The 144,179-nt window shown below is 40.0% G+C and overlaps 4 protein-coding genes across 8 annotated transcripts; 2 read left to right on the top strand and 2 right to left on the bottom strand.

The window, feature by feature from the left end:
• Window positions 1-11,244: 11,244 nt before the first annotated feature.
• Window positions 11,245-21,735, top strand: desma (desmin a). Its single transcript, XM_084725320.1, has 10 exons — window positions 11,245-11,918; window positions 15,305-15,365; window positions 15,566-15,661; window positions 17,538-17,699; window positions 17,783-17,908; window positions 18,464-18,574; window positions 18,731-18,840; window positions 18,959-19,011; window positions 20,275-20,366; window positions 20,952-21,735. Exons 1-10 carry the CDS (start codon window positions 11,338-11,340, stop codon window positions 20,991-20,993), a joined length of 1,434 nt encoding a protein of 477 aa, XP_084581446.1. The 5' UTR covers window positions 11,245-11,337; the 3' UTR covers window positions 20,994-21,735.
• An 8,718-nt stretch (window positions 21,736-30,453) lies between these two features.
• Window positions 30,454-88,446, bottom strand: tmem198aa (transmembrane protein 198aa). The gene is made up of 7 exons (XM_084725319.1): window positions 88,361-88,446; window positions 56,562-56,831; window positions 44,685-44,923; window positions 43,502-43,714; window positions 42,155-42,278; window positions 34,367-34,668; window positions 30,454-31,032 (listed from the first exon to the last, which is right to left on the bottom strand). Exons 2-7 carry the CDS (start codon window positions 56,698-56,700, stop codon window positions 30,880-30,882), a joined length of 1,170 nt encoding a protein of 389 aa, XP_084581445.1. The 5' UTR covers window positions 56,701-56,831; window positions 88,361-88,446; the 3' UTR covers window positions 30,454-30,879.
• Window positions 88,447-93,129: 4,683 nt separating this feature from the next.
• On the top strand, window positions 93,130-115,956 carry bin1a (bridging integrator 1a). 5 transcript variants are annotated; one of them, XM_084725313.1, is made up of 20 exons: window positions 93,130-93,448; window positions 95,159-95,239; window positions 95,796-95,850; window positions 96,008-96,102; window positions 96,679-96,774; window positions 97,912-98,022; window positions 98,119-98,211; window positions 98,504-98,589; window positions 98,753-98,828; window positions 99,985-100,040; window positions 102,377-102,421; window positions 104,475-104,544; window positions 105,201-105,323; window positions 105,557-105,640; window positions 108,497-108,517; window positions 113,146-113,535; window positions 114,083-114,136; window positions 114,778-114,855; window positions 114,966-115,067; window positions 115,186-115,956. In XM_084725313.1, the coding sequence occupies exons 1-20, from the start codon at window positions 93,362-93,364 to the stop codon at window positions 115,285-115,287; spliced, it is 1,905 nt and encodes a 634-aa protein (XP_084581439.1). In that variant the 5' UTR covers window positions 93,130-93,361; the 3' UTR covers window positions 115,288-115,956. The 5 variants fall into 5 exon arrangements, with proteins under 5 accessions (XP_084581439.1, XP_084581440.1, XP_084581441.1 ...); XM_084725314.1 differs by lacking the exon at window positions 102,377-102,421; XM_084725315.1 differs by lacking the exon at window positions 105,557-105,640.
• A 6,715-nt stretch (window positions 115,957-122,671) lies between these two features.
• LOC146323090 (indian hedgehog B protein-like) lies at window positions 122,672-132,982 on the bottom strand. The gene is made up of 4 exons (XM_084725312.1): window positions 132,115-132,982; window positions 129,211-129,368; window positions 128,236-128,339; window positions 122,672-124,152 (listed from the first exon to the last, which is right to left on the bottom strand). Exons 1-4 carry the CDS (start codon window positions 132,418-132,420, stop codon window positions 123,425-123,427), a joined length of 1,296 nt encoding a protein of 431 aa, XP_084581438.1. The 5' UTR covers window positions 132,421-132,982; the 3' UTR covers window positions 122,672-123,424.
• Between the last annotated feature and the right edge of the window lie 11,197 nt (window positions 132,983-144,179).

Genomic DNA, 144,179 nt, shown 5'->3' with positions numbered 1-144,179 from the left:
GACTCATGCATTTTGCCCAGGTCTATTTTTTGGATGGTTTTGGTAACTTGTGTAGGTCACACAGAGGCATCAGTAATAAACTGACACTCTTTTGTGACCACTTAAAAACTCCTTGTAGTAGCTTTAATGTTACCTGCCGATATTTAAAGCTTGCTAGCAAACTGAGCCAGCAGCCAAGAAGCTGCGGCCGCCAAAGACAGTCAAAAGAAAGACGGAGGAGGATGTCCAGTATTAGGACATTTGCTTGTTTTGTTTCATAATCAGTTTAAGGAGAAATCTGTGATATGTTTGCTATAATAAATCATAATTAATTTATTGCAATTGTTACATATTGCTCATTTGAAAACTCCTTGTAGCAGCTATAAGCAAATTAACAGATGTACAGACTGGCCAATGTTGGCTTTGGCCCCTGATATTCAGACAGTGATCCTCTCCTTGGCGTACTGTTGGCAGCAACCAGTAAATATCTCAAAATGTCATGGGATTAGTGCTGCTACAGCTAGTGCACTGGATGTTAAGTTGTGCATTGTCCTCTCATGAAACAGTCATTTTACCGACATTGGTCTGTGGCAACTGGACTGTGTCAAAACCAGGAAGTAACCTTTCTACCAGGCGTGACTCATGAATTACACGCTCTGATTTGATGTCCGCTGCTCCCTATTTCAAGCACATTGTGTCGTCGCCGGCTTTTGATATCATATCTCTCCTTAGATAGACCTAAAATAGATCTGGAACAAGTTTCCAGTGAAAGATGCCCATAAAGTTGCTCTGGTTTCCACGTTACACAGTTGCACGCAATCACCCACACAAACACTGCACATAGATACGCTCACATGCTGCCTATCTATGTCTCTCTCTCTTTCTTCCTCTCTCCTTCACTCTCATCCTTTCGTCCTTGTGTCACTCTTGTGTGACAGCTTGCTCAACTCATTGGCATGTGTGTATGCGTGTTTGGTTGGTTGCCGGGCAACCTGCATTCAGTGTTTATGAAGTATGAAACCAGCTAAACACCCCTAACCTATACAAGCTATTTATGTCACGTTAAAACATTAGAGGATTTTCACCATCTTTCACTCTGGTTTATCTCACTATAGAGATCATACTCTCATTATTATCACGTTCTGTAGATCTTCCTTCTAAGATGCAGTAAGTCTGTGACTGCTTTAAATATGTTTATTAGCCTTAACATGGATTTATATGGAGGCGTATTTGTAAAGTTTTATGTTTAATGAAAACACAGACTCTGTGTCTCTGTGCCTACATTTCTCATGTTTGGGGGTTAAAAAAAAAAAAGGATCCTAAAACTATTTCCCATCATGCCATGTTCGTGTCATGTCATCCACACTGCTTGGCTCCAGACTGCCCCGGCATGCCACAAGCCAGAGGCCCCCCACCCCTCTCAACCCTACCCCAAAGGCCCCGCCACCGGGACGCAGTGGATGATTAAAGAAAGGACAGGAAAGATTGACCTGATATCCCACAATTATCTCTCAATAAATTTTAGTAAAAGTTAAAATAAAAAAGATGTAGACATTTCACCTCTTTTTGCTTTTGCTAAAAGTTGAGCAAGTTTGGTACCTGCAGAACCTCTTAAGTTAGCTAATGTTAGCAAAATGCTAGCTAACTAGAGCTAACTGACATAGATTAGCCAGGTAGTTAGCTAGTGTTTTGCTAACAATAGCTATCAGATATAACAAGCTAGCTAACAATTGATGTAGAGTAGCTAGGTAGTTAGCTTGTGTTTCGCTAACTTTCGCTATCAAATGTTTTGTTCTGATCTTTTTTGCTAACGTTTGCTCGCATTAGCTAACTCAAGATGGCACTGTGTTGCTTTTACAGGTTCCTTAGCAACGTCTTTTAAACATTTTAATTAATTAATTAATTAATTTTTTTTTCAACATAAATGAGCTAAAGCCTAAAGGAGACAGGAAAGATGAAACTTGACTGAGGTTCCAAGCTTACTCAGTTGTTATTTGAGGAACTTAGGAGTGGTCAATTGGATTGAGTCATCCAGACTTAATTTAGTCAGGATGAGTGGGCTTCAAAATCACTTATCTCATATGTTCTCTGACTCATTTATTCTGTCATGTTATTTAAGAATCCAGGCAAAGCTATCACCTATAGACATATAGATCTGTAGTGTAATAATAATAACTGTAACATAATTAGACTAATTAGGCCTAACTTTTGCTAATGCTAAATTTAGGAAAGTAATGGTAATATTTATATGAAATGGATAGTAAACACTTTATTTTGCAATTACGACCTGCTCACTGCACATTTTCACGTTTCATATGACCCCCAAAACAATAATTTGACACAAAATCCTTTATTTAAAAATAGTTTTATGGATTTAAGAATTATTTTACTGCTCCTCCAGAGTCAATGATCAGAACTGCCTCAATAGCAACGGTCTGTTGTCCATAGCAATAATTTGCAATACAGAAATAACAGACCTTAGAACTGACCAATCAGAATTGAGTATTTAACAAAGCCATGTAATAAATTACAATATTGCATCCTATTGCCAAAAATAGGTTTGGCTGCTATGTTCTGTTGATGTTCTCGGACTTGGTGTGTGTGTCTGTGTGATAACTGTTTTCCCAGCCGTGATGGGATCTGGATGCTAATTTAAGAGCATTTTTTTCTAGGCTACAGGTCAGGTATTGCCTCTGTGTCTGCTGGGGTTGTTAGGCAACTCGTAGGTAGCTCATTTTCTGTCCTGTGTTCATGATGTGGCCTTCAGCTGGGAAACTCCAGGATGACTGCTCCGGTCTAATCAGCAGATGACACCATCAAGCCACATCATGCTCGTATCAGGCAATTTCACGTCATCTGTTGGAGTGAAACACCCCTACATCATTTTTAGTGCGTAAGTGCGGCCAGGTGGGAAATCATGTGGAGTAACAGGTTTAGCATCTGACTCTAAAACATTGAGAAGTCATCATAGTTAGTGGAGTGTCGGCTTCCCACTTTTTCCAAGGCTAATGTACAGTGATCAGGAAATAATAAAAAAAAAAAAAGTTGACACAAAATTTTAATTTTAAAATGATTTTATAGTCTGTGATCAGAACTGCACCCACAGCAACAGTCTGCCAAAAAGAAATAACAGACCTTAGGATGCTGAAATAGACCAATCAGAATTGAGTATTTATCAAAGCCGTGTAATACGTTAATTTAACAAACCACAGGACTCGTGTTTGTAAATGTCAACATTAGCGTATGATGGGTGTTAAAGTTTTTCTTCCCAAGTCTATTCAGGGATCTTTGGCAACGGAACAAGCGAAGTCATGGTCCTGGAACGGAGCCTGGCAAGTCCCGGATTCTCAGAGCCACAAAGGACAAATGAGGATACATCCGTTATAATACATTGTTTTGGGATATTATTATAAAGTTAGTAAGGTTTACTTCAAAAGATGTATGTGAGGCAAAACAAGTATAGTTTTTTTTTTATTATGGAAGCGGTTTTACAGTGTTACAAAAGGCAGCACTGGCTTATGATGGGAAAAGGAAGACAGGTAGGTAGGTGTGTTTTGTTTTCTTTGAAGATGAAAGAGAACCGAACAAAGGGCAAGAGATGAAATGGAATGAAAATTTCATATCATGAAATAATAATACAGTATCCCATTTTGATCATGGTATCGGTATCATCATGGGATTGTTACAATGTGCTGAAATGGTCAGAAAGTGTGGTAGATACACACTGAAAGAATTTTACCTGGTTTTATATTGAAAACCTCTCAACAATTTGATATTACATCATGTCCCTTGCAATGTCAATGTCTTCATTGACGATTAACAAACTTAAATTACATACTGTGCCTCCATATGCTGTTTTTTTTTCTCCTCTGGGCCTATTAACCTAAAACAATCAGAATCAGAACAATCAGGTTGAACTTTGTGCTTCATCCAGAAAATAATCTTTTATCTCAAAAACGAAATGCATTTCGTTTGCAAAATCCAAACTGGAGACCACACAACAGACCAAACATGACTTTAAACATTAATAGCAATATAGGTTTTAACAAATGTATTTATTTTAATTGGTAATGTAATGAATTTAAAAGAACTTACATGTGTTTATATACCTAAATAATATGGTATATAATTTAATTTATGAAAACAATGTTTTCTATTCCAGGCTGGAATAACTGTTTTCATTTGCCTATTTCACATTAATTAGAGTTCAAATTAATGCCAAATGTTTGCCGAATGAGTAAGTGTCTGCATATGACTTGTAAGAAATCATTAATAATCTTTTAGAAGGTGCAGGTGTTTATAACAGTTAAAATTAGTGATATTTTAAAGGAGTCTGGCAGGCAACTGCAAAGTGTGTATTTTCAGAGCAGTGGGATTTTGTTTTCAGAATCAGGCAGACATCGTTATAAACAGCTGATCAACCAACAGTGGAGGATTCGTCCTTGCTTGTTATTATCAGTTTAAAATGTTGTATGTGTCCTGCACTCCTGCAGTATTCCTGCAGCGCTCCCAGGTCTGGAGAGGAGGGCGGCTTCAACCGTACACTACAGTCTGTAGTGTCGGGTCTAATTCACTATTTGGACTTGAGTATAATTACTCTTTCCTGGATGTACAATTTCTACATACTGAACACACAAGTGCAGTGAAAGTCAGACGTGCCAGTGAAACTCTGAGACAGTGTGTTCAACAATGGCTTCTCCTGACTTTCTGGAACACAAGCAGATTGTTTTATGTGCTTCACAACAGGTCAAAGAAAGGAACTTGCAAGAGACAGAAATCTGATTCTGCAGTCCCTTGAGTAATACTTTGCAGTTGTGCATAGACACCAGTGTACGTTAAATGTTATTTTCATACAACATTTGATATCAGGGTTTGATTCAGCAGTTATATTTATCAGGCATGTCAGTAAAAGCAGCACCGTTATTCTTATTTTTATTGACGGTGTCGGACTCTGTCTTCAGTCCCATGATCCTTTGGGAAAGTGTCTGGATAACAGAGTTCAAACGGGAACTCTAAAAATAGAGCTGACACCACTAGCAGCTGACACACACACACACACTGCTCTGTGAAATGCAAATAAATGCAGGACCACACACAAACCTCACGCCCCCCCCGCCCGAACTATACACCCACATGCACATGCACACAAGAGGACACTCATACACGTCTTTTAAAATTAAGTTCTACATCTTCAGGATAAACACAAATTGCTTGCTTAAGTTACTACAAATCATTTTCAGCTTACACTAATGTGTCTTCACCACAATTTGCAGAGAGCAGACTTGCATCATCTCATGCCCAGTTGCATCTTTGGATTAACTGTGCATGCAGTCGTGTTGCCTCTCAGTCTGAATAACCTTTTTTGCGTTCATTGTAACACGCCTGATAAAGGCTTAGGTGTCTGCATGCAGAGGTGTGTGTCTATGACAGAGAGGGGCTTCTCCTAAACCCTGGACTGACTTTTGGTGTTAACCAACTAGAACATTTTGATATAATGTGTTGGTTCATAATTTAAAGCTCCTTGACTGGAATGCTGGAATTTACCATTACATTTGAATGCTTCAGTGGCAGAAAACTGAGTCATTCTTGGGTCACGCAGTCAATTTGCAGAGATCTTTACACTTGGAATGGATGCCGTAAGTGTTGACAAGATGTGGGAGGCATCCCATGTTGCTTTGGTGGTCATAGGTCTTAGATCTGTTTTTTTAGACGTATGAAAACACACCAATTAAAACCTCTACACACCAGCGTTTAGGACTGGAGGAGTAGGAGATACGACCTAAAATTCATATCACTGTTCCTCCATAAAAAGTTCCATAAAAAGCAACATGATGTCCAACATTCAACCTACTACTCTGGTTGTTTAAGTGGTTTCAAATGAGGCTTAAGGTCCATACGATTTCTCTTGACTGTCCCTTAACATTGCAACATTATTCCAACATCATCCCAGCCTGTGGGAGCTTCTGCCACCAGCTTTGAATGCACCCTGTGCATGAGGGATAAAATGTGCTGGAGGTGGTTTGCTGCCATATTTAAAATCTCACATAAAGTTCCATTTAGTTCCCAAAATACTGCATGAAATAAAAAAAAGAAACAGCCACATATGATGGGCATAGGATGTGGCAATATGCGCCCCTCTTGGAGCACAAAAGAAAGACTGTAGAACGTCAACCATAATCTCCTGAAGAATCCATCTGAAATCCCACACCAAGTGGGCGGGAGCTTTCTGAGATCTTTGCTTTTTAACTTTGAATGATCAAAAACTTTATTAGGCCAATGACATCTGAACGTCAACAGAAGATGGACTCTGTCTCAGCTTTACAGAATGACTTTGAAAGCATCAAAAGACTTGTCTTAACAAATTTTGTTTGTTTATACACCGAAGAATTGCAAAGTATCACTCCTGTGAGTCTGTTCAGACAGACGGTGACAGATCAGAGGCTGAACAGGTATTTCATCCTCATAGCTGATTTACATAAATGGGGTTCATCTGCCTCAGCAATTATTAATACCATCAAATGATGCACTGAAGCTGTAAGGTTGGAAACTCATGTTTCTCCTTGATGCATTTAGTGTTGCCTGAAATATGACCAATGTGTTTTGACCTGAGCTCAAGTTTTACCTTAAGGTGTGCTTCTTTTCCTGGGTTAGGCATGCTCTACCTGCATGCCACAGTAAAGCACATTCATTTTACTATACTGAAACATTTATCAGTATGACGGTACAGCAAAATTCATGTCATGGGCGAGCAAGGCACCGATGACGGTGACATCACTGATATGCTTGTGTGTACACACTTGGTTTGATTGACATCTCCCTTATTCTCCTGATAGTTTTGTTGAACCTGCACAAAACCTATCGTACTATAATTCATATTTGTACACAGAGTTTTGAGATTATCATGTAATACCAAGCATAGCTCCACCCAGCTTTAACCTGACATGAGTGCAAGACCTTTAAACGTACAATGTGGCGAGGAAGTCATCAAATGTTATGCCTCCATTCAGCTCTCAGGGGAATGTTTAGCATCTTCTTCATCATCATCATCATCATTACCACCGACACGTTTACACACAGGAGGTTCTGTGACACAGGGCAGGGCAGAGATGCCTCACGAGTCTGGGCTGGCTTTCAGCCACAGCCCTCGGTGTCTGACACGTCTGTTATAGACCAACAGCATTCATTCAAATACTTCCACGCATGCAAGCACACATAACTTGTAGTACTTCACTGCTGTAGACCTTGTTCTTACACACATTACGTTCCCGGAGGTTTACAGTAACTGTACAGCTTGCTGAACCCAAACCCTCTGCCTAACTAACTAAGTTTTTAAAAATAACAATGAATCAAATATGGAGTGTGACTGAAAGGGTTGCATGTCGACACGAATCCTTGAGAATTATCACCCACCTCTCCAACTCTATGGATCCTTTTAGCTTAATTTTAGATAACTGGTTTAGATTATGGCCCACACATTTCCTATTAGAGCTGAATCTGTTTCCAAACAACCAAACAAGTCCCAATTCACCCTTCATTAGTTCCGCCCCTTTTTGCTCTGTCTTCCAGTAGCAGTTGAGCAAGCTTGGTACCCTGCAAAACTTCAGCCGGCGTCCTCCTTTCCTGTTTCCTGTGCTCAGATATGTGATATGCTAGGCTCATCTATGTTGAAAAGAAAACCAAATTTTGAAGATGGTTTCTAGGGGACTAGTATTTAACAATCAACCTAGCTATGCTGGCTAGCTAGTTAACTATCTTCAAAATTTGGTTAGCACTGGTAATAATCTGGATGGTCCTATTCCTCTTTGGCACGTTTCTGGATGATGTTGAGTCTTAATTTACAATTGTAGATGCAGCGTCATTAGCCAACAACAGTTTTAAAAAAGTGTTTCCAAGCCCACGTATTATCCTTTATACAACCATGTGGGGTTTTAATGCAGTTTTAATGCAGTGCTGTCTGAGGGGTCAAAGGTCACAGCGATTCAGAGATGGTTTCCAGCCTTGCCCCAGAGATTTCTCTGTATTTTCTGAATCTTTTAATAATAATATGGATTGTAAATGATGAAATCCCTAGACTCCTTGCAGTTTTGTGTCGAGAAACATTGTTCTTAAACTCTTGGACTATCTGCCCCCCATTAACCTGTTTAACTGTTTCTGAGCATTCTGCAACTTTTCCAGTCTTTCGTTGCCCATATCTCAACTTTTTTTGTAACGTGTCGCAGGAATCAAATTCAGCATGCAGGCTTCACAGATTTGTACGCCCACTCATGATCCAGTGGAGAGTTTGTGACTGACCTTCCTGGCAGCAGCATCAGTCAAACCGTACTGCTCCTCATATAACCAAGGGTAAATACATAACTCTGTGGTAACCCTATAGTTACTGGCAGGGTAGTCAATCACACATTATATAAGATAAATGCTATTGTGCAGCATCAAGACACTGTCAAAACTTTTATGTGATTTGCATTCAGGTTTTGAAAAGTGGAAGTCACTATGCATCCATAAAAGTGAGGCTGTATATGTCAACAAAAGAAGGTGGTGGGTGTTTTAATGATCCAGTTTCTTTAGCACCATTAAACTTGCATGTGTGGAATAATGGTATGTCATTGCTACTTCAAGTAAAGCTATTTAAAACTGACTTAAAACAGGATTTGATCTATTTTGGGCTATTGACATATAGACCGTAGCTCCCCAGCAGATACTTGTCCCTCTGATAGTGTTTATGTAACAAGCCTATCTTTTCTCTATAACAACTGCAGAGGCTGACAGAATCACTTACACACTCACTCAATCATGCATCTGTCCAAGAACGCACACACACACACACACACACACACACACACACACATGCACAGAAGGCCGCCGCCCTTTCCAGCAGTTGAAACCGGACCCTTCGACAGCTGAATTGAGGGCTGGCAAATGGCATGACATGTGGAGAGGAATGAGAAGAGGGTCTGGAGAAAAGATGAGTGGCTGGAGAGGGGGGAAGAGATAATAATGGTTAACATATCAAGATACTGCAATTAAGCGTTTTACAAAAATGTTATCTAAGGAGACTAATATTAACTTTCCCTGAAAATCGTCGTCTTTTCTTTAAACGGCAATCATTTATACAAAGGGTTGTTGATACAAATTAATTAAAATTTAATTTGCCAAGACAACAAATATAGGATTAGTTAAGTTATTATTAGTGTTATCAAAGGTATCGATCGATAATTTTCCAGTACCACATATTTAAAACATTACAATGCTAACATTTGATAGTATCAAAAGAAGCTATAAAAAGAACCACTCATTTAAGTTTACTCTTCAATTTTGTGCCTGAAATTTGGATTACAGCTTCAAAATCAGACAGTGTTCACTGACTAATTATCACATTATTATTATTGCCTGAGACTTTTTTCTTTTTGCCGTGGTATCAGCATATCGGATATCGACTTTTTTTAAAATCAAAGTTTAAAATTCTGGTATCATGGTAATCCTAGCTCTTAATTTATGGATTTCAGAGGTAAAATAAATAACCAAAAAGAAATAATTCAAGGATTCAGATCACAATGATAAGCACTAATGTTATACAATGTTTAAAGCAGCCATGGGATTCAGTTTTTAAGAGCTGCCTTGATTGTTTCTAAAAATTCAACAGTACAGTTCAATACAGTTTCACAGTCTCATCGAAGCAGAACGGGGTAACAGTGGTTGGGGTTAAGGGTCTTGCTCAAGGGCACCTCAGTGGTAGTAATGAGGGAGGGGCTGGCACTGTCTTTCATTTTCTCCACCCAGATTTATCCTGCTGGGATTGAACCGGCGGCCCTCTGGTCCCAAGCCCCATAAAAACTTCTCGAGTAAAAGCGAAAAACACCATTTGAGAAATTTACTTAAAGGCATAATATGCAGCATTTTCCCTAAAAAATAATGTGTAGACTCATACGACCATAATCCTTTTCAATCATCATTTATGACCAGTGTACAATTTGTAAAGGAAAAAAAACAGAAGGAAGGACATTATCAGTTATTATTTTCGTGACTTTTTCTGTGCTTTTTTTTCAGCACAAACAATGCTACATTCACATTTGATAGCTAACAACCGTCAATAATAAGCTAGTTATTACTGCTTATAGTAACAGTCAACTTGACAACTGCAGGGACAATTATGGAACTGGAATCTGGTCACAGCTTGTTTCACGCAGGACGAGGTTTAAAACATCTGGAATGTCTCATCAACTTGCACCATCTATTGGTGGGCATATGAAATGCATTTTTTTAATTCAGACACAGGGAACACATCCCCACTGAGGGTAAAAAAAATGAATAACCACAGGGGGGATATCAAAAGCAGAGGGGGAAATCCCCCCCCTGCACCACCCAACTGATGACCCACTAGACCCGCCCTCTGCCTGTATTACCTTATTTTCTCATTACTTTGCTGTGATCAGGACACATGGGACCAACCCAAAATGTTGCTATTTGACTTCTTGGTACCTTTGTGGTGCATTTAAGAACATTACCTAACTACATTTTCACCTACAGTATGTGCAGCTTGCTTCAATGTGCCTGCGGAGTTCAGATGAGGAGTTTTTAATCTAAAAAAAAAAAAGAAATCTCAGTGTTTTTCGGGAGGCATGGTACACACTTCATCATGTAACTGTTGTCTTTTTTTTTATATTGTGGTATGTAAAATGTGTCCAAATGCGCCTAAGAATAGCTACTGGAGGTTGCCTCTTGTTCTGGGTTTTGCTCTGTCATCATTCCATCGTGCTGAAAAGACAGGTGGTTCTTCAAGGCAGCTGCAAATTGTAGAGGTGCTCTTCGCGTGTTTTCCCCCTGCAACACTCAATCCACAGATTGACTAGTTGTAATGAAGGTATAAATGGCAAATATGAAGAAGTAAAAAGTAGAATACTGGCTCAAAATATATCTGAGTAAACAACAGAAGTTCAGTTTTAAAACAGGAACATAAAAAGTGCTCGTTCCTTAAAAAAAAAACACTTTTTTCCTTGTGTGTTATTTGTAACCCCTGCCAGTCTTAACCCATCGGGAAACCATCCAAACTAAGTCCATCTTGAACTTTCTTCAGGCCCCACCTGGATTTAAAATAGTGACAAAGCAATCAATTAAAGGAAAAAGTGGCTGAGGTACAGTGAAGGGGTGGAGTGGGAGGTAGTGGGAGTACAGACGGGGTGAATGGCGACAGAAGGAGGACGCAGAGGAGGGGCTGGGGTAGGAGTGGGTGTGGTAGATCTACAAATAGCTCCGCTCAGTGTCTGGCATCTCTTCACTTCGTTTCTCTCCCAGTTGCCCAGTGGGACAGTTGGGTCTCAGCACCTCCGTCCAAACCACAAACCAACCGAACAGTAACTAGCCATGAGCAAGTCCTACTCCTCTTCAGCCCAGACTGCCTCCTCGTACCGTCGCACCTTCGGCTCCGGCATCGGCTCAACCCCAATGTCCTCCCTCTTCTCCTCTGGTGGAGGTGGCCGCAGCTCCGCTTCAAGCCACATGTCCTCCAGAGTCTATGAAGTCAAGAGCAGCAGCCTTCCCTCCTTCTCCAGCTACCGGGTGTCCTCTGGCGCCGGCGGAGCAGGGTATGGCTCCTCTTCAGCCATGCGCACGTTCTCCGGAGAGAAACTCGACTTCAACCTGGCCGATGCCATGAACCAGGACTTCCTCAACACAAGGACCAATGAGAAGGCCGAGCTCCAGCACCTCAACGACCGTTTCGCCAGCTACATCGAGAAGGTGCGTTTCCTGGAGCAGCAGAACGCGGCGCTGACGGTGGAGATTGAGAAGCTGAGGGGCCGCGAGGGGCCCGGGCGCGTGGCTGAGATGTATGAGGAGGAAATGAGGGAGCTGAGGAGGCAAATCGAGGCCCTGACCAACCAGCGTGCCCGGGTGGAGGTGGAGAGAGACAACCTGGCTGATGACCTGCAGAAACTTAAACTCAGGTAGGTTAGAGGATGATGAATGAGTGGATGGACTGATCTCTGTGGAATTAAGATTTATTATTTTAAAGCTGGTGTAAAGGAAAAAAGGAGTTTTTCTTCTAAACACATTACACATGTTAGAAAACAGTTGGTGAAAACATGTAAAAAGACTGAAAGCTATGTAGTACTGAATTGTGGAGTTTTTTCGGGCGGAGCTGAAACGTGGCTCGGTGACAGGCTGGAGCCATGGTCGCCCAACACTATACAAGCCTCACGTACCGACACACAAACGACACTGCCTCCCCCACCCCACACCCTCCCTCACGGTCAGTTATGAGTGCGCCCTCAGTGACTCTCTCAGTCCTGATCAGCCCAGCAGTTCACTTCAGCTCACTTCAGTTCCATTAACCTCCATCAGCTACCATCCTGTCACCGTCCTCTGGCTCCGGTGGCTCAAACAGGTCTGGACATGTCCACTACAGCTGCCACACAGAGCGTCTATGGTGTTTGACACCGAAACAGTGGACTGGACACACCCCCAGCGTTTCAGAGCTCGGTTTTTCATGACTTTGAGACAGAATATTATACACTTAGCGATTTTTTAATCATTTAAAAAATCATATATTTACTGTTGCTTTACACAAACTTTAAGTGTAAGTTTATAGACAACAAAAGGACTTTGACTAAGAATCAGAATAGTTTAGACATGGTCTCGGTCACACGGCACTCCTTTGATTGGGTACAATTGTCTATATCAGGACTTCTCAACCTTTTTGGCTTTTGACCCTTTGAAGTAAAGCAATTTCAACTTGCAAAGCCTTGTTGTGGGTTTAATATGTCTGCACACCTGATAAAACTAAAATACAAGAGAAATTACTGAACAGAACGCTACAATCGTCTGTTGACCTATCAGGTTTTTCTTGTAACCCCTTGGAGGGATCTCAGCGCCAAGGTTGACAACCGCTTGTGTAGGTATCAGGAAAACAGGGTTGCTGGACATTACAGGAAGATAGAAAATAAATAAACTGTACACAGGAGAAGAGGGAAAGTGGCAGTTTTATTAGTAAATACAATGAAAGAAATAAAAGCAGAACGTGCGACATGCACTGATTTCCTGAGGGCGTCTCTTTTCTTATAGAGAAAAGGGAAACAACAAAGTAACAAAGGAGAGATTCGAGGATAGCTACACTTCAGTGACTGTTACGGTCCAGCAGCTTTGTACAAAGGTGTTTTATAATTTATTCACAAGAGACATAAGAGAGGAATATGGAGACAGACAGAGAGACAGACGGACAGACTTGCAGGCTCATAGGAATTAAGTCGAAGCAGAGAGATAGAGTTTCAGCCAGACAGAAAGAGAAGCAGACAGACGGAAATGGACAGATGAGCACACACAGCCTGTTTGTGGATTCATAGTGGGAGTAAAACTAAGAAAAAACATTTTAAAAACTCGACAGTCCTCCCAATACTCATCGCATGTGTGTGTCTGTCTACGTGAGAGAGAGACCTGTGATGTGAATGTATTTCATAATAATCTATTTGTAGCCACTAGGTCACTTCTTTGAATTTAGACTTCCTGTCACAGCAACAGCAAGCAACATCACTTAAATCAAAGTGTATAGAGAAACGCACACACACTTACAGGCACACACACACACACACACACACACACATTCACTTCTCACTTTCTTTCCATCAGCCCCTTTTAAATTGTTGCCTGCGGCATTGAGTGAAGCTTGCCAAAGCACCTGCTGCTCCCACTGAGATCAAAAATACACACAGAGACCGCCTGCCTGCCAACAGTTACAATGCATGAACACACACACGCGCACATACACCTATATAATGTCTGCAGACTTTACAGATAACATCATTATATACTGTAAAAACATATTTATCTTACAAAAACATGTTTTCCTGCAAGGCACCTGCTGTACCTGCAAAACACAGATAGTGAATAACAGATATAAACAGATATAGCACATATTAAAATATTACTGGAAACTGTGCTCTGCAGAAGCCTTATGGAGAAAATTAGATATGTTCAATATATTGTACAGTGTAGAGTTCACAAGTGCAAAGTAGCATCCAACAGTACAAGTCTTGGGATCCTCTGTTAGGAAACTTCAACAACTTCATTTCCTGCATTCTAATGAATTTTCTGAACCAGTTTGTTCCTGTTCTGCTTTTCTGGTGGAAATGTCTGTATCAATGTAAAGGTAAAAATGAAGTTCAGGTGACTGGCGATGAAATATAATGGGATATAATGCAGTAAGACTCTCAGGTCATTCTGTATTTCCTTAAAATACTCGTTCTCCTGTCGACTAACATGTAACATTTATTATTTAATAGACTATAAAGACGAAAGTCAAATTTAAATGTCCCAGGCTGTCAACAAATCACATAACCTAGTGCCATTCTTAGCACATCTTTGGACAGCTGCTTTGTAGCTAATGCTAAATTAGCTTCTCTGCTGCTAGCATAGTTAGCTAGCAAGCTTTAATTATAGGCAGGCAACGTGAAGATTAGTTGGCAAACAAGCAAACAACAGTTCTAAAAGGAAACCCCAAAAACATTACCGAGTGGCTCGTTCGCTGCCATCAAAACTCAAAATTCCTAATATTGAACTTCTTCCTTTCCCTTTCTGACTTCTTCATAGTTAACAACTGTGTTCTTCTTCTATTTATGTTTTTTGGCAACCATTGCATTTGAGCTTGCATACTGTTCTGAGGGATTTTTGTGTCTGTGAGTCACATTCAAATGGTTCATCAATATAAAAGTACAACTCTCAAGTTTTTACTGGGGGACAAATGCACATATTCTAAATATTTAGGGGGTTGTATCTCCAGCTTCTGCACAAAATCTATGCCTACTGCCATTTAAAGCTGCAATGTTGCTTAAATTCACATGTAACACACCGTAGAATGAGCAGAAATTAAAAGACACCTTTGCATTTTGCAAACATTACATACATACCTTACATGCATGCATTTTTTTTCTAGATTTGCCATTTGCTCTGGGTGCATAGTGAAATGCTAATTCTGGAAACAGCACCAGCCAAGGGCAGACCTCTGTTCTTTTCTCACTGTTACCCTTCTGACTCTGACAGCAGCTGCGCCACAGCTTTAGCACGCAAACAGCGAGTGCACAAAGTGTGCTTATGTGTGGATACAAATAAAAGTTTGGCTATGATGTGTCATTGTCTAGTCAGTTCTATTCTTGTAGATTTACCAGGGCCCCCAAAAAGAGCAGGGAGCAGAGGGTTGAAGGAATGAGAGGTGGTGACTAGTTTATCTGTCTAGTAATTGGTCCCTGGGGAAGAAGCCATCATCTCAAAAACAGTAGCTGTGTTCGTATCCATTTGTGTTTCAACTTTCTCTTTGCTCTTTTTCTGTCGTTGTCTGCAGACTGCAGGAGGAGATTCACCAGAAGGAAGAGGCTGAGAACAACCTTTCTGCTTTCAGAGCCGTATGTCTTTCCATTTCCATAAAATCACACCTTTATATCTCAATCCTCAGACATTTTATCCTCAAAGCCCGAAGTAGAAAGTGAAACACACCGACCTTGCACAATTTTCCTCTTGTCTCTCACATCAGTAACTTGCTTACTCTCAATTTCTTGCTGTCCCTTCACCTTTTTACCATTTGTGTTTCTGTGTCTGTTTCCAGGATGTCGACAATGCCACTCTGGCCAGGCTGGACCTGGAGAGACGCATTGAGAGTCTGCAAGAGGAGATTGCTTTCCTCAAGAAGATCCACGAAGAGGTCTGTTGATCTGTCTATAAATTTTGTCAGCAATCAGGCCACCACACCTACAGTATGTCTAGGTACTATGTATGTCAGTAGGGTGGTGTGTACTGTATCATATAACAGCTGTGTGAAGTTATACTGTAATATTAGATACATGTGAGCCTCTGCAGGCACGCAGCTCTTCAGGATCCAGTGTTTCACACTTAAACACATGTTAAAATATGTTTATTATGCACATTTACACACTCTTACGCACATGTTTACTCTTTATCCCTCTACATAATTTAATGATTTTTGCATAAATCTCTTATGCAAAGCAAATGCCATGAGTGCAACAGACACACATTCACCCACAGACATCAAAGGACATACCGAGACACACACACTCAGACACATGTCAGCTCAGTTCCTGTCATTTTGTCTTCTCTGCCTCAACTTCGACCTCTCAGAAATGCTGAACTGCTGATTGGTTGAAGAGAGCATGTCAGCTGTTGTGCGTGTCTGAATGTGTGTGTGTGTGAGGGAGAAAGAGTGTGTGTGCATGTGAACAGATGCTAAGCTATTTATATCTTTTGGTTAGAGCAGAGGACAGCTGAGTGGGCCCAAAGCTTACCAGTTTGAAACCTGTAGTTTCACTGTGTTAAACCAGCCTGGTGCTATTCTTGATTTCTAATAATATTGTAATAGAACCACACCAATATATTAGTCAGTGGATATTATTGGACTGACAACCCTTTCCTGTCCTTAGCTTCAGAATCAAGTTAGAGAAGTTTTAGGTAAAGAACTTTGCTCTTTGTCTTTATGAATCCCACAAAATTCATTACTTTCTTTATAACATTTCTGATTCCACGATACGATACATTAAGATACGATACAACGGTCAAGAAATTACACACAGATTAACCATATAATACACATATCACACCTTCCACAAACGTCCAAAAATACAACAAACAGTCAAGACAAATATACAGTGTCTATGACATTATCTCCTTTGGATTTAGATCTCATTCATCAGCTCACTGATTTTTGTTTATCAGCAGGATACACTGATGTATAAATAGGTGATAAAACGATAGTGATATCGATTGGCAATAAACACGTTATTAATAGCAATAAGAAAATAGTTTGGTAGATTCACTTAAATGCACTGAATGAAAGCTGCGCCCCAGCTCATAAACAGCCAGCCAGATCTCTTGATAATGGAGCGAGCTACACAGCGAGAGAGACACCACATCCTGGCTCATAAACAGTCCATTTTATCCCTTGGTGCTTCAAGTGAGGTGCAGACAGCCGATCAGTGTTGTTTGGCTGCCTCATCAACGCGTGAAAAACAGCATAGAGTTACATGTGAGTCAACAAACAGCGTGAGAGACACGTGAAACAACGGCGTGCAAAATGAGCGCAGAAGAAAAAGGACAGTTCGTCGGTGTGATGGCTTTTTGGAAGTCAGACAACAGATGTCAGAGGTTCAGGGGCTTGAGAGAGCTCAGAGTAGAAGTGCTGCTCCTTCGCTGAGAACAGGACGTCATGCTTGGCCTGCTGCCACCACAACCCGACCGCGAATATGAGATGATATCAGAACACCGTTGTGTGTAACCTGCAGGAATACTTTCCAAACTAACACCAGTGATACAACAAACTTATTTCATCACCTTAGCCACTTCCACTCTTCAGAGTACACAACATGCTGACAGTCACGAGCTACATAATCAATAATTACATGACATGATCAATAAATTCATACTTTCACATTTACCGATAGACTTTACAGAATTGTCCAGGACTGTGTGACATAGTTCGACAACCTGTTGTCTTTAAATGGTTGTGTGGTCATAAATGTGATGTTTTGTTGTTGTTGTTCACTCATCATCCTCCTGTCACCTTGCAGGAGATCCATGAGCTGCAGAGCCAGATGCACGACACTCAGGTGCAGGTCCAGATGGACATGTCCAAGCCCGACCTGACTGCCGCTCTGAGGGACATCCGCCTGCAGTACGAGGGCATCGCCGCCAAGAACATCGCAGAGGCTGAAGAGTGGTACAAGTCTAAGGTAAGACGCACACACACATACGTACAACCAGTCGGACACACAGAGATGGCCTCCTCCTAAAACCTCCTCCTGTCTCTCCTCAGGTGTCTGATCTGAACCAGGCCGTGAATAAGAACAACGATGCACTGCGTCAGGCCAAGCAGGAGAGCATGGAGTACAGACACCAGATCCAGTCCTACACCTGTGAGATCGACTCACTCAAGGGCACCGTGAGTATTAATGACTGCAGCATCTACTTGCTTGGCAAAACACTGAGACCTCAAAAACAGGGAGGATGTCAAAACAAAAGTGGGGGGAAATTTGAGTTTCACACTGACTTTTAAAGAATGAAAATAACAAAATTATAAGTATACATTTTTTGGCAAGCACGTGACCTACAGCCCCTAGAGTCCTGAGACCTTGTTATATTCCAAGGGTTTTATCTAGAATCACTCATGGGGTTCCACCAAGAACATTTTCATATTATGGTGCAAAAAACAATGACGAGCCCTTGGTGAAGACGAGTTCTTCAAGGAATCCTTGAAAAACCCTGTCTTCTAAAATGGGTTCTTTGGACAAAAAGGGTTCTTAATAGAGTACTTTCAAACAAGGGTTCTTCAGAAGCAAACGGTTGTGAGTAGAACCTCAGCCATTCAGGAAGCACCCTTTTGGAACCCTTATTTCTAAGAGTGTACCGTGGGTGTCTTTCTTAATAAGCATACTCTTTCTATTGCTTTCATTCTGTTTTGGTCCCACTTCTAACATAATGCCTCTGGTCCCTGCAGAACGAGTCTCTGCTGCGCCAGATGAGAGACATGGAGGACCGCATGGGCCGCGAGGCTGCCGGTTACCAGGATACTATCACACGGCTGGAGGCAGACATCGCTAAGATGAAGGTATTTATCTTTAGTCTATGAACCTCCAGTGGGAACACAGCCTGTGTTCGGAATTTTTTTTATTCTACACATAATCTTTGGTCTTCTAACTGTGTTTTTTCCAGCTGATTCTGTTTCTTTGAGCAGACATAAAATGTTTCATGTATCTATTTAAAGGACGACATGGCTCGTCACCTGAGGGAGTACCAGGACCTCCTCAATGTGAAGATGGCCCTCGATATTGAAATCGCCACCTACCGCAAGCTGCTGGAGGGAGAGGAGAGCAGGTGTGTGTATGCTTTAGATTCACATGTGACAGGCTGTCATAACTTGACATTTTTTTTTATTTATGTGTCCTTTATTTCCAGCTTTTAATGCTGAATTTTGTGTTCCTCCTTTTTGTAGGATCACCACCGCTGGGCCTGTCCATTCTGCTTATTCCTCCATTGGATTCAGAGGTAGCAGGAACAGCGCACAATCTTCTCCTCACATATAAACACCCACAAAACCCATTTTACATTCCAGATGAGTCAATGGGGGGATAAAAACAGCTAATTATAGCCTGTGTCTGTATATGGTAGGCGCTATTCTGAGGGCATTACATGTTGCTGCATGTACCTGCAGTGACACCTTCTGACCACTGTGTGGCGATGTATGACATGTCAAAAACCTTCATGGCTCTCCGATTCACAGGAGCAATCATGAGCAAGCCACACATCAATAATCACACTACTTAGCCCATTCACTTGATGTATTAACAGCACAAATGTGCAATTAATCTCTGCCAGTACCTTCCCTCCTCGCTCCACTCTGCGGCTGCTTGAAAGACAACAATGAGCTGTAATTAAAGATGATGTATTAGGTACAGCCATGATTCATTAGAGCCATTGATTTTGAACAGGAGTTTGGATATTACATCTTTAAGTGGCAGTCATACCAGCTCCACAGACTGTTTCATGGCTATCCCCCCTCCCTAAATGTGCAAGGAATGCCACAATGCTGCTCAAAGCTAATTAAGCCTCTAAGACTGGGTTGCACCAACAAGGATTAATTTTTAAACCTGGTTAAATTATGGTTTAACTTTAACAATGTGTTGCACCAAAACTTTAAAGAACCTAAAATTAGGAATGATAAACTTTAAACCTTTTTTCCCCTCCAAATCTAATTTCTGTCAGTATTAACTTCAAACTTACACTTTAGGTGGTTTAACTTTTAAAATAGCTGATTTTTTTAGATGGATTGGGGAAAACTTCCTCGAAGAAAGTTAAGGGACAAACTCAACTCAGCTGAGTTTAATGATTCCCTGCAGAGCCCACATGTGTGAGCTAACTAGCAAACAATGTCAGGTTTTGTTAACTTACTTTTTGCTAGCTAGAAAATAAAATAGCATTTTTGTTTTTTAACTTTTTAGCTTTTAGGTTTTGTTAAGGATTTTATACTTCCCTTTCCCTCTTTTATACTAATTAAGTCACAACTTGCTTTTATCATTTTCTTTCTTTTAATTAGGGTAAGCAACCATCTAAATATTGATGAAAGCCTATTTAATGTTGTTTTACATCAATAAACTTGGATTTACTAAATGGAGATTAGCCTTTAAGTCTGCAACAGAGCTCAGCTTAATTTTAAATCTGGATTTACTCCTTTTAAACCTAGTTTTGCTAAATTTAAAACTTATCTGAGACCGAATCCATCTTTGATGTTGTGTGAACGTGTTCTTACAGAGACCAGTCCTGAGTCTCAGCATCAGCGCTCCTCAGAGGTTCACTCCAAGAAGACTGTTCTCATCAAGACCATCGAGACCCGCGATGGCGAGGTTTGTGAACACACATGAACACGCACACTGACGCACACAGTGTATTTATTAGACCTATTAAGAGATAAGATTAACAATTCTCCAACTGAATCATGTTGATTTATTATATTCTTATCCAGATGAAGTATTCTATGAGCCAGGGCGCTAGTGCCCAGTCTGTAAGTCTGGGTCCAATATACCACTTAGCTTTTACCATCTGTTCACTGCAGGCTGAAGCAAACTACAAGATTTACTGAGAAAATAACACTTGTAAGGTTTGATAAATTTCTGTCACACTTTTTACTTCCAGCAGTATATAAAGCGATATTGAAATCGCAGCTGCAAAAACATTTCTGATCCCTGAAATCTTGTAGTTTGCAACGACCCTGTGTAGAACCGTAGAACGCTCCACACTGGCTTCGATAAACAAGCGGCTTCGCTGTTTCCCCGCCTGCACAGCACTTCACTCCAAACACTACCTGCTTCACTGTTGATAGAAAATACTCTCACCACATATTAAACACACTGCGGCCCTTTATGTAGATAATGAACGTGTGTTTTTTCTTTCGTCTTGACAATTTACAGTTCCTCTTTTCTCCTCCACAGGTTGTCAGCGAGTCCACACAGCATCAGCAAGACATCATGTAAACCGGAGGAGGCATCCTTAGACAAACTATATATAATAATACATTAATTTGAAAAAAAAAGTACAAAAATCTACATTTTCCTACCACTACTATGACAATTTATAAGCTGAGCCTATTTTTAGAAACAGGATGTTGACCATTTCAGCTAATTTAAGAGGAAACACAAAATTATACAAATGAATGCAACCAGTATCTTTAGACAATGTACTGTAAAGAAGATAGATGCAGTATGGAGGCACAATGCATTGCCTCTAGCCTGGTTTTAAATAAAGGTCATTCCAGGAATTACACTTTATTTTTATGACTTTCCTTCTCTCGAGAACACATGAATTTGTCATATACTCTGGCGAGAGTAAAGTTTCAAATGAGCAGCAAGGCTTTGTGTAGCTGTACTGGCCCACAGCGTCCACAGGCAAGTCTGCACGACAGATCAACGGGCCTAAAACACCAGGGTCAACATTGTGATGCACATATTCCAAGTCTTTCTGTGCAAATGTACAAGTACTTGCTTGAGAGGGGCTTTTGTTTGTGTGACTGATTTAAGGAAAGTGAGATGTTGGTCTTCGGTTTGAGAAACGTCAGAAACGCAAACATCTAACGGAAAAAAAAAGGAACTCAGTCATGTTTGAAGTTTGAGCTGAATAGCATGTGCTGGGTGTTTGATTGTATGACTATGGGTGACCATGTTATGCTTCACAGTGCCAAGAATCTCAAATAAAGACATTTGTTATCACCATCTGTCACTTAAGAGTCAGCCGGTTTCTTATGGTTTTGATGAAAAGAAAATCTTTGCTTTTTGCTTTCTTCTTTTTAAGGGACAGTTTACTCCAAAATCAAAAGTACATATTTTTTTTCTCTGGCTTGTAAATACTACTTAGCAAGCTAGATTGTTTTGGTGTGAGTTGCATAATTTTGTAGATATCAGCTGTAGAGATGTCTGCTTCTCCTGAATATAATGGAACTCGATGGCACTCAGCTTGTTGTGCTCGACGTGCCAAAAAAACAAAGCATTTGAAAATTCTCTCTCCAGTAATCATGACCCAGTTGCTGAATATAATCCACAGACCTTGTTGTGAGCAGTTTCATGAAGGAACTACTATATTTCTATGGTAAAATCTCCCATAACTACTTTCTTCCTGCAGTGGAATCTACTGGAACTACCCTCTGTCTACTAGAAAGAAAGTAGTTCCTACTTTAGGAACTGATTTCTGTCAATGGTAAAATCTCCTGGAACTACTTTCTGAATGCAGTAGAATCAACTGACAATCTACATGACACTGCTCACAACAAGGTCTGTGGATGAGCACTTTCATGTAGGAACTACTTTCTTTCTATGGTAGAAACTCCAGGAACTACTTTCTTGCTGAAATAGAATCTGCTGGAAATACTTTCATTCTACTAGAAAGAAAGTATTTCACACATGAAGCTGCTCACAAGGTCTGTGGATGTGCAATTTCACGAAGGAACTACATTCTTTCTATGGTAAAATCTCCCGTAACTTTCTTCCTGCAGTTGAATCTGCTGGAACTACTTTCTTTCTACTAGTACCTACATGAAAGTGCTCAAAACAAGGTCTGTGAATGAGCAGTTTCATTTAGGAACTAAATTCAGTCTACACTAAAATCTCCTGGAACTACTTTCTTAATGCAGTAGAATCTACTGGAGCTACTTTCTTTCTGCCAGAAAGAAAGCAAAGTAAACTTTCTACCAGAAAGATAGTAGTTCCTACATGACACTGCTCACAACAAGGTCTGTGGATGAGCACTTTCATGTAGGAACTACTTTCTTTCTATGGTGGACTCTACAGGATCTACTTTCTTGCTGAAATAGAATCTACTGGAACTATTTTCTTTCCACTAGTGGCTGTGTACCATTGGATAGAAGGCAGACATCTCTACAGCTGTTATCTCCAAAACTCAGTAACTCGCCCCAAAACAATCTAGATGGATCAATAGCGCTACATGCCAGAAGGAAAATATGTATTTTTGATTTGGGGTTGAACTCTGCCTTTAAGCTCTAACCATTAACAGTCCTCACATGGCATACATGCCTTTGCATTGGTCCTTTTATGAACTGTTTCTACCCACTGCATTCATCATCTGATGTGAGCAGCAGCGTTAGCTTTCTAAAATGATACTAGCTTCTCCAGCCAAGCGTGGCCGTCTTCTGTTAGCATTTAATTCATTCTTATAAAGAAAATAGGAGATGCGGCCCCGTTGAAATTATCAGTAGCAGAGCTGGTCTTTGTGCAGGGAAAAGTGAACAATGGCTTGTTAATGAGCTGGCTTCGCTCCTGCTTTGTTTCCACAAGAAAGCAGATTAGCAACAGCAACAAAAAATTATATAGACTGTGCAGTTTGTCTGAAGTCACTGGACTGAAAATGTCAGCAGAGATAAAAAAAAAAAAAGTGGGGGTGGAGGAGGAGAGAAAAGAAAGACAGTGAAAGCAGATGAGAGAGAGGGAGACTGTGAGGCTGGTTCAGGGAGAAAACAAGAAAAAGAGAGGGTACAAATATAATGAAAAGGATATTTAGAGATGCAGCAGCAAAGAAACAAGAGGCAGATTCAGCCAGAGATAATTAGGCAGAATAAAGAAAGAAGCACAGAGAAAATCGATGTGAGAGGAAGTCATTTCATGGCTTTTGCCAGGAATTAGTGGAACTTTCTGCCTCCTTTGGTGTTTCTTCGCAACTGCTGTCAACGCCAACCGCTTCCCAATCATTACAGGTCAATAAAAGAGGGCAGCATGCGTTCTATTTCCTTCGGATGAAATCAAGTTTAACTCTGTGACCTCTCCTCTATCAGCTGCTGGAAGAACATGTTGTAGGCATTCGGTCGTAAAAATAATTTTAATTGTTACATGCAGTTCCCCGTTCGTGCTGCTTAGAGCTGTTTTTGTAGAAAACACTTCTGATATCCTCATTAGATTTGTATTTGACACTCAGTGTACAAGTTATACCATTTGTTCTTACATAACTGCTGCTCTGCTGTTTGTTATTAAGCTGCGATGCAAATGTAGCCTGAAACCTGCTGTCAGACCACATCAGTGCACTTATGAGGTGTTCATGGAAGAGAAGCATTATGAAGATGAGCTCCGGATGCTTTGTTTTTCATGTGTTATTTCAAACTCGTGTTATTTATTTTGGCTGCAGAGCAGTAAGCAATACTGCACTAATAAGAAAAAAATTTTATTTCCTCATGGATACTGTTGTTTTGAGGCAGATACTAATATTGATACAAGGAAGTTTAAAAAATCTGATAACAAGATGTTGGCCAATAATATAAATTTTAAACACGCAGTTGTATAACATTACATAAACAATCATGATAGAGATGCCTTCAGGGCTGCCCCAGACTTAAGATTTTCCTAGTTGACTAGTAGTTGTTAGTTCAAGCCATTAGTTGACTAGTTGTTCCATATTTATAATATAAAATTTAATTGTTTAAATATATGTCAGCCATGCGATGAACTGGTGACTTGTCCAGGGTGTACCCCGCCTCTCGCCCAGTGTCAGCTGGGATAGGCTCCAGCCCCCCCGCAACCCTTCAGGATAAGCAATTACGGATAATGGATGGGTGGACTTTTGGGGCACAAAGTTGGCCGCCTGTTAAATGCTAATGGTAAAAGCGCTAATGACCCTGAATGTGTCCGAAAAACCACCAATGGAACATTTTTGTCACACACACATTCAAAACAAAGGAATAAATAATTTCCAACTTCCCAAAAACAAATGCTCACAGACTTACCAACATGATGGATGATGTATAATTACTAATTAACTTGCTGCACACCCACTCCTCAACCACTTTACGCCTCCTGTCCCCGCCTGAACCGACAGTGTTTTTGCAGTCCCTGGAGTCCGGGTCCTGGTCGGACCTGCTATAAATCATCTTGTTAATGTTTTTCTGTGGTGAAACTGGCCTCCATCCGTCTTCGAGGCAGCTACGGCACAGTTAGCAGCAGTGTGCCGGTGGCTTCAGTGGCTACTTAGTCTGTTCATTTGCCCGCTCGCCCAGCTCTGGGTCTGGTGCTCATTACGGCGACACTCCACACCAGCGTTCACCGGTCAGGCTCCCCCTGCCCTATGCCTGAAAACTCCTCCCAGCGGTCCAGTGTTCCTCTGGTTCCAAGTAAGTGCTAGTGTCCCACATAGAGAGCCAAAGTCCCTCTTCTTCTGGTCGACCACCACAGGACCTTACTTCAGAAAAAATATGTCTGGTGGTCAACGGCGAGAGACAAATAAGATTCTGACCCTGTTTGAATTGTACCACAAATTATGCATATGATGTTTGTCAGTTTAAAAGATAACTTTACAGACCTCAGTTTGTTATAAAACTGGTTAAGTATCAGACTGTGGAGATACATAATTAGAAAGACTACACAGCCAACGGTCGTGTTAGTGTCATGACTTTCTCCCTCCAAAAGCTAGCGTTAGCTGCTGAAGCTATGATGCCCGAGTGTTTTTGTACTAGGATGTAGTCACAGGTGCAACGGATCTTTTTCATTCTTTATCTTTCTGGTTGATAAAAGGAAAAAGGATAAAAGGTAAATTGCTTTTTGTGACAGGTTTATCGTAGTTTGGTTTAGTTTAGCATAGCAGTTGCTCAGTGAACTACATCTTTTGTCTCACAGTGTTTTATCCAGCAACTCCTGGACCTTTAATCAGCTGTGAAGCAAAAGAACGAGCAAGACCTTTTGCTTGTGTGACTCCATATGAAAACCTGCTCACCTTCGCTTTAGCAGCTAACGATAGATTTAGAGTCATGTCACTTACACGATTGTTGGGTGTGTAGTCTTTCTAAAACAAAATATGAGGTAACTGAAATATAAGTTAAAATAAGTTTTGACTTTAGTGTATTTTTATCTCAAAATCAACAGAGTCACAAACATGCATGCAGCACGCATCATATGTCATCCATGATGGCAGGATAGTAAGCGGAGGCAAAATGAAGAGACTAATAATGAATACTTCAAAAACACTGCAATCGTGATTCCAAACGGGAACTATTACAAAGAGAAATGCAGATCAGGAGGAGATTATTTGAAGCTGCTGCACTGAAAATGATGTGGATGATGGCAAACTTAAGAAGAGCCAGTGAATTTTACACAGCCATCACCAAATTGCACAAAACAGGTGGTACTTGGAGAATTCAATATTTTCTGAGGTTGAATGCGGTATAAAAAGTTTTAGGAACACTGTATAAGCAGTGTTGTGCTAGTTACTGAAAACCAGTAACTAGTTACCGTTACTAGTTACTTTATTTCAAAAGTAACTCAGTTACTTTACTGATTACTTACATCAAAAGTTAACACAGTACTGTGAAAAGTAACTTTTTAGTTACTACGAAAAAAAGGTCTCCCATTAAGTTTTAAGTTAAGTTTTCTTTAGCTCGGTTTCCATTTTTGCGTATTCGCGCTCCAGGTACTTAGAAAAAATGTTTCCCTATTTGCCGTGTGACGCCCGGTATCATGCTAACTAGCTTCCTGAAAGCGGGCGACTCCACAATAGAAATTGGCTGCATGTCTTCTACAACATATCTTGCAATGGCTTTATCAACTTTTTCCTGGTTAGCAGGAGCAGTCAGTCCCTCGGTTCAAATCCAGCCGCTGTTGCTGAGGTGGTGGAGGTGAAGTGGCATCACAGTCTGTGTCTGTACTCTTAGCTACTAGTTAGCTTCGTCGCAGCATGTTGTTTCTGTAGGTGTTTCAACAGGGTTGAATTTCTATTTTGGGCAGTAGATAAAATAAGCGTTAGATTACTAGTTACTGCAAAAAATAACGGCGTTACAGTAACGCGTTAGTCCCAACACTGTGTATAAGTTAATAGTACATACTTACAACATGAACACATAATAAACAATCGTGATAGACATTCGATATTCTTTGAAGAAATGTGACCAACATACACACTCAGCTGTACATTTTACAGTTTTTACAGTTAAAAAATAACCTGGTCAGTGCTCTGAATTGTCTGTGTGTGTGTGTGTGTGTGTGTGTGTGTGTGAGGCTGTGCTTCTGAATATTTGGTATTTGTACTCATGAAAGCACCTCTGAATACACAAATGAGTGTGTAGGAACAACAGAGACAACAGGACAATTAGATTGTAGACTCACAATGTTTATCATATTTTTAGGTCCATATAAATTCATGCTCAATAATAATAATAATAATAATAATAATGATAATAATAATAATAATAATAATGACCAGGCGATTTGCACAATTTTAAACAGGGTGGTATGAAAATGAATTGCTTGAGAAGCAATTATTGAATTACTGATGTCAAGGCTCAGTTTGTTCGCCGATTTTCAACATCACATGTTGAAACACGCCGGGATAAGAAAGATGAAAGTGCATCCACCACCCGGCCAGATTAAACCAACTGGTGGTAACACAATATAAAACATATCTACTCCATTAGAAAACAATCAGCTGGATAAATTACATAAGCGATCATGGTGTAAACATGAAAATGAAAACAAAACATTTGTACATTTAAAAATTATTTACAGTTTGATATCTACATGTGTTTCCCCAACATATGTTCAGCAGTGATGGGCAATGAAAGAAAATATTAAAAACAAACAAAATAATTGACAATTCAGTAATAATAATAATCCAGTTTGTCCCAGAATTAGGGGCTAATGTTTTGAATTCTCATTTCGTTCATTTCCAAAATGTAAAGACAGTGAGCGCACTACAGTAAAAACCACAAAAGAAGACAAAAACAGGACTGAAGTTTAAGCAAAACCCAGAATAACACTTTAACAGCCACTACTGCAAAACATGACAGGAGTAACACTGATACAGCAGAACAGAAGGTGACTTTAGCGTACAGCATGTCGAGAGGAGGGAAATTATTTAAATGCCTTTTCAAAGCCCTTTACCTGGACAGTGTAAACAGAGAAAAGAAGAGAAGAAGAGAAGAGGAGAGAAAGACAGAAGAATCCTTTAGTTGGACATCATCAGCGTGGCCAAACAGGCTTCAGTTGGTCCTCACAAGATTCATGTACTAAAAATCTGTTTCTTAATTAACAAAACAGTAAGATTATCATTGTTTTCTGTTGATATGGAAACACACTTCAGACTGACGTCCCTCTGCACCCCGGGGACAAATGAACGTAACTGGAAATCTGAGGTTTTCACATGACAACAGTGATACACCGACACTTTGGAAACAGTTACACAAGGATCTTCATGCAGTAACGGGTTAAGGTGAAAATGATTGGTCCTCCAGTGCCGAGCACATCCCGTCCCATCAGACATTAAGTGTTTAAGTACAGTACTGAGGAATGTTTTTGTTTATCTAGACAGAAGAAAAAGTAAAAATCTTCAAAGTATTACAAAAAAAACCCACAATCAAAGTGGCTAAAATGTGTTTTGCTGTTGAATTTCAGTATATTTCTTCACTTTTGTGTGTTTTGGTCTTTTATCCGTGACTCTTTAGTCTCAGTGGGAACTAGAGCCCGACTGATATTTTTATAGCAATACTGTCTTATCAAATTTTACATATTATCTATATCAGTATCGGTGTGTATGTTGTCTGATAGGCACTGACATGAAAACATGTTTATTTTATTTTTTACAGAAGATTAGGCCTCATGCATGAACATTTTCATATTCTTATCTTAAATTTCTCTTACTTTTTTGGTGCTGTGGATTCATATGAACATGCAACGTCAGATTCAGCAAACTTTTGTAACTTCAACACTCCATAAATACCATATAAGGCTTCGCTTCCTCCCCCTTCATGTCAGGAAGTGTTCATTTACAAAAAATTTAAAACACGGGAGAATTTGTGAATGTGACCAGCTCTCCTAAATCAGTCATTTTAGCTTTATAGGCAGCATTTTACGTACATTATGTATCCCTTCTCTTTTTTAGTTCAAGTTTATTTTGTGCCATTTGTGTTTTAGTTATTCAGAATTATTAAAATCATCAATCATTAATAAGAAAGTTTACTTTTTCAGTGACCTGTCACTTTAAACAGTGAAGTATCCTGCCTCCAGTAAGTGTTTGATAACCACATTTAAGGGATCACTGCAAAAAATATGTTTATGTATGTGTTACACATATATCAGCCAAGATATTGATGTCAAAATGTTTTTGACCCTCTACTCATTTAAACTTCAGTATCAGTCAGGCTCTAGCGGGGGCTGTAACACTGATAGTGTTGGTGTGTATTGTGGTGAACTGCAGTATCTCAATTCCAAAAAGGTTAAACTAAAACAAAAATACTTCCTTTGTGCTAAAAATACTTTCTATACAAATCTAACTCCTTCACCTCTGGGGATGTTCATTACAACAATATCAATAGCACGTTTGAATTTAAAAGCAAATCACACACAAATGCATGTACACACAAACATACAGTATGCACACATAAACAGTAAGTCTAGAAAAAAAGGTCCAGTAGTAAACATTAGAGGGCGCCACTTGCAAATCCATCTTTCCATCATGTCTTATCATTTACAGAAGATTATCTTCATTTCAAGCCTCCTCCTTTTTATCGTTTCATACTTCATCCAAACTAAAATATTCACATTTTTAAACCAGTTTATTGTTAAAAAAAGAGGGGGAAAGATACAGTATGTTTTACATACATTACAATGAATCCCCCTCTCCTTTGCCAATATTTGGTACAATCCATCACTTGCCACAGGGCTCACATGTCCACTCACACACACAAACACACTATATTTAACATTTTCACTGTCATGTATTGTCCCCTCCGAACTCTCAAACAGATTTCAGCAGTCAAATTCCAGTACGACCAGTATCAGACAGCAGTTTTCTCGTCTTAACGGCATATTTAGACAGCTAACGAATTCTGCAAAGGTAGGTTGTTTTTGGGATAAGAGGAGGAGAAGCACGTTACGTACAGTAGCTTACAAAATGTTTTAAATTCACTACAAAGAAGAAGGAGGAAGATGGATGTGTCTCCTGCTCAGGTCAGCGGTTAAAACGATTGAGGGCAGAGGGAAGAGTGATGGGATGTAATGCACATTCTTCTTGGAAAATGACAGCAGTGTAGGCAATGATACGTGGAGTGTTCATGGGTGGAAATACGATAAAAACTGTCTGCACACCTAATATCAGTCCCCGTCCTGCATTTCGAAGCAGCAGGAGACTTTGTCTGGATTCACAGGCTGCTAGTGAAGATAACAGGTCGACTTCATGAACACCTCGCTTCACACGCTGTGACCTTTTCAACGCAGAAAGTGACGAAGAAGAGCTGCCTTTCTGTCTCAGTCTTGTTTTTCTATCATTTTCCTCTGAGCGTTTCCTCCTTTAATTGCCCTCGTGGCACAGATGCTGCTGAAGGTTTATTGAAGGTAGCACTACCTCGACTCCATGAAAGCCGTGTGATGCATTTTTATCTGAAATGTTGCAGCCCTCCTGCGCAGAAATTAGTGTTTTGATTGCTTCCTCACTGCAATCCCACCGGAAACGACTTGTTATGGCTTGAAGCAGCCAAAATAAACTTTAAATCAAATGTTCCGAGATACTTGAATTAACTCCTTGGCAGACAGGTCCATTTTCCACAGTAACAGAGGAGGTTTGAAGTCAAATCCGGCGTGTGATGACTCACGATGTCTGACATTTGACCACATCGCCTTCAACAGCAGTCAGGAGGCTCTGCTCTTGCGTCTTGACATTCGAAGAGAACAGAACAGGACCGAAATGGCCAAATAAATAAGACCTCTGAGTGGTCTGAGGGGAGAGAACCAGTGCGGGACCACTGTCGGGACATACTGAGTTCCTGTTGGGTTAATAGGCAGTTGATTAGGTTGGCACGGTCAGGTTAGGTTTTCTGTCCCAAAGAGGTTTGAAGTAGCGATTGTGTGTTTGTTGTTTTGACGTCCTCGTGTGCATTTGGCCGTCTCAGATGCGAACCGGGGGTCCGCTGGGGGCCGTGAGGGGCACTTGGGAGCCGCAGTCATAGTCGAGTTCGCCCATCCGGGAGCGGCTCATCATTCGACTGTGGGAGTACGCTCGTCTGTCTGTCTGTCGGTCCCTGAAACTCCTGATGTAGCTCTGTGGACACACAGATGAGACGGGGTTAGAGAGGGAATATATTTTTCCAAAAATCATGCTACAAATAATATTTAAATGTAAGGTTTATTATACTTTTTAAAATTCTATTTCACTTTTATTGTTTATTACTTCCTTTATATTATATTGCATATATTGTGTATAATGTAATTTTTTGGCTTGGCAACATGTTTGATCTAAAACCAACCACTAAGCTGTTTACTTTGAAATTCAGTTGATGGAAAATAATGTTCATAAAATGGCACAAACAGCAGTCGTCAAAGCAAACACTCATGTACAACCTTTGTTAAAGGGACAGTTCGCCCCAAAACTACATATTTTCCTCTGACACACTTAGAAATAAAGGTGCTAACTAGAACCGTAAAGGGTTCTTTGGCTTGTCCCCAGAGAGGAACTCTTTTTGGTTTCCTGGTAGATTAAGGAACACTTTCAGCGAGTTCTACCCAGAACCTCACATAAAGGTTTAGGGCTAAAACACGCCACCGTGTGTGCAGTGACACAGTGTCATACGATGTATCACCCATAACACTTCTCTTGAATATAACAGAACTCAGCCTGTGGTGCTTGAAACACACAAAAAATACATTTAAATTATTCAACAGCAGTGTCTCTGTCCAGAAATCATGACCCGGCTACTCAAAGTAATCCACAGACCTTGTTCTGAGCAGTTTCATAAAGGAACTACTGTCTTTCTACAGTAGAATTGACTGGAACTTCTAGTCAGGTTACTTCTTTCTTTCTTTCTAATAGAAAGAGCGTAGTTCCTATATATCTCCAAAACTCTGCAATTCACACCTAGACAATCTAGATGGACAAATAGCGCTACAGGCCAGAGGAAAAATGTGTATTTTTGATTTTGGGGTTAAGTGTTCCTTTCATGGAAATGTTTAACATTTTTGAAATTATGCGTATTGGCTTTCTTGCCAGGAGTTGGATAAGAGGATCAATACCATTCCTGTATCTGTCTGATCAATATGAAACTGGAGCAGAAACAGTGAAAAAAAAGAGGGGAACAGCTCAGTTTCAAACATCATCCACCTACCAACTAAAGCTCAAAGTGACATTAATTTGTTTTTGTGTGCAAAACAAAACTGTAAAAAATTTAAATTTGTAGTTTTACTGCTGTACTTTTTCTTGGCAGGGAGCAGTGAATTCCTGAAGTCTCCACTGGTTGCCCGGCAACCCGACTGAGACAACCAGACATCAGGAAGTTGCTGTTCCTTGCCAAGAAGTAGTCCCACACATCCACCCTGGTAAAACATTGGTAGGTGGATTTTGTTACCATTACACAGAGCCAGGGTAGTTTTTTTTTTTCCAGTCCTCACGCTAAAATAAGCTAACTGGCTGCTGGCAACAGGTTCATTATGAAAATGAAGACAAGAGTGGTTTCAATCTTCTCATCTAACTCTTGGCAAAGAAAGTGAAAAAGCATAATAAAATAGTAAAGTACGGACTATAAAAGTGAAATACAGAAAATGCCCAAAGAAACTGATTTAAAGGGATAGTTTGGATAATTTGAAGCTGGTTTGTATGAGGTCCTTGTCCGTAGTCTAAACATAGATGGCGGTCAGGACATCCCCGGTTTAGGGAAGCAGCAGGAGTACCAGTGAAGGGCACTGAGCAATGAACTGCTGTGGACAGAGTCAGCAGCAAAGTGTAGTTTAGCCACAGAAAAAAAGCCTACTTACAAGAATCAATATCAGTTTAAATGGATGCTATATTTAGAATATTTTAACCACTTTACTTTGCTGTCAAACAGACTTTTCTGATAGGAAACTGCCATTATAATGAGGCAGTATCGCTCTCTCCAGAGCAACGGGACTCCTGTTGAGTGACTTTGGTGTTTTAAAAGGTAAGTTCAGATTCACTGAAGTCACACAATAACACAAACAAACTTCCAGACTGAGGCAGCCATAGAACAGCAACTCTCATGTTCTGCGAGGTAAAATTACTGTTTTTGCCCAAGGAAACTGGTTGAGGGAGAGAGTGCAATATTTGGCTTATAAGGCTGTTTGACATCGAAGTAAAGTGGTTAAAATATTCTAAATATAGCTTCCCCTTAGACTGATATTGATTGGGCCTTTTGTAGGGTGGGTAAAATCCGTTTTGCTGCAGATCCCGTCCACACCAGTTCATAATTTAGCCTCTGTGCTGGTTCTCTTCTCTGCTTCTCCAAACTGGAGTGATGTTGACTGGTATTTACTGTGGGTACTACATTGCCTATTGTTACATACCACATACAACCCAACTTCAAAATAATCCAATCTATCCCTTTAAAAAGAAAAATAATTTCTGGTGGCTGCATGTTATGGATGTGAGCTATAAGTGGACTAAATGATTAGGCCTAAACGCTGCAATCCTCACTAGCTGGCACCAGAAATGTTAATTACTGTCAGATAAACTAATTATTAATATTTTATTAATGTACAATGCAGATTAACTGTTGCCCCTAAGATGTTACGCAGCTGAACACCACTAGCTGTGGCTACAGCTCCAGCAGGCAGCAGCCCCTGCTCCGTTTTTTTTAAACCTTTATTTATTCAGGGTAGGTTCGCTGAGAGTGAGGCTCTCTTTTGCAGGAACACCATGATCACATTCACACCTGGAAGCTGCCCAGCACAACCACAGCCATTAGCGCAACCTCTTCTTGCACTAATGGCCAGATGTTGTAATCTAGCAAGGTGGACAAAGTGGGGCCGATGTCCTGTAAAACCAGCAGCGTTTTTGAACTGGAAATGAAAATAAGGATGTATGTAGGTTGTGTCAGAATAAACTAGCATCTAAAAACTCGACCAGACCAATACGTAACGACATTCAGCACGGGCATATGGACATTAACCTGTGAGGAGACGAGGCTGCTAGGCCTAGCATTGCTAACATTAGCCACACTGTGCGGCAGTTAACGTTATAATGTCATACGTGACATTGTTTACCTGCGGACACTGTGATCCTGCTCGGTCTACAAAGATAGTGCATTTAGTGAGTTTTTATCATGTTTTGTAGGATAACGTTCAGTGTTCATAATGCATGGTGCAAAGTGCCACACATTTCATATATTAAATACAATTTGGACAGTGTTTAACCTTACTGATTCATAAATTTAGCTAGCTTGACTATTTTTTGAGTGTTTTCTTAGGAAAGCCACATATTCTAATTTGTTTTAAGTAAATTAGCGCATAAAATAAAAACATTGGAAATATTACTGGAGAGCTTTTTTTATTATTTCTTGAAATGTTTTTTGAAAGCCTGAGATTTTGACCTATAGAATCTCAGCTTCGTTTCATATTAAGAATAAGGAGTCTATACTGTTTCTTACCGGGGACAGCACGTCTCCGTCAAAGCGTCTTTTAGGGTTGGCCTTGCGGTGGTAGCCGGGTTCAGTCTGAGGAGGGGGGACTTTAGGCGGCTGAGAGCTCTGGGCTTGGTGATGAGGGTGGGATGCGGCTGGGTGGTGGTACTGCTGGTGGTGGTGGTGATGGGTGTGGGCTTTCTGCTTGTGGCTGGTCTTCTGGTTCTGCCTTTTTTTCTTCTTCTTGTTCTCCTTCTCCTTTTTCAGCCTCTCTTCCCGCTGCCGGATCCGCATGAGCTGGACCCTCCGCTGCTGTCGACTCAAAACCACTGGAGACGAAATAAGACACAGGTATGATAATGTGTGGAAAGGAAAAAAGAGAAAGTGGGAGCAATAGATAATCACAAGTGAGTGAGATAAAGACGGATGATAAAGACAGAACAATGCAGATTTTATACAAATAAAACTGCACAATTTTAAAAACAATTGAATCAGAACTTCAAAATTATGTTGTACCAAACATTTAAACTAGTTTAAATAAGAAAAAATAGATTTAAACCATAGTTTAATATTTACTCTAAGCCAATTCAATATTAACTTTAAACGCACAGTTGTGGTTAACTTTTATAATTACTGCCTTTCAATTGAATTTAAAAATGTGGCTCTTTGTTCTTTCATTTCAGTTGATAATTTGACCAACAAGTGTTTCTTACAGGAGAAATTGGAGCTTCTCTGCTGAGCCATCATGAGCATGCTAACTAGGCTAACTAACTTTTTAGCTAGCTGACAAACAATGCAACGCTAAATCAACTTTTTAGGTAACTCGGCAATGTAATGTAACATTTAGTTAGCTTTTTAGCTAGCTAGCAAACAATCTAATGTTTTGTTTGTTTATCTTTTTAGCTAGCTAGCAAACATGTTCATGTATTATGTTTTGTTAACTTTTTAACTAGTTGTAATGTAATGTATTGTATTTAACTTTTATAGCTAGCTAGCAAACAATATAACTAAAAAACTTTTTTTTTTTAGCTAGTTAGGAAAAAATGTAGCATTAGTACACTTTTTAGCTAGCTAGCAATCAATGCAACATTTTGTTAAAGAAAACGGAGCAACCAAATTTAAACCACACCAGCTGACTAGAGAAATAAGAGAAGCCCTCAATCAGATGGGAGTTTTTGGAATATTATAATTAGCTTTTAAATGCTGATGGTGAACGATCTCTAGGGGGTTATTGTAAGTACAAGTTAAAAAAGAAAATGAAGGAAAAAAAACCCACAATGTCCATTTCATCATTTCCTTCACTCTAGTCAGTCAGTTGGTAGACAGATAATTTTCCTTGCAGCATGTACTCATACTGAGCTGCTCAGTCTCCTGACATATTGTGAGTGGGTGAGAGTGTTCGTGTTATTTCCACACCCTTCTCCAGAAAAGAATGTCCAAACTCCATCCTGTCTCGCTGTCCATTTTCGGGCACATGTGTTTGTAAAGCATTTTGTGTCAGGGATCCGTTTCATGTTTATTATGTGCGGTCAAAATGTTGCCACAAGCACAAGGACCCCGCTGAACTTTACGAAGACAAGATGTACTGTATGCGTCATAGTTACCGTGTGTATGCGCGCGTGTGTGGGTGTGGAAGTGTTATGAGGTCTATTGTTGTTGCTTTGTGCGGGCGGACAGCTAACGAGGCACCATCTGCCAGGGAAACTGCTTAATGATACCCCCCTTTTCTTTTCCTCTGCTCACCCCACCTCAGGCCCCTCTGGATACAACCTACTGTGTGTGTGTGTGTGTGTGTGTGTGTGTGTGTGTGTGTGTGTGTGTGCATGTGTGTGTCATTATATGCCTATCTTTGTGAGGACCACTCAGCTTTAGACCTTGGGAGGGAGGACATTTTTCTAAAGAGGCTGTTTGAGAAACCCTTGGAAATAAGGTTCCAAAATAGTTCTCTCTGAAGCTTCTACCCAGAATCCTTTGCTTTTGAAGAACCTTTCTTTGAAGACAGGGTTCATCAAGGGTTCTTTGTAAGACTAAGGGTTCCATTTCATCCAAAGAACCCCTGAAATCCTTGAAGAACTCTATCATTAAGGGTTAATTGAGGGTTCTTTGCACCGTAATATAGAAGGGTTTTTCAGTAGAACCCCCAGGGGTGCATTCTAGATGAAACCCTTAAAATATAAAAAGGTTCTTGGTAGAAACCCTTAGGTGGGTTCTTGTTAGTACTCTTAGAAGGCGGAAAGGTTCTGGATAGCACCCCGTATGCCTTTTCCACCAGCATGGAACTGGCCCCATAACCGGTTCAAGCACATAATTTTGAATTTTCAACCAAAAATAAACTGGGCCAGAACCTGAAAAGCTGGTTCCCAGCTGGAACCAAATAATAGCAGGTTTACTTGATTACAATGATTCCACTTAAAACTGGTGAAATTGTGGCCAAATTCACTAGACAGCACCAAGGTTCAAAGGATCTTGAACAGAAACGTGTCAAGAACCAGAGCAAAGTTGGTGGAACAAGGCCCTACTAGTGTACAAGTGTGTGTGTGTGTGTGTGTGTGTGTGTGTGTGTGTGTGTGTGTGTGTGTGTGTGTGTGTTCTATCATTGTCAACACATGCAGGCAAAAAAAAGAAGAAGAACATGTGCAAGCTAATTCATTCATGCCCGTGTCCTGCATGCTATTCAATCAGCTGACAGACACACGATTTTCCTTACTGCTCCACTCCAGTGCCCTGCTTACCCATTGTGCCCCAGTTTATCCCCCTCCCCTGCCCCTGCCCTTCCCCCAACACACCTGCCCTCTCCTTTCCCCCGTCCTCGTTCCTCTGTAAATACAGTGCTTCACAATATGAGGGATGTTTTCAGCAGTTGTAAAAAAAAAACGTTTTGTAAATTACATTTAAGATTGCATGCTGTCGGGGTCATTTCAAAGTAGTTTCTATATGATAATGACCCTTACTGACCTGGCTCTTATCGCAAAGCAGCAGGAACCGCAATAACATTTATAGTTCTCTTGCTAGAGCTTCCCCCGCGTTGTGTCCTTCATTTATATTCCCATTTATATTCCCAATCACAGGCTGCTTCTACGGCAATAGGCATGAAATGCACTCCACATACGCAGGAGATACAGAAATGTAAAAATGGTGTTTTCTTTTCCCATTACTATTTTGTTACTTCAGTATTATTATTTTCATGCAATCCCATTTCCACCTGTAAAAGGAAAAGAAAATCCACATGAGAAGTCATAAATATTAGATAAAAGTCGATTATGAGACAAAAGTTGCAGTTATAAGACAAAACAGACTTCTTATATTCTTTTATCCCTTAATTCTGACTTTTTATCTCATAAAGCTGACACCTAATATCTGTGCAATTTTAACTGCAGATTCAGATTTTTAGCATAATTACAGCATTTCATCTAATTCTGACTTTCATCTCATTATTATAACGTATCTCATCATGACTTTTTTATCTCATAATTATAACATTTTATCTCATTATTATAACTTTTATCTCATAATTACGACTCACAATATTTTGCTTTTACAGGTGGGAATATGCTTCCACATTTTATGCTTGCTACTATGCGGGGCCCTGAAAAAAATCCTCATTACTATTATTTTTTTTGATATAAGGTATATTAATTGTAAGGTAACAGGTGCAGTGAATGATGTTCACTGTTGGGCCAGTTTTTAATAATGTAGCCACATGATGAGGAATAAAGGCTCTTTGTGCTTCAACAAAGCAGTGTGTCTTGAATTTTTGGAGAATTGATTCCCTTTCTTATAGTTAGGCTGCCTGTGCTTCCTTCATGTCTCTATTCCTTTCTAGGTCTCTTCCCCCCCACACTCAGTTGCACAGTTTTCAAAATAGCACTAAAAAGCTTCTTCTATCTCTTTGCCCACACCCTCTGACTGGAAGCCATGGCAGCCGGGTGTTTAATCCCATTATTTGAGGCCATGTGTGACTTCTTCTAAGACACTACTCTGCATGTCACACGCCAGCAAAAGATCAAATGTAAGAGTCTGTGTGTCTGCATACAAATGAATGAGATGTGTGTGTTTCGGTTTTTCTGTAATCAGTGTTTGAGTGAGAGACTGCGCTGCAGAATATTTCCGTCTCTGCTTGTTTGTGTGTGTGAGTTGTGTGTGTTGTGCGTGCAATCGTGCCATCTGTGTTGTGGTTTGCTTTCAAAATGGATGTTTTCGTCAACACACTCTGCTGACAACACTGATGTTTGGCGTATTCAGACTATCCCACACACACACACACACACAAACACACACACGCACACACACACACACACACACACTCTTCCCCTCATAATGGTTATAATTCCTAAAGCTGCTCATAAAACTTTAATACAATTATTATAGATTAGTCAGTCTTGATAAAACAGGACCAGCTTGTAGTGGCCTTTATGAGATCGATCCTGAAACAAGCCTCGTCGTCATTCTGTGCACTTGACCTGCTTACTGAATATCCAAGATTACACTTGAAATTAAAAAACGGAAATTGATTTGTTTGGCTCAAACTTGCAGTAACACTTAAGTCAAAAGGGTCTGCATAAGACTGTCATGACACTGTCATAGTCTTGTCATGACACCTGTATGAGTCTTATATAGATGTTTAGAATAGTTGCCATCAAGTGTCATTCGGTCACTCGTGTCATTTTTAATGCAACATTGACATTGTGTTATGACAACTCGACATTAACTAAGACAAAATGTTTTTATGGCAACGCAACATTAGTCAAACCAATAGTGACTGTGTTTTGACAACCTGACATTAACCAAGACAAAAACATCTTTGTCATGACAACTTGACATTTATCAAACAAATAATGACTGTGTTATGACAACCAGACGTTAACCAAGACAGTAATGTCTGTGTTGTGACAACTTGACATTAACCTAGACAATAAAGCCTATGTTATGACAACCTGATATTAATTAAGCCCATAATGTCTGTGTTATGACAACTTTACATTAACCAAGACAAAAACATCTTCATGATGACAACTTGACTTTAACTACAATAAAAAGGTCTTTGTTATGACAACCTGACATTAACCAAGACAAAATGTGTGTGTTATGACAACTTAAACTTAACCAAGACAGCATAACTTGTTAATGTCTTTCTTATGACAATTTGACATTTATCAAGGCATTAATCTCTGTTTTAAGACTTGACATTAAACAAGACAGCATATGACAACTTAAGACAACTTAACATTATCAAACTGTTACCTGAAACTCTTTAGCTTTATGTGTTAACATGACATTATACTGTCACATGTGGTTGGTATGACATTGGTTGTCTTCAGACCATTATAAGTGTGTTATGACCTTAAGCAGACCTTAAGAGGCACATTTTGGACTTGTCATAAAGATGTCATTACGTTTTATTACACTGTCAAATGCTTTTGTAACAGTGTCAGGAATAACTCCCTTGACCTCAACTAAAGTTGTACCATTTGGACATAAAAATGTCATTAATGTTATAAGTCTGACATATTATTGGCTTGATTAATGTCAACTTGTGATAACAAAGGCATCTCAAGCAATGTCAACTCTGCATCAAAAATGACATAATTGCCTGAATGAGTCTTAATGACAACTCCTTCAGACTCCTTCATGTTATGACAGTCTCATAGCAGTCTTACGAACACCACTTCAAACAAAGTGTTACAAAGTTGCACATTTATTTCATTTTACATGGTCTCTGTCATGGGTGATACTGGTGGTAAATACTGTAATGTGACATTTTAGCTGCTCTGTGCAACACGTTTAAAAGTTCATCCTCCTCACTGAACTAAACCATAAACTGAGGCTGCAGAACAGAACGTTTCGCCTGAAGCTTGCGGCTGTGGCCTACATTAGATCAGACATGGTGAGGGGAAGCACCGCCTCTCTTGAAATCGGCCGTTTCTCAGCATATCCGTCGTGCGTTCACAGATTCCAGGTTGGAGCAGAAGCCCCGTCCGACTGACTGATTTCAGCAACTAAATTTAGATAAAAGCAATTCACTTATTATTCATTAAATGTGTGTTTGTACATTTTCATGCATTCAAGAGTGTTTTTATTAAAATCCTTCACCGAGGACGAGATCAAAGTCTTCGCTGCAGGTTTTCTGTCTCTGTCCTTCAGCCAGATATTCTCAACACCTCCAGGGCTTGAATTTTTATGCAGCTTTCCCAAACCTGTCATTCTCATTGTGCAAAAAAAAAAATGTCCCTGGTGTGTTTCTACCTTTCAATATCATCTGACCTCCACACCCACCTGCAAAACTCCCTGTAGATTGTGCCTACATGCCTGTAACCTTTCTCTGCCCCTGTGTCTGTAAATATGCAACCTGTTGCATGATTCTTATCCGCCTTTGACCTCTGTTGGGTTTGTTTACATGTTTGAATTGACTTCACATTGCTGGGTAAGCGTGTTTTTGTAACACGAAGTTCCTTTATTCAACCTGCGGTCTACAAGTGTCTGCATTTGAATCCTCTGCCCTGCTGCCAGTACATGAACTGTGACTACATATTTTTACATAATATCATATTACCAATGCAAAAGAGGCAGTCAACAGCTGAAAAACTAACAGTTTTATTTATGTGCATGTTTTCCAACGGGGAAAAGTTTGATGAAAGAGAACTGTTAACTATAAAGTCAGTGCTGCTGTTCTTTTTCTTCTGTATTATTGGTTTTCATAGATTATAGTGTATTGTGCATTGTAGTGTAATTAAGGATAAACATCTCCAAAATGTTGTGCTTTTCTGGTTGTAGGAACGTTGCTGTATTCTTGCACTTGTGTTTTGTACATGATCCCCGAGCATTTCAAACGTCATGCTTCATTTAAATATACCTGAAACAAATGGTTGTCATATTCTCCATATTTTCTTCTGACCAAAATGTCTTGAAGTGCTCATTGTATTGACACCATGTGACACCATTTCTTAGTAATAAATAAACCTCTTGCTGCCAAGAAGCAAAATCAACAGATATGACAAAACAGTGATTCTAAAATACGGTGCTCCAACCACAACAATATTTGTGTTTTAAAGCCCCATTAGCACTGGACCCCTGGGACCTTTAGTAATTTGCAATAATTGTGGACATCGCCTGTGATTTTGGTCCTGTGAAAATCTGCTATGTGTGTAATTTGTAAAGTGAAAATTCTCCTGCAAATTACACACCATATTTCCCCAAACACAGAGGTCCTGTGGTAATATCAGTCCTGTGCAAATCTGCATCTCTGTGATTTGGATTAGTTTGTTTAATTTTTTTTTTAGTCTCTGGATAACCACAACTTTCCTGTATAATAGCTCAATATTTTACCCGTAAAGCTAATTTGCATGAAAAGGAGAAAGATTCTGTTACATGTGCAGTTTTATTACTTATCTTCAGATGCCTGTTGGACAGTTTATGTTATTTTCTTGGAGACTATGTATACAAATGAACATAAACTAGTGCAAGCACAGCCACAAAGCATCTGTCACTGGATCTAAATGAGGTGCAAATGTGTATTTATGCATTTAACACATGCAGAAGGCTGGTAAAACAACTTTAAAATATATTATTAATGTGGTTGCTGAAGAACAGACGCTCTGCTTCTGAAACACTGATGTTAAACAGAGCTTTGACATCATGCCCGCGGGATACTGTCAGTCAATTCGAGTAAAACACAGACTTCACTTATCTGAAAGGAAATTTCTTAATCACATGAGGTCCCCTGATAATACTGGTCCAGTGTGAATAGGGCTTAAGTTGGCTTTTGAACCCGGTAAAAGGAGTCTGGTTGTTTGTGTGTGAGGCAGCAGCATCACTCACCCTCTGTATGAGAAAATCCCTCTGCGGTGACTTTCCATTGGATCAGCACTCCGAGGAAGGCCAGGACAGGCCACACCCCAAGGATGACCCAAGTAAACCAGCACACTGGCTTCTTTGGCGCCACCTGCAAAGATTCCACTTAAAATTTTAGTTGAATAATTTCGTTTTTATAAAGTGCTAAACCACTTCCTAAATGCTGACAATTGTGTCAGTTTCCCAAAACCTATTTAGAGTTCCTGGAGTTATTCTTGCACAACAAAGCACATCACACAATAAAATACTAATGAGAATGTTAAAAATCCAACAGTTTGGTTGCAAAATGAGAATCCTGAGGATGAGAGCATTTCGAACGGGTCATAAACCACAACGGCTCCAGCAGGACCTCCCAGTGTCTGCATGCACAAGTCTGGTTTAGTCAAACAAAACTCTGCAAACAAATGTGAAAGAGGGCATTTCCGAAGACAGCTCGTCATCCTTTCTCTGAAAAAATCAAGTGAAGGTCTGACAGGTACGTTGAAAATTTGATAATGAGTGAGAATTAGATGAACCTTGGCACTACAAATCAACAAATCAGATGCAGACAGTGACAAATTGAATGAAAGATGAAAGTAAATGATTTGAGAATTGTGTCACGAGTGAGAAAATGATCCAAATAATGTGCTAAGGCCATTGTTGTCACCAGATCACAAATCACCAAGATCAAATGAAGGAAGAGAGTGAGTGTGCAGGACTGATTTATGCCAATATATTGGATTAACGGGGGTTTTGCATTAGTGCGATGATGAACCCTGGCTTGTCACCTCTTTAATCCACCAAATTAGCTCAAAAACAGACATTCCTATCTGTGTATTTTATCTACGAATGGATTTCCTATTGAATTTGTAGTAAGTTGACTGTGTTAATAAACATAAAATTGCTTACACTTTAATTGAAGATTTTATCCATATTGCCCACCATCAACTCTGTCTCCCTGTTCCTGGATAAACACCCCAATCAATTATTGGCCCAGTCCTTTATCTCAAAACCAACCTGCAGACACACCCTAATCTCCTGCCAGTGTTTTATAGATAGTTCTCCAAGGTCAAGTGTCTAAAATCATGGTGTTAAGTGCTCTATAAAGTGGCCGATATCAGAATTTTTTTCTCTCATTCTCTCTATTACGTAAACATACATATGAAAATCGCTTATTAAGGCAATCAGCTCGATAATGCAACCGAGGGACACAGTAATGATGCACAGGCATGATCACCCTCAAACACTCACACAGAGGAAAAACATGCCTCAAGGTGAAAATAAATAAATTAAATGCATTTGCATAATAGCAGACAATCGCGCAGACGAGCCTACCCGGAGCCTCTCGTAGACGTAGTGAACCAAGGCGAACAGCTCTATAAAGTAATCCACGGTGACGGTGATGATGGCGGAGCCGAACGTGGCGGTGGAGAAGGTGACAAAGCAGCGCTGCCACTGAAGAGTGAGGACGGCGAATAACGTCCCAGAGCCCAGGAGGATACCCAGAGGAACCCAGACGGTTTTGGGGTGGTAGAACTCTTCCATAACCTTCAAGACAGAAAGGGGGGGACGGTTAATTTTAGGGTTGGCAGTTAGTATTTTTTTAAATGAGAGTTTTCATTGTTTGTTTGTTATGATCAGCAGAATTAGGGATCTGGTCACATCGACATTTATGACAGCAAATATTTGCACAAAATTAGATTGATTTGAATGGAATCCAAAACGGCAGCAAAGTAAATCCACACTAAGAGTTCGCCTCAAGTTAAATTATGGTGAACTTTAACATGCAAGGCCCCCATTTCTTATAGCTTACCATCTTCTTCTACAATAAGACTTGCCCGGGGCCAAGAAAAATGTCAGGTCAGGTAAGTGAATCTGGCAATTCACTCAACTGATCATGCTAGTGCTAAAACAACTATTATTTTGATAATCGATTAATTAAATGTAATTTTTCATGCACAGATAGCAGTAAATGCTATTTTTAGCCTCTAAAATATTGGTATTTCCTGATTTTCTTTTATCTTTTGATTTTAGACTAACAAAACAAAACACTGAAAGGGACAGTTCACCTCAAAATCAATAACACATATTTTTCCCCTGGTCTGTAGGGCTGTTTATCCATCTTTTGGAGATATCAGCAGTAAAGATATCTGCCCTCTCTCCAATACAATGGGACAAAATAACACTCGACTTGTGGTGCTCAAAGCATCGAAAAAATACATTTAAAAAGGTGTTACTCAAGATAATCCACAGACCTTCTTGTTTGTTGTTCAGTTTCATGTAGGAACTACTTTCTTCCTAGTAGAAAAGTCCGATTCTAAAGTAGTTCCGGCATAAAGAAAATAGTTAAGAATGGTACAATACTTTATTCGTAAAGCACATTGCATTGATCTTTTGCATGTGCAGTTATATCATTTATCTTGAGGTACCTATTCTAAAGTCTATGTTTTTGTCCTTGAGATTGTGCATGCAAATGAACATAAATGTAATTAGTGCAGAATCGAATGTGTCTGCTCACCACCAGTGAAGCCACTCCAACCAGCAGGCCGAGCAGCAGGCCCACCATAAACAGCCCCACGCTGCGAACCAACATGGTCACCAGGCCACACAGGGTCCCGATGCCCAGGCCGATGCCCACTGACGCCTCTACGCTCAGCTGAGTGTCCATCACTCTCTCCTTGTAGCACAGCATGAAGATGACCACGGAGCCAAACATCAGGCCTGTGAGGAACAATACGGCCTTGAAGCATCGATAGCCTGGAGGGGAGATGGAAACAGGCCACTGTGAGGCCACCACAAGCGTACAAACATGTACATGCTGCCTGAGCGAACAGCCTGTGAAATCAAAATCTAATTTATTACATATGGACAACATAGAACCAGCAAGACAGGCAGTGAATGCATGAGAGACATTCTTGGTAGCCTGTAATAGAGAAGGGAGAGACGCTCTGTTTTTGACTTTTGGCAATAAAGAGTACATATACACACACTCAAAAGCACACAGTACACACAAACAAATAAATTTAATGGTCGAGTAAGTAGGATTTGTCAGTTTCTGTTGGTTTCTAATGGAAGGATGTCAAATACAGACGTTTTGTGTGGGCAAAGTGTCCCGAGGACAGCAAAATAATGAGAAAATAAGGTACAGGCAGACACCTGTGGTGGGTCGTGACTTGTGGGAGATGATTGAGAGGGGTTATTTCTGTATGAATCCATGCATTGTTTTTTAAGGAAAACCCTGCATAGTTTGGCTTTATGTTTTATTCACACCATTCTAGTGGCACATTAGTTCTGTGAAACATTAATTTGTAAGGCACAGACAATCTAAACAAACAGAATAATAAAACAATAAGGCTCTTGCTTGAAATGGATGCTCTTGTCCGCCTGTCCTTACTCAACAAATGACTCTGCCAAACAAAACAATGTTGAATGTGCTGCAGGTACCGCAACTTCTGGAATAAAAGTAAAAAACTGTGTAAAACTGTGAGAGAACATACATTGACGGTTAATACATTTTTATTCAGCTAATTTTTTGCGGGCGATTAATCGAGTAATTTTTAATCATTAATTATTAACATCCCTACTTTTGACTAATATACTGGGATCGATATAGATGAAACAAATGCCAAGCTGAATCAACCAACACTATCATTTACTGCAAAAAATATACACCAAGATCAGTTTACAACATCAATAACAAAGCCAATATGATGACAGTGGTTGGAAGCCATTTTCTAATGAGACCCATGTTATAAAGAGCTCCACATTGGGGCCATAAAGTGATAATGAACTAATAGTTTCACTAAAAATTCATACTTTATAGTTGTTTAATATGAATTTAAAAACAAAAGACACCCTTCAGGCTGTGTGTCTGTAAAACATTTTTCCTGACTTTTACCATCATCCATCATAACTTGCTTTTTCTTTCTCTCTAGTTCTTAATATACTCTGGAACATCCTTTTACTCGCTGGAAATTCCAGCAGAGCAAAAATCAGTTTGCTGAAAACTAATTACAATTTAAGTCTGCAGTTGATAGATGATTGTACAACCTGATAATTGTTCTGACAAATAGCTTACAACTGATGTATAAAGATATTATTTAGATTATTTGAAGCGGGGTTGTATGAGGTAATTGTCTATAATCGGTGTATTACTTAGAGTAGATGTTGGAGGTCACACCCCTGAGAGCACGGACGCTAAGCAATGTACTGCTGTGGACAGGGTCAGCAACAAAATGTATTTTAGCCACTTAAAAAAAGAGCCATAAAAAGAAGATCAATATTAGTTCAAGTGTACACGAAATTTAGAATATTTTCACAGCTTTACTTGGCTGTCAGACAGCATCTTCTGGTGGGGAGCCGCTGTTAGATGAGCTAAATATTGGTCTCGTACGTACCAAACGAACTCCAAAGGTGAAATCAATCATTTTAACTCGCACAGCAAGGGAGTAGCTGGTTTGCTGCTGACTCGACTACTTAGTTAGTCTTATTTTGTGACTTTGGTGTTTTAAAAGGTCGGTTCGGATTCACCAAAGTCACACAATGACACAAACAAACTATCAGATTGAAGAAGGGGCAGACATGCAACCCCTGTGTCCTCTGAGGTAAAATTACTGATTTCAACCATGGAGTTTGGTTGGTTTGGAGAGAGAGATTTCTGGGTGATGTGAGGGTGGTTTGGGGCAAAGTAAACAGTGTAGTTTCCTCTGTGGTTCTACAAGAAGTTCTTTAAAATAAAAGTGAATTAGCGATTATAACAAATTATAGGGAGGATGCATAATAATGAACGGTGAAACAATAAACAGCCATGTTCCTGTGGGGTCTGAGGAGCAGCGTGTCCACATGCACACAGAGGCATTTCTTTATTGGAAGATGATGGGAAGAGCAGATAAACTGTCTCTATAAACCTTTATGAAAGTGCTTTAAAAATATGATAATCATCGTATTACAAAAGGTCATCCACATTCATTAGTCATCAGGCCTGCTGAATGAAACAGCTGCTCTCCTACTTTTTTTTCCCTTCCCATTGTGCGCTCCCTCCTGTCCTTGGGTTTTTCTTTCTTTTTTTTTTTTTTTTTAATCTCTCTCACCAATTTATTTCCGTTTTTATGTGCTTTACTCCAGCGAAAACATGGGGAAAAAGATGCCAAACCGTTAAAAACTTAAATCACCAACAGTTAGTTACTTTTTGGCCTTTGCTTCTGTGTTTATTAACGTTTGTGTCTGCCTTTATTTTTTTTGCTCTACATCTCCTCCTTTCTCTGTCTGACTGGACTCTGTCTCGAGGGGAACCAACATGAGATTGTTATCTTTGTGTAATCAGGCATCGCACAGCTGAGCCGAACAATACTCCTCCTCTCATCCAACCCACCGTCCACGCTCCTCCCTCGTGACTACACCTCATTTATGTGCATTTTCTTAGGCATCATTCAGCCACTGTATTTTTCTTCTGTAATGCCCGAATGACACGAGTAACTGGAGCATTTCCAAAGCATCTACACCCACCCGGGGTTCATGCACGTTTTCAATTCCACACTGTAATTCCATATTTTTCCAGGCTCAAATTTCAAGACTTCTTGGTAGATTTTTCAGGCCATATTTAACAGTGGAATAAATCACCATGTATGTTATACTCTGACTATTTATTCTATTAGAATTTTGTTTTAAATAATGCCAGAAGATCATAGCTAAGTACTGTAGCTCAAATAAATCAATAACACCAAACCCAGACAAGTTCAGTGTGCAGCATTTATTAAAACAGTGCAATGTTACTCAGTGTTTATCATTGTAAATTTAAATAACCGAATTTATTCAACCCCTACAGGACCAGAAGGTTCAACTCACCAGGAAACCAGAAAAGAGAACTAAAGTGTGTTTGCTTCATTGGCTGTTAGATGGAGTAAAACATTAAAGATACCTGTAAACACTGTTTAATAAGTAACTATAAATAAAATCAAATAATAAATCATAAATCATAAATATCTCAGTAAACTAACCAATGCCGGCTTTACTTGTATTATTTTCCTCCAACATACTGGACATGAAAATTACATGATTATTGTTCCCACCCATGTTTATTGGTCTATTTTATGAATAAGAACTGAAAATGATCAGGGACACAACAACAAACGCAGCCATAAAGGTTTGATTTCCTTATGCAGAAAACATCAGTTTACTTTTCTGATATCTACATAAATGCATAACTCATAAACGTGCAAACAAGCTTCATATTCGGTTATTTGTGATGCCAAGATTTCGCTGCATCTGCTTTCAAACTAATCTGCATGAGAAAAAAAACAGAAAAACTTTGCTCCTATGATCACTGTATTTTTAGAAATTCTGAATTTTATATTTTAGAAAATAGACTGCGGGCAACAGCCTGCAAATACAGATATTTTTCCATACTCTCTTTTTTCCATACTTATCCAGACCTGGAAACAACAGAAATCAGATTCCATGCGTTTCCTGTGTAGGAGCCCTGCCCACCTGAACATTTGTTTGGTCAGCGGCCGTCACAAATCCCCAGCACTGCTCTTCCATATCACACAGTCTCCATCAATCAATGGATCTTCTGGTCCACTTTTCTCTGACCCACCATTGTTCCACTGCTCCACTCCTCTGCTTAACCCCCCCCCCCCCAACTCCCCCTTTTGTTCCTCATTGCTTCCCTTACTTTTCCTCCAGCCATCAAGCCCTCCGTCCCATCTGTTCACTCTGGCTTATTCAGCTCTCGTCTCCCTCCCTCCCACTCTCTTTTCCTCTGCCTCATCCATCTTGCTCCTATAACATCACTCATCATTTCTGCTGCAACTTTGTTGTTTTTCTGGGTCAAACAAATGACAGCTAACCTTTTCTTCTCACCGCCCCCCCCCCCACTCGGGACTGAACCACATTCTACAGGCGTCTATCAGCAGGGAGAATCAATTTCCCTGCTGAAAACCAGCGGGAATGTGTTTTTTCCTAAAATTATTCAAATGTGACTGTGGGGTTTCTCACAAACATCAACAATATGCATTGTGTCTCATTTGCAGAACAGTGATTGTGTTTGCTTATAGAGCAAGATCTGGCAGCGAGGGTGAAAATGTGCCGCTTTATCTCCTCTGTTTCTGAGAGTGTGCTGTCAAACAAAGAGACAAACAGACAACAGATGGTGAAGGACTGAGCAGCTTAAGTATCTGAAATAAAATGATGCTGTTCTGCCTTGTTAGGTGATGCTTTTCTGATATTTCTTGGAAACATGTATGAGAAACATTTTTAATTCATTTAATTCTATAAATCGAGTTTTATGTCAGCTGCAGACTTTCAGAGCTGGGGGTTATTACAGCAAGGCTGATAATGAAATCTGAGCTTAAGCGAAAAAGCCTGGCTTGAATTTACTTTGGCTTCCGCTCGAGGATTAAGCCGCTCCACTAACACAATTTAGTCTGGTCTAGTCAACACTATCTCAAGCCAGGTTTAAACAAGCTTGCATTGTGAGCGTGCACGGAGAACATAAGTAACCCAGAACAGCTGATTGTCGTATGGAGTATAGTATGTCACAAAAAGAAAGGAAGAGGAGAGTGGTTTTCTTCCCAGCGGGGAAAAAAACCCTGCAGCTCAAACTGTATGAAAAATCTAAAGGGTTCAACATGGAAGAAAGGTCAATACTGCCGCAATTAACAAAAGCGAGGGACGTATGTCTTTAAAAGGCTATTTGTGCTCTGCCCTAAGCTATATTAGGAGAATGTAAAGTGCTGTACGCTTTTCCCCAACCACTGAAAAACTGGATGCAGACTGCTATCATGATTGGACAACAGATCATCCTCAGGAACTGGAAGAAACCTGGAGAACCTCCTTTTCAGGAATGGATGACTGAGTTAGGAAAAGCAGCTGCATATAGGATGTAGGACAGAAGAATCTCATCTGAAGTAGGGGAGTTATCTTGACACTATGCAAGTACCAATAGGTTTGACACATGATGGGCATGTGACCTTATTGTCATTTATTAATTTATTTTTATTTTATCTATTTTTCCTTCCCTCTCTCCTCTTCCTCATTCTCTCAGGATACGTGTTCCTTCTAGCTTACTTACAGAATTTTATTTATTATGTTCGGTCACGTCTCTCTTTGGTTAATAATGCGTGTCGTATGTTCATGATTTGTGAGCCACAGTATTGATAAGTTGACCTCTCATGGTTACGGGTGGGATGGGGGTGGGATGTTTTTGTTTTGTTGTGGGAACAGAATATATTATGTATAACAGGTGATATGTTTGACTGGATTATTATAAAATAAAAACTGTAAATCCTAAAAAAAAAAAACCCCAAAGCAATTGACATGAAAAATGCAGACAAGTAAATGGCCAGCTAAAATGACCTTGTGCTTCATCCTGCTCCAGTGGCTCACAGGTTTGGTTCCGACCTGAGGCCGACCTACATGTCTTCCCCCTTCTCTCACTCCTTTTCCTGTGTACCTTCGGCTGTTTTTTGTGGCAGAAAAGGCAAGTAGCCACAAAAATTATTTGAAAAAAAGGTATACGAGCCTACGTTTTATTTATGTATTTATTTATTTACGTTGTATTTGTTAATAAATGTATGCATTCTACAAATTCTTTACGACCATATGCAGTACTTAGGTGCAGGCAATTCATCAATATGTATAGATATTACCAACTACAAAATCAGCTACTCTTTGAAACGTCTTCTCTTTCACAGGATGTTCATTTGATTTACAAGCATCTTCTGCTCACTGGCATTGAAAGTGGACACGGAGGACAGAGGAAAAAGTCAAAAAAGGTCATGTTTGGACCTTTATGTATTGTTTTTTGTCTTCAGAGCTTAAACAAAATGAGTGAATGAATAAATAACTTCAAAACAACACTTTTTTTCCCCCTTGAAGTATAAATGCTGCTTTTAAATTAAAGGGCTCGCTCCGTGTCAAATAAATTGATGGCTTTTGTAAAACTTGTAAAACAAGACTTTTTTTAAATAAATATGTTCTATGCAGCTGAAGTAAACACATAAATTCATCCTCGGTCACATAAAAACTTGTGTTTCCACATAAACAGAAGAGATGAGAGCGCAAAAAAGAAAAAGAACTGTCTTTTGAGGTTCTGTCTCTGCCTGTTGGAAATTCTTTGACACGCTGCTACAGTAAATTAGTTAACCTGCCACAAAGCTGGTATCAGTTACCATGGTTACTGAGCAGGGATCCCTATAAGTCACAGTCATGCAACAGATCTGTCACTTAAATTAGAGAAACTTTTTCTTTATTCATGTTGATGGAGTGCCCCCTGATCTAAACTGAGCAGATACAGAAAACATTAGCATGCTAACATGATAACGTTCATCTTGCTGAACCCTGTGATTCCAGCGTGCACGTTGGCGGTACAGTCAAAGTAAAGCCGAAGCTCATAAAGTGCATTTAAAGTGGGATACAACATGGTCTTTTGTCTGGCACCAGCCCGAGGGCAAACATGACATTTTCTGCCATGCTTGTGGTGGGGATCTAAGAATAACAATGTTCTCTACATTTGTTATCCACCCAACAATTTAGTTTCAGGGCTACAGCGATGGTCTTGTTGGCATGCTGTCAACTTTATAAAATAAAGTTGTTCCGTAACCTGTTTGTAATGCAGGGACCGACGCCGCTGATGGTTTACCAGGACATATACAGTGAATGTTAATGCCGTCTGCATGCTTCAGTGAATCCCGCCATGTCTATTTGTATGCAACACAACAGCTCTGAGCTTCAACATGCATCAATATTCATCCAAAAACAGCGTGGCTGCTTTCCCAAAATTTAAAGTCTATGCATTTTCCACACAATTTACACAATTTATTTCTATGACATGAAACATTACCCTGTTCATTTCCTTGCATGTTTTTTTTCTAACAGTATTGTTGTGAAGGATGTTGTTGTTATGGGATGTATTTTAGTTTATATATGAGCAGTGGCCAAGCAATCTATCAGAGGATGACTGATCACAAGACATTACATCCAAGTTTAAAATTCAGTGCATTGTTTGTTCAACAGTGGACTCTGATTGTGCGATTGTGTCTTGCATTGAAATTGAATTGCACATTTCTGCCTGCTTCTGTGGGACCATTTTATAACTCATATCGCTCTAAAGTGTACACTATGTAGTGTATTCATCAACTGTTGGAAAATGTACAAAAATTAACAGTATCTCATGCATTACTTCATGCAAAAACAGATTAATTAACACAGCAACTAAGGTGTTTTCTGAGTTACTACTTTATGGGTAAGTCTGCAGTCTGCAGTTGTGGTCGCAGCTGTGTTCATATCAAATTCTGTTGTTGCTTTTTCTTAATGTAATTTTTTGCAAATACATAAAGCCTAAATACAAAGACAATATGGCTGGGCAATGTGACTTATAAATAATATCTTGATATTTTTCTGTGAAATACAATAAATATCTCAATATACACATTTTCTCTACAATACCATAGTGTAAATTCTCAAACATTAGGGCGGGGCAATCTGAACATGATCAAAAATATATAATTATTATAATCCATATGATATTATATAATATTAGGGATGCCGCTATGGTAAACTAAACCATTAGTTGATGAGAAGAGTCTTAGCATGGTGATGTACAGGACTCTGACTCTTCTTTAGTTGGGGGAAATGTAATCAATATGATTTTTTTGACCAAACACCCCAGTGTCAATATTTATTATTATTGTAACAATATTGTTGGGAGAACAATGACATAATGTGGCTATAACAAATAAGCGGGTAAAGGGATATAATAGAACAGCTATAACAGTCTGGTGATGCAGCCTTACACCATATACCAATTACAAAATCTGAGCCTCATATTACTGTGTCTGATATTATACTGACACACCGCCCAGCTCTGACAGAAGGGCCACAAACATGATGAAGTTCTGAAGAATTAAGGCTTAGTTCATCATGATTACGACACTTGGAATTCAAGAGAACACACTGCTGTGAACGGGATCATCCTAAATAATTCAGACATTGTGATGAATGAATTACCCTTTGTGTTGCATTAATTAATGGACTGCTCTCACATGAAGTAATGCACGAGTTATTGTTAATTCGTACATTCCTTATAGTTCACGAAGTACATGAATTCATGCCTCTTCATGCATGAAGTCATGTATGAATTTATAATAACTTTTGTGTCCCCTTCTATAAAGTGTTTGCAGCATTGAGTAACATATCCTGGTGGTGAAGTGGTTACAGATGCACAGCATGCAACTGGAATAGAGTTCAAGTCTCTCTTTACTGTCTGGTAAATGCAAATATGACACTAAAAAATGTTTGCAGGCATCAGATCTTGTGCATCTACTGCTTTCCTACATTCCTTGCAAAAAAACCCATAATTAATTCACACAGCAACGGCACAAAAAAAAGTCTGCAAGTAAATAATTACACAAATACACCGTAAGCCAACCAAAGGCAGTACACTGAAATTAATTGTTCCTTTGTGCAAAAATACATGAATGCAATTTCATTATTTGAGCTCTTGCATGTGATTTTGCTTTTTGTTATTGAAGTGGAAATAAATTTTTTAATCTCTCATATTTGTAACAACAAGAACAGCTCTAATGTAAAAAGCCTGTAACCATTACAGTAGATCTCTCTCTCTCTCTCTAATTATTTATTGATTAGACATTCCTGTAATTACTTTACATCCAAACTCATTAGGATGAGCCCTTAATACTTATGATGCAATCAAACGCAGACATGCAAAAGGACTCTGTAAGGAAAATGTATAAATACAACAGGGGGTTCACAGCCAGTTAGGCCTGGTGTTTGATTTAAATCTGTGCTTCTTTTTTCAGCAGTGCTGCAGCAACATTTAGTTGAAAGAAACGGGAACATATCTTTGAATAAGCAGCAGAAGATAACATGCTTTTTTTCTTTAAAAGACAGCAGGAAGTCCAGTCTTATCAGTCTAATGATGACAGCAGTTTGGGATGGGGTGTAGGGGTAATGGGGACTCAAGTACACACCATGACTTTAACCACGGTGTAGTCTGTAGTATAGTTATAATAACGCCACAGTAGCTTTAGTCTGTAGGAATGAGATTTCAATACTGATTCATGTGGCCAGAAACAGGACAGGCGCTGTGTGCTGCTCTTAAATCAATAATATCATACACCGGCAGAGCAGAATGAACTAGAAGTAACAGAAAAATGCTCAACAGTAAAAATTCCAGGGCTCTTTAGCAACATGTTTCAGCATTTTCCAATTCTCTGAGTGCACAACGCAGCGTCACGTAAAGCCTATCCATTATGCGAGCTGCATGTATGTTTACTTCCTGTCAGAAATGTTAATACAGTGATAAATATCGATACTGAATATTTGAAATGCTGTTACTGTGTTGCCGGCTGCACCTTCTCGCTCTTTCTTCTCTCCGACAGCGAGTTGATACACATCGCCGCAGAGCCCACATAGTCCCGCCTCATCCCACTCAGTCACAGTGCTGTCCTCTTCTTGTCACTCGTCGTTATCTTTTAATAATATCGATAAGTGTTGTATTGAAATGAAAAATTCCAGTATATGGTGACAACACTGCTTCCTGTCAACGCTACAGTAGAACCTGACTGCTAGATTGGTCAACCCATACAACAGAACATATTGCAGATTGTTTTCATTTGTTTGAATTATAAGAAGCATTTTATGTATATCTGATCCTTTTTCTTAATTCAGGTTTAATATAAACATATACTTCCCTCTATCTGCATTTTTTTTATTTGTGTTTTAGTTATTTATAAAGATTAAAAACACAGGTGACAGTTTACAGTTTCAGCTCCCCGATGTCATTTTGAACAATCATGTTTACGGTAAAACTTCAAAAATATCCTGCTTCCGTTACATATATATTTTTTTTAAATTTTCTTTGTCACAAGTGTTAACCACTTTTAAGACATCATTGAAAAATAAGCAGTGTTTTTGAGCATTTTGATAATCACCTCAGTGTCTTGGATAACAGTTAGCAATGTTAGCTGGCTAGTTATCATCATCTTCTTCATTTAAACTTGACAGAAATGAAATAAAACCCACCTAAAGCATCTCGGCTCGTCTTTCTTTTGCTCCAACAATCACCTACTCTGCTTTGGTGGAAAAAAAACCCCTGAATTCATCATGTTAGATAAAATATTAAATAAATATTCCAGCTGTGCACCCTGTTTTTCCCCTCTGCTTCCTTGATGTCTGACCTCCCTCCTGCTCCTCTCCTGTTGATACTGTCACATCTAACACAATGAAATAAAAAAACTTTTCAACCAAACCAGAGTTGGTGATTGTTCGAGCACTGGACGGAGGAACCAAAATGTTTTTGAAGAATCTTATTTTGTTTCTGTCGAGTTTGAATGAAGATGATGGTGTCAGCTTGCTAGCTAACATCACTGGGGGTGATTATCAAAATGATTATCAAAAGAATCACTCTTTGCTAAAGAGACCAAATCTGCCTGGCAGCACCTTTAAAGTTCACTAATTTACATGTTATATCTTGTTTGAAGAAGTGTAAAAAAAAAAAAAAGGAAAGGGTAAAAAGTGTAAAAACATCACATTATGGTTTTATGTAGGGCTATGGGGGGGTTGCTGCACCTTTCTTGGTTGGGTGCTGTAATTTCTTCTCGTCTCCACTGGTTGCCTGGCAACCTAACACTGACAATAAGACTCCGGGACACGCTGTTTTTACTCTTGTATGACAAACAAGATACAACGTGTTAATTAGCGAGCTTTAGATGCGTTGGTCGGTCTGATTTAGTTTTCTTTGCGCGGAGGCGGGGCGGGCTGTTTCCCCTCGTTTCCAACTGGTGGGAGCTTTATATTTAAAGGCATACAGTGGAAGATTTTCATAAAAGAAAATGTGTGGCGGTATCTGCATCTGCAGAGACCCTGTCCTCTGGCTGTGTTTTCTTAATTTTCTGTGCTTGGGAGCTTTCGGGGATGTCTGTTTGGCAGTCATGTGTAGCCCACAGCCAGTACAGCACCCAGTTGTACTTGTGAAGACTTTAAATGTTGTTTTACTATTAAGTCATGGATAAAAAATTGTTATTAACATCAACACTGTTGCTCCTATCTATAAATTAATTTGCGTTTGTAATATACACATAATATTTGGGTGTTTTTTTTTATTAATTTGGGCAGATTTAGAGTCATTATTAAACCAATCTGGCAACACTGTTTAGAATGTGACTGACTTAGCTTTAGACCAGATGTAAGACTTTTTGGTTCAGGTGTCTCCAAATTCTGAAATTATACTAGAACACAGTAGAAGCTGTTTTAAGCTTTTTATGAAATCACATTTTTCACCAATCCCATTTAATGCATGAGAACATTTTAGGTAGATTTTAGCAGGTTCCAGCTCAGCTTTAATGGGCAAAGCTTTGACTACATCATCACTTACCGAAGAAGCAGTAGATGATTCCAAAGAGGCAACACATGGAGCAGACCACCGAGGGCACGATCTCATATCTCCTCTCAATCTCCTGGTCACACCGCAGCCCCACCTCGCCCAAACCCAGCAGCGCGCTGGTGGACGTCATGTTGGCTGAAGTGAAGGAGGGGGTGGTGGTGGTGGGAGGGGGGCGATGTTTAGGAGGGCCGGGGGTGAGGGGTGGAGGGGATGTGTAGGGATGACTGGATCAGAGGGCCTCACCCATCGAAACGTGTCTACCTGCAAACAGGAAACACGGAAACAAAGAGCGAGAGAGTGATTATTGATTGCTCATTTTAAGTACACAGCTGTGAGTGCTGACAGAGCAGTAAGCATCCATTTACAATGTTGAAAAAACAGCACGGCGCAGCCACTCCAACAACTACTTCTGCCGATGAAAGACTGCATGAGAATAAAAAAAAATGCAATTCAGCTGCTGTGATTCATTCGGATATACATTACAGAGGGAGCAGCAACAAATTGTTACCAACAGTTGGAAAGTATTTGACTGGTAGCAGAAGATTTTCAGCGCACACATAACGGTTGCCATGGAAAAACAGCAGAATTCATTTGCATGAATTTGCATGTTGTGTGAAATTGTGGCACAAGTGCAAGACTGTTTGAGAGTCTTGTGTTTGTGCAGCAAGGCTTAAGTGTTTCACAAGGATAACTCTAAACATTTGATCTCTACTTGCTCCTAATCTGCCGCTGCTCTAATCACTCACTTGAAATAATAATACTTCAGCAAATTACTCACTCACTGCTGTCGTATTGTCAAGCTGCAAGGCTGCTGTGTTCTAACTTTAAAGCAGTCCTGCAGCATTGTGTAGTGTTTCACTAATGTTCTGATTTAACACTCATCTGGAATAGAAATATTACGATAGTTAAGATAGAAAGGATTTTTGGTGGAAGGGTGTTTCATCATAAGTCCTGCCCCTTTTGGTCTATGATTAAAAGATGCTGCAGGGCCTGAAAACACTACATATATATCGTCATGTTGGCTAATGCTGGGGTCAGCAACATCTCCAGTGGCTTCGACAAAAAAAAAGAAGTTTTTTCATGTTTTATTTTAATTTAGCATTGATGTAGGCCTAAAAGTCAGTCATAAACTCTGCTATTGTAAAAATGTATAGCATACAAGAAAAAAAGAAGTTTAAAATTTTATCAACTATTAGTCTACATTGATAGCTCTGTGCCTTTTCCTCTAAATTTTGCCCGTGGATAGTCTTGCCAAATCCAAAAAAACGGAAAAGTCTCTGAGGAAAATTGAGAATTTAATAGTTGCTGTTCTAGATTTTGGGCCAAAAATGTCTCTTTTGAGAGTAATGATGCAGAACACTGAGCTTATGTTAGCAAACGACAAGCTTATTAGCTAGCTAGTCTACATCAGTCGTCAGCTAGCTAGTTACATCTGATAGGCGCTTCTAGAAGGGAACCCTTGATTTGCAAAACTCTAATTATGTTTTAGAAGGTGACAACGCTGTGGTTAAGATCTGCTTAGGTTTACGGACTTTAAACATGTTTGTTGCGTTTGTCTGCGTCTGGAGGGCGTGTTAACAGAGAAGTAGCCAGAGAGTCGGCAGGTTAGCCACCCTGTTTTTGTTGCTTTACTGGTGACAACTCAGCCTTGGGTTAGCTGTTGCTGCAGCAAGAGAATAAATCTGGTCGCACTTCGCCTCCTCGTCTTTCTTCCTTTATCCAACTAGCTACCCTGCAATGCTACAATATCCATGCATATATTCTCCACCATCTTTTAACCATCTTCAAAATGTTGTTTTTCTTTTCAATATAGTTGAGCTGAGCAAGCACATAGCATCTCTATGTAGCCTACAGGAAACAGGAGAGGAGAAAGTTGGCCGAGACTCCATCAGGTACTGAGTTTGAGTGAAAAGAGGCAGGAAGGGTCAGTGTAGCACTCACAACGTAAAGGAGATACTACTGGAATGTGTGCTTTAGCGTTAAAACAAGATAAAAACACGACCAACTGAACCGCCTGTTTTTGCTTTTAGGAAGGCAGGAAAAACCCTTGAGACAGAGATCTATGAGTCCAATATGCAGGAGAAACCTTGCACCAGATGAACAAAAGAACTTTTCTCCATCTGTGATGTAAAACTTATGAGAGCGGAGCAGCTGCACCAGAAACACATAATCATAACATGAAGAATGAAGCAAAAAAAACAAAACATAAAAAAAAAAAAAACTGGACTGCAGTGTGTTAATGAAACATGAAAACAAATCAGACATTGCCTTCATTAACCTAATCCAACATACAATATTAATGTTCATGCATGGTTATACTGCACCAGTAATCCTATGTGATTACTTACTGTATTAATTAGACTCTGCTGGCTATATTTAATTGACTTTAATTTGTAAATGCTGCAATAGGGCAAATGGAACTTGGGGCTCTTACACCCAGAGAAATTCATTTTTGTTTCCAGTGTGTAAGATATTTTATAGTGTTTCATCTAATGAGATGTTCTGTAGAGATACTGTTAGATATTGACAACTTTATTCTTAATTGATCTCCTTGTGTCCTCCGGGTCGCCAAAAGGCGCAAGGAGATCAATTAGGAGTGTGACGTCCGCTTGGCGATTCCAATCTTTTACTTTCTTCTTAGAGGATGAAAATGTGCCTGGGGCCACTTTGGTCCTTTTTGCGGTAGTATCGGTGCCATCAGCTAATAAAAGTGATCAAAGTCTGCGGTCTTTGACATTTTTATTGTGACCATGGCTGAGGGCAGATTCGGTCACATTACCCTAACTTTGTTTTAGTGAGGAGAAACAGCATTAGAGCAAATTCTAAAGGCATTTTTTAAGTAAATTGTGCACAAAAATTCATATAGTTACAGTTTAATGTGTGATTCAAGGATCATAGACTCACCCTGTCAACTGCACACCCACACACGGCTCCACACTTATTCAGGCTCCAAATCCCAATGGTTTAATTCATTCCAGTTTAGACACAAATTAAGACCTGCTAAGCGTATAACTCACTCAGCAATGGATACCTTTAAGAGGAAGCATCCTCCAAGAAGCATAAATGGTAGTATTTTACTCTGCATCATCATTATTTCATGAAACAAGTACTACGCCACATCTTTTATGCAGTCGTCACCGTTGCTCTCCATCTCCATCATGACATCTCTTGCTAAGGCTAAGTGATTCATAAAGAGAGATGTGGCACAGTCTTCGCACAAATCTTTCCTTTTCCGTGGTTTCCATTAGCCATATGTGACTCCGAGTGTCATCTGTAAAGACTTGTTCTCATCTTCTTTACTCCTGAACGCATCTACGCCGTCTGTCTGGTGAAGCCTCAGACTCCGGGAGGAACGCAGAACCTTGAAAGCGAAGCTTTACTGATGTAAAAATTGTGCTGCATTTCATTTGCACTTCAAGTGACTTTGTGCAAAAGTGCATCGACTGCAGGGACGTCAAGATACCAGAAATTTACATAGCAGTCAATGCCAACTCCAGTGAATATCCATGATTCTCAATGTAACGTCTGGAAAATTATGCAAAGGTGCAGTAATTTCTGATGCTGAACTTCGAGTAATACCTTGAACTTTAAATTTACTGACATGGTGACAGAGAAAAGACTAACATTATATGTTCATCATCATTTTGATAGAGATGACAGGACAGTAGCCTATGAGTTTTGTTTACATTACCTTAGCCTTTAGAGTCTAACCATTGCAAACAGAACTGGCAACACAGCATTATTATCCCTGATGATCTGCCTCAAACACAGACACCTACTTCCATATATGATGCTATTTATTGTTTTTCTTTTCAAATAGTCACAGAGCTGTGGCTGTAGCTACACATATCGCTACCTTACATTTGTAGGTACTGCTCCATCATCTTCTCTTGTTATTTTGGCATTTAACAGCAGACTACAGCACTTGCAGGCGTATATTTTGTGTCTGTCAGGACGGGATGAATTGCATCTCCAGTGCCATCGATACTGTAAAAAAATATATATATATATATTTTGGCACTGACTCGAAGTATCAGTTGTTGTGACATCCTCAATTGACTGTTCTGCAACCTCTCTACTGCTGCATCACTTTAAGGAGCTGATACTGGAGACTCAAACAACAATATTGTTCAGTATTTTGGCTTAAGTACAGCAATAAGAAAGGCTAAACAGTTCAGATTGCGGTAACACTGTATGGCTCAACACTGGAGCGCCTCCCGTTCACGCTGCACGCCTGTGGCTGCAGCCCCTGACATGGCGAGAACTCTGTTGTGAAGTTAGCAGATGGCACCACCGTCATCAGATTTCAAACACTGATGAGACGTCATGTCGGGAGGAAATCACCGGTCTTGCAGGATGGTGCACAGAAAACAACCTACTGTTCTACGTCAGCAAAACCGGAGAGCTGATCGTCGAGTTTCAGAAAAAGGAGGCAACCAAGATCACAGAGAACCTGTCATGGACATCACATATCCACACCCTGGAAAAGACGGCTCAGAGACAGCTGTAGGAATCTTTTAAATGAAAATTCCTGTACCAAGTACTTTTACAGAACTTACAGAGAAGCAGTAGAAAGCATCTTGACAAGAAATATCACATAACCAAAAAAGAATATGATAATAAAGTACCCCACAGCAGAGGTGGCCGATATGGACAAAATCAAATATTTTGGGGATTTTGGATAAAGAATCATCAGTAATGCGTAGAGCTGCAAAGATTAATCGATTAGTTGTCAACTACTAAATTAATCGCCCACTTTTCTGATAATCGATTCATTGGTTTGAGAATTTTTTGATCCCTCTGTTTCCACTTTCTTAAATGTGAACACCTTCTGGTTTCTTTACTCCTCTATGACAGAAAACAAAATAAGACATTTGAGGACGTCATCTTGGCTTTGGAAAACATTGATCAACATTTTTGAACCATTTTCTGACATTTTACAAACCAAACAGCTAATCAATTAATTGAGAAAACAATCCACAGATTTGTTTACAGTGAAAATTAATTGTTTGTTGCAGCCTTAGTATTGACTAAATGGGTAAAATCAAATAAACTGTGTTACATCTTGTAACACTACTACCCTCAGCTTTTTCCACTGCAGTTACAGAATGCACTCTGTTCTTTTACAGCCTCTGGGTCACACGCTGCATATTAAATTTTAAGTTCTGTTGCTCTGGATCCATTACTTCTGTCCAGTTCAGGTCACTGCACTTGTTATGGCAGAGTACAGATGACAAACTCACATATTCTCTATCTGTCTCTTGTGACTACTCTTACACACACACACACTCGCGGCCTGATTGAAGGTAAGCCCTTGTCACTATGTATTGACTTAGTATGTGATGATGCACTGTGGCAAACATACACACATGCACACACAAGAGCAGCCGTGAAGGTTTTTTTTTTTTTTTTTAATAATACAACACCTCTGGAGTCCTGTAACGTCAAACTCAAAATTGATTTTTTTGTCAGCGTGACATGTTGTGTGCTTCGGAGGAAACAAAACTACACAAGAGTGAGATTAAAGAGTAAATCACGATGTGATAGAGTCTAGTTCTTGACGAGCATTTTGCAATGAAAGTACTTAGCTTTTTTTTGCTAAAATAAGAAACATAGGTTTTACAGCTGTCAAGATCAGATAAAGAGGGGTAAATTCTGAACGCAGTAAACTTCATTTTGTAGCTAGCTAGAGTAAGAGGAAAGGAAGAATGAAAAACCATCTTTGCACTCACACTGAGGGAGAACATCGACAATTATTTACACTTCAGTCAACGTCTGGCAGCATTCATTCAAACATCTATAAAACAATACAAACAGTGTTGAAAGTCGGTCATAAACTGAAAAAAATGCAACGGCAAAACTAAAAATTGAGATTCTGCGAGCTATAATATGAAGGAGTGTCTGCATCTGATCACCAGAATGTCTCAATAACTAATTGCTCAAAGTTTCCAGGTTTCATCAAGACATCTAAATGTCAGCTGCTCCGTTTAATTGCTTTTTAAGCCGCAGCCGCTGCACCTTTCATCTGACCTGTCAGTTCTGCAACACCCACCTGCGTCTGGGCCTCCCTGTCACTGCTAATTGGAATTAAAAGCATTAACAGAGATTAAGATGAACTATAAGATTGAATTAAATATTTTAATGACACTATGTAAACAATGCTCCCCGTGGGAAAAGTCGGGAGTGCATGACTTGGAGCTAAACACGGGCTGATTAGCATTAATAAAGGGTGTTTGAATGCAGCAGTGTTCAGAAGCAGGCGTGTTAGCTACACAATATGTACTATACAGCCGTGTCAAGCATAACTCTAACACCTGAGATGATAAAATGTGATGCTATATCGAAGCTGAATCCTCAGACTCTCCTAGAGAAGGAAACTTCAACTGAATAGGTACTTATTGACAGGAGAAACTCAGCTCACTGAGCGACCCCCCCCCCCACGCATCACATCATCCTGCTGCCCTGCACATTTCTGAATCCATGACAACTGATTTTCATTATAAGTTGCTGCAGGTGAAGACAAACGGTAAAACTTTTTACTAAACAGCTGAGGTGAGCAAAGTTGAGGGAAAGCTTCCGGAAACAACTTTTTACAGCATACATTAGAAACTCGAAAACATTGAGCATTGCCAAGGCTACGCAGTCACCTGCACAATTTAGATATTTAGTCAAAGACCTGACTGATATTCCTTCTTCAAGCAGGCAGTCTTTTTTTTTCAGTCTGTGTAGAAGCAGCTGCAGACCCAGACTCATGGGATTGATGATAACCGTGATATTTAAAAATTAAATATTTACATCATGTTCATAATGCAAATATGATATCATCATTTAAATAATCCAGTGCATCTTAAACATACTTTGCTCTTAAATAATTAATGTCTTTTCCGTTCTTGCTTTGCGTCCCACCTCAAACACACACACACACACACCTTGTAAATATATTACAGTTTTCTTTATTAACCTACTTTTTGATCAACATTTAAATAAATAAAGTGACACAGTCATGGCATGCCTCTGCCAGATTTTTGTTTCATTCTGTTAAGTGCAGGTGCTCAGAGGAAAATCCTCACGTTGACAAACCTTTAAAAAAAAAAAAAAAAATCCTGGATATGCACCTGCACCAGATCTGTAATTTCACACACACACACACACACACACACACACACACACACACACACACACACACACACACACACACACACACAAACACACACACACACACACACACACAAAAACTGCATCTGTTTGCATTCTGTGCAGAGCCTGTCAAAAATCTAAAAAGCAATTGGAGGGACTCCAATTCATAATTGCCCTGTCTTGGAAAGACAGACTCCAATGGTGAAACAGATTGTGAAGGCTGCAGCTTAGTTACACCACAAGCACCTGACTCAGGAGAAAGACCCAACTGAGAACGCATGACAAGGGACGCCACAGCACCGCTGAGAAGAAAAATTATAAAGTAAAAATCTGCTCAAAGGATCTGGTCTCTAAAGCGGCCTCTGTTTTCTTATTTCTTTCTCCTTTTTTGGTATAATAAACACTCAGTCGAGACGTCTCGAGTGATGGAGGACTTTTCCACACTTCTCGAGGCATTATAGGAGTATTAACTGTTAGTTCCGCGGTGATTTGCCACAAATCTGATAAAGAAAAACTGGGAAACTTGACCAGGTGTGGAGAAATGCCTGGAGGAGAAGATTATTTCTGCAATTTCTTTGTTTTTGTGTCTTATTTCCTTGCATCCAAAATGATAGAGGCAGAAAAAAATGAATGTCTGTGTAACACAAAGTAATTTTCCCTCTAATAAAAAGAAAGGATTAATCACAAACAATCAAAAAGGGTAACTGATGCTGCTGACTTGAATACCATATCATTCCTTTGTGTTTCAAGCTCTGCCCCAATGTTTATTTCCACGATGTTATCAGCTAAACTATAGTAATCATCCTCACTTTACACCACTTGACTCTTGAAGCTGAATGCCGATTTTGTCAGTTCACATTCTGTGCAGACCTGACCTCTGTTACATCCACACTGATATGACATGATTAGAAAATAACCCACCAATAAGGTCAGAGCGAGGAAGAGGAAAAAAACACTACATATTATGCAACAATGTCACGTCCAGTCTGTTGCTATAACAACACGCAGCGTTACAAGGACCCTGCGAATGAAAAAGGGGGGTGCTCGTCTCCATGGGAATGTGCATGTTACGAGCCAGTCTGTGATGGTTTCTTTGAGGCCCCTGGCAGCAAAACGGTCCCGACCTTTGACCCTATTCAGCTAGTGCCTCTTTATAATTCACCAGCGCGAGCTGAACCGATGTACTCAGTGTATTATAGCCAAGAGCAGTCCCATCCCTGATGTTTAAAAGGAAGAGTTCACCCCAAAATTGAAAAAGAAAAACCCACAAAACTTTTTTTCTCCTGGCTTGTAGTGCGATTTATCCATCTAGATTTTTTTTTTTTTTTGTGTGTGAGCTGCAGAGTTTTGGAGATATCAGCTGTAGAGATGTCTGCCTTCTCTCCAGTATAATGGAACTAAATGGCCCTCAGCTTGTGGGACTCAAAGCACCAAAAAAATACAAAACCAGTGTCTCTTTTCAAAAATGGTGACTGAGTTATTCAAAATAATCCACAGACCTTGTGAGCAGCTTCATGTAAAAATCGTTTTCTTTCTGTCGTATAATCTACCGGAACTACTTTCTTTTCTGCTAGGAAGAAATTTATTCCGACATGAAACTGCTCACAGCGAGGTCTGTGGATTATCTTGAGTAACCAGATCATGATTTTTGGGCACTTAGAGCAACAAAAGCCACAAAGCCATTTAGTCCCATTATACTGGAGAGAAGGCAGACATCTCTGTGTGGTCGATATCTCCATAACTCTGTAACTCACACCAATACAATTCAGATGGATATGTAGCACTACAGGCCAGGGGAAAAATATGTCATTTTGATTTTGGGGTGAAGTGTCCCTTTAAGCGTTTTTTGTGATGTAGTGACTAAACCATCATATTGATTGATTCGCCCAAAAGCTTGGTGATGGATCAAAATATAAAGTCTAACTAACAGTGAGGTTTAGGTCTGAAAAAAAAAAAAAAAGTTTCTAACCGGTACTAACGTGGAATATCTTCATTTCCACTCTTACCAGTAATAATTTGTACTTTTTTCATTTCTGAAATAACTGCAGCTTCCTCCTAACTTAAGGTGAGATTTTGTCTCAGACGTGCTGAGTGCTCATTTCCGCATGTGTGAGTCATGCCGATGAGCGATTCAAAAAGCAGCCAAAATCTTCACGGGATGTCAGAAGTGTGCACAAGTGTGCCTCAACACACGCAGATTAACACATTGCAAATTAATATCGGTGCAGGAGAGGAGAGCAGGTCTGCATTATTGTTGTTTTTTCTGTGTGAAAGACAGCAGTAATAAATCTAAAGGTCACGGCTGGTGCAAAAACATTATTTGCCTCACTGTGGCATTATTTTCCAACAGAAACTGAAATATTGATCTTTAAATACACCTATGGAGCCTCTGATTGGTTGGTAAGTCGGGAACACAGCCTCTGATTGGTCTAAAGACTCAGGCATCACGGGATTGCCACTAGACGGCTAACAACAACAACTATTTTCAAGACAGAAAAATGGATAAATAATCACAGAAGAAATTTGGCGCTGGGTTTATCATCATGGATTTATTTTACCACATCCTCAAACAGACACTGCAGGTCAAGGCTGGATTAAAAAGCTTCTGAAAGGGATACGGAGCCGGACATCTCTGCCTCACGACATTCATAAATTTAAGTTTTTAAAATTGCAAAAAAAAAACAAGTTACAATTTTGATAAAATTTCGATCAATTGTGCAGCCCCAGTATTAGTATCAGAACAACCCCAATTAAAGCTTATAAAGTTATGCTTAATAAAAGGCATGGCCACTTTGAGTAACAGGTGAGTACCATCACAGATGGCTAGCCGCCAGGTAGCCGCTTCATTCAGCCACAAACTCTTGCACGTTTTTTGGTTTAGCCAGGGGTTAGCAGAGTTAGGCACGGCCAAGATGGCGATGGCCGCCACACCGTGAGCCTCAAAATGGCTCTTCAGAAACCTGAGAGTGATGACACAGAAGTTCAATCCACTATTTATTTTACTGTCCGCGGTTCACACTGCGCCAAATAACCTGAAAAGATTTCGTTTTCCATCAGCTCCACTCAAAAGATTAGAGCGTAAACTCTGCAGTAAAACCAAGATCAAAATGCTGTTTCATAGACTCACTTCTCCCTTCACTGAATCACACCACAGCGCCTCTGACACAAATCACAGTTCACATGATGATTTGCTCAGCCATATCCTCGCTCGCGTGCCTCCGTCAGCCCGACAGGCCGATAATGTTAGGTTACATATCAAAACCAGTGGCAGCGTAATAACCTTTCTGCGTGTGATGTGCTCTCTGTGGGAGTTTTGCTTCTGTTCTTCTCTCCTCCAGATGAGCAGACAGTCGGAGGTCACAGATCAAATCTGAACACGGCTGTCGCTGTAATAAGGCTTTTATGATTTGTTCTGCTGTTTGCGAGCTCTGGCCTCAAAACTGTTATTTGCCATTCAGAGTGTGACTTCACATTCACCTCTGTGAGTGTGCTGACTGTTACAAACCTGTGATCTTTAGATCCTTGATTTTTATCTATTGTAGCAACTGATATAAATAACTGACAAGAAAAACTGCTGCTGTGCCTCAATGACTGTATCAAACCTAGAAATAACGGTTCCAAAAGGGTTCTTCCTGAAGGGCTGGGGTTCTAACAAGAGCCACTTGCTTCTGAAGAGCCTATTTTTGAAGAAAGGGTTTGTCAAGGGTTCTTTGTAAAGGTTTAAAGGGTTCCCTTAAGAACCATTTTCAACCAAAGAATCCTTTTTGGAAGAAAGAAGCCCTTGGAATGCAAAGGGGTTCATTGGTGGTTTTAGATAAAACCCTTGGAATAGAAAAAGGTTCTTGGTAGAACCCCCTAAGTGTGTCCCAGATTATAGCCTTGCAATATAAAAGGGTTCACACCAAAACCCCTTGGGTGGGTTCTACATAAAACCCTTCAAATATAAAAGGGTTCTTGATTGAACCCCCTGAGTGTGTGGGGAAAAAATGGTTCTTCCTGACAGGCTGAGGAGCCATTTGTCAAAGGTTCTTTGGATGAAAAGGGTTCTTAATGGAACCCTTTGTCTGACAAGGGACCTATTTTTGGAAGAAAGAGTTCTTCAAGGATTGTTGAAATCCTGGAATATAAAAAGGCTCTTGGTAGAACCTCCTGAATGTGTTCTAGATAAAACCCTTGAAATATAAAAGTGTTCTTGGCAGCATCAAATTGTTGGGTTCTAGATAAAACCCTTGGAGGGTTCTTGGTAGAACCCCCTGAGTGTGTGGGAAACAAAAGGGTTCTTTCTGAAAGGTTGAGGTTCTACCCAGAACCATTTCCTTCTGAATAACCCTTTTTTGAAGAAAGGGCTTCTCAAGAGTTCTTTGGATGAAACGGGTTACAAAGAACCCTTTTTTTTTTGGATGAAAGAGTTCTTCCAAGATTGTTGAAATCCTTGAAGAACTCTTTTGTCAAGATATTTTTGTAACAAAGGATAAAAGGGCTCTTGGTAGAACCCCTGGGTCGATTCTACATAAAACCCTTAGAATACATAAAGGTTCTCGGTAGAACCCTTAGAAGGCGTAAAGTTCTGAAACTGGATAGAACCCCCAGAGATGGCTTTGGGTGGAACCATTACACCACAGAGGGGTTCTCCATAGAACCTCTCATAGGGCGCTCTGGGTGAAACCTTTAACAGGCGGTTCTTGGTATAACCCTTTATGTTGAGTTCTAGATAGAACTCTCTAAAATGATTCCTTTATAAAAGATTTTAAGAGGAAAAAAAGAGTTCTCCTGTGGGAACAAATCAAAGAACCCTTTCTAATTCTAGTTCCTGCCTTTATTTCTAAGAGTGTATAAATCTGCACTTGCACACTAGATTAACACAATCATTTGAAATGCAAACTGAAAAAATATGAAGTAAATATCAGACTGTGTTCTGCAGAAACTCAGGAGAATGTGGAGAGGAGTGAAGTCTTCTCCGCCTTCGCTGTGAAGTGTGTGTGTGTGTGTGTGTTTGCACGTGCAAAGCTTTTCCACCCCAAACACGCTGCGAGATAAATTATATTTTCTAATCTTCTATTGATACGCGCAAACTGACAGGGAGAAAAAAAAATACATGAAGGGTTTGAAAGTGTTTGTGGCTGTGTGTGTCTCTAGGTGTGTGTATGTGTGTCAGCATGAATATTTCAGAGGCCCCACGCTGAGTGGTGGCGACAGAGCATCACCAGAACGAGGACACACAGCTCTCCAGGGTGGGGACGGGAAGAGTTGGACAGAGAGAGGGAGGAAGAGACGGAGACCAAAAGAAAGAAAGAACAGCACGGGGAGGAAAAAGAGAGCGAGATCAGCAGGAATGTTTGGTCACAAAGACGTTTCACAAACAGAAAAACAGGAAGAAAATCCACATAATGAGAACGTCTCTGTGGGTTAGGACAATACGACTGTGATCCTCGTCCTCTTTTCAGAAGTGCGTTCGGAGGGGACAACAAAGTTAAAAATGAATCCTCAAAGAGTCTGACTTCACGAAAAAGAAAATCAAAAGAAAGTGTAGTGTTTATCTCCTGGCAGCTTGACGTCAGCTTCCTGCCTTTTTCAAGGTTTCATCCACGACAAAACCAAACCAAACCTCGGGTCAACTTTAGTTCCTGACAACACAACATAAGTGAGGGTCAGTTAAAGCTCTGGAAGGTAAGGTGTGGTCGACATATTTTATTGTTAGGACTGTAGACTTAAGTTATTTTCCTGATTAATCAATTAATAATTGTTTGGTCTATAAATTGTCAGAAAACAGTGAACAATGTTGATCAAAGCCCAAGATCACGTCCTAAAATGTCTTGTTTTGTCCATAACCTGAAGAAATTCAGTTTTCTGTCAGACCGATTATCGTGATAGTTGGCAGTAATAATTGACTAATAATCGATTTATCATTGCTGCTCTACACACCAAGGTTGATCTTTGCTTACGACATGACACACATATGGCCAAATCAAACTGCATTTTGACGATATCACATCCAAAACATCCAACATGGCGGATCTCTTGTTTCACACGTTTCACCAAACTCCTTTTATATGATAAAAGGAGAAGAAAAATACAGAGGCAACAAATTCAAAGACATGTGGAAAGGAAACGCAAATGAGCTTCAGTATGATGAAAAAACTTCCAACTGTACTGTTCTCCTGTCCTGTCACAGTATGACAGGGCTGCACAATTAAATGCAAAATAATTGGAAATGCAAGATGGCAAAGTACAATATCCAAATCACAGAGCAATTTATTGATAAAGGAAAAAAGTGCTGCAGTGCTGCAGAGAAGGGCTGACAAATTTTTGTTCTTCAGATGTCAGAATACATGTTTGCTTGAGACAGACTGCAACAAATGTCACACCAACACAATTTTAATAGGTTTTTTTCAGTAAAAATTAAAATTGAGGTGCAAATATTATCATTCCCATTAATCGTATCCCATATCATAATTGCATTTCTGCCAAAATAATTGCAGTATGACTTTTTTTTTTACCATATCGTGGAGCCCTGGTAGCAGCATTTGGGTTTCTCTAACTTATTATTTTGTTCAAGTTACAACCCTGATAGGGGTGAGAGAAAAATATAATTTTTTTTTTTACGATTCCTGAATCAATTTAGAATTGTACATAGATGCATATTTTCTTCATAAAACAACATGTGTGCTCACACTCAAGCAGATATTTCCTCTGATAAGAAACTAATTCATATTGTTAACTAAGTCTGGCTTCAACGCCTCATGCTGACCAGCTACAGCAACCTCAAAGGATCAAAACTCAAACTTTTATTCATTCTGGCTTGACATATTATTTTATTTATTATTTTTCTATGGCTCTAGCTTGATGAACGGCAACTTTACTACGTTTATATGCAGTACAGTAATTATGCTGCTAAAATCAAACTCACAGACTGACACACCTGACATGGAAATATCGTTCATGGCACACAAACTCCAGCAGTGTATGATTCAACTTTTTCACATGATCTACTGTTGAATAAAAGCAATCAAAAATCACAATAAAGCATAATATCAATATCCTAATCCTAATACTTGGAAAATCCCACCTCACATCTGGAGATAAATGTACCATCCCCTCCCTAAAAGCTGAATGTGATTTGAACTAAGCTCAGATACGAGTATAATACAAAGTTAATCAAAAATCTAGGCACACAGATTGGTTTTAGTTTTGTTTGTCCAGGGTTTTGGGGTGTTTCTCTCAGAGATTTCTGCCTCAACTTCAACACAATGACTGTGAATTGAATTGTCAACAGCAGCGTGCCTTTCCAGAAAAACTGGTGTCATTACTCCGGATAATAAACAGACCTTTGCTCTGAGCAGTTTTCAGTTGAAATCCACTTTCCACTGAAGATATAGTCCTCAGAAAACTCTTGACAGCATGCATGTTCTGTGGATTGTCCAGAGAAAAGGGAACAGCTTCTGAACAGTGTTGTTGTTGTTGTTGCTGAATTTTTTGTAGTTTTTCAATGCTCTGAGCAACACAAACAAAAAAACTACACCTAGTGTATCTTTTGTAAGCTGAAATCTTGTATCTCTTAAAGCCTCTGGACGTCTGGCTTTAAATAATAAAAAATGTGTGTACGATACTGTAGAACACCTGGTTCAAAAAACAGGTAATTCAGCTGCGAGGTAAAATTACTGTTTTTGCAAAGGAGGCTTGGTGGCTGTGAAGAGACGGCGGCTTCAGTTCCCCATCGGAAAAGGATGCCATGAAAATGTTGTAAACAGCATAAACTCAAACTGATGTTGATTCCTGCGAGGTAAAATTACTGTTTGTGTCAAAGCACTCGGGAGCAAAATGACAGATTCAGCTCCCTGTTGTTGAGCTGGCTCAGAGTCAGAGTCAGATTAAACCAGCAGAAACGAACACGTTTTGTTGCACGACATCGTAGCAACTGAAATGGACTTTTTTATGATTGGTTTGTGGAATCTACTGCGCAATTTACGTGATAAATCACCAAGCACAAGCATGCCAAATTCAAGCCTTACACAGGAAAGTAAACAAGAACTTAAATGACAATATTTTAAATTTGGATTTAAACTAATTCCTAACACTGTTTAGATGCTTACTATTACACATCTGAGATCTAAATTGCATGGTTGTGAGGCTTTACAACTCTGATGGCTAAAACCAAATCTATCTGCATTGCCACAAGTGCAGGAAATAAATTCTCTCTATATAAATACATATCTATCAATATATATGTCTTTTATATTTCATACATCCTCTATTAGGGTTTAAATGGACAACTGTCTCTCCTAATTCTGGTATGAAGTGGTAATATTGATTTTTAAATGTACCTAAGTGTACTTAGCTCATCAGATTATTGGACTGAATATTAGATCATGGCTGTAACTAATGTCGTAATTCTTGAATCAGACGAGTTGTGTGACGATACAGTACAATACAACCTCTGGAGGGAAGTTCACTGGGTTATAGTTCAGTAGGCTAAAACCAGGTTGGAGGTTTAGCCCCGTTAGTCTGAGGTGAAATGTTTCAGAGGTAAACCTTGTTAATGCCACTAAACCTATTACTGAGATATCAGGCCTTTTATCCTGGTGAGGTTAATAAGATCCTCCAGACACGATCACTGGATAGTAGAAAGAGCAGTTTTCTCTTATTAAGTGCATTTATATTGCAATATTTTACAATAGCCACATTTAGGTGTTAGCAACTTTTATGACAACGTCTGTTCGTCCCAGTTCAACCACTTTGATCCAGTTTTGCACAGACGTTCATGGTCCCTAAAGAAAGAATCCTAAAGACTTTGGTGATCCCGTGACTTTTCATTTAACTCAGCAAACATTGGCTGAATTGACGTGAGTTTTGGTTCAGACAATCGAGCTCCCATCAGGGTGGTTTATAAGAACTTTGATCCTCTACTGTAACTCAGAGGTTTTCAAAACAGGAGGTGGGCCTCTTCAGGTGGGCTCCGAACAGCTTCAGGGGAGGCTCAACAAATAAAAGTGAAAAAAATATTCCATTAGTTATTAAAAGACGATCACACAGAATAGCCTAAATGTGTGTGATTTGGTTAAATAGTTTAATAGATACAGTAGTTTGGGAAAGTTTTAAAACATTGAAATTCACATTGATTCAATTACTGAGTGTCTAAGGGTTCAGCTGACATAATTTTTAATATGTTTTTTTTTTTAAGCTTTATCTGAGGGGAGGTCCACAGTCTCAGACTTTCAAAACCCCTGCTCTAACTTTTCAACTGGTGCAATTACTGGATCAAAACTTCTGTTCGGTTTACAGCCAAATACCTGCATGTATATGAACACTGCCATCAGCCTCGGTTGTGCTTTGTGTTTAGTGCCAATTAGAAAACGTTAGCACGCCAGCACAACCGGCACATACATCACATCACACGATATGCTGGAGGGGGCAGCAAAACAGCCTCCCACACCTGTGATGCACGTTGTGGTGTATTTAAACATTTTTTTGTAATGTAACTGTGGGAGCAACAAAAAAACATTATAAATTTATTTTTGCATAATTCATTAAAAATAAAAGGCAACTTGTTCCAAGAAGAATAAAACCTTTTCAGAAGTGCACCTGGGGGGTATTCCACAAAGAAGAAAAATCTTTTTAGAGCTCAAACGCAGTCAAAACAGCAAGCACAAAATGATAAAATATAAAAGTGCACAAAGCATTGATAAATATCAATTATAATTGCAAACGTGAAAAATAAAATCACATAAAATAGTAACTAATACATCATAGTGTCAGTTCTTTGAGATGTACTTGTATGACATTTGCACTGGGGGCTGCTATGATTGGTGAAACTCACAGGAAGCAACAATGATCAATTTGGTCAGTTTGCGGTAAAGTTGCAGTGACAAAATTGCCAGGTGCTGCAGAATTAAGGTGGGTTGACTGAACTGGTTTGAACGACATCGCAACTTCCAGCACTGAACATGCAAATGAATCGGACGTTATTAAACCAGAACAGCTGTTTATTAACATGGATGCAGAGTGAGTGTTTCTGGGTAGCTGATGTGTGATCCATAGACTGGAACTGTCTTTACAGTGTCTGACTCACCATTTCTAAGTCAGACCATTTCTACAAATCTATATCAGATGCCTGTGCGGCTTTTAATGCTGAATCTGTCTGACTGTTCACGGGCTCCTTCCACTGTGCCGACTGTAAGACGCCGACTTACATCCCAGTAAGATTTGGGATGTTGATTCCAAACAAAGAGACAGTCCTGTCTGGTTAGTATCTGTCTGCACGTTTGCTCATCTGTTCTGTTTCCAGTTTAAAGAAACGGAGAGGGACAGTTCGCATGTGACAGTGAGTAACAGTGTTGCTGATGTCATGGTTACTAACAGGATGACTGTGTTTCCATCTAGCCCATCTGTCACTGGGGAGACTACTACTGTGTGTGTGTGCGTGTGTGTGTGTCTGTGTGTTGTGAGAGGAGGGTGTTGTCGGGAAAGCAGAAAGAGACTTAGAGAGTTTGAATCTGCTTAAGATTCAAGACAGACCTGGCATCAAAGAAATATTGCAAAACAGTCCTATCTAGCATCTGTTCTGAAGCATTATGCTGTAGAATAAAGATACTGAGGGATTAATTCACAGTACAATTACTGTTATTCTACAGACCATTGGAAATTTAACATAAAATTATCTCAGTTCTTCCATTTTATCCAAGAGGACAGTGGTTTTTATCTCAGTAATGATCTTGGGAGTGATGTGATAATGTGTAGCACTACAAGTGCAAAGGAACAGCAGTCTACATGTGAACTGCTGAACTTTGCTGTACACAGAGGAATGTTCCTCACTGTGATAATGGATATGACTGCGATGTATTTAGCGCTATTTCACGCAGTGTTTACCAGTATATGTGTTTAAAAGGCTTACACAGGAATCATTCATGCTGTGTAAGACGGAAGCTTTTCCATAAAAAAATGAAAAAAGAATTGAACTATTCTGATAATCGAATCAATCACACGTTTAAGTAATTTTTCATGCAAAAAAGGCAGAAAATGTTTATTTTCAGCTTCTCAGTTATGGAGAATTCCCATTTTTTTTCTGTTTATTATCATATTAAACTGAATATCTTTGGGTTTTGAACTGACAAAACAAGACTTTTAAAGTGATCACCTTGGATTTTGAAAAAGTGGGATGGACATTTTCAGTATTTTTGCAGACCTATATTAAACCTGATGATTAACTTAAGTCTTTGTTGTAATTTGCTAACTGCTAATAAATAGAATTAATATGGGGGCAAGTAAAAATTGACTTTAGGAAAGCAGATTTACGACCCACTTGTCCCAACGTGCAAGTGGAGAAGAACATGATCGCTCAACCCTGTACACCCAACAAATAATTCTGTGGTGCATTATTTTAAATTTGCGTCATGTTGAAAACGGCAGCAACAACATGATGATAATGGTCGACATAATGAACTGTGAGTCGATCATAATTACGAAATAAACCATGACAGGGTGATGCAGGATCCTGAAGCTAGGTGAAGGGGTCTTTAATCACCCTGAAGTTTCTCAAAAATTACCCAATCACCATACATTATCCTGCTTATTACACAAAAAAGACACAAAGTGATTTAAAATTATTGTATTGCTCCTCCATGGTCGATGATATAATGATGACTACCATAGAAATTCATAGCAATGGTCTGTCTCTAAGAAAAAAAGACCAAAGAAAGACCAATCAGAATCGAGTAGTTAACAAAGCCATGCAATCACATGCAATGATACTGTCCATCGACTTTGACAGTGTTTGAGCACAAGGCGTCATAGATGCAAAGAAAAAAAAAAGATAATCATGCTGCACTGTTGCAGATCTCTGTCTTCTTTCTTAGCCAGACTGTGCAGTTACACTGAACTAGCTCCCTTTTCAGTTGGCATAGTAACCAGAAAGGCATGGATGGTCTTTGTTTTCATTGGAAATGCCTCCACTGTTGCAATTTTGATCAACTGACTGCTGAAAACCACTAGCTGAAAAGTACTGTTTGGAGCTCTTTTGTTCTACGAGGTAAAATTACTATTATTGTCAAAAGAGTCTGGTGCTTTGAAGAGAACATAGATGGATATATAGGCTTCAGTTCTCCGTCAGAAACTGTATGACAGCACGGTAAAGTGGTGAATATATTCTAAATATTCCATACACCTCAGCTGATATTGATGAATTTTTTTAGGTGAATACATTTTGCTGTTGACCCTGTCCACAGCAGTACACTGCTTAGCTTCCTACACCAGCACTCTCTTTATACCCTGTGAAGTCTTCTGTCAGTCATCACAGCATCCTTGTCTTAATTGTTATTTTGTTTTGCAAGTTCAATATTGCCCTCGACTGCCTTCCTACTGTTTCCAAATCAATTTCCCTTCTGCCTATTTCCTTATTTTTGAATTTTAATAATGTCTCGATCGCATCGGACACAAATTCCAATGTTTCACTGAGCACAGACACAATGTGAACAGCAGTAAAGACATCACTTACAGATCTCAGACAGCTCGGATTAGTGTCTCACCTCCTCCACTCTAGTGCTCAACAGCGGAGCCCCCCAGGGCTGTGTGTTCAGCCCCCTCCTGTTCACGCTGTACAACCATGACTGCGGCCCCCGACATGGAGAAAACTCTGTTGTGAAGTTTGCAGACGACACCACCATCACTGGCTGGATTTCAAACAACTGTGAGACTTCATATCAGAAGAAAATCAATAATCCTGCAGAGTGGTGCACAGAAAACAACCTACTGCTCTATATCAGCAAAACCAAGAAGTTGATTTTCTGAGAAGGGAGGCAAAGATGTGCACCCCTGTCTACATCAGTGGGAATCAAGATCACAGAGAACCTGTCATGGACATCACACATCTCCACCCTGGTAAAGAAACGGCTGTATGTCTTATGGAGAAGGCAAAATTCCTGTGCCAAGATTGCGTCAACTTTAGCAGAGGTGCAATAGAACGTTTCCTGACTGGAAACATCACACACTGGCTCAGGACAGGAGGACTCTACAGTGGGTGCTTCAAACCACCCAGAACATCACTGGTACCCTTCTACCGAGCATCATCGGGGAGGTGAAGTGCCAGCGCCCAGTCACAGCCTGTTCACCCTGCTGCCGTACCACCAGACTGAAGAGCAGCTTCTTCCCTCAGGCTGTGAGACTGCTTAACACATCCTCAGCATTCCTCCGTATAAATTACTTTGTTCTGTATTTATCTCTTCAACAAATTCGAAGCAATCAGTCGAGAGAAAATTACATCGAAATCTCTTTACACAATGTTGCTGTAAATGAAAAACAAATCGTCTTGTATCCTTGTACATATGCAAATGGAACATATTCTTCACAAGAAACCAAACCAATTGACATTGGTAGATAACCAAATGCAAGAAATGTGAATACTGTTCGTAAACATGCATACAAGGCCATTTCAATGCCAAAAGCAGTTTAAATGCCTTGCAGTGCTTACAGTCTTTAATTCATCATTTCCTTATCTGCATCCAGATAAGCTCTTTAAGTTATCTGACCCCGTCTGTCATGCATGCATTTAATTTGGCTTTTCTGTGTCTGTAAAATAAAATAAAACTTAAGGACTCTCACAGTGAAATAGCCTCGGCCGGGGTCGTTTAGTTGCCCGGGTCATTAGTTTTAAAAGCAGGAGGGTGATTTGTATGGGAGCTATTAAGTTTCTCCTCACACTCTCACACTCTCCCTTTGAGCTGCAAGTCTATTGAGATGTCTGAGTGACCTACAGACCTCTCACACACCCGCCCACACACACACATACAGAAACACAAAACGCAAAGAAAGAAAAGCATGTCCATGGACATATAACGACCTCATCTCTAGCCAATCCATTTACTCATTCATTTCGCAAATTACTCATAAAGAGCAGCAGCACAGTATGGAGGTGAGAGGAACCTGCTTTGCCGTGCATTAATCTCAAGTGTATCTTCAAGTGTTACATGTGTACCGAGGGCGGCCTTGGAGCACTTTAACCGAAGTGAGGAGGAGTGTATGTGTGTTTATGTGTGTGTGTGTGTGTCCGTATGTTGGTGGCCTCAGCATTGATCCCCTTCTAAGCCTTGGTCATTGCTTGTGGCCTGAAGGTGAGGTGACAGGGGAGTAAAGAGGCTTTCATCAGATTACAGCTCATTCTCTGTCTTTCACCGTCTCCCTTTCCAGCATCATTTATCTCACTGCCGCTTTCAACCACTCTGCTCCTTCCCTCTCTTCCTCAACACTAGACCCACTTTAAGCCACAGCGGTAAATTTGTCCTCAGTCACACATGGATCCATGTCTCTTTCCAAAATCTCCAAATGAGAGCTTCTGTTCAGAACTGTGTGATTGCACATCAAAACGCATGAAACTAAGAACTTTCGGAGCAACAGCTTTTCACAGGCATTACGTATATATGTCTCTCATTCAGGCAACTGAGGTCAATCTATTTGATGCACAGCGGAAAAAGATCTGCCATTTCTTTCAAAACCATTCTGCCTCCATTTCCTACAAATTTATTTCAATGCTGCTTGATTAAGTTGTTGCTTTTAGCGAGAAGTAAAGGAAGTCATCATTTTCTTTCAGACGGTATGACGTTATTCAACAGTTTCAATTTAATAGTTATGCAGGCATATGACCTACATAAACAAACAACACCAACCACGTCAGGATTGGATATTTCTGTAGTTATTCTTGATGCCTGCCACAGGCTGGCAAGACGGTCAGAAGAGCATATTTTTTTTGCATTTTCCCTGGCACAGTTACAGTGAGAAGCATTTTAGCCAGTTAAAAAGAAGCAGGAGAGTTTTCTTTATTTCATTTTAATTTTGACGTCATATTTTGTGGTTGTTACAGTGGAAACACTACAGGTTTTGTCCACAGGGACCTCCAAAATCAAGACAATATAAAAGATCAAGCAAAAGTAGCAATTCTGCATGAAATAATTATAAGTAATCACAATCAAAAACAGAAGCATTATGAGTGAAATGTAGTCAAACTGGCGAAGGTAAAAGAATACAAGGAATAACCACTGTCAATATGATTTCTGTCTACACTATGACTAGCATGTAAACAACATGTTAAAGCTTTAACTCTCTTTTTTTTAAACTTCATACACTATTGGGTAGTTTTATGAACTGTATAAAACTTCACAGTATGAGTGATAGTTTACAGTGAGCGGCTCATTATGGCGAAATGAAGCCTGACATGTTGATGCATGGTAGGGTTGGGTGATTGGACAGAATATATCAGCTATCGGGGATCGGCTGAGTCTGTTGCCATTTCTTTGGGGGTGATTTTTGTCATTTCACTTTGCTAATTTAATGGTCTGCAGGGTGAGAGTCGCTGCTCTTATTGCACTCTAATTCAGCAGCACAGCACACACCCACTCAGTCAGACGAGGAGTGCACTGAGCTGAGGTGAGGAATGAGAGGAAAACAGCCTGTAGAGCCAGACTATTTTCTAAGTCGGTGAATTAAGGATTTATTTCGACCAAACCAGAGTCGGTGACTGTAGCAACAGTGGAAAAATTGACCAAGATGGTTTTGGTGAGTTTTACATGAGTGAAGTGTGTTTTTAAGGGACAAACTTGGATCAGTTGCATCTTTCTGTTTGATAAGGAAAACAAGTGTGAGACGTCTGTTTTTTTTTATTTATTAGACATACCGAACATATGTAGAGCATGTAAAGCAGTGAACCTGACAATATTTGCCTCTAAACTGCAATATTCAAATACATAAGAATTGTACCTAACTATGCCTCATTTCCTTCCCTTGTTTTGTTTGTTTTGTTTGATTGTGGGGGATTTAAGTAATGGACAATGAGAATTATGCATGTACACTCCTTACATTGTTGGCAAAAAATATAATGAACACAAAAACTAAGTGCAAAACTTGAGCAAATATACTTGGTTCCTTCGCACCAGTGACAAACACAGTACATTTTGTCTGTGATGGTGTGAAAACAGCAAACAGTGAATGCACTTGCACACAAACACGCACACAGAGTTCCTCTGTATAAATCCTTGCCTTCTATCTTTCAGTGTTTCTGTTAGTCGTGCAGCTCACAGCTCCGTCTCTCTGTAGACCCGTCCTGAATTACTGCATTCAATTGTTGCTCTGTTGGCTCCATTTGCTCTATTTATTTGCTGATATTTGCCTGGATTATACACACAGTATTAGTGCATATTACAAATGGGCAAACTCCAATGACCTCACAGATTCCTTGACCGGATTTAAGTTAAATATTAGCCACAATTCTCACAATAAAGAGCCAGTATTTCCTTTTCCAAAAAGTCCTTTTGTCACCAACACATACGGTTCATACACACACATCTTTCAGATATTGTTTCTACTACATAAACGTCGGCGGATGCGACAGATGTGTCTGCTTTGCACGGTATGGAGAGACTCTTTCAGATGCAAGCCAACATTACAGCCAAGCGCATGCACACACACACATGCGCATCACATTGCCGGAGGGCTCTTACACGCTGTGAGTCAGATCTGGTTGTCTCTGACGCTGTCCTCATTACACTGACGGTGTCCTGACCACCATACATTTAGCGCATAGAGAGCTCAAATCATTCAATAGACATCCAGAGAGCCTATTTGTGAGCTGCTGCACAACAAACAGCTACACATCTGAATCTGTCTGCATGTGTGTGTGTGTGTAGTGTGTAGTGTGTGTGTGTGTGCATGTGGATACGCCAGTGGGAAGGACAGCACTGGTGTGTATTAATGGGATTAGGATTGACTTTACCCTTTCTCTCCCCTCTTCTCTCACACTCACCCTTTCTCTTCGACCCGTTCTCTTTGATCGCGTCTCTTCTTTTCTCCACCCTGACCGTCGTTCTCCAAGTCTATTTCCGTCATTTTGGGTTTATTTATTTGTTTTCATCTCAGTCCACACTTTTCACAAATCGTAACCCTGCAACCATGACATTTTTCCTCCTGCACTCTTAGTTCCTCCTTAAGGGCTGAGGTTCTACCCAGAACCATTTGCTCCTGAGGAATTCTTTTTTGGAATGAAAGAGTTTTTCATAAGACTAAGGGTTCCTTTAAGAATCCCTTTCATCCAAAGAACTCTTTTTGGCACAAAGAGTTCTTCAAGGATTGTTGAAATCCTTACAGAACTCTTTCGTCAAGGGTTCTCTGTACCGTTAAAGAATTCTTGTTAGAACCTCCTGGGTGGGTAGTGGGTTCTCGCTTTAAACACTCCAAAACTCTTGGAATATAAAATGTTCCCAGCAGAATCCCCTGAGTGTTTTCTAGTTAAAAACCACTGTAATAAAAAAAGGTTCCTGTAGAACCCACAGAGTGTGTTCTAGATAAAACCACTGGAATAAAAAAGGTTCCTGTAGAACTTGTGGAGTGTGTTCTAGATAAAACCACTGGAATATAAAAGGTTCCTGTAGAACTTGTGGAGTGTGTTCTAGATAAAACCCTTGGTATATAAAAGTTTATCAGTGGAACCCTCTTGTTGGGCTCAAGATGAAACACTTGGAATATAAAAAGGTTCTTGATAGAGCTCTGTTCGTGGGTTCTTGATAAAACTCCTGGAACCCTCTTGGTGGGCTCTAGATAAAACACTGAAAATAAAAAGGTTCTCATCCCCCGGGTGGAACCATTGCACCATAGAAAGGTTCTCTGTAGAACCTCTCACAGAGGATTCTGGGTGTAGCCTTTCCCAGATGGTTCCAAGTATTACCCTCTATGTTGGGCTCTGGGTAGAACTTTCTGAAACAGTTCTAAGTGGATCCTTCGTAAAAGGTTCTGCCTGGAACCGACAAGTCAAAGAACACTTTATGGTTCTAGTCAGCACCTTTCTTTCTATGACTGTACGTTCTCTCTTCTCACTTGTGTATTTATTGCTCTAATAAGTCTGTATTTCCTCTCCCGGTCCGTCCTCACTCGTTCTTTGTCCGCCCTCTATCCTCCCTCCGTCTTCCTCTTTAATACAGAACAAAAACAGCGAGGCCTGTTGCAGACGAGCTCTGTCAGACAGAGAAGCCCCTGTAGACGTTTTGCGCTCAGTCTTCAGTCCGACTACACTTACATAACCCGTCGTCAAAGCAGTGCGCAGTGAGTGCGTAGGAACAGAGGCACTTCATGAAATGTATGAATGAAAGTCTCTCTGGTACCCAGCCTCACATCAACACTGAGATCTATTAAAGCCATCTATCTTAATATGGATTAAAACGCTGGATAGTGAGGCCATTTTTTTACAATTACTTGAAACAATATTTGTGATGCAGAGAGCCAAAAATCTCTGTGTGTTTGCCTTAACTAGGCTGTTTTCTCCCAAGTATGTAAATGTAGTGGAGTGATATTTTGGCGAGATTCAGATAAAAAAAAAAAAATGAAGATATTGTTTTTATGGGTGTTCAAATCCTTACGCTCACCAGACTTTTTCACACTTTCGGAGAAAGGTGAAATGCCATAAGGAGACAGATTTTTTTGACTTCAGGACAGACTTCTCATCAACTCTGAGCCTGTCACTTTGGCCGAAGTCCTAAGGACTGCTTGGCTCTTGGTTACGGTTACATAACTGTCAGCACAGCATCATGTGGGGGGCTACATTTAAACAGTTATAATAGAATTCTTAAAGGAGAAATACACAATATATTTACTGTACTAAATCACAACATGACCATGATATGTCATAAGAGATTAAGGGAACATGCTGAGGTGAAATACTAGCTTCTCTGACAACAACACTACAGCCAACTTGTTTCCACCACAGTTTGTATATTAAAAAGGGGATTCAACCTATTGAATATAACACTCATGGCTCCAATTCATTATTTGGAAAGCAATGCTCATGTTTGAGCACTATGAAGTAGTAAACAAGAGGATGCAGACCAAAATGGCCAGAAAACAGACATTTTATTAGTTGGTCCACTGACAAAAAGAGAGCCAGATCTCTCAGTTTAAATCTGATGTCACAAGCCTGAGACTTAAATTTTAAATCCCGCACAAATAAGGCGACCAAAGCAGGTTTCTTTCATTTAAGAAATGTTGCAAAGGTAAGGCCATTCCTATCCCAATGAGATGCATGTATTCATTTCAGGTAGATTAGACTAATGCAATGCTCTTTTCACTGGTCTGCCAAAACAATCCATTGATAAAGTTCGAGCGATTCAGAACTCTGCCTCCAGGCCGAGAAAGAGAAAGCATATCACCCTATAAGTTTTAGCAAACCTGCACTGACTTCCAGTATCTTCTAAAATTGATTTTTAAGTTCTACTGCTTGTTTACAAGGTCCTTAATTGTTTGGGACCAGCCACCCTTAACAATTTGTCGGTGTTTTATAATCCCTCACGGCCTCTTAGATCCTCTGCTGCCAGTTTTTTAACTGCAAACTGTCTCACAAATAAGAATATTAAGAGTTCAGCCTTTATTAACCGTCCACCAAAACTAGAGAATACTCTACACAAAGCTATAAGAGATGTAAACTCTGTGAACATGTTTGCCTTAAACTAACTGCTGCTCTTATATTTTAAACATTTTGTTTTATGTCTTGCTTTGTTTAAATTTTATTCTTTACATGCCTTTTTTTTTCTTAGCATGCCTGTTCTTGCGTTTTGCTGTCTCTTTTATTTGTTAATCATGTGATTGTTTGGTTTTATCACGCACAGGGTTTTCCCTGGATGTTTTTGAGATAAAGGTGGTAAAGGCTGGAGGACATGCGGGACATGCATGGCGAACGCCGTGCGCTTAAGTGACACAATCACGATTTGACAGATGAAAGAGTCCACATCAAGATGGAACAAAAAAGATTAAAAAACCACAAAGAGTGTGACCAATAGCACTATTTATTTTTGGCATAGGTATTAAAATAAAAGCACTCAATTGTAGACTGTGCGATCTGCCTGTGCACCTTTCACTGTCCTGGTTCTAGTTTCTCATAAAAGACAAGAATAATGTAGCAAAATAACTTTCCAGTGTGACCAGTGAGCAGGTACCAACAGGTGGGTCAAATCATGCTGAATTTTGATTAAAAAATATATTAATATAAAGAAGAAGAAGCACTAGAATCCAATAATGAGAGGTATGTCTTATTTGCCCAGTGCAGTGGGCTTAATAATGTTTGGTCGTTTGATTTGGAGTCACTGGGTCACAAACTATTGAAAAAAAACTGTAATTATTTTTTTTACTTTCCCAATGTTCATGTAAAATAAATTATTTTCAACAAAGGTGGCAGCCATAATACAAAGGTGGTCCATCTTTGAGTAAAACAGGCAGAAAAAAAAAAACCCGGCACAGTATTTTCACTTGCCTGTTTTTATTTATTCTCTTGTCTCTTCACTTTATTGTAAAGCACTTTGAGTTACACCTCCTGTTTGGAAGGTGTTATATAAATACAGTTTATTGAATAATTAAAATAAAGTTGATTATTATCTTATGTAAAACATGGACCTAACCATTAATTACATGACACTGAGATTTAAATGTTATATTAAGAGCTGTCACTATTCAAACATGTAGAAATGAGAATATTCCCTGTTATACCACTGTAAATATTAGCAAAAATGTGGTCTGACTGGTAAATTGTCAGCTGAATCATTTAAACATGACCTGAAATTGGTAAACACTAAGATGAATGTTAATTTGTCCTTGAAAGCCACACGTTTTAAGTCACATTTATCTGATAAATGACAACAAAAATATAATAGAGATCTGATATTTGCTGAACAGTTCAAATGTAGGTTCATTAAGCTATTAATTTCCTAAAACCAAGACCGCATCTTCAAAGTTCAGCCCAGGAAATGAATCACAAACTGAAGGAGAGCCTTATTAAAAGATTTAATAGCTCTACAAAGTAAGAGACTCTGCTGGCTAACCCCAGTGCACTGTTCAAGGCATCACGCAGCCGAACAAAAGCACTGCCAGTAACGAGCTGCACAGCGGTTCCCCAGCACATCCTCCCATGGCGTCTTTTTCTCTGCATCCTCTTTTCAAATACTGCACGACCCTCACATGCACCATTATATCTCAAGAGACCTTCATCTCAGGGATGTAATTTTACTTTTTTCTGCTAGGTCTTGCCTGGTCATTTTTCATGCTGGGGAAAGGCCAAAGGATTCATTATAATCTGTAACTGTAAAGGAGATCAGGAGCACACAACAGCCAAATAACAGTGTAATCATACTCTCAATTTTATGCTCTTTACATCTCCAGCTCTTGTATTTCACTATTATATTTCCTGTAATATTAAAGTATGATGTACAGTATGCAATTATGTGCAATTATTCTCTTTTGTTGGTTTGTGTGAATCCTCCTGGTAGCACAGAGACAGCTGTGCACACATGCCCTCACATACAGCACCAAACACATTATTAGCAGCAAAAACTATGAGGAATGAAGCAGAAAACCACCCTGTTTTTATGTTGAATGGTTTAGTTTTGATCCATTTCTGAATAATGTTATCTTAAACTGCAGAAGTTGGTGAGAGCGCGCACAAGTTCAGGCTATGTCATTTTTCAGAACAGAACTAGCATGTGGTACAAAGACAACATTTGCATGTTTGACAAAGGGAATAAAAGTAAAATGCCTGCACACTTAGCTCAGCAGGCTTGCTTCCTATAATTACTTCTTCTTTGCTCTGGCAAACTACTAATTATGAAGATGTTTCATGTGCTATTACTGTGCCCCGAAGAAGAGAGGAGGTGGAGAGAAATCCAGTGAGAGAGAGAAAATATTTTCCCTCTTTTTCTTTCAGTGTTTTGTTTTTCTATAAGCCTCTATTTGGGGCTGCGAAGATTATTTTCATTGTGGACTTATCTGTTGATTACTTTTTGATTAATCTATTAGTTCTTTAGTCTATAAAATGTGAGGAAATAATGAAAAATGTCCATCAGTGTTTCCCAAAGCGCAAGATGATGTCTTCAAATGTCTTGTTTTGTTCACAAACCAAAAATATTCAGTTTACTGCCACAAAGGAGTAAAAAGTAACAGAATCAGAGATTTTACTTTCTTCATTTTTTTTAGGCAGGTGCGGATTCGACTTGAAGATAAGCGCAGATAACAGGTCTATTCTGGTACACAGCAAAACTGGACCCCTGCAGGCCTCTGAAACAAATGCTGTTACTGAAACAAGTACCAAACAATGTATTTTATGTTGGTTTTTGTTCGCTATTACAACCCGGGTCAAATGTGCCACTGACATCACAGCTGGGCGCAGCCTGGCCCCTCGGGCTCGGTCTAAGCACTCAAATCCTTTTAGGTATTGACTGAAATATCCCACTACCTAATAGCATTGAAACCTTCTGATATCTCCATTCAATCCATTTTGGACACCAATCTAGAAAAACATGACTGTTTGTATGGTTTTGCTTGCAGCCAATAACCACAAAGATGTTTCTGTTTAATGCAACATGTGATTGGCCCGTTACCACAGCTATAGCTAGCGGCTACTAGCTGCCCTCACTCACAAAGCTGAACCAGAACATAACCCACAATTATCAACAAGTCAAATCTGCACCTGCATGAAACTGAAGTCCTGCCTCCCCTCCAGGACTTCAGTCCACTGAGGCTGGCGGCGAGTACAGTGTGGCAAGTTTCATGAGCATTAGAGATGGTAACAACCACAGTACATCACATTTCAATATAGTAAGTGATATGGAGTTCAAGTGAAGCAATGTTGTCTTTAAAGACATGTTGAAACACTACAGGGAAAGTGAGCATCAGTTCCAAGTGCCAGGTTTTTCTTTTCTTCTCAATTTCTGTCTCTTCTGCTGCGTCTCATACTTTGAAACTGTTGTATTCTTTAAATAGATTGAAAGAAATGTTAAAATCAGCCCTCACTCTGTTGTAATTTATACTGTGACTAACCACTGGGTTGTAAAAGAGACTAGCATTATACCTTGTCATGACAACAGTAAATATCTGCTTCATAACTTTTGATTTTGAGTATAAAACTTTCACCAAAAAAGTCTTTCTTTTATTTCATATTGTTGTCAAATGACCATGGTATAAGCGGGACAATGAACTTGTAGGTGTGCGTTAAACAGTTTGTAGTCACTCCGATTTGCGCCTCCACTTCATGCCGTCAAAGCGTTTAATGCCCACCTACTCCTTGGTTATCCCTTACATAGCAGACCGTTGCTATGAAGAACAGAACGTTGCTATGGAAGCAGTTCTGATCATAGATTCTGGAGGAACAATAAAATCATTTTTAAACTAATATTGTGTGTCAAATTATTGATTTTTGTAAATAACTGTAATAAGTGGGATAATGTACTTCAGGGTGATTCAAGACCCCTCCGCTTTGCATCAGGATCCTGCATCACCCTGGTTTATTTTATTATAATGACCAGCTCACTCTACCTGTTACATAGTGTATTCACGGGTTTCTGGCCCGGTGCAGGACTCTTATGGAAGTTTACAAAAAATGATAATGAACAAAGTACTCTGTGGGTACTGGCTTCACTTTAAAAGGATAGTTCACCCAAAAATGAAAATTCAGTCATTATCCGCTCACCCTCATGCCAATTGAAGGCTCGGTTTAGTTTTTTTTGTCCACAAAACACTTGTGGAGTTTCACAGGAAAACAGATTTGCAGGATCTCGCAAACAGTTGAAGTGAATGGTAACCAGTATTCAAACATAAAGAACAACTCAATAAATAAATAAATAAAATGACTCCATACCGCTTGTCTGGTGTAGCCCAAATCTTCTAAAGCCCCGACATGCTAAGTTGACTTGAAAGATGTCATTTACACCATGTTTTTACCCTTAAATCTTCACTGTGGATCCTTAGCTTGGAGCCACATTCACATGTGCGTGCACACTGAACTGGGTGTGTGTGGCGTGACAGTGTGTGTGAGCGAGTGAACAGCATGTCAGGGCTTTAGGAGGCTTGGATTGAATCAGATGAGCAGTATGGGTGCAGTTCATGATTTTTTTTTCCCTGATTGTTTTTAAAAAACAAACATCTAAACCCAACATTCATCCGCATAAGCGTGAGTAGATAATGACTGAATTTTCATTTTTGGGTGAACTATCCCTTTAAAGGGACTGGTATTGGTACTGAGTACTGTAATATTTTTAAACCCAGCCCTATTGGCCCCCCAAGTAAAACTGGTCTAGAACCGCCACTGCTAAAATGCAGATGTGTTGCTGTTTGAAACCGGCTGACAGACACACAGACAGACAGATGTGGCTGGGATGTGGATGCACGTGACTTTCCGCGACTGCAAATCAATTTGCCTCCCAGTGTTTACACGCTGTCCAACCCAATTATGCACGCTGGTATCAAATTCACAGTTTAGTCTTTTAAATTTTTAATTCCCACATATCATGAAGGATTCATCTGGCTGTCACTGATATGAGCTCTCGGAGTGCCGCGTCTTGGAGCGACGAATGTGCCGTTGAGCAACGGTTTGACAACAATAGGGGGGAAAACAATAGCAGAGCTGAGCTAGTAGCCCCTCCATGTGTCTCATTTTCAAAGGCAGTTACAGTGACGGGCACACGGCATAATTAGCTTTTTAGAAACCTTTTTTTTTTTTTTTTACAAGAGAAAATGTGGGCTCTTTTGGGTGGAGATAACCAGACAAAACGTTACACTTTATAGTCTTTGTTTGGTGCACACAAGCAGACAATTAAATAACAATGTAGCGCTATGCGAACATGACAGGTGAACAAAGAGAACTCACTCACCTCAGAAATGCAACATATTATTTTCTCTTTATCATTCCTGCGTCCGAAAACAGATTTAAAAAAAAAAAAAAAAAAGAAAGAAAGAAAAAACACACAAGAGAAGCTCCGCTTGTCTGCTCGATCAGCTTGAAAAACCAAACTTCATGGTCCCAAACCTGCGAGCAACTCCAGAAAAAAAAAACACAAAAACGAAAGCCCTGAAGCTGAAGATGAAACAACTCCTCTTTCTTTCCTCCGCTCCACCACTCTTGGCTTCAATTTCTCACTTGCCTCTCGGTGTCCAGCAGCAGACAGACGCGCTGTTGTTGTAGCCAGCAGCACCTCATGTAATATTGAACACCGATAATGGAGCGACGGGAAATGGAAACGCTTCTCTTGCGGTTTTTATTCCATGTTTACATCATGCAACCTTTTATATCCCCCTTTTTTTTTTCCCCCCGAACGAGCAGTAGCCTCATGAGCGCTTCCCTTTGTGCTCTCCTCCTCTGTCTCGTTCACTCACTGTGGATAACGGGTTAAACCATTCCCGCAGCGCCAGAGGGGGGTGGAGAAGAGCAGCTTTTCATGTGTGGATGTATGGGAACGAATGAGCTTGGTGACTCGTGGCCAAATGTTGTTGTTGTCGGGGATAAAGAGACGGGGAGAGGAGGAGGAGGAGGAGGAGGAAGAGAGGAGGGGAAGGGAGAAAGTGAGTGAGAAAGAGGGAAAGATAAAAGAGAGGGGGAGGGAGGGGGACGGTAAGGATGCGAAGGAGGTGTGTGTGGGGTTTATAATCCACATGTGTCACCAGAATGCACGTGTGAGAAGCGATTAAGGAAATAATTTTAAGTGGTTATTAAAAAAAAACTTGATTAAACGGTATTTCAATGTAGAAACAGCAGGATTTGTCCAAGCTGTTCCCAAAGGCAACAATCCCCCTTTACATAAAAGCACTGAGGCTAAGATCTCCTTTAAATTTCATATATGGATGTTTTGAGGGAAAAAACAGTTGCATAAAATCACCCTAAGGATTTCCTTATGGCGATTAAAGGGAAAATCCTTTAGACTTAGTTGGACCAACAAGGATGTATATATATATATATATATATATATATATATATATATACATACACATATATATATATAAATTACTACTAATCAGGTTAAGTGAAACTAGGTTTAAAATGAGTTAATTCAGACTTAAAATTAAGCAGAGCTCTTGCACAATTTAAAATTAATGTAAACTGAAATAAAAGTAAACAGTTTGATCAATATGTAATCCTTGCTTACCTAAATTAAATGAATAAATAAATAAATAAAGTCATGTTGGAACCCAGTAACTATTGTTTTCTAGCTATGCAAACAATTAAAATGTTATATTGTTTGCTATCTAAAAAGTTAACAGTACTTTACATTGTTGCTAGCTAGCTAAATAGTTGTTAGCCTAATTAGCCTACTCATAACGGCGCAGTAGTGATGCCAGCAGCTTGTGAGTATATAGTTCACGTTAGCACTAGCAACTTCATAGCTAGCTCGCTAATCGTTACCATAACTGTCCCATATATTAAAGTTAACTAATATCGGAAATCTGTCATTTTTGTCTCCTTTATTCTTGTCACAGTAATATTTTCATATTTCTTCATCACTTTATTTACAGTTTGTTTCACAGCAAGATTTTTGACACTGGTTTTGTCAGTTACTTCTTACAACATCTTCTGCATGGCTAAATTTACTTTGTCCATTTTGGAGAAGCTAACATAGGCTAACTTAAAGTGTTAGTTAAGCCAGCTAACAACTGACAATAATACTTTCTGGTATCATTAAAGAAGAGTGAATGAAGCGTTTCCATGGTAACAGGAATGTCAATGTGCTGTATTATGACAGAAACTGCCGTGAAGACAAGGAGACAACCTGAGAGGTTTTATGCAATGCTCCTAAGTGAAACCCTTAGTTTAGGGAAATGTTTTGCTAAGTCTGAAACTTGGGGTGGTTAAAATATAGTTGATTATCTTAGGATGTCAATTACTGATGTTTTTTGTTGTTGTTGCTAAACCATCCTGAGCAGAGCAAAATAATGAGAAAATGAGGAAATACAGTCATAGGGTGTATGCAGCCACACACAACCACACACTTCTAATAAGTCAGACGTGATGACTGAAAGGTTTATTTCTATATGAGTCTGTACATTTTTTGTTTAGAAAATGTTGCATATTTTGCCTTTAAAGAAGTTCCCTTTTTTATTTACAACAGCACGAAAACACAGAAACAATCAGGAAAATATTAACAGCGCATTTAAATCAAATTTAAATGACAAATTCATATAAAGAACACATGTGTAGGCTGGAGACAGTAAAGGAAAATATTTTAAAAAAATGAATAAATTTATATGTAATCTAGTTTCTTGTTTGTTGTTTTGGCTGATTATAATGTTCTGAAAACTGTATAATCAACCCCCTCCTCCACACACTAAACCATTTTACTTCTCACACGCAAGAAGGCTTTCTGTTAAGCACGCTCTCATACCAGATTACGCAACAGAGATATAATTACATCCAGCGTAAATGATGGAAGGGGGGGGAAAAACATAAGTACTGGCTTCGTCTTTTGAGGGCTGTATTGTTCTGCTGCTTGTTATGTTACTTCCCTCAGCACCAGTAGACTGTTATAGTTCAGGACCTTGGAGAGCTCTCAGCCAGCAGCAGCCACCTGTGTCAATAAAGAGCTGTTAATTTATCTCTGTCATAAAATACCACAGCAAATTCATTTTAAGGGTATTGTAGGGGTTGTTTTACACCAGGAGTGGGGAATAATAAAATAAAAATACAATAAAATAGCAAACTTGTGGACATATCACGACTTACATCAGTCAGAACACCTTGATCCGTGTGAGTCCCCCTCTAAATGTCTGCAGACTCTCAGTCCTCAGCCAGACTTTTATATAATGTCTGGCTGAGGAGCATATTGTATTTTACTGTTATCAAATAAAGATAACAGTAAAATAATTTGCTCATAGCTCTGGGGAGGATGTTTGTATGTGGGTGTAATATGAACCAATAGCACCATCTCCTGGAGAGCGAAGAAGATCCCTATGGTGAGGAACCTAAACTCATAATTTGAAACAGATAAAAACCTGTTGTAGCCAATAATGGCAAATACGGTTATCCTGAGAGACACACTGTCAGAGCCTGAGAAGTAGAAACATTAGACATAATGGTTCCAAAAGGGTTGTTCCTGAAGGGAGTTTCTGAAGAGAGGATTTATAAGATGGGTTCCATTAAGAACTCTTTTCATCCAAAGAAAACCTTCGAAGAGAGAGTTCTTCAAGATTATTGAAATCATGGGTGTTAAATCATGTTTTCTCAATTTCAACAATGGTAATTGTATAGATTAATCTATTGATGGATGACCGCAATAAACAATCTGTTGGATTCAATATTTTTTTTTTGCCACATTTGTGAAATACAGTATTGTTCTTTGTAGAACCCCCCAGAAGACAAGATGGTTATAGGTGAAACCCTTATGAAAGGGTTCTTGGTAGGACCTTGTAGGTGTGCTTCTGTTTGCCTTAGAAAGTGGGAAGGATCTTGAAAGAACCCTCTGAGAAGGTTCTGGTGGGAACATTACACTCAATCTATTTTTTTTTTGCCTCATCTGTAGAATGCAATATGGTTCTTTGTAGAAACATCAGAAGACAAGACATAGACACTGAAACCCTCATAAAAAATACTTTTAGATCCCCTGGGTAGGTTCTACATAAAACTCTTGGAATACAGAACAGTTCTTTGTAGAACTCCCTGGATGGGTTTGAGAAGAAACCCTTAGAATATAAAATGGTTGTTGGTAAAAAACCCTTTGGGTGGGTTCTTGTTAGCATCCTCAGAAGGTGGAAAGGTTCTGGATAGAGCCCCTGGGGATAGGAGTGTGGGTGGAACCATTTCACCATAGAAGGGTTCTTTGTAGTTCCTCTCATAGGGGGGTTCTGGGTGGAAGCTTTCAAAGATGGTCCCAGGTATAATCCCAGGTATATCCAAGAGGAACCTTTATAAAAAGAGACAGTGGCACAGAACGGACAAACCGAGCACTGGCTCTGGTTAGGACCTTTTGCGTTTTTTGTACGTTTCATGGCCACTGTAGTTTTTCGTTCACACTTGGAAGGGGAGGGTGCTCGGTCCTCTGCAGCAGCTGCAGGTTCAATTCCAGCCTGCAGCCCTTGACTTGATGTCACTCCCTCACTTTCTTCTCCCATTCCCGTTTCTTCAGCTGTCCCTAAAGACAAAAAGCCCAAATAAACTTAAAATAAAATCATGAGTGTCTTTGCTTGTGACTACTAGTTGTTTATTCCTTGAGCTGCTGAGCTGCTCTTCAGTGATACTCTGCTATAATGACCTGCGGGTTTCATGGCACTTCACGTTATGTAATATTATCAGAGTGAGACAGATGGCTCTTTGAAGCATTAATACACGTTGGTCTGGCTGTTTCTTAACATTGTTTTATGGTTACTTAAATGGCAAGATTTTTTTTTTACTATATTTACCATGAATTTGAGACATTTTTACATTTATGACCTCTTGACCATAGGATCCGAGGCCAAATTTATGGAAAAAATTGAGATTACAAAAGATCAGCAAGGAGTAATTTTAAATATCGTGCAGAATTTTCTTCAAAAAACAGAACATTTTGTTCATGTTGTAGCTCTGCCCCGTTGATTTACAGTCTCCCGTGTTGCACAGTTTTCCTGTGTGGACGCGCAGCAGCATCTGTGCCTTTAAGAGCATCTCTGACAGCATCCTCCTCCTGTCACGGACGCGCACACAGCAGCTCAATATTTGAGAACACAGCTTAGCTTTCTGCACACACATCTTCCTAAAGACACACCATAACATCACATAATTACATTTATCGCCTTTATTTCTCCACTGGACATTGATGAATTTGCCTCAACGGTCGCCGTAGCGGTCCATCCGATCGTTGTTGCTTTTATTCCCTTCCTCCCCGCATCCAAAGACTGATCTACGCTACAAGATGGCTGAGTTGAACCTGGGGAAGGGGCTGACTGCGGGGAAAGTGGCCAGCAACGTTCAGAAAAAGCTAACGAGAGCCCAAGAAAAGGTAAGAGCCGCTCGCTGACATGTGGATGTGTGTGTGAGGGATGAATATTCAGGCCTGCAAGCCGCGGAGCAGCAGCACCGCTGCCGCATCCTCCATCCAGGCGCAGTGTCGCATCACGACATCATAATAACACTGTGGGCAGGGATGGATGCTGTGTTTGGGGGACGGGGATGGATGTCCACTTCAAATGCATCGCCCCTGTAGTCAATGTCACACAGCGGACACGTTCATATTGCAGTGAGATATACTGTTAATGTCATCACTCATAATGAAGCCCATGACTGATGTGTTTCTGCCATTTTAATTCAACATCTGGGTGTCTAAGTGAGTGTTTCTCACATAAATGGTGACTGCAGAGACACCCTCTTGCATTTTACTGTCAGAGTAATTGGCACCCATGGTGCAATATGTATAGGTGGTAGATATGAGGCCTAGTCTATGCGTCCATGCTCCTGCGCGTTGTGCATCGAGTAAATGACAGGGGGCGCTATTTGGTTATCATAATGCATCGTGTTGCCCTGTGGGGCTTAAATGACAGGCAGACTGAAAACAGATACCCTGTAAACCCAGTGAGCATTATTTATATGTGAATGTCTCTGCACTGACAACATGCATGAGTTCATATGTAAATCATCAGTGTATATATTAATCACATGCATTCATGTACAGTCAGAGGAGCTTATGTTAGTTACTGATCATTAAATTGAACATAATTTACCTGTGAATGCAAGGAGATCTTATCTGATACTAAACATAGAAGAAAGTGACAGATCAAGGCAAGAAAACAGGTTCATGTTTGCCATGAACTTCAGGGCTGTGGTTTCCAATCTGTGGTCTGAGGGCCCTGCTGTAAAGTTTTCAGATTCAAGCATTTAAAGCTACCACAAGGACGTTATAACTGCTTAAGAAACAGTGTTAGTTTAATAGTAATGCCTCTATATGAACTATCTTAACAAACACTATCATCCATGAGAAGATCGGCTGTTTCAGTGTAGTTATACTTAATGCTTCACACCAGATCAGTTCTCCTAAAACTCAGATGAAACAACCCTGCATTTACGTTTTCTCAGTCAAAGTCACAGTATGTGGTACGTTAGCTAGTTAAATGAAGCAGGGAGAAATTGTCGTTTACAGAATTCCACTTTTGACATTATATTTTGTCGTTATGGTGGTGGAGACACGAAAAATCAAACAAATGTGTAAGTTCCTTGTAGTAGCTTTATCATGATATATAAAAATATTTGTTTCCCAAAGGCTTCATGGTTCAACAGATAATAGTTGCATTGTTAAAACTAAAATGGTTCATAGGTTATGTTCTTATCTAACAATCTTTAAATCTTCCACCAGCTAGTCAAGCATGTGACACACATGTCAACCATTAATGGTGTAAACTGTCTCTCTCTATGTTGGTATTCTGTGTTGACTTGGTGCACATATTTTGAATATGTGTCTAATATCTTTCTAATATATTTTTCTCTTGTAGTCTTTCACAGAACTAAGTAGAGGTGCCAAAAAAATTGTGTTGCACTAAATTATTCCAAGGGACAAAAATGAGGCAGTCCCTCATATATTTTCTGTCTTGTAATAGGTCCTTGGCTGCGAGAAAAATATGAACCTCTGATTTAGGGAACATGTCCTGTACTTAATGGAATCAATTGCTAACTTTGTCCTTGGTTTTGTCACTGATGTTTTCATTTGTTTGACCGACAGGTTCTTCAGAAGCTTGGCAAAGCCGATGAGACCAAAGATGTTGCCTTTGAGGAGGGAGTGATCAACTTCAACAAACAATATGTGAGTACAGTCCAGTGTGTGTTGCACAGCTGAGAGAAATAAATTATTCTATTGAGCAAATAGCAAACGTTTTGCATAACAGTACAGCTTGTAACAATAAGATATAGCTCACCAGATTTTTCGGTCAGATCTAAGGCTGCATGATATGGTAAAAGATACTGCGCTTGCGATATGATTCACACTTAGTGGGAATGATCATTTTTGCAGGATGAAAGTGTGGCTCTGAGTGCATTTCTTTTTATTTTGATAACATGTAGGCCTTCAAAAAATGAAATTTTTTCATTCTAATTTTCATTTTGACTGAAAATCATGATGGTGGACATTTGTTGGGGTCTGTACCAAACAAACATGTCTTCACACGTTTTCCCTCATCAGAAAATATCAGCTCTGCGACTTGGATATTGCACTTGACCATATTGCGAGTTTACACTGGCTCAAACTGGTTGGCATTTGCTGGACGCTTACTGGGCTCACAAAGCTTGTAACACCTCTGTACGTGTCGGCTCAGATTGCCTTTTTTGTGTTCTGAGCCTCGTGTTCTGTGTTTCACCCCCAGGCTGAAGGCAGCAAACTGCAAAGGGACCTGAGGGCATACCTGGAGGCAGTGAAAGGTGTCGCATACGCAAGCTCACATAGATTGACTCTGCTGTACACACAGATACACACACACACACACACTTTACATGCACCGATCTGCCATACATGTAGACACACAACCTTACCCTGCAAATAATGTTCCTCTAATGCAGAATATGTGTTTGTCCTCAGCCATGCACGAGTCCTCCAAGAACGTGCAGGCGTGTTTGGCTGACATGTACGAGCCAGACTGGTACGGCAAGAACGAAGTGGATTCCGTCGTGGAGGTCAGAAACACTTTTCATGAATGTGTTTAAAATGAATGTGTGAGAATGTGACGACAAGCTGCTTTCCATATGTCAAAACCACTTTATTTTATTGAATATTAGTTGATTGAGTGTGTGCGTATGAGTGTGCTCCTGATTAGCTTGTGCTTTGCAGCAGCTATTTTTCTTTGGGAAGGCGCAGCTGTGTGGGATTGTGTTCTGTGCATTTTCTGCTGTTCCTCTTGACAGCAAAATTATACGTTAGCATGTCTTGTGAGGCTCGTTAAATTTCCTACGGCTTCATTAAGTTTATTCTTGAAGGGACTTTTGGATTAATGGTTCTTATCTGACAAAACAACTGGCTGCAACAAGCTGGCTGCAATAAAATACTGCTATCAGTTAAAAGGGTTTCAGTTTATTTTTAATTTACACACGGGGCGCAATCCAAGACATAGCAGCAGAGCTACTGGAATTCACTCTACAGTGACGGAGAACTCCGTCCATGCTACTGCAATAAAACAAGCACTGCATGCCGTCTTATTTCATCTCTGACACTGTGATTTTTTTGTGATCCTGTTGTGTTCGTCCACGCTGCAGGACTGTGATGTGCTGTGGACCGACTACCACCAAAAGTTGGTCGATCATGCTCTCATCTCCATGGATACCTACCTGGGCCAGTTCCCTGATATTAAGGTAAGCTGTGAGGTTACAGAGACATAAAACACTCCTGTTCGTGCAGTTACAGCCACATCATAGTGTTTTAAGAGCACATCTTTCAGCTGGATGGCTGGATAAATAATATATGCAGGGGACTGAAGAATTTTTATGGATTTCTCTGTTACGATATCTGTGATATACATCTTGTTTAACTTACTTTTATATTTTGTTTTACCTCAGATGCAGGGGTTCACAGATTTTGTACAGCCACTGAGTAACATATATTTAATCAAATAGTTATCACTCAGTTGTCCATATGGGTTGCAAAGACATTTCAGTGTTTTTCCCTGTATCATTTCATCACAAATTACTTAAAGTGACTTGTTTTTGGAGGTGTCCCCAGTGTCACATTTATGAGTTGGTGTTAAAAATGGTGCCAAACACACAGGGCTTCACAGGGCATTTAATCTTTAAAGATTTTACAGCATCATAAAACTGTACAACCTTTTGCTTGATGTCTGTAATCAAAGATTTTCTGCAAAAGAATATCATACGTGTATCACCAGATGTCAATAGCTCTGTTCTACTTTGTACTGGTTGTATAACGATAATAACTTGATTTTAGTGAAGTTGAAGCAATTGAAATTGTTCCAGTTATTGTTTTTCTTTGTTTTAGTGCCCTTTAGTTGCACTTTTGAAGGGCTAAGTGTGCTTGAAGCCTCATGAAACCTGGCACACTCATGAGTCGTGGTTAAAATTGCATCTGATACAGGCTGTGGTGAAATGGCTTGACCACGCAGCCTAAACAGGAGCACGTCAAGCATGTTTCACCCACATGCATGACAGTTGGTGGGGGACATTTGTCATGGCCAGATGTACAAGTGGCCTCTTGGAGCCAGACGTTTTGAGTCATTTTTTGCATAAAAATTCTGTATATTATGTTTGTATAAATTGTGATTTGATTGTGATATAAATTATGTTTTTGTCTGTTTAATGTGTCTTCATGTTTTGTGCTGTAGCACAAATTGCCTCTTAAAAAACATTAAAGTTTTCCAAGTCTATGATTTGTTTGCAAAAGAAAAGAAGTTTATATCTGAAAGAAAACTGAGTAAATCCATGCAGTTGGATAAACTGAATAATATAAAAGTTGTTCTCCTCTTTTCTTTTGTTCAGGCACGTATTGCTAAGAGGGACAGGAAGCTGGTCGATTACGACAGCGCCAGGCACAACTATGCCACCACACACAAGACTAAGAAAAAGGATGGAGGCATTAAAATCACCAAGGTAAAACAAAGACACAGTATTTGTTGTGTTGCTGTAACATTCATCAAATTTGACAGCATTTAACATATGAACTGTGCCTCTGTGTCTGTCTTCCAGCCGTCCTCCTTGTTGGAAAGAGCCACTCCAGGCTGGGCTCAGGGGATCTTGTCTGCACACAACGTTGCCCAGAGCAGTCTGTCCAGGAGCCAGGTACACGATAGTCTTACCGCTGACTGTGAAGCAATGATAAGGGGTGTCCTGAGAGCCCAGCAGCCAAAGACACATGAGATGTGACAAGCAGGGCGTCAGTTTGAATTTGTTTTTGCATGTCATCGCGCTCTTTTTGTGCCCGTGTTCCCTGTCACTTTGAATATCTAATGAAGGCAAAATGAAAACGACAAGACAACTGCAGCCAAACCATGTTGAAGCATGTAATTTATCAACCTAATGTCAAACACACACCCCCAGTGCTTTGCGCCGATACATTGTGTGTGCGTTTCAGGCCGAGGAGGAGTTGGAGAGAGCCCAGAAGGTGTTTGAGGAGATTAATATTGACTTGCAAGAGGAGTTACCTTCACTCTGGAACAGGTGTGTGTGTGCGCGCGTGAAACTGATTTTCCTGTTGATGGATGGATGCTATAATTACTTTTCACTTCCATCTGTGCCGCATTTACCCTCGCAGGATATTAAACGAAGTCAGGCCAGTCAATACTGTCTTTTTCTCTCTTTTGTCTGTGCTTCGTCGTCGCAGTCGTGTTGGGTTTTACGTCAGCACCTTCCAGAGTTTGGCTGGTTTTGAGGAGAAGTTTCACAAGGAAATGAGCCGGGTAAGACTTGTGTATAGACCTCCATTAAAGTGATAGCTTGGATTATTTGATATTGGGTTGTATGAGATACTTACTTATAGATGGTGGTTGGCACCCTGATTGAGCTAAACAATGCACTGTTTGTACAAATGTCAGTTTAAGTGCACACTATATGCAGAATATTTTCACAGCTTTATTTTGCCACCAAACAGCCTTTTCTGATGAGTATCTGTCATTATATAAGCCACATACTGCTCTCTCGCTCTTCCATTGGTGAAATCACTTATTTTACCTTGTTGAACATGAGACTTACTCGTCTCCCTATGCCTGTTTCTTTGCCTGTTTTTTTGTCTTACTGAGTGACTTTGCTGAATCTGAACTATCTTCTAAAACTCGTAAGTCACACAGTAGCACAAACAAAGTAACAGGTAGACCAGAAACTGCCGTGTTCTGCGGGGTAAAATTGCTGATTTCACCTATGGAGTTTGGTTGGTTTAAAGAGAGCAATATTTAGCTTATATAATGGTAGAAAAGAATGTGTCACAGCAAAGTAAAGCAGTGTAGTTAATACTTAAAATGAAGTTGATTTTTTAGGTGGACCTTTACTGTAGGTAGTACACTGACTATTGAGAAATACCTCATACAACTCAACTTCAAATAATCCGAACTATCCCGTAAATGCTGAATTTAGATAAAGACCAGACAAAACAAATTGACAGATTAGATCAGATAACAGTTGATGGAAAATGTCGACAATGCCAGATATGATTACGTCAGCGAGGGCTGCAACTAAATCCAAAAATGTTAACTTGCTGCCCTTTAGCGCCGTTTTTGAAACCCAATAAAAGCCTGTTTGGGTTCATTTCTTATTTTTTCCCTCCTGTAAAATAAAAGTAGGACATGTTCTTTTCAACTTCAATGAGATTATCCTCTGTATTACTGCCTTTGCTTGAGAGCTGGAAATACCGTCTCTCTGAATTTGAACACATAGGATTGTAAAAATATGAAGTAATGATTAAAGAAGGTGCGTAGATTGTGCCAGAGCAGTGTAGGATCAGGATGATTCATGGGTGGAAACGGATAAAGATAGTCTGCTGTTAAAATCAAGATTTTGGGTGAATGATGTAATTCTGTTGGGTAAAATAATATCTAAAACCCCGTCTTTCCCCCTCTGCAGTTGGATCAGGATTTGTATGACGTCCTGGAGAAACTGGAGCGAACAGACACAAGCAGGTTAGTGAGCAATGATTCATTATGTAAACTGTCTCATAGCAAGGCTTTCTGCTCCAGACAGCCTTATTAAAGCTTATGTAGCTCATTAACTAATCGATCAAGGTGGAATTTGACCAGCAACCTCTGTGAGGTAAAACTTCTTATTTTGACTTGTATAATGGTGGTTTCCCATCAGAAGAGCTCTGCTTGACGGCAAGGTAAAGCAGTGAAAATATTTAGATGTAGCATACACTTAAACTGATATAGATTTTTTTAAGTGGGTCTTTTTTTAAGTGTCTTGCTGCTGACCCTGTCCACAGCAAGACACTGCTTAGCTTCGTATACTGTTACTCCTGCTGCTTCTCCAAACTGGGGCTGTGCTGAACGCCATCTACTGTAGAAATACACCTACGATGAAAAAGTACCTCGTACAACCCCACTTCAAATAATCCGAACTATCCCTTTGAGACTGTAAAGTAACAGTAAATTGTGTAAACTTTTGGCCTTTCTATTTTGTTTATTTTCCACTCAGTTAGAAACCCAGTAATATCAGGTTTTAGGTTTTCTAAACAAAATCCCCGAGCCTACCTGAAAACAGTTTTTTGTGTGAAATGCTGGGAGTGCTGAGCCCCATATCGATCACTCACTGCGATTGGTCATTTTAACCAGCAGAGAAAATAGTTGCTATGTTGAATGTGTATAGCTCCTTCTGGACTTGTGAAAAAAATAAATATTTTCAGAAATATCTGCAAATATTTGAACCTTGTGAGAGCACATAATTCATCCTGCCTGATGAAAGTGGAGTGCTGCATCAGAAGTGGTGAGGTTATTCTGAACAAACTCATTTATTTTTCCTGTTACTGAGTTTGCCGTAAGCCAAGAGGTTAAAAAAGTCACAAAACTTTTTTTTATCATTCAAATTTGTAAGGCCTCAGATGTATTTAGCCTTCACAAAAGCAGCATCTCTTTTACTGCCATTACAACATGTAGTATCTCTACATTGACTGCAGACATGCCATTTATGGCAAATACATTTTACATCGTATATTTATTAATGTACATCACTGACTACACCTGCTACAGTTACATATCATATATTGTTGGATTCAGCACAAATAGACCTTCCCAGCAAACCCTGGTTGGTGTTTCTGGGCCTATTCTGCTAAAACTAAATGAATACATTCATCGCAGACCCACATTTCTGCTTATTGTACTTGTGTTTATATGGCTGCATTTCCTTAATGCATCAAAATATTCATATTCTGTTTTGTTAAACATGTAGAGGAACTCAATTCTCACTGTCTCACCAAATCTGGGATCAATCACAGCTTGCATTATGAAATTATATGAGTTCAGGTGTATCATCTTCCGTTCAGCCTGATTTATTTTGCACTTCTTTTATATATGGTGTCACAATATCTGTCAATTTATCTACTTTTGCAGGAAAATATTTTTTATACAAGAGTTCATTTTCTATGCAGGAGACCTTAGAGACAAAGTTGAATAAAACATTGTTGTGCTTTCTTGTACCTCTGGTAGAAAATCTATTTTAGTACCTTCCAACTAATTGAGAAGTGGTCTACTCAGTGCTCCAGAAATACCTTTAAAAGGGCAGTTCACTCCAAAAACAAAAATAACCCATATATTTCCTCTTACCTGTAGAGCTATTAATCCATCTAAATTGTGTTGGTGTGAGCTGCAGAGGTTTGGAGATACTGGCCATAGAGATGTCTGCCTTCTCTCTCATATAATGCATTTGAAAAACTCAACAGCAATGTTTCTCTCCAGAAATCATGACCCAATTACTTTACATACTTTATATACTAAACTCCACAGACCTTATTGTGAGCAGTTGCATGTAGGATCTATTTTCTTTTTACTGCAGAAAGAAAGTAGTTCCTGCATGCAACTGCTCACAACAAGGATTGTTTTCCAGATGACCTAGTCCTATTATATTTCCCATTATGTTGGAGAGAAGGCAGACATCTCTGCAGCCAAGATCTCCAAAACTCCCCCAAAAAATCTAGATGGATTAATTTCACTACAGGCCAGGCAAAAATATGTATTTTGAATTTTGGGGTGAACTGTCCGTTTTAACATTAACAGCTAACAATACTCCTGTGGCATCTGGAATACTCTTGGAGGATAAATGTTAGAGTTTTTTTTTTGTGAACCTAACATATCCATTTGATTATTACGGATTTACTGACTGATTTTTCTATTAGTTTTGTATCTGAAAAATATGAAACTCTGGGTTAAACACCACATATCAAGAACATTTTAAGATATAGAAATAGTCAAACAAAATGGCATGCATTAACCTGGAACCACCCCTGAACCCCCACCCCACCTTACAGAAAGACAGGTAAAAGCGGCGCCTCATCGTCAGGAACAAATAGGAGGTAACCAGCAGCAACTGTGGTAACCATGGTGACACAACTCTTGTCTGTCTGTCCAACTGACCTGTCTGTCCAGCTATCTGTCTGTCAGTCAGTTTGCAGCCTTGGGAGGTCTAAGGGAGAAGTAGTGCTTGGTTTGTGCAAGTGAATTCATAGACTCACTGATCAGAGAGTTGAGCGCCCAGAGCTGCAGATATATAAGAGCTGAGCAAACCTGTATGTTTAACGCTGCACCAGGCAACACCGTTACATAACAGTACAACCCAAATCACACGGTACGCAGTATCTCATCTCCCACCAGCTGAGACTTGATGAAGAACATTAACTGATGAAGTGTTCACCTAGAAAATATGCCAGTTTTCACTTTGAGTGTATTTTCAGACATGCTTCATGTCATTCTTCCTTTACGCACAAATGTTAGATCTTTCAAAACTTGTCCCTCTGTCTTGTAAACATACAATAAGCGTGCAATCTTAGACTTGGCTGGATGAGTAATCCACTAGGAGGTCACAGGGGATAAATGAGTTGGCCCCTTTCAAGCCCCCGGTTACTTCCCTTCGCTGTGTAATTTGTACAGTTTTTGTACTAGATTGTACTTAATGTACTAGACAGATTAATGTAGAAACATGCAACACAGAAGTACAACACTGATGTGATAATGGTCTTAAAACTAGGTCAAGCCAAGGCCTCAAGATCAGGTAAGCAGGACCCACCTTAGGGTCAGTTGATTGCGCTAATGCTGCATTTTCCAGACAAAGTAACAAAAATTTTAACAAATAACTGCTGACGCACAGTTGACCTGGAGCTTCTGGGATCTCTACTGACCCTTCCTAAGTCCCACCCCTTCTGGAACCTCAGTGGACTTTCTGCTTCTCCTTTCTTTTTTTGGGAGGGGGGCTTTTTTTTGCCTTTATTTTGATAGGGACAGCTGACAGCTCAGTACATGGGGCGCATCTTCTACCAACTGAGCTACAGCCCCAAGGCTTGTCTATGGTGAAAAGAAAAATAGATTTTGAAGAGGGTTAAAAGATGTTGACGCATATATAGCCACATCTTAAATTAACTAATGTTAAGGAAACACTAACTAGCTAGATAATCCACACCAATTGTTGGCTATCGGCTAGTCCTTTATTTTCTAGCAAAACTCTAGCTAACTAGCCAGCTAAGCATCGTCAATCATTAGCTAACTAGTCAGCTAGTGTTTTGCTCTGTAGCAAAATCCACATCAGTTAGCTAGTGTTTTGTTAACCTTACATAACTTAAGGTGTTACTTCACACTACTTCACTTCTCAAGGTATCCCAAAAACATCTTGAAACTATTTTCACAATTTGGGGTTCTTCTCAGCATCGATTAGCACATAGCCCTGCCCTGCTCTGCTTCTGATTGGCTTACCTGATGTTCTTACCCTACCCCTGTCCGGTCACACACCTCATGCCTAAACCTACTGTAAACCTTCAAACCAATGAAGACAATGAGAACTGTCCAGTCAGAGTCAGAGGAGGGCAGGTCCTGACTTCACCATCCTGGGGGAAAAATGTGTACAGGAAAGGAGAAAGTTGCACGCTGGGTATCAAGCTTGCTCAACTGTTGGAGCGCAGAGCAAAAAGAGATGGGACTTAGGAAGTCAGTCGTCCCTTTTCAGGTCTTGCTTGAGTTTTTATTACACATACAAAATTGCCTGGTCCAGCAATAAGTTACAAGTTTTTCAGTCCTTAAAATATCTGAAGATCTTTGGCTGCTGTTGAATGCGTCTATCACTGCTCGCTTGTGAGGATTTACTAGAGGCACAGACGAAGCCTGCTTGCATGGGATAGAGGGAGGAAAAGAAGAGGAATGAAGAGAGGCTCACTTTTCTTGCATGACAACTCTTGCAACGACAACTTCCGCTTGGACTCTTGTAGAGCATGCCTTGTAACTTGTGGTAGCTTTTAGCTGCTCTCCTTTAACCTTTGCTGGATCTTTCTCTCACATCATTTGCCATCTGTGTTACTCTCTCTGTAACGGGTCTGTGTTGTCTCTTTTTGCCCTCCATCTCTCCTTCTCTCATTCACTCAGTGGAAAAGAAGCATCTAACCACACTCTCAGGCCAGGAGGACCACCGCCAATCCCCAAATCTCCATCCAAGGTAAGTGTCTGGGCTGCCTGAAAATTTAAGTTCATTGAATTTGATGGGACAAGTTGAGGTTATTTTGTAATGATTTAAAACAAATAAATGTTTGCCATCAAATAAACTTGATATTAATTCAGATATCAAGTTAAATCAAAAACTCTTGAGTCTGTTATTTATATATATACATATATACAAATAGATAGATAGATAGATAGATAGATAGATAGATAGATAGATAGATAGATAGATAGATAGATAGATAGATAGATTAGTTTGATAGTTAACAACAAAGACCAAAGTTTATCTCTGTGTTTAATATTTTATATCATATAGACAACTTCTATGAAATGTCAGAAAAGTCAAAGATATTAAGTTTAATAGAATAATAAAGAATTCTGCATATTTAAAGGCTGAAAACAGCATTTTCTGCAGGCAGTTGTTACTGTTGAGCCCTGAACCCAGTATTGTAAATGTTCCATGAAATTCCACTACTTGCCTGTTTTCATTCTAATCTATTAAAAACTTTTTTAATTTTGAAAAACACAAATTCAAATTAAAACATTTTCCAAAGCGCAGGTGAAAAGCAGAATTCTCATATTGACTCCTTGTACAAAATTCAACCACAGAACACAGAATTTAAATCCGGAGCCATATTTTTCTCTCTGTCCTAGCTAAAGCCAGCAGTGCCTCCTCCACCTAAGGTGACCCCGTCTAAGGAGCTGAAAACAGAGAACATCATCAACCTGTTTGATGCTGCAGCCACTCCTGATATCAGCGTCACCTCCCCTACAGAGGTTAGTGAGCAGCTGCTGTCAACAAACAGCTGCAACCCTTTAACTTTCCACTCTCCTGCACAGGTCAAGTTCTATTCTATTCTATTCTATTCTATTCTATTCTATTCTATTCTATTCTGTTCTGTTCTATTCTATTCTATTCTATTCTATTCTGCTTTTTCTTCTGTCCTCTTCCTTTCCTTCTCGATTGCGCCCAGTCAGCCAATGAGCCCTCCTATCCCTGTTGTTATCAGTTTGCCAGTCCTGCAGTGAGCAGCCTGTTGGACATGGACCTGGACTCTTTCAGTGCAGCAACCAAAGCGCCCGCGGTCACACAGGTGGATGATTCATGGCATGAACATACAGAACGTAGAAACCCTCCACTGCAAGAAATGCCAAGCTTCACAAGAGATTTCATATTTGATTCAGAAAGGTTTTAAAGTCATTTCATGATATTTAAGTCCAGGAGAACATCATCAGTTTGACGTATTCAGTTGACAGTGCTGTTGTTAGACTTAAAATATATAGAAACAATCTTGATAAGATAAGTTTAACGAATTAATGAATTAATAAAACTTCAAGCATGATTTTTACAGTGTAATTTAATCAATTATGTTTATGCTGCAATGACAAGTCAAAATGTTTGCTGAGGAAAAATCAGTTTATTTAGCATGAATATTTTCAGAAATCTGGATACAAATTGAAATCCCTTGATAAGCTTGGCATAGTTTGAGGTGTTACCTGCTCTGCTTCTTTCCAACTTACCGAACGGGAGGCGGATGATGGCATGACGATCTGTAGAAACCTGCTTCTAGAGACCACTTCTTCCTGCTTCGGCACTGTCCACAGATCACTCATGGCATGAACTGTAGACTGAAGCCCTGCTCTGCTCTGACTTCTTTCTCTTCAGAACTGCAGAATGTGGTTCAGACACTGGATTTAGCCAACATGAGTCGTACTTACTTTATCTGAGCGCACAGTTTTGTAACCTAAAAGTTGCTCACGTTACTGGGAAGGTGAGATAAAATAAGTACGTGACTCATTCAGAATGTTTTCAGCTGCTGTTTGATCCAGGTCTGTTACTCAGTACAGCATTCCAATACCTGACAGATGAGAATGGCATGTAGCCTACTGTATGCCTTGGTCCAGTCAATACCAGAGCCAGAGCCATGATTATTATTTTCTATTATTTTTAAAATTTTAACACACCCATATAACAATACAAGACAGTACAAGGTTCACTAACAAGACCACATCATATATTCAGCATGAAAGTATTTTATTTGAAACAGCAAAGGGAATCAAGAAGAATGGGAAGGTAAGGGTCGAGGGGGTGAGGGTCAAGGGGGGTCGAGGGGAAGGGAGGTCAGTTGTTGGGCTGAGCAGCTGAGAACCTGAGGGTCAAGACTCAGAGTTGGGGAAATGTCTGGATGGATCCTTTGCCAGATGTGGTAGAGCAGAAAACAGGTTTGGGGGGGAGGATTGTGAGAACTGAGACAGACAGGAGAGGGTGGGATGTGCTTATGCAGGTATTTATAGGTGATTGGAATGAGAAGGTGTGGATGTCTGATTAGCAGGAGGCAGGTGATTGGATTTGTGGGAGATACAGGTGTTTTGAATTAGGGTGGTGTGGTCTAGTTCCTGAACTTCAGTTTTAAACTACATAAAGAAAAAAAGGGAAATTAATGGGTAGCAGATTTTGAGAAGGGGCACAAGTTTGAGGACCGTGCACAAGGTCAGGTTCCAGTGTCACAGGAAACCTGCGGCATTATTGATTATTAGTGATATTTAAACCTACACTAAGTGTGATTTCAAGAGTCCATAATGAAGTTAAAATGCCTGTTACATGTTTCAAAAAAGATGGGACAAAGGCAACAAAAAAATACGGAACGCTTAACACAAAAACACCTGTTAGGAACATAGAGGTTAACTGATAACAGGCGACAGTGTCATGACTGGGTATTAAAGGGACATCGTCATAAGGTTGTTCACAGGCATGGAGACGGTGAGGTTCACTACTTTGTGAAAAACTGCGTAAGCAAATAATCCAACAGTTTAAGAATGTTTCTCAGCACGAAATTTAAAGTAACTTAGGGATGCCCATGGCATCATGGCGAACTGTCACATCTGTGAAGGCCCCGTACAAGTGGATTGAAAACTTAAAAAATCTGAGTTATTATTTCATATCCCAAAATACTTTAAAAAGAATCTGCCAATAGTCCTCACTTGCTTTAGTGCAAAAGTCTAAAGCAGCCCCCGATAATCAAAGATTCAAATCATAATCTGAGACTGTTTTTCTTTTGTCAGTCAGTGGGTATTACAATGACAGGATAAAACCAAAAGACACTCACAAAAATGCACAGGGAGAACATTTCAATGAAAAGTTAAGGAAAATCAGTTTCTGTTTTTATATTAGCTTGCACACTTAGTAAAAACATCCTTATGGCAACATGCGTTGGTGGTTAATTGGTGACTAAAGGGCAGGTGATGCTGGACAGCTGCTGCAACACTACTGCAGCCTGGGAGAGAAGCTGCAGGGGGATGGAGGATGCACACTTTTACTCTCTCTGACTGTGTGAAAGTACGAGTCTTACTGGTGTAACGCACTCATGTAGGAAGTAGAAGTTTAGTGTGGCGCGCTGAACTGTAAAAAAGAACAAATCGTTGAATATTCATATTATACAGCCAATATAATTCATCTTACAAGGGTCACTTCAGTCAGGATACTTTTATGCAAGTCAAATTTTGCACTGTTGGCCAGTCACAGGTCGTGAGATAGTTGATTGTTGAGTCTTGTTCTCAAAAGTGTTTGACAACCTGGGAACGAGACTCAGCAGTTTATAAAACTAAAAATAAACTATATTTCTCCAGAATTATTTATTCCACTTTTAAATTAGAAATTAAAATACTCTTTGTTTGCAGTTGTCCTCCTTCCACTCACTCTGTGGGTGACTAACGTACAATAAAAATATGCCAGTGGCCACCTCTTCAGAATTACATCACTCAGTATTTCTGACTTCACCTCGTGTTGCCTGTACTCTTGTTCTGCTGGAGATCTACTGCTGTGGGCTTGTAGGTTTAGAGCATGGGGCCTGCCACTTGAAATTTCTTACTGAATGCACCGGGCGTAAAGAGGAGCTTTGTAAAGAGTCTGGTCTGTCTTCTCACTCTGTTGCTTCCTTTGTTTTCCACAGCCTGCAAACTGGGACTCATGGGTAAGCATATCATCCTCACGTTAACATATTTGTTTTAATTTGCAAAAATCTATAAATAGCATTATGATCATCATCTTCATCAGCATATTCTTATTTGTGGCCATGGTAACCAACAATTCATCTGTCGTTGTTTACATTTACTACTTACGCCACCATTATACAAGCCCCGCTCACACTGTGTTTGAAAGTCCTGCAGGATGCATGCTGGGCTTGCTGGGTAGGGACTTCTATAATGGCCGTCTCTGTATATAAACTATCGCTTTCATTTGTCTGTCCCAGATCTGTTTGTGCCTCGTCTTTGTGTCTGCAGTGCTTGATGTGGTAACACTAAACACTGAAGAGATTGTTCTACAGCACAAATAGAACTTGGGAATGAGTGTGGGTCAATTCAGTTTCAAATTGACATTTTACACAGTTAGGTATATTTAATCAATATAAACGGTGTCTGATGCGCAGTCCTCTCTCTCTTGCCGTCTTTTTTGCAATGTATGTGTGGAATGTACAGTATGATACAGATGCTTTAGGATGGACATCATGATTACATCAGGGTTTTTAGGTGGAGGCAAAATGAAGGAAAAATTGGAGGCAAAGACAGAGAAGTATGCCACATAATCAAGCTAAAATGTCATCTTTCTGTGTTGTTGGGTGCCAGAATCAAAGTAGAAATGGCTCAGAATTGAAGTTTTATTGCACCCCAGCTGCCACTGCCTGTCAAAAAACAACAACAACAACAACAAAAAAAAAAAAAACCCCACCAGAAGACTATTGTTAAACGTGAAAAGACAAAAGCTGTGAGATGTGTGAGCCACACCAAAATAAACAAAATGAACTCACAAAATGGCAAGATTAGAGATATTCTCAATCCTATTTTAACCATGAAACAGAAATCTATAACAGAGCACCTTCTCAAGTCCAGTTTCTCTCTTTTACTGAACTAAGACAAGCTTTAATTGCCTTGTTAACTCTGTTAAGCACACTTTATTTAGACCTGACAGACAGAAACAAAATAAAACTCACCAAAAATGTCTTGTTCAGCCTTTCCACTGTTCCAACCATCACCAACCTTGGTTTGGTCAAAATAAATCCTTAGTTCACCGTGTTAGATGTTAAAATAGTCTGTCTCTGCAGGATGTTTTCCTCTCACTTGTCTTTCTGGCTTAGTGCACCGTAGTCCAGCCATGTGCACTGTCCAGAGCTGGAGCAGCGCCTGCTACTCTGCAGACCATTGACAAAAATCACCCAAAAAACAACTGGTGATGGTCGATACATTCATCGAATCCCCCAACCCTATGGCAGTTGTAACACTCATCCTGGAGCGTGAGTGACCGTGCATATTCAGAGGAACTTGTATTTTCTTCAGCCATAGTTAAAAAACAAGCTAAGAAAACTTGCTAGCTAGTGTTAGCTACTAATGTGGTTAGAGAATCGTTTTGCCTCTACCTAAATCCCGCCCACAGAAAAGTCTTTAAGTTTACCACTGACATAAATAAAAGATGGACGACACGTCTCTACTTCCTCCCACTGTAGAAAACTGATGCCAAAATATCCTAGAGCTGCTGCCATGTTGCGCTGGTGATGTCATTTGGAGCCAGAGTCTGCGCAGTAGTGACCAGAGTCAGAGCAGAGTTGAGTTCCTGCCTGCACAATGGCAAGCAGAGCTCAGCTGTCTATCGTAGCATGAAACCCTGTTTTTATATAATTAAATAACTAAGCCAAACTGATCAGAAAAATGAACATTCAAACATCATTGTAATAAGAAGTACGTGTATTTTGATGTTTTAGTTTGACTCGTCCACTTACAAACATTGGGGAAAAAGGATTTATGCCCTGTACTGCAGCCCGCCACTAGGGGGCGAAGGAGATGCTTTGGCTTCACTTTTAGGGGGCTTCCATTTTTATATATACAGTCTATGATGTTTACCAACAGAAAAGGGGTCGAAACAGCTCATTGTAGATCCAAATCCTATAAAGGATTGCTTGTAAGACACCACTAAAATCCATAAAAGATACCATATATGAATTTAATCATAAATATAAATTAAAAATCACATCTGTGTAAAATGATTTGTAACTGAATTAACCTCCTTTCTTTCTGTTTCCTCTTGTCTCCCTGTATGTTCACATGTTGCTCTGACAGAACATGTAGCCTTTACACGCTAGCTACATGCTCCATGTGACACACAGGGAACAGTTTTGTCCTGAAAGTTGAGTGACGTCGCTCATGTTTTCAGTGGATTGCTTCATAGACATGAGACTGTAGCGACTTAGTGGGCAACTTCACGAGGCCTTGCTTGCAACTTGGCATTCTGACCATTAACTAACCCCTTTGTTCATCCCTGTCACTGTAAGAGAGATGTGTCACAACGATCATGCAGTTCTGCTGTATCAGAGCTTGAGGCAAAGCAGCAATAGCTCAGAAAGGAACGACACCTCTACTCTTACAAAGCTTCCTTCCTCTTTCTCCATCTGAACATAGCCGTGGGAATAGAAACCATGCTTGCAAGCTACACACAGAAGATCCGACATCTATTTTCTGATGGGAAAAGGCTGACAGTTTTTGCATTTCTGCCTTCTGCTGCCACCCTTCCTTATCTTCATCTGTCTTTTATTTTACTCTGAACCTTCTCTGTAAAGGTTTGCCCTTCTACATCAATCTTCTTGGGTCTCATGATGATGATGATGATGATGTTGATGATGGTGATGATGGTGATGATGATGACTTGCTGACATCTGCTGCTGAACTCCCCACATTGATGTCCGTAGCCTCTTTCATGGCCCCCGGCTGGCTCTGCTCATATGTTGCAAAACTGCTCAGTTTTCCTTTAAATTTGATATTAAGTTTGACCTAAAAATGTTTGGTGCCAACTCCCCAAATCCCTCAAAAGGCCATTCTAGGTTTTAGCCCTTATATTAATTGGGAAGTTGTTGTTTTTTTTTACATCACTGCCAACCATTTTCAAATGGCTGTAAAACTGAACTTTGGCACAGGGGTGCTAACATGCTTACATTGACAATGCTGACATGCTGATAATCAGCAGGTATAATATTTACTTTGTTCATTGTCTTGGTTTAGTGTGAGAGCAAGCTGATTTTTACTAATTAGCACTAAGTAAGGACAGAAGTAGGACAGGAAATGTAATTTTACAGATATTAGGTCTGAAACATACAAAATTGACGTGATGATGGTCTGCAAAATTGCTTCTGATCGTGCCAAAGGTCTGTACCAAATTTCATTGCAATCCATCCAGTAGTGATTTAGATATTTGAGCCTAGACCAAAGTGTTGGTTAGGGCTGCCCCTACAAAAGATTTTATTCCTCGTCCTCAGTTTAAGTCGTTGACATAAATACAGGTGGATGCCACTTCCTGCTACGATACAAAACTGAAGCCAAAATATCCCAATTTGCGCTTTCAAGTTCCCACCTGTGCAGCAGGCTGGCTCAATCACGAGCAGAGCTCAACTGTCAATCATGGCGTGAAGCCGTGTTTTTCTATCATCAAGTAACTAATCGAAACCTAAAATGACAGTACTTTGATGTTTTACTTTGGCCTTCTCTGTTAACACCGGGGAGGCAGGATTTATGACCTATGCTGCAGCCAGCCACCAGGGGGTGATCGAGATGCTTTGGCTTCACTTTTGGAGAGCTCTCATTTCCGTTGTCCATTTTCTAAATTCAGTCTCTGGTTCAAGCCACCAATCGACTTGTCGTTGCGTGTTTATGATATAAATTTAATTACTTATTTTTGGGGCATGAAACAAGCCGTCTGTTAAATGCTAACAGCAGAAGCAGTAATGATTCTGAATCTGTCCAAACAACCAGCAAGGAGACAGAAGGTTTTTTATAAATTTATTTCAAGACAGTATAACATCACACAAGTCTCTGTCAAAACATGGGACCAAATAAGAATAAAATACTTTAAGAATTATCAACACAATGGATCATATATACTTGCAAATTAGCTTAATATGTTACAAACTTGCTCCTCGTGTCTCTCATGTCCCCACCCGAGCCGCTGTAATGTTAAATACTGGCCGTGTCGGTCTCGGAGGACATGTCCCAGTCTAACAGGACGACCAACTGAGCTTATTAGCCGATGGCAGCTGCAGCTCAGTTAGCAGCAGTTTTTTGTTCTGCGACTAATGAATGAAAACTTGGCTAAGACTCAGTTTCTCTGACTGTGCAGCCCTAGTGCCCGACAGACTACCGTCTGCGCGACTGACCACTAGAATCATACCACTTGTGTGGCAAAAAACATAGTATGATGCAGAATGGTCAGTCTAAAATAAAGCATATACAATTTTTAGTTAATGTATAATACAACTCTTTGCACCCCTTTAGTGCCTCTTTCCTATCCTGCTTGATTTCCTAATCCCTTGTGAATCAAAAAGATTTTTACTTTGTTCCTTAGCCCACTGTTTTACACCGGCCATATTCTTCTTGTGCTGCTTATTCCCAAACCTTTCCTCCTATTGGAATGTTGAATTTACCCTTAAATATTCCTTTACCTTGCTTTTCTGTCCCTTCAAATTTCCTCAACTATTTGATTTATGAATCCCTTATAACCCCCATAAGGTGAAATATCTCTTATGACCTCTTATTCATTGAAACCTGACCCCTTGCCCCTCAGCCTGAGGACAGTGGTGCCCAGGAAGAGGAGCCCCAGATGCACTATGACCCTGTGGCTGCTGCTACAGAGGCCTGGGGGGATGACGGCTCGCAGCCTGTTCGCTATGACCCCATAGCAGCTGCCACCGAGGGCTGGGGGGATGACGGAACCCAACCAGTCCGCTATAACACTGTGGCTGCGGCTCAGGAGGAAGGGGGGGATGATGAGAGCCAGCAGGTTCATTACGATCCTGTGGCTGAAGCCCAGGAGAGCTGGGGCGATGACGGGAGTCAGCCGGTCACAGACGTGTCCGCCACGGAGGATGAAACACCTGCAGCTGAGGCTCCAGCTGAGGCCGTCGAGGAAGAGGCCACACAAGCTGCTGCTGCGTTGGATGATGAAGAGGGTCAGGTAACCAAGGAGAGAGAAAAAATGGAGGAATGCATCTGGACGAAAATGGCGGATGCATTGATTTCTGAGGAGGTTTGAGCATGAGGTGCTGGAAAGAAACAGATGCTAGAGAGAAACATTGTGAATGAAAGGTGATAAGATGGAGAAATCTTGAGATGAAAAGATTTAGGATGCATCTGGACCAGCAGCATGGATGCATCAAGTGTGACACAGAGGGAAAGTTGGAAGTTAATTGCTGAGGGAAAGAGTATAGTCATCTGCTACACACAATTAATCCCAGTCACTGCTAATCACAAGTCAACGCACATAGTATGCTGTGCAAAAGCTTTACCTTTATGGCAACTTTGCATTATTAACCAAGCTTACTGTCAATTCAACACACTTGCTTGTATTAGCCATAACTTTGCTGTTTAGGCCGTGCAGCTTGTCTTTTTGTCTGTCGTTGTCTCGTCTGTCTGTTCTTCTTTCTTTCATTCTTTCCACAGCCCTATTTCAGTCTTTCATCTGTCTCATTCTCTAACCTCGGTTACTCTTCTGTTTCTCTCAGGGTGAGTCTGCAGCAGCAGCTGCAGCACCAGTGGAGGAAGCAGCGACAGAGGAGGTGAGTACAAGAGGAACCACTATAACATGCAGTAAGCGTTTGAATGTGTGTTTTATTACAAAATTACATATATTAATATGATGTTATATTGTTTCCAAAACAATTACCAGTGATGTAGCAAAACCATAAACAGAAAAGGCTAACATTTAAAGTTCCCATGAAGTCAAAATCTGATGTTTACGCGTTTTTATCACGTATGCATTGCGCTGAATGTCATCTAAAAACCAGCATCTGGTGTTTTAGAGGTTGTCATTTCTTGGGAAATTATTCAAAAATTTGGTTGACACATCCTTCCTTTGAGGCCGTGTTCTAAATTTGCATCCAGTCTCCCTTATGATGCCACCAGAGCATCGATATAAAGGACTAGACATTCATGCACGAGAGTCTTTCTGAAAGCCAAGCCTCACTGTAAAAAAAAAAAACCCAGAAACTATTCCAGCTGTTTCCAGTACAACAGAACTTGAGTCAAGCATGTCATAAAATCAAGTATCCTCATCTTTGGAAGAGATAGCAGATTTTTTCAAACCATGTTTTTAGACAATAAGACTTTAAGGGCTCGGTTGTCTCTTAACTCACTTTATAAGATGAAGATTTGTTGAGTGTAGCACTTCATGTTAGTAAATGGAAATCTTTTTCTGTAGACACCTGCAGCAGCGCCAGAACCAACAGTAGAAGCAGAGTCGGAGTCCACAGAAATGCCACCTGGCTTCCAGTTCAAGGTAAAACAGAATACAGAATACAAAAAAGCTCAATGATGCTGAGCATCTACTCAGCCCAAATATATCTTATATATGTGGTTATAAATTATATTATTATTTATTTGATAAAGGTCCAAGTGATGCACGATTATGCTGCCAATGACACGGACGAGCTGGAGATGAAGGCCGGTGATGTGGTGCTGGTAATCACCTTTGAAAACCCTGATGAACAGGTATGCACACACACGCGCACACACACACACACACACACACACACACACACACACACACACACACACGCACACACTCAATGAGGTGCATGTGCCTTCATTTTCATGTGTGTGTCTCTAGGACGAGGGCTGGCTGATGGGAATCAAGCAGGACGACTGGCAGCAGAACAAAGAAAATTCCACTAAAGGAGTATTCCCTGAAAACTTCACCCAAAGGCTGTGAAAGAGGAGGACAGGACGTCATTCCAGCTTCCTTCTTTATGTCTCTCTTCCTCTTGCCTCAATCCTTCCTTCCCTCTCTTGCCCTGATTCTATATCTTTACTAGGACTTTGGCCATAGAAGCAGAGCTGTCACAGCCCTGGTGGAAATCACGCATTTCTAAGGTCTGCTACACTGTGCTAAAAGTGGATCTCGGCATTTCTGTGAATTTCTGCCAACATTTACGGATTACAGAGGCAGCCATTTCACAGGTCCCGCTCTTTGCTGCACTTTTGTTGCTGCTCCACACCAGAGGAATTGATTAGAAAATCCCCATCGTACAGGACGGATGCAGGGACGAGGTCCTCTGCAATGGCTACCACTGCAATTGCATTATAATGTTTTATTCTTAGTCATGTCTCATCATAAAGTCTCCACCACCATAACAGAGAAAATGTCTATTGAGACGTGCGTTTGTTCATCTTATGCTGAGAGACTGAGAACATTGTAAAAATCACAGACATAAGTACGTAGACGCCGTATTGGCCGCTTCAGTCAGTTGATATGTTAACATTGCCGCCATATTGGACCGAGACTGGCCTGTAAACAAGTAGAAGTAAATGAGGGAGCTTCTTTTTACCTGCATAAAAAGCAAGATAATGCTTAGATTTCTCAACTGATTTCAATGAGTCGTTATATTTAAGGGTTTGTAATTCACATGCAGTTACGTTGTTGGGTTGTTCGTCCATCTGTCCCATTCTCACGAACAGAATATGTCAACAACACCGTGAGTTTCTTTAAACTTGAACTCAAGGATGAAGTGATAAGATTTTGGTGATCAAAGGTCAATGTCACTGTGACCTCATGTCTGTTCCATTCTTGTGAACATGATATCTCATGATCACCTGGAGGGAAATTCTTCAGATGTGGTACAAACGTCCATTTGGACTCAAAGACGAACTGATTATAATTTGGTGGTCAGTCGTCAAGGTCGCTGTGACCTCATGTCCGTTCCATTCTCATGAATGCGATATTTTCTTCAAAATTTGGTACTCAGGGATGAATTGATTAGATTCTGGTGGTCAGAGGTCAAAACACAATTTTGGCCATACTGCAAGAAATCTTATGTGAATTATGACAGAGGTCAAAGGTCAATTTCATTCTGACATCATATGTTTAGCTTTTTATCAGTCCACAGTCCTCTGGTGATCAATATCAACAATATCATTATAGTGAGAAAAAAAATACACTTAATACATTTTATGTAAATTCCTACAAATTATTCACCACATATATTATACGAGTCTGGACATCTGGATAAAAATTAGTTTTTTCTAACTCACTCCATGTAGATCATGAACATTTGAATATAAACACAACTCATTGAAATCAGTTGTGAAATGTTAATGTTATGGTGCTTTTTATCCAGCTGAATCACAGTTCCGCTGTTTGCTTGTATTTGTTTTCATGGCAGCGATGTTGATGTATGGTCCAAACACCAATGGGGCGTCTGCGTATTTATGTCGAGGTGTAAAACCATTCAGACAATGCCAAGTGTAGCAGAGTATCCCTTACACACGTATAAACCCTAAAAAAGCTGGTTTATAAAAGGCGTGGGGGATGTAATTACTAAAACTAGACTGTCAGGAAAGTTAAAATATTAAAAAAAAACAACAATGTTTACAAACATTCACCCCTCATAGCAGCACACTGAAAAAGTAGAACCACCTCCCAGCCGGCAGCTTCACCCCAGTCAAATTTCAGAAGGATCTTTGATCACACAGAAGCCTAACCAGTCAAACAGCACGTACACAGTGAAGAATAAACAAGACAGAATTAACAATCTCATCAACAACTGGGCTTGAACTGATCCACTCACTGATGTTGCTGAGACGGATCTTCATCTTCGCGCGTTGTTGAAACAAATACTTTAGCCACGTGTGTAGCCATCCAGTGTCGTTTCTTCCTTGGTCATGCAGGTTTGTTTCGTCGCCTGTGGCCATTTGGTCATTTTCGGTGACTGAGTGCAGTTGTGACCACACACAGGTGGAGGTGGAGCATAGCAGAGGGTGTGTCATTGCTGTTTTGGTGCCAGTATTTGTATTCGCTATTGACTGATCTTCAAATCGCTCTAATCAGTCCAGGGGCTCTGCTGCTGACACAATCCCTGTCGGACACATGCAGCCCATCTTCTGTACCTACTTTTATCATTTACTTGTGAAACACGGGCCCTTGGTTGTTGTATTTGTTTAAATTCAATGGTGGTTTTAGTAGGATGAACCAGTTGATAAAATCCAAATAAATGCACACGCAGTTAACCAGTCAAACCAGTTAAAGAATTCAAAACAAAACTTTCACACTTAATTTTATATGTCCCCAATTTCATTGTAAGAAGGTGGTAATTAGCTAGTAATATATTTGAAATTTCTGTTAAATTGCCCAAAATTAAGTTTCGAACTCCTGCTGAGCAGGCCGCTAAATGGAAGTGAGTTGTTGCAGCTTAACTTCCAACTAGTTTTTGCCTAACTTCTGCAGGCCAGAAACACACTGGTCTGAAGGACAATAAAACTGGTACAGCAACAAAAAGCCATTAATGATAAGTTAGTCATCAAGTTGGAAATTAAATTCCAACAACTCACTTCAATTTGGTGGCCTAATCAGCACAGGTTAGACAGAAAGTAGATGTAAATTAAGCTGTAACAATTAACACACGGGTTATGCAAAAGTTAGAAATGTGGTAAGGGTTAAAACTGCTTTCCCGTGTCAGAGTAAATATTATTACTACTGATTTGATCTCTGGAAAATAGATGGAAATTTTGGGGTAAGTGTCAGGGTCATTTGCATAGGAATTTCAAATGTGTTACCTGCTAATTACCACCTACTTACCATGAAATTGGGGACCTTTGAAATAAAGTGTTACCAATTATTAAAAATCAGAGAAACACTTGAGGTCTATTAGTCCTATAGATTAGAAAAACACGGCTGTTTTCATTTTTTTTGACAGTCATGTTTTTTGTTCCTTGTTGTTTAAATGTATGAAATCGTGTGGAGTGGGCATGTGAAAAATCTTTTCAAGGATTTTTATTTTTATTTTTCCACAAGGGATTCCAAATATGCATCACCCAGGCTCGCTAAAAAGCCAGCCGACAAACTACGGCGATGAGACGCTGCTACTGGTAGTATAATAGTTAGGCAGATACGGTAACACCCTAATGTTAATCAAATATATTATAACTGAGCCAGCCTCATTCGTTTTTAAAAATAAATGTGCCGAAAACAATTCCTTCCGTTTGCATAGAGACGACTTAACTCAAATGCAGATGATTCAGAATATGCACCAGAGCAACTTCTTTTATTTTTGTATGCTGCCAAGCAATGATTACATATAGCCTAATGTAACTATGTCAACATAATTGCCAACTTAGGATGTGATGGAGTGTTTTTTGTACTTCTGTCAGGTTTACTGCTCTCGACATAACTGCTTACTGTAGGTAGTTCAGACTATCTCACGTTCATTCAGTCACCGACTCAAAAGAGATTCACGTTCCTCATGATGTTACTAACATGTAATAAGTGTGAGAGAAACTGAGTGCGCTTGTTTGTGTGCGTGCGTGCGTGCGTGTGTGTTTATGGGTTGTTTGGAAACATAAATTCTTTATCTATAGGCTATTGTTATTGGACGATATCACCACCACCTACCAGGGGATGAGGTCGTTTGTTTTACAGTTTTTCCGACTGGACAAAGACAACTCAAAAACGTATTTGGGTCTTTTTTCCACTGGCTGGTATTATGGTTCCAGGTGTTATTGTGCATTTGTTGTGTATAAGTGTAATTTTGCCAAGCTGTGATGACAGATACATATTCTATAAAGACATTCATATCTGTATGTGAGTTACTGTGAGCATGCTGAATTCCCATGTGTTGTTGTGTGAACACCCTTAATTTAAGACGATGATACTTGGGTCACTTTTGAGGCAATTTTGTTTGATTTTATTTATTTTGTTCATCTTAGAAAGAGGGGTGGTGGCAGTTAAATACTGTCTGTTTTTGTTTTGTTTTTTCCATTATTCCCTCTCAAATCAGTCCTGATTATAATTGCTGGTTGCCCATCAGCCTTGCCTCAAAATGTTGCCGGGGTATCGTGGTCCAAACAGAGTTAAACATTATTACGAGGAGACGGGACGCATAGAGAGACAATTCGCAACGCCAGACTCGGGTGGACAGATTTTTGTAATGGTTTTCAGTATTTTAAACCACTTGAGATGTGCATGAGTTTTTCATGTGTATTTAAAAAGCCTCACACGTGAGAGCATCACCTGCACATTTAGGTAAACCGATCACTTTCATATTTTTATTTTTGAATATATTTCACCTGCGTCTGGTTCTCTATGTGTCTGTGTGGATCAGTCTCCTGCGATGAGATATGGGATACAACAAAAAGGTTTTTCCTGTACCTAACTGACCAATAATAATAAAGATTACTTAGAATCTCCTTTTGTTTATTGTTCTTTTATTCTTCCTGTGTGCAGCTGCTTTGATTTGACAGACAAGGGAAAACAGCAGCTGTCTTTCTGATTCCTATTTTAGATCATTCGTCTTGTCAACAAATCAATTACAAAACAATTAGAAATCATTTAAGTCAGTCAGTCAGGCCTGTTTTTTAACACTTCCATCGTCCGAATGGAACAATAAGGAGTAAAAAGACTGGTTTGATGTAATCCGAGATTAGTTTTGCAAATTTTGGTTTAAAATGAGTAAATTCAGTTTTAAAATTAACTAAAGCTCTGGTACACCCTTAAAAAGCAATATCCTTTTTACTGAATTCAGGTTTATTGTTCTAAATTAAATGATAATAAAAAAATATCTGTAAAGCATTTTTCTTTTCCCAAAGCACTGACAGACAATGCAAAACAACTGGCCAGATAATAGAAGAGAAAAAGTACAACAGCACAGTAAAAAAGAGAAACTGCCTGGCAGCAACTGGCAGACTGTTTTCTTAGACCAAGTGGAGTGAAAGGACGACTGCAGCCAAGTTAAATCTCCTCAAGTGTAAGTTTAAAGTTAATGCTGGATCACAGTTTAAATTGTGTTTAAACTATTTAGTTTTGGCGCAAGAAATTTTAATTTAAACTAAAGCTGAATCATTGTTTTGCTCTCTTCATGTCTTCTCTGCAAGCACTGAAGCGTCCAGCAGGGTGTGCTGCGTTCAAGGACTGACTCCCCATCCTGGAAAAAAGAAAAAACTTTCAAGCATCATGAGGAGAACAGAAGAGCGTTGCTGTGTGCTGCTGTCCGTGGTACTGAAACCAACCAGCAGCCCACCCTGTAACCACAGCTGGTCATGCTGCCTTCACATTGTTCCAGCTGCTGTGATGCATCACTGTTAGCAACCATCACTCCCTTATGTCTGTTCATGTATCAACATGTTAACAGGTGATTATAAGCACATGTCCGAAACCCGGCTGTTATCCCTGATGAAGCATGATGTAAATTAAAAGGGACTTAATTACACAGAATAAACATCAATTCTTAGCACTTCACTGATTAAAATATGACCAAATAAAGCACAATGTAGTTTTGGTTTAAAAACAACAACTTTATGTTTCAAATACAAATGGTATGCACAGAGTTGCCGAAAATAATAATAGTTTACATTATTTTCTAAAAATAGATCTTTAAATAGTCTCTCCAACAATAGCTTAATATACATATGTGACAAATCTTTTAGCAGGCATGTAGAATAACGCTTTTGATTGCAATGTTTGAGTCTTCACAAAGCATACTGAGTGTCAACTGGAAGGACGCTATGAACTACAATATGAACGACGTGTTTATCCATATTCATTCAGCCAACTATCACATCTGCTTCCCTTTGTGTTGAAAACAAAATTTCTGTACCTCTGCCAAGCTAGGTGTTAGGTCTTGGGTGATAGATGGAATATGAAAAAGACCATGCGAAGGAGAGCTATCGCTATTCGAGATTAAAGAGATTTACTATCTGTTATTTATGCATAGCTTTTGCTTAATACAGTAGTTGAATACAGCCTGAGTGTTGTGTATGCCTTAACTAGATACAACTGACCTGAAGATTGGAAAACAATTAAAAAAAACGTCACAAATTAAAACCTTTCAAATAAAATAACTAATAAAAACATGAAGATGTATAAATGAACCATATGAATCAGTTTGAGACAATCAAGTTGACTGAAAGCAGATGACTCGGAAGGACAGACTGACATTTATATCCCCACGCACCTATCCTGCATCAGAACTTCACACATGTTGTAAAATTGAAGTATACACGCAATTACAGTGTCCATTGTCGTTCCCTGCCAATAGTTTTACAACAAAGCCCTTTTCAGATGTGAAGCTGTAATGCAACACTAGCAAACTGCTGCAATGCATTCAGTGAGTACACAGAACTTCATCCCCCATTGTCCAGTTAAATATTATTTTGCAAATTAATTCAAATATACAATATAGGCTCTATGAAGAAGGCTGAAGAATCAGTGGATTTACTGCAGTGATGATTGTGATGGTAAAACGCTTAAAGTCTTTCTTCCCTTCTTAATGTTATTCAACTGTATAAATACCAAATGTATGTACAGAGCTTCAAATCACACCTTTCTTTAGTCCTCCTCCCTTTCTTTCCTGTTCCCTTCTTTCACCAAAGGCCTCACAAAAGTAGTCCTTGCATGTTTAAATTTGTGAGCACCAGGGTGATCTCAAGATGCAGAAATGTTGACAGATTACAGTAAATACAGTACAAAGGAATGAACCTGATTGTCTTCTTACTTCACTACCTACTTTTTTGTTTTAATTAAAGTTATAAATTTGAATCACAGTCCCTGATTTTGATCTTAAAAACACTGACATACATGTTCAACTCTTAATTTGAATAGGGAAGATGTCAGTATTTCTGTTGGTGTTTGAGTTTAAAATTTGATTTTCTGCCATAACTCAGTCTTTGCAGTTTACTTCTTCTCCAGGGATGGGTCGCACCAACTGGTCCTTAATGCTAAGCTTGTCTTTGTTAAGTTGTCTTGGACTTTACATCGGTTGCACCGACCAAACTTAAGCCTAGTCTTAACTACGTCCAGTCTTAGTGATGTGCATTTATGTGAATGTCCACAAGACTGTGGCTATTGCCTAGCACCTAGCTAATCATTTCTAATTTCAAAGAAAAAGAATAGGCAGTTTGATGAACGCAGGAAGGATCAGAAGAAGCTGACTGCCAACCAATCCAACGTTAAGACAAATAAGAAGAAGCCATCGACTTGGAGAGAAATAACAGAGGCCATAAATGATTGTTCAGTTCTGGACAGGATATATGGAAAAAGGAGGAAGACCTCCTGAGGAAGGCAAATATATCTCCTACATTTTGACCTACAATTTCTGCTGACAGGTAATGAGACGCTGGCTTAAGTCTAGATGGTGCAACCAGTGTAAATGACATGTAGATAAATGGACGGCATGACAGCTTCCCAAAAACAAAGCCAAAACATCTCAATCGCCCCCTGGTGGCTGGTTGCATCATAGGTCATAAATCTCGCCTCCTCTATGTTAACAGTTAGGACCTTGGTTAAACGAAAACACGTCAAATAAATGTTTCCCAAAGTTAGTTTCTGTCATTTTTGGTAGTTGTCATCACACTGATGTTATTTAATGCTATAAAAAGGGGGTTTCATGCCATGATTGACAGCTGAGCTCCAACACTGGTCACTACTGTGCAGACTCTGGCTCCAAAGGATGTCACCAGAGCTCGTATCTGTGATATTTTGGCCAGAATTTTGTACAGAAGGACGACGTGGAGCAGCAGAGTCCATCTTTATTTATGTAAATAGGTCGGACTTCGAATGCCATGTTATGATCTACTTAGTTTAAGACCAGGCTTAAGCCCTGTTGGTGTAATAATTACTGAAACTGAAAATTACCTGTATTAAATGACAAGTATAAAATGAATCTTCTCAGTCTCCTCTTTTTGTCTTTCTCATAATTGTACATGTGCTTGAAAAAGAAGTTTGTTGACATACAACAAATACAGGCAACATTTCCACTATAAAATTAATTGTCTTTGGTGGTCCCTCAGTCTGTGCTTTGGTGCTCCTGAATACAGGTAAGTGAATGAAGTCATCAGTGTGAAACATGTCTCTGTGGCTCCTATCTGTGTCCCTGCTCCATCCCCCAGGGGTGGAAGTGTCCAGAGTCCAGCAGCATTTGCCCCAGCCTCTGTAAAAGCCCAGGGTACCAGTGCAGGCCGTCAGTCTGCGGTTCTGAAGGTCCCATCAGGCTGTAGAAGAACCTCAGCGGGGCCAGGACCCAGTGGGCCAAATGGTGACTGTCCACAGCCGCATAGCAGGATGCCAGCACGCCGTTCACCACCACGGACCCATGCTGGGTTAGTGGAGCGAACAACCCGGTGCTCCTCTGCTCTTCCACAAAGGTCACGACTGAAAGCGTCGCCTGTGAGCCCACTTTCCCTTGTGACGAAAGTACGCACTGTCCTGGTTGGACCTCACTGGCAAAAACTGTCCTCAGACCTGCTCTCCGGCTCGGCCCAAAGCCCAAAAGTGTCTCTTCAGCTGTCTCTCCCCACTCACTCGGTCCCCCTGTGCAGTCTGTGACGAAGATCAGGTGAGCAGCTGTCAGGGTAATATTTAGTCCTGTGTTGGTGCCAATGACGTAGAAGACCTTGGTGACGTTGGGCTGGCGGTCCAGAAAGGATAAGACCGGGCTGTAGAGGAGGGGGCCGCGACCGTCTGTTGTTGAAGAAGCCAGGATGCGGTCGCCAGGGTGGAGGTCACGCATCTGTTTAGTAGCCCCGCCCTCGAGGATGACCTGAGCATCGCCAGGGAAACAACCACCGGTTTTGGCTGCCACTGAATGTTCTGAAGAGATGAAAGGAAGACAAACAAGATTATTTGATTTCATTTAATGTAGTCAGTTTGTGCATTACTTTTTCGTGATGATGCAAGGATGAAGAGTCAAAACACAAAGAGGGAGTAATAATTTGAATTCCTCTCAGGAGTGGAGCAACAGCGCAGCAGAACTTCGGCATCTACAATGGCTGCATGATCACCGAGTGATCTATAAAACAAGTGAGACTTTGACACCGACTCAAGGACAAGTGTATCTCAGTGGACCAGCGGTGGATTGTACATGTATATAATTTGACTCTGGCTCTTATCCTAATTCTTAATCCTCATTCCCACATACAGAAACACACTCAGCGATTTCTGACTGCTTTCACCATCACCTTTCTTGTATGAAAAAAAGTAAGTGTTGGAAAAACTCTTTCAACAGGTTTCTGTGGCCCTGGTCTTCAATACTCAACACTTCAATACTAAGGCAGATTAATCTGACTTGAAGGACTAGTGTGTAGGATTTATGGACATCCAGCCATGAGCTTGCAAATTGCAAAAACCTACGCTGACCCACCTACAATGACTCTCCAAGCATGTGGCTGCAACCTTTACTATCAAAAGAGCCTTTTCAGCCAAAAAAAATACAGTCTGTCTGGAGCCACAAATATTAAATTCGACATTTTCCTCTAACGTTTTTCCTTTTGTGGATTTGACAGTTAGCCAAGGGAGTGCTCCGCAGATGCAGGCGATGATTCACAATTAGTTGGCAAAATATAAAAACCATTTTATTTATTTTAAAATATCTTAAAATATTATTATTAATTTCCACTGTTTCAATGCCCCGATGTCATTTTGGAAAGTACAGATTGTTGTTAAACTGTAAAACATCCTGCCTCCGCTACTGATCTTTGTCACAAGTGTTTGATAAGCACATTCATTTGAGGACTCACTGAAATATTGGCCAATAATTTTCTCTGCCTGATGTTGTTACAGGCATCAGCCCCGGAAATTAAGGTCCCAGTAGAAACTTGACATGGCAATTTCCGATGAAGAGGACTACTGCCTTCTGTAGATAAAAGCGACTCATTCTTAACAAAAACACAATAATTCTTATTTTTTATGTGATTTCACACTGATGAAAACATACCCAATCCCTCTGAATCTTACACACTGGACCTTTACATCCATTATACTGTTTCCAGGAGGAGCAGTGTTTTTTCTGAGGCTCATCAAATACTTGGTGGGGTCACAGGAATGAGGAGCGATTGGAAATTGACACAAGAGCTATTTTTTATTATTATAATGTTGTTTAAGGAGACAGTTCCCTTCACTTTGCTGTGGCATGGTGACATCAGTAAGAAGCAAGTAGTACAACATTATTATAAAAACCTGCTACTGTCATTCATTTAGGCTGCTCACAATGCCACATGTACACTTGATCTCGTTGGTATTTGTGTGAAAAGTGTCCCTTTAAGACGCAGCGAGACGAGGTGGCAAGAAGAGGTAGTCAGCAGGAGCTAATGGATAACCAGCTGATTGTATCACTGCAGTCAGAGCACGGCCCGGGGTCAGAGAGACAGGAAAGCACACAGACTCAGACTTGGGTCTAGATACTGTTTGGATTACAGCAGAGTTTGTGTTTTAAACTGAGTCACATGGTTCCTCACAAGGAGAGAGCGCTGGCACATTGTAACAAGCTTGATTCCTAACAATGAATCCTTCTATTTTGTAAAAAAGCTAGTGGAGTGACCTTCAAGAAACTGGAAAGGCAATTACAAGAATGAAAGGAACTGAATATTTACTAGAACTGCTGAAGGAAAAATCAGTGTGAAATAACAAATTCATCAGCATAAATGTGTGTGTGTGTGTGTGTGTGAGTGCAGGAGGCTTGTCTTAAAGCAGTCTTAAGGCAGCCAAATATTTGTCCAAGGTGTGTGTGTCTGTATGCCTGAGGGCTGCAGAAAAGGAGGGCTGTGACCGGGAGGTGATAAGACTTAGATAAGAGATCTGAGAGAAACCTACTGAAGGAAAAGCAACAGCAAAACAAAGAGAGAGTTAATCATCTCACAGCCTACTAACCTCGACAGGCCGCTGCTAGAGTGTAGTTTGGCATCGAATAACTGGTGGTACCAGACGTGGGTAAATGGATTTCTAAAACGTATCAAAAGTCAGAATAGCTGGAGGTGGAATGCGGCGGTAGAAGTTATTGTTTGCGTAAGGACTGTATCTGATTTGAGTTTCATACAGAGTGTGTTTGAGTAATGTAACTTAATATTAACAATGAAACTCAACTGGAAAAAATGAAACAGGCAGCGTGATTTCTTGGCATACGCTGCTTGCTTGTCGTCTAATTCTACTAAAATGGGGAAGATGCAATTCCTCCATCTCATGCGCAGTGGATCAGGAATATTTTTGATTTTATGAGGCTAGAAAATATTAAGCACACAGTGCAAGGCTCTGGCAACCTTTCTGAGATAGGTAGAAGAGAAATTAAATGAGAACCCCTTGTGAAAATGTGATTACTGGATGACACTGGATAAATACCCTGTTCTATATAGGACTCCTCAATTTAAGCTTCTGTTTTTGTTTTGTTTCTGTTTTTTTTCCCTCTTTTTATACTGTGAGCTCCACTGATCTTTGATGCATTTGGTCCAGTCTTGTTGTATTTCATTTAATTATCTTTTTCATTTTATTAGTTACTTGTTTTGCGGTGAAGGCACATGTTTCTGTGTGTTTTTGTACATTTATTACACAAAACAGCAACAAACAAAGTTTCAAAAAAAGAAACATACACTACTTTTGTTAACTGATCAGTGAGGTATTGAGATCTTTTATTTAAGTAAAAGTAAAAGATCTTTCATTTAAGTAAAATACTGCACTACAAGTAAAAGCCCTGCACACATATACACTCAGGCAGAGCAGACTGAGGATCGCTTTTTGATTGTCAATACAGATTGCAGGTTTTGTGATTGGAACTTTAAAAAAACTCAGTGACCAGTGGTTATATTGCATTCTCCATCTATTTTCTCTGCTCTGTCAGTGTGAGAGCTGCAGAAAGAGATAAATACACACAGACACATGCACAGGCAGAGCAGACTGAGGATCATTTTACACACATGGACACACACAGGCAGAGCAGACTGAGGGTCGCTTGGGCTGTATTAACACAAAAATCCGGCACTGTGCAGAGATGTGGGTGTGTTTATTTGTGCTTCAGATCATAACCACTGTGAAACAATCATAAAGTTTTATTTCTCAGTGCTCACTCTCCTTTGGACTAATATTACTGTTGCATCAATGTGTATGTTGCTACTGATGTACATGTTTAAGGTCGATCCTATTTTAATGACTTCAGCGAAACTATCCAATGAGAACTATGTATCTCTGTAAAGTTTTCAAGCTAATCCAAGAGGGTTTTTAAGATTTTATTCAACTTAAGAAGTAGGAGAATTTGCTGAACCCATAAAGGAACACTTCATCCTTCAGTTTATCACAGACATATCTGGACATACATGAACGGTTTGGAAAACTGTAATGGTTAAAGTAACTGGGGTAAAAAGTACATCATTTACCTCTAAGATGTAGCGGAGAAGAAGTATCAAGATGCATAAAATGGAAATAAGTAAATAATAGTAAAGTACAAGTATATTAAATTTGTATTAAAGGACATGAGTAAATGTACTTGACTACTTTCCACCTTGGCTGATTATTAAATTATCTTTATTTTATCCAGTGGATATCACACAATTAGTTTTTGAGCAGTACATCAAGGTCAAAAATTATATTTGAAACTCTAAACATTGTACAGTAACAAAGAGAGATCACTTCATGATGAGATCGGACCACGACTGAATCAGCAAAGAGCACAGGTGCACACCCTGCTTTGATTGGCTCCCAATAGGCTATACACACAAACACACACGCAAACACACACACAGACTGATGACAGTGGCTCTGAAAGGGAAGGTAAACCATTAGTGAAACACCAACAAAGGGTCTGCATGGCATCAGCCTCATTAGTGTTACCGACAGCTGGCCACAAACACACAAAAAAAACAAAACACACAAACACACTGACACACTCTGTCGCTCCCAGCCGTCTCTTACCTGACTTGACGCTACAGTGGATGTGGGCTTTGGACTCATAGTAGACCCAGTCAAATCCAGCCTCTACGGCCAGCCGCGCCAACATGGCATACTTATTCCTGTCCCTGTGAGAAAGAATAAAAAGATATAAATAACTCAGAAGAAAACATTTATCTTTTCTGCTGACATTCATTAATTTGGCCACATACTCAAACTTGAATTTGATCATTTTAAATCCAATTTTGAGTCAGCAAAAACAAACAGCCAGTTCACTGATTAATCACTGGACTCGTCATATTGTTGATAAGTTACTTACTGGCTGGCTGGCTGACTGTTGTAACTGACAGACTGTGAGCAGTTTAAATTTTGTCTGGCCTATCTATAGTACACCACGTAATGCACTCGAGTCAGTCCCCCAAGGATTTCCTGGGCTTTTTTGGGGGAATTATTGCAGCCTAAAATGCCTGATTTCATGACAGCTTTTCTTTAAAAAAATGATGCATGTTGCAGTGTTTTTAGGCATAATTTTTTTTACAATGAAATTGATAATTGGATAATAATTAATTAAAAATTTAAGCCAATTTGTTCCTCAGAGAAAAAAAACACGCCAATACGGCTCAGAGTTACAAAAATTCTAATAAAATACACTTTATTTGTAAATGAAGATGTGCTCCTGGTAGGGTATTCAACCAGGAAGCAAAATCTGTTAAGAGCTCAAACTCAGTCAAAACACAAAATTATAAAATATAAAAGTGCAGAGAGCATTGATAAATGTTGATAACAATGACAAACATTGTGTTCTTTACAGTGCCTGTGACAAAATAAAAAAAAAAATATATATATATAATAATATACGATAATTGGTCAAATTTTCAGAAAAGTTGCAGTGATTGGACAAAATTGCAAAGGTCATACAGAATTCACAGGGACTGGTTGAATTTGCATTGATTGCTGTGACAGCAACATCACATCCTCCTGGACTGCACGCCTACATACCTGTCCGAGGTTGTGATGTCGACAGCCCGTCCCTCATAGTGCAGCGAGTCCTCTGAATGATGACCGTCCTCGTCCCAGCCCTCCGTCACTCTCAGCTTAACACCGGGCCACATATTCATCACAGAGATGGCCAGAGAGTTCAACTTGTCTTTACAACGCTAAAGAGAGAGAAAAGGAGGACAGGCTGTTAGAAACAAACAGTACAAAGACAAAATTAAGTTGTTCTTGTAACGCTGAGAGAGGAGCTGGAGATAAAAACAGATCAGCTGAGGGAGAAGAGGGAGAAGAGTCGGGTGTGATGAGACTGAGCAATGGTTGAAGCCATGTGATCACCAAAGAGATACGCAAGCACAGAGAAAAAACACACATATGTGCACTGTGTGTGTGTGTGTGTGTGTGGTGGGACAGACAGTCAGAGACATCAGTGTCATCACGTTAAGGCGGAGACAGGGAAGGTGGGAAAAAAGCAGGGTGACAAAAAGTTAAACTGCGTAGTATCCCAGACTGATGAAGTGAAGAAGAGAGTAACTAAAAACAGAGCTACAAATTTGATTAATTGATTAATTGTGTCGTCTATAAAATGTCAGAAGATGTTAAAAGTGTTTCCCAAAGCCTAAGATGACATCTTCAAATGTCTCATTATGTCCACAACCCAAAGATATTCAGATTACTGTCACAGAGTACTAAAGAAACCAGAAACTATTCACATTTCAGAGGGGAGAAACTGTGAATGTGGACTTTCTTTCACCGTAAGAAAATGAATGAGAAATTGTTGCAGCTTTACTAAAAAGTAAACAACATGCTCATAAGATACGAAGACAAAAGTGTTGAGGGCACCTCTCAGCTAACACAGACTCAAAAACACACAAAGGAATGTGGATTATAACTCTATTAAAATTGTGTCATGTGAATTGTGTCAGGTGAACGGTCAAAGTACGCACACACAACCATGTGCGCCTGCTTGGGATGATTTAGCAGTTTTCCACAGACTTACATAAGGCTTGAGGTCAAGACGCCTGATCTGTCTGCTCAGATTTATTGAATCTGATTAGAAACAATGCATTTTTAATGTCACTGAATGAACTGGAGGATTAATAAATGAATTATAGCACAATAAGGCTTGAATATCCATTTATAAACAGGGCTGGGCAGAGATTTGGCTCACAGGAGCCACTGCTCTAGTTGCTACAGTGACATGTGGGTGAGAGGTGCCTTCTTGTTGGTCAAATAAACATGAAAACTGTGATATGAAACTAAGATGAAGATTACTTTATTGGTTGGTTAAAATGTATCCTGCATAGTCTTTGGTTTAACCCTACAATGAGCAGTTTTTACACACTTCCATGTGTCTAGACTGGTGGTGTTCAACAGGGGTCCTTGAGTGGGTTTTAGATTCCTCGCAAAAGGAGGAATTTAATATTTTATCACATTATTTGGAAATTGGAACAACAAGGGAAGAAATAGTATTTGATGTTTTGATTGATTTACAGTCAGATCATTTATTTACTATGAAGACTTTACATAAAAGTAAAACAAAAATACTCAGAGGAGATTCCTTAAGACTCTCACATTGGGCTTCTGAGATCTGTTGTGCATCTACTGTGGGGGTCCTTAATGTGAAAAGGTTTGGGAATCGCTGAACTGGCTTGAAAACTGTACAGACTGTCTGTACAGACTGACTGTACAGACAGATTTAGCAAAATTAGGTTTGGTTTGTGGGACTGAAAATTATATCACAACATTACGATACAATGACTAACTTTAGATAAAAGTATTATCTTAATTACTAAAAAAAAACCAATGTGTGTAAAATGCAATCCCTTCCAATCATCACTTATGACCCACTAGAAGTGTGTGGTGGTGGTTGTATCTGCGAGGACCCGGCCCTCTGACTGTATTTCCTGATGTTTCACCAACCCAAAACGTTGGTATTTGACGTCCTGATGCGTTTAAGAACAGCTTGAACAAATCCCACTGACTCTAACTTTAAAGGAGGAAGCTGTTCAAAGACCTGGAAGTATCTAAAGAAACTGTTTTACTTAACCTGGATAACCGGACTAAAATAAAGAAACTGACCGAATATCTGTACAGGATTGGACTATATCATATAAAAATAAAACAGAAATATAAAGAACTGTCCTTAGGTTTTGAAATTTGGTATTGAATGACAAGGCATTGTACTGAAGCAATTCAAATGACACCATAAAAGAAGTTTAAAGACACACAGCTCCATTGGTTTCAGAGTACAAGCAATACTTGACGGCAGATCATAAGTATGTCAGGTATCAAAATCCAGAGGTGAAACGAAGGGCCAAGAGTCAATGAAATCAATCATTTTGGTTTAAACATTTAACAGACAGCAAACATTCAGCTGTCAATATTGGATGCAACAGTGAAGTCTGAAGTAATTCATTCAACTGCATGGAATAGGTTTTAAAACCAAATAAGACATTTTAAATTCAGTTTTTATCACTATCAAGATCAAATGTCATGATATTTTTGACAAAATATCTTGATATTCATTGATAATAGGAGGGGTGAGTACTGGTGCTTTCACAAGATATTAGAACGATGAGATTTCTGATCAATATTCATCAGTAATGTGGATAAAATGACAAAGTGGGTGAAGGCAGATAGCAGAAGAGCTGGGACAGTCTTGTTCAGAAAAGGTGAAAAGTTCAGAAAACTGCATAATTTTACTGTAATGCAGCCTTTAAACCCAGGAAAAGATGACACTTATATCATGATACAATGATGTCCAAAATACAACAGCATGTGTAGTATTATATCAGGAAATATCGATAAATTGCCAAGCCCAAGGCCAGGTGTCAAGCAGCAGCACTCAGGCACAATCATCCGTCTTTGCGCATCTGTGCCAGATGTTTCCTTGCACTCCTTCCTTACCTGGGTCATGAGCCTGTCTGCTCCCGTGTCCTCCTCATCCTTGAAGATAATATCTGTGTTGTAATTGGGCGTCAGTTCTTTAAAGCGCTCGGAGTTGCGCGTTATTTTGCCCTCGGGTCTCCCGCTGGCTCCCAGGGTCTTCTCGGCCACGTTGGGGCTGAACTGCTTGTAGGCGAGCGGGATGAGCTTCTTCGGGAGCCGCCTCTTGCCGTACCCCCTCCCCGGCCCGCAGCCCTCCGAGGCAGGTGCGAGGAGGAGGACCAAGGCACACAGAGAGGCGGTGAGGAGGAGGAAGGAGATCCGCATCGCCCCGGGGGGAGGGAGGACTCTCCCGGGGGAGAGAGATGTCTTCAGTACCTCCCCGGTTCAGTTCCACACTCCATCGTCCGTAACTGTCGCAACATCACGTCCGAAAAAGTCGGAGAAAAGACGCTCAGCAGCACCCCGGCTGCACCGGGCACCATGAGGACGCCACAAAGTTTTGAGCTGCGCCAAAAGAAATAGAGCCAAATAGAGAAAGTTCGCTCCCGCCGCCGCACAGAATCAACAGTCAGTGTGCTGCAGGCTGTAAAGTCCGTGAATTTAAACAAACAGGTTCAAAGTCGACAGAGTAAAAGAGAGAGAGTGGTTACTGATATCCAAGTTGCAGTGTTGTGGTTTCTCTCCCTCTCTGTCTTTTGCTCTGTATGGGAAACTGTCACAACATCAGCCACTGTCGCCTGCTGCCTCTCTGGATTCAAAGCTTCTCCTCTCCCCATATGCGGCCGGCGTGCAACAAGCTGCAGCTTTCCAGTTGAATTGAAGGGATTTTGAGTGATCCAAAACGATCTGTTGCCACTTCAGACCGCACCCTGCCAGTCCTGCCCTCCTCTCCCTGCTCTCTCCCTCTGTCCCTACTCTGCCACCCACCCCGCCCCTCCTGGGGACATGCAGGGCGCACTGGAGAGTCCTGTCCACACTCTGCTGGCAGGCAGCAAACACAAGCTTTGCCCTTTATTGCCGCTGCTGCCACTTCACATTTCCAGTTGTTGTCTTTGTCTGTCTGTGCCCTTGACAGCTCTGTGAGCTGACAGCCCTGTGTGTTTTTTCTTTTAGACTGTAAACAACAGCCAATCACAATCAATTAAACCAATCAATTTCCTGGTGTTTGCAGCCACTGGTGGGTTTTTTTTTGCTGGCTGCATTCCAGTAATAAGATCAAGGGTCATTGGGTGACTGGCTGGACAGTGTTTGGTTTACTGACTGGGTAATGGGGTAATTTACTAGCTGTGAGACGGACTGACTCCCTGATGTTTGGCAGGTGGAGTGACTGACTGACAAAATCTTTGACTGGCCTGAATGACTGCTTACAAAAGTGCCAATGAGTCTAGACAATTGTCCTAATTAATCTACAGGATTAAAGGGATAGTTCAGATTTTTTGAAGTGGGGTTGTATTACACACTGCACACTGAAGCGCTGTCCACTTCTATAATCAATTGGGCTTAATGCAAAGAGTGCACACCGCTGTGGCCAGTTCGCAATCTGCAGTGATAGTTTTGGCGTCCATCCTATTTTTTCTGCATTCCACAAGCAAATCTGGCATGACAACACACAGATAATCTCCTAGAAATGATAAAATCATATATATGAAATCAATGATCTGATTCTGATAAATGATGAAATATGCATCCCACGATTTCCAACTCTTCTCATTTCTCGCCTCTCTCCCTGCTGTTCCTGATTTTTTCCTCCACACGATGAAATATAACGATCTCCCCACCCACTACATTTATTAGAAATAGTATAAGTGCTCTGTGGTTTTATTTTTTTTAAAACATTTGTCATTTGTATCTACACAGATGCAGAGAGGTGAGAAGAGCAAACAGGCAGGAGTGAAGGAAAGAGGAAGGGTCTGCTTTTTATTCAGGAACACATAAAAAAAGCTTTAAATTGATGAGCTCAATGTTTGATTGGACAGCAGGGGAGCTGAAGAAACATTCCCTTGGTGTGTTCAGCAAGGCTGCTGCTCGCTCCAGAACTGACATATTGCAGCACGTCGCGGCGCCTCAGCGTGTTTCTGCCGCGGTCTTTGGATGCCTCGATCGGTTAGTTTGTTTGTGTTATTGTGTGACTTCTGTGAATCCAAACTAACTCCACCAAAGTCACACAATAACACAAACAACTAACAGATCAAGGCAGCGGTTGACCAGCAATTCCTGTGTTTTGCAAGATAAAATTACTGTTTTTGTCAAAGGAGTTTGGCTGGTTTAGAGAGAGCAATATTTGGCTCATATAATGACAGTTTCCCGTCAAGGAAAGCTGTATTTTTTAATACTTTAAAATAACAGCATTCTTAAAGTATTTATATATTTTATGGTGAGAAAGAATAGATGGTCTAGTGATAGTGATCATAATAATACATTTCAGGACATCATATGTCATAGGTATAATGCATAACACATGACGTACACATATATATATACATACACATACAGACAAAACAAAACAAACAAGAAAAACCTTAACTCTTGGAGGCTGCACCCTTTCAAATATCCAACTTACTGTTTTCTGATTCTATAAATTATTCTTTCCATTTCTAAGATGTCATCTACATTTGACTCCTAGCTGTTAAATGAAAGTGGAGTGGGTTTTAACCGGTTTCTCGTTATCTGTATCCCTAGAAGACATACAATACATTTTGGCCCAAGTGTCTTTTTAACTGGGAAAGTTTTAATGATACAAGTTATAATTGGTTGCCAAAATGTTTATAGTTGTAGGCAGAAAAATAAAAATGTGCAAATGATTTGCATTCTTTGCACCGCATCTTCTCCAGGAGTCTGTTTTGTTGGATGCTGTAAACTGACTGTATTTTTTGAATCTTCTTGCCGTCAGACAGAAAAGGCTTGTCTGGCAGCAAAGTAAAGCAGTGAAATTACTCTAAATATAGCATACTCTTAAACTGATACTGAATTTTTAAGTGGCTAAAACATGTTTTGCTGTTGACCCTGTCCACAGCAGTACATTTTTTAGCTTCTTCCGCCAGTGCTCCTGCTGCTTCTCCGGGGTGCGTGTCGACCGACATGTACTGCAGGTAAAACACTGACTATAGATAAGTACCTCATACAACCTCACTTTAAAAAATCTGAACTATCCCTTTAATAACTTTATGCCAGTTTCCTTAAATGGACAGATTACATCTTTAATTTAATAACTTTTGGCTGTCTAGATCCTTGGCTGCTGGCTGCATGGCTGACACACACATACACACATCTACATGCACACACACTCACACTGTTTAACACCAGCAAACCAAACCCCTCCAAATTAGCTCCTCAAATATTTGCCAGCAGAAAATCAGTGGTCTCACCCCTGTTTCTCGGGGCAGGCTCCTTTGAATGAACTGAACTGTACAAGGCTGAGGGTTTCCACAATTTATGTTTTATTATTTGTGAGTGTAAACACCATAAAGTATTTTTGCTGCTCCGCCGCTTTTCATGTCTCTTGATGGAACAGAGAAAAGCAAAGAGAGAGATTCACACACAGTAAACAGCCATCTATAGCTGTGTTTACCTGTCAGCCAAAATAGAACATCAAGTGACACTTGTGTAAATTCATTAGTCCTTTCCTAGTATGGAACATACAAGCCTGTTAAAAGAAATCTGAATCTGTCATATAGAGGTGTCAGTGTTTTACTAAAGTAAAAGTAAAGTGGAAATGCTCTGATAATGAAGTATTACCTCATTATATTAAGTGACAAGGGACTCAGGGGATGCTTGATGTTTTGTAGAGAAGTTTCACAGAAACCAACATCTAGCTTTCATCCATCATCATTATTATTATTATTATTATGAAAAGTGTGGAGGGCATATTCATCGACCAGCTAAAAAGCTGCCTTGGAGAGCTGTCAGCTACATCAATCAGTGCTGCAGTTGGTAGAAACTGTCGATCATCACAGCAATAATTTGACTTCTGGGGAAATATGCTTCACCTGGAGAGTTAGATGACAAGATTGATCTTTCCGACAAGTATAAAGGGCCGATAACACTAAGTATATTATTTTGAAAATCTTTCTAAATCAAATGGATTGCAGAACATTTGTTGAGTCATTACTGTTGGGACCTCTTTCATGTTTCATTTTACCTGAAACCGACTGCCAAACAGCTTCTGGCGCTGATGGGGCCGCTGAAGTTCATCCGATCCTGCAGATACAGCCGTTCAGACATGAGAGTGACGTTGATCTTCTGATCTGAGTCCGCAAGAAAGAGATGAATATTTCCCAAAATATCAAACTATTTCTTTAATGGTTAGTGGTTCGACCTCTGGCTCCTCCTGCTCGTTCACAATGTGAGCCAGACACTGAACCCCAAACTGCTACCAATGAACAGGCCAGCGCTTTGCACGGCAGCTCCACCGCAGTCGGCATGTGGACATCAGAACACGTAAGGTATTGTGAGGTCTTAGTTTTTATCTGCACAACTTTATATTAAGCAAAACCTCCTGGATCGTGCTGTCTTTTTGTACTTTCACCTGCCTCGCTAAAGAGCACCAGCCATCTGAACCATGCAGCTCTTTCTTCTTCTTCTTCTTCTTCTTCTTCTGATGACCTATTGAAAGGTTCTCTGCACCAGTCTCAGGTTAAAGTGTGGCATTTCAATTTAGAGACAAGTATGCCTCATAATGCCTCATTTAGTGTTGCAGTTTCTACATGTGCACAGTCAGGTTGTGCGCATGTATGAGCAGAAATCTATATGCAAATTTGTGTGTACCCACGTTTGCACAGGCATATGTTTTCCTGTAACTATCAACATTTTGTGGCTGTGCGTGAGTGTGTGTGTGTCATCCTTCCTTTGAAGATCATAAATACGGGCGTGGCTCCAGGCAGGCCGGCTGCCTATTCAGCGTGGCTGTCGACAATGCTTCAGAAGTGGTCACATTCTCCCATCCATCCATCCATTCCTCCCTTCATCCATCCGTCTTTTAGTTCCTCTTTGCCTCAAGAAAGGACACCATGGCCTTTCAAGCAGACAACAATCTGATCAGATCAAACACCCACCCACACACACAAAAATCATCTCTCTCTGTTTTCATCAACCTGTCAGTTTCTCTGTCTTACACTCCTCTCTGCACTGGATCACTGTAAGGTACGAGCTTGAGTACACATGTGCAGGCCCACAGACACACATGCAAAATACACATATCCAGCCATGTGTGTGCAGTACACACTCACATGCTAACACACACACACACACACACACACACACACACATAGACCAGGCCAGCCGACAAGCCAACCAAGCATCAGGCCCCGGCTCATTGATGTTTGTTAAAGTTATTAATTTTCTCTGTGAAATAAGAGGCCACGGTGGCAGGACAGAGGGAGATGGGTGCCAGCCCCAGAATCTCTCTCTGCTTTCATCTCCTGGCACTGGGGCTCGATGAGTCCACAGCACAGGGCCTTTACATGGGCACCGGGGTTACCCACGCATACCCGGCGCCTTAACCAACAAAGGGCTCTGAGTGGGGCAAAAGGAAGAAGACACAGATGAAAGGAAACGCTTAGAAGGAGATGAAGAGAAAGAGATGTGAGAAAGTATGATACAGAAAGATAATGAGAGAGGGTGAGAAAGTTGTACACGCTTAGAAATAAGGGTACCAAACAGGTTCTTCCTGAAGTGATGAGGTTCTCCCCAGAACCAGTAGCTTCTAAAGGACCTTTTTTTGAAGAAACATTTCTCTTCTTGGTATGACTAAGGGTTCCACTAAAAATCTTTTCACCCAAAGAATCCTTTTTGGAAGAAAGAGTTCAGCTCCTTTATGAAGTATTTCATCAAGGGTTCTTGGTACCGTAATATAAAAGGGTTCTCAGTAGAACTCCGTAGACATGTTCTAAATAAAACCTGTGGGATATAAAAGGTTCTTGGCAGAACTCCCTATGAGGGTGCCAGATAAAAACCCTTAGAATGTAAAAAGGTTTTCGGAAGAACCTAGCTCTAAATCAAACCCTTGGAATATAGAAAGGTCCTCTGCGGAACCCCCCAGGTGAGTTGTTGATAAAGCCATTGGACTATAAAAGGGTTCTTGGTAGAACCCCCTAGGTGGGTTGTAGATAGAACTCTAAGAATAAAAAAAGGGTTTGCGGTAGAATGCCCTGGGTGGATTCTAAATAAAACACTGGAAATATAAAAGGATTCTCAATAGAAGCCCTTGGTTGGGTTCTAAATAAAACCCTGGGAATATAAAAGGTTCTTAGTTGAAGTGTCTAGTTGCATGGGTACCAGTTAAAACCCTTTGAATATAAACAGGTTTTTGGAAGAACCCCCTGGCTCTAAATAAAACCCTTGGAATGTAGAAAGGCCTGCTGCGGAACGCCCTGGGTGAGTTCTCGATAAAACCATTGGAATATAAAAGGGTTCTTGGTAGAACCCCCTGGATGGGTTGTAGATAGGACTCTTGGAATATAAAAGGGTTTGCAGTAGAACCCCCTGGGTGAGTTCTTAATAAATCCATTCGAATATAAAATCATTCTTGTTAGAGACCCCTAGGTGGGTTCTAGTTAAATTTAATTTAATTTAGTTAAAACCTAATTTGATTTCATCTAGATAAACTGGAATGTAAAAAGGTTTTCTGCAGAACCTCCTGGGTGGATTCTTGTTAACACCCTTAAAAGGTGGAAAAAATTCTGGATAGAACCGCCCAGAGAGGGTTCTGGGTGGAACAATTGTACCACAGACGGGTTTTCAGTAAAACTTCTTATAGGGGGTTCTGTGTGGACCCTTTCACAGATGGTTTTAGGTATAATCCTTTATGTTGGATTCCAGGTTGAATTCTCTGAAAAGGTTCCAAGTAAAACCTTTATAAAAGATTCTACTAGGAACCAAAAGGGTTCTCCTATGGGGACAAGCCAATGAACCCTTTAAGGTTCTAGTCAGCACCTTTATCTCTAAGAGTGTACACAGAGATTGAGGAGTTGGGAAATGAGGGAGCAAGATGTGAATAAGACAGAGAAAGACGGGAGAGGGGTTGAATGAGTAACAGAGAGTGAATACATGGCACATTAGCTGGTAAACAAGTGAGTTTTGGTTGTTTTGCACTCAGTGGAAGCTAGCGTGTTTGTGGCTTGTGGTGATTCGCTGTAATGGGGGTTAAAGGACGTTATGCTCAAGGTAACAACAGCTGGTGGCTAAAACCGCCATCCCTCTTCCTCCCTCTCCTCCTCCCTCTGTCCCTCCACACACTCGAGCGTCCAACCCCAGACCACAATAAACACCTAACACTGGGTCTTTATATACTAGGTTTCTAAGTATCAGAGTGGTTCTGTCTGAAGCCCTGTAAGCCTCAATCTTCCAAGACAAGTAGATAAAACTTCCTGGACGTGCTGGACTTAACTGTAGCCTTCACACATTTCGACATACATTTTTGGTGCTACTTGGCCAGAGTGAGCAGTTTAGGAGTTAAGCCGGCGCTAACATGGCAGCCAGTGAAAACCACAATGACCAAATCTGTCTATCAATGGTTGAGAGAGGCACCAATAGGCTACAAGTCTTGCTAAAGGCCAGTTGAGTGCAGCGTGTTTGGTCAGAGAGCAGACAGAAGGAAAATAAAAGCAGGATGATATAAAAGTGGAGCACAGGCTAAATGTGTCTTGGAGTTAGCGGGCTAGGCTAGCCACCGCATGGCTAAAGCAAACAAAGAGCTGCCCAGGGGACTGAAGTACTGCTGTGCTCTGACACTAAACACATATGCTTGGTGGTACACAAGCACGCAGGTAGCCGCAGCCATAGGTCATCAAACATACACACACTCACACAAATGGAGTATACAGTAATATATGCAGCATTTAGTTAAGCATTAATGTATGAGTACAAAATATTTCAAGCTAATGGTCTTATGCAATCACACACACTTGTATGTGCACAGACACGCTTCCTCTCAGAATATTTCAATGAATACAATCAGTCCTAGAAAAATGAATACAATAGAATCAAAAAAGTTTTCAATAGTGGTCTTTTTAGCATGGTTTATGGTTTATTGTTAAAGTACTTGGGACTGTTGTTTTGTTTGCTTTGAAAAGAAGATTAAGAGAAATTGATTTTGTGAACTATTACTGAGTACTGGCCCAGAGTAAGAGTCTGAACACAACTGGAATGGGGAAAATTAAACTTCTAACTCTTGTTAAAATTCCTCATAATTGACCTTAGCTAAGTCCCGCCCTTTTTAATCTGTGCTCTGTAACAGTTGAGCAAACTTGGAACCTCTGCCATTTTTTCTGTTTCCTGTTAAAGTGACATAAAGCTTTATATCTTAAGTTAGCTAATGTTTGCAAAGTACAAGTTAATTATCCAGCCAGTGTTAGCAAACACCAAATGCCAATCAACTAGCTAGTTAGCCAGCATTTTACTAACATGAGCTAAATTAAAGGGCAAGTGTATACAAATTGTGGGGATTTATTGGCAGAATATGGCAGAAGTGGAATATCACTTTCATCACTGTAGAATGAGTTCTTCATGTCTGTAGAGGGCGTGGGTCCACTTCCACGGAGTCTGCCATATTGAACCGCCATGTTTCTATAGTAGCCCAGAATGTACACACCAAACTCTAGATATGGTCTTTAGTGTTTTGTGGCCACAGTAGGCTCTTCTACATGCTTGGGAGGGGAGAGCGAGAAGAGGTCACCAGTAAATGCCATAAAATCCTGCACACTGGTCCTTAAAGTTGTAACGATGTGTGGCTTTTACAGTAGAGGCTGACATTTCTTTGGGAATCCCGTGGGATGGGAGTTAATTTCACTATTCATCATTTGACTGGGACAGAACAGGAGAAAAAGTCAATCATAGTAACAAAAGGTCTGTTTTTTATAAACATATGGACTGACAGGAATGGGGCTGGAATTATTCTTCATGACCATGTTATTTTTTTTTGCTGCCAGTCAGGGTGCTTAGGATTAGGAGTACTTAGGATGGATAAATAGAGATGCCCCTTTTCAGAAAAACTAACGGTAGCCTATGGCAAAAGATTAACAACTTTTTGTTTGTGTTTGAATTGTGTCACAAATTACACATATGATGTTTTTCAATTTGAAAGATAATTTTATATGTCAAGAAAGCTGCGATTTGTGATAGGTTTGTTGTAGTCAAGTCTAGTTTTGTGTGAAGCTGTTCAGTGAACTTCATCTCTCATCTTGCACAACATACACCACTCCTGGTCAATTTATCAGCCAGGAAACGAAAGAATGAGCAATAATTGTTGCTTGTGTGACGACATCCCAGTACGAAAACACACAGACATTGTAGCAGCTAATGTTTGCTTGGAGGGAAAAAGTCATGACGTCACGTGTGTAATCTTTCTGATTACGTATCTCCATGGTCTTATACTTAAGCAATTTTACAACAAACAGAGACTTTCTTGTCTTGTTAAATAATCTTTTAAATTGATAAACATCATATGTGTAATTCATGGTACAACTCAAGCGTGAACAAAAGATTATTTGTCCCTTGCCATTGACTTCTGTTCATATTTTTTCGAAGTAAGGTCCCACAGTGGTCCACCGGAAGGGGAGGGACTTCACCTCTCTTGAATGGTATATTATTAATTACATGTTGACAGTTCCTTATAAAGACTAGTCTTAAAATAAGACTTGAGGGCTGAGTGAGATTCAAAACACTGGAGACTTGCTTGAAGATTGTTGACGAAGACTTGAGTCAAATTTGTATGAAGTGTCCTAATAACAAGTCCAGTAGCTGGGTAATGCCAACAATAATGCAGCCAGTGCTCCTGCTGCACTCTCTCCATGTCAATTGAGGGATTTTTCCTCCTCCCTCTCTCCATCCTCCTCTCTCTCTCTCCTGAGTGTGTGCCACATCTGTGGGCTCTGTGGTGATGTTTCTCTGCTCAGAATGGATTCACCAGCTCAAAAACGTCCTTATTATATTTATATTTTACTACACCACTAGAAAACCATGCCAGCTGGGCTGCAGAACTTTGGGCAGAAAGAGGGAGAGAAAGCACAAGGGGAGGAGGGCAAGTGAGAAACGGAGAGAGAGAGGAAGGAAGGAAGGAATGAAAGATGGGAGAAAAACGAGAGAGGCAAACAACAAGAAAAACGGAGAAGAGGATAGAGAAAGACAGACAGGTGAATTATAAAAAAGGGGAGAACAAAGTTAAGTGAGGAAATGATGAAGAAAGAATGAGATGGGTGGAAGAGTGCGAGTGAGGCAGAGAAGTGGATAGAGGGAGGCTGAGTGGGCACCCTGAAATAGGCTGTGACAATATGATTACCCTGGGTGCTCAAAGGTAAACACAGAAATGGGCTAACGAAGAGATACTCTTACACACATACTGTACACGCTCCATGTGCGCACACATACACATGCATACGTGCAGACATGTTGACCGAAATCAGAGAAAAACAACAGTGACCTCTGATGAGTGGAGCCGGAGGAAGGACAGAGGAGGGACAGAGGAGGGACGTGGCTTTGAAAGAACACAGGGAGGGACGCAGAGGGGGGAGAGCTGATGAGGGAGATGAGGAAGGGAGAAAGTCCACAGATGAGGAGAGAGGAGGTCAGGGGAGGGTAAGCAGGATGAAAGTAAGATTTGGTTGAATGGAGGGAGAGGATGTAAACACAGTGGGAAGGTGTGAAGACAGTAAGAGAAAGTACAAAGTTAGGAGGGGAAGTGAGAGAGGATGTCACTATCTCTGTTGAAGTCTGAGCAAAATCTCTGATCTCCATTCATGTTGTCAGTAGGATTTGTCCAAGCTGGTTGTAAATGCGCCAGAAAGATCCCAGGATGTCAAACAGAGATGTTTTGGGTGTTTTGGGACTAGCAGCACATTTGCTACCTAAGTGCGGATAATGCTGGACTCACAACAAAGTTAGATTATCACCGGCTGTCTTACAAGATGTGCACCATTTGTGTTTTGCCATTATGAAAACAAATGCAGTCCAGTTGGAAAATTGAAACCATGCATCATCCTCGCATTGGTTCGACTCAGCACCCGGAAATTTAGGTGTGAGCCTCTCACAGCTCAGCCTACTGAATGAATAAAATCTGTGGGGATACCCATATCCTAAACCGACATTACTCTCTCTCAGAGGCTGTAGCAGGCTCAGTTTTAAAGCCAGAGAGTAGATAGTGGTATCACATGAAACTAAAAGACCTAATCCATTTGTGCTAACCATGTTATGCGAGCTTTTTGGGAATTAGCACTCCAAAGTTAAGCAAAATTTTGGCAAAGTAAGGGCATCCCTTGACCACTCACCTCAAGATATTTGAATAAAAATGGGTTCTCTGGGCATCCAAGAAAGTCTAGTCTAAAAATGGAACTTGAACAGTTCTGCATACCTAAACAGTATTGAAATTGCACAAATTATGTTTGACTGGAAAGCTGAGACTCTTGTGAATTCTTCTTGTGTAATTATGTTAGTCCCCACAGTAGCCATGTAATTGCGATAAGAACAGTTTATTGATTTATTTAACTTGACATCACTGTATAAAATGACCTATTGTGTCCTCTAGGATAATACAGCCGACAAGAAAAACAACTACAACCATAAACTAGAGACCTGGGGCTTCAGAGGATGGATGTCTTTCCCAGGTATACTGACAATAAGGGGGTTCCTGAACAATTCCCATAACAGAGCAGTCAAAAGTTTTTGATACCAAACCACAGCATGAATTTTTATATGGGGATGTAATTGAGTACATTGGTTAAATTTGACCATTTTTAAAGTTTATATTTTGCACCAAATTGGTGTAATAAATGTTATCAAACCAAAAAACTGCTACAACAACTCATAATCTTCTAATCCTTTAAACCCCACATGTCCCCTGAAAGGAGCGACTCACCAAGTAAGATGCAAACACATAATAATCCAGAGCCTGAGACACTCAATCCTTAAAATGTGGAGAGGGTGATCTAGTGATAATCATAATTGTATATGATGTTATGAATTCTGCACACACAACATCTATGCATCTATGTCTGTCCAACCTGGGAGAGGGATCCTTCCTCTGTTACTCTTCCTGAGGTTTCTTCCATTTTTCCTCTGTGAAAGGGGTTATTTATGTTTTTCTCCATTCTGTT

Source organism: Lutjanus erythropterus, chromosome 8 (genome assembly GCF_056507025.1).
Source record: "Lutjanus erythropterus isolate fLutEry1 chromosome 8, fLutEry1.hap2, whole genome shotgun sequence".
NCBI lineage: Eukaryota > Metazoa > Chordata > Actinopteri > Lutjaniformes > Lutjanidae > Lutjanus > Lutjanus erythropterus.
This window is presented reverse-complemented; position numbering and strand designations above follow the sequence as displayed.

Bases quoted from the DNA above. Each gene is read 5' to 3' on its own strand.
- desma (XM_084725320.1), top strand. From the start codon at position 11,338: ATGAGCAAGTCCTACTCCTCTTCAGCCCAGACTGCCTCCTCGTACCGT. The intron at 11,919-15,304 runs GTAGGTTAGAGG...CGTTGTCTGCAG, and splicing joins CTGCAGAAACTTAAACTCAG to ACTGCAGGAGGAGATTCACC. The intron at 20,367-20,951 runs GTTTGTGAACAC...TCTCCTCCACAG, and splicing joins TCGAGACCCGCGATGGCGAG to GTTGTCAGCGAGTCCACACA.
- tmem198aa (XM_084725319.1), bottom strand. From the start codon at position 56,700: ATGACGTCCACCAGCGCGCTGCTGGGTTTGGGCGAGGTGGGGCTGCGG. The intron at 44,924-56,561 runs GTAAGTGATGAT...TCTCCCCTCCAG, and splicing joins AATCATCTACTGCTTCTTCG to GCTATCGATGCTTCAAGGCC. The intron at 31,033-34,366 runs GTAAGAAACAGT...GTGTGTCCACAG, and splicing joins ACGGAGACGTGCTGTCCCCG to AGCTACATCAGGAGTTTCAG.
- bin1a (XM_084725313.1), top strand. From the start codon at position 93,362: ATGGCTGAGTTGAACCTGGGGAAGGGGCTGACTGCGGGGAAAGTGGCC. The intron at 95,240-95,795 runs GTGAGTACAGTC...TTTCACCCCCAG, and splicing joins TCAACTTCAACAAACAATAT to GCTGAAGGCAGCAAACTGCA. The intron at 98,023-98,118 runs GTAAAACAAAGA...TCTGTCTTCCAG, and splicing joins GAGGCATTAAAATCACCAAG to CCGTCCTCCTTGTTGGAAAG.
- LOC146323090 (XM_084725312.1), bottom strand. From the start codon at position 132,420: ATGCGGATCTCCTTCCTCCTCCTCACCGCCTCTCTGTGTGCCTTGGTC. The intron at 129,369-132,114 runs GTAAGGAAGGAG...CTCTCTCTTTAG, and splicing joins CAGACAGGCTCATGACCCAG to CGTTGTAAAGACAAGTTGAA. The intron at 124,153-128,235 runs GTAAGAGACGGC...TCATCTCTTCAG, and splicing joins CCACTGTAGCGTCAAGTCAG to AACATTCAGTGGCAGCCAAA.